The 139,609-nt window shown below is 46.8% G+C and overlaps 14 protein-coding genes across 27 annotated transcripts; 7 read left to right on the forward strand and 7 right to left on the reverse strand.

The window, feature by feature from the left end:
- The first annotated feature begins 15,271 nt into the window (after positions 1-15,271).
- Positions 15,272-18,161, forward strand: LOC112873773 (serine/threonine-protein kinase D6PK-like). Its single transcript, XM_025936821.1, has 2 exons — positions 15,272-16,538; positions 17,261-18,161. Exons 1-2 carry the CDS (start codon positions 15,511-15,513, stop codon positions 18,144-18,146), a joined length of 1,914 nt encoding a protein of 637 aa, XP_025792606.1. The 5' UTR covers positions 15,272-15,510; the 3' UTR covers positions 18,147-18,161.
- On the reverse strand, positions 18,159-19,806 carry LOC112873774 (protein BRANCHLESS TRICHOME). The gene has a single exon (XM_025936822.1). It carries the CDS (start codon positions 19,504-19,506, stop codon positions 18,571-18,573), a length of 936 nt encoding a protein of 311 aa, XP_025792607.1. The 5' UTR covers positions 19,507-19,806; the 3' UTR covers positions 18,159-18,570.
- Positions 19,807-22,407: 2,601 nt separating this feature from the next.
- Positions 22,408-26,522, reverse strand: LOC112873731 (nitrate regulatory gene2 protein-like). Its single transcript, XM_025936770.1, has 4 exons — positions 25,280-26,522; positions 24,966-25,153; positions 23,634-23,857; positions 22,408-23,542 (listed from the first exon to the last, which is right to left on the reverse strand). The coding sequence occupies exons 1-4, from the start codon at positions 26,415-26,417 to the stop codon at positions 22,744-22,746; spliced, it is 2,349 nt and encodes a 782-aa protein (XP_025792555.1). The 5' UTR covers positions 26,418-26,522; the 3' UTR covers positions 22,408-22,743.
- Positions 26,523-35,224: 8,702 nt separating this feature from the next.
- LOC112876292 (ethylene-responsive transcription factor ERF105-like) lies at positions 35,225-36,358 on the forward strand. Its single transcript, XM_025940370.1, has one exon. It carries the CDS (start codon positions 35,309-35,311, stop codon positions 36,131-36,133), a length of 825 nt encoding a protein of 274 aa, XP_025796155.1. The 5' UTR covers positions 35,225-35,308; the 3' UTR covers positions 36,134-36,358.
- A 9,326-nt stretch (positions 36,359-45,684) lies between these two features.
- On the forward strand, positions 45,685-47,848 carry LOC112877112 (pentatricopeptide repeat-containing protein At2g44880). Its single transcript, XM_025941320.1, has 2 exons — positions 45,685-47,672; positions 47,762-47,848. Exon 1 carries the CDS (start codon positions 45,845-45,847, stop codon positions 47,450-47,452), a length of 1,608 nt encoding a protein of 535 aa, XP_025797105.1. The 5' UTR covers positions 45,685-45,844; the 3' UTR covers positions 47,453-47,672; positions 47,762-47,848.
- Positions 47,849-48,315: 467 nt separating this feature from the next.
- LOC112876504 (zinc finger MYM-type protein 1-like) lies at positions 48,316-52,504 on the forward strand. Its single transcript, XM_025940631.1, has 5 exons — positions 48,316-48,403; positions 48,926-48,992; positions 49,069-51,551; positions 51,636-51,671; positions 52,481-52,504. Exons 2-3 carry the CDS (start codon positions 48,950-48,952, stop codon positions 50,562-50,564), a joined length of 1,539 nt encoding a protein of 512 aa, XP_025796416.1. The 5' UTR covers positions 48,316-48,403; positions 48,926-48,949; the 3' UTR covers positions 50,565-51,551; positions 51,636-51,671; positions 52,481-52,504.
- Positions 52,505-56,628: 4,124 nt separating this feature from the next.
- LOC112874466 (palmitoyl-protein thioesterase 1-like) lies at positions 56,629-68,609 on the forward strand. 2 transcript variants are annotated; one of them, XM_025937792.1, is made up of 12 exons: positions 56,629-56,894; positions 56,985-57,069; positions 58,494-58,545; positions 58,618-58,638; positions 58,719-58,772; positions 59,288-59,338; positions 59,494-59,556; positions 61,176-61,241; positions 61,352-61,390; positions 67,046-67,168; positions 68,017-68,109; positions 68,263-68,609. In XM_025937792.1, exons 1-12 carry the CDS (start codon positions 56,795-56,797, stop codon positions 68,446-68,448), a joined length of 933 nt encoding a protein of 310 aa, XP_025793577.1. In that variant the 5' UTR covers positions 56,629-56,794; the 3' UTR covers positions 68,449-68,609. The 2 variants fall into 2 exon arrangements, with proteins under 2 accessions (XP_025793577.1, XP_025793578.1); XM_025937793.1 differs by lacking the exons at positions 56,629-56,894; positions 56,985-57,069 and adding an exon at positions 57,088-57,705.
- Positions 68,610-76,944: 8,335 nt separating this feature from the next.
- Positions 76,945-80,826, forward strand: LOC112873160 (ankyrin repeat domain-containing protein 12-like). Its single transcript, XM_025936180.1, has 4 exons — positions 76,945-78,888; positions 78,970-79,126; positions 80,433-80,653; positions 80,740-80,826. Exons 1-4 carry the CDS (start codon positions 76,945-76,947, stop codon positions 80,824-80,826), a joined length of 2,409 nt encoding a protein of 802 aa, XP_025791965.1.
- A 9,450-nt stretch (positions 80,827-90,276) lies between these two features.
- LOC112874660 (protein ARABIDILLO 1-like) lies at positions 90,277-98,751 on the reverse strand. Its single transcript, XM_025938115.1, has 12 exons — positions 97,052-98,751; positions 96,815-96,973; positions 96,648-96,728; positions 96,413-96,544; positions 95,345-95,472; positions 95,135-95,222; positions 94,694-94,788; positions 94,178-94,241; positions 93,251-93,426; positions 92,108-92,329; positions 91,840-91,924; positions 90,277-90,884 (listed from the first exon to the last, which is right to left on the reverse strand). The coding sequence occupies exons 1-12, from the start codon at positions 98,408-98,410 to the stop codon at positions 90,708-90,710; spliced, it is 2,766 nt and encodes a 921-aa protein (XP_025793900.1). The 5' UTR covers positions 98,411-98,751; the 3' UTR covers positions 90,277-90,707.
- A 1,061-nt stretch (positions 98,752-99,812) lies between these two features.
- Positions 99,813-104,023, reverse strand: LOC112874496 (WD repeat-containing protein WRAP73). The gene is made up of 6 exons (XM_025937836.1): positions 103,768-104,023; positions 102,706-103,194; positions 101,898-102,119; positions 101,703-101,787; positions 100,904-101,017; positions 99,813-100,528 (listed from the first exon to the last, which is right to left on the reverse strand). Exons 1-6 carry the CDS (start codon positions 103,882-103,884, stop codon positions 100,140-100,142), a joined length of 1,416 nt encoding a protein of 471 aa, XP_025793621.1. The 5' UTR covers positions 103,885-104,023; the 3' UTR covers positions 99,813-100,139.
- Positions 104,024-107,497: 3,474 nt separating this feature from the next.
- Positions 107,498-111,972, reverse strand: LOC112874497 (putative dual specificity protein phosphatase DSP8). The gene is made up of 6 exons (XM_025937837.1): positions 111,026-111,972; positions 110,533-110,655; positions 109,723-109,816; positions 108,937-109,019; positions 108,761-108,850; positions 107,498-108,102 (listed from the first exon to the last, which is right to left on the reverse strand). Exons 1-6 carry the CDS (start codon positions 111,278-111,280, stop codon positions 107,704-107,706), a joined length of 1,044 nt encoding a protein of 347 aa, XP_025793622.1. The 5' UTR covers positions 111,281-111,972; the 3' UTR covers positions 107,498-107,703.
- A 2,271-nt stretch (positions 111,973-114,243) lies between these two features.
- LOC112872600 (protein ENL) lies at positions 114,244-116,237 on the reverse strand. Its single transcript, XM_025935655.1, has one exon. It carries the CDS (start codon positions 116,093-116,095, stop codon positions 114,569-114,571), a length of 1,527 nt encoding a protein of 508 aa, XP_025791440.1. The 5' UTR covers positions 116,096-116,237; the 3' UTR covers positions 114,244-114,568.
- Positions 116,238-125,638: 9,401 nt separating this feature from the next.
- On the forward strand, positions 125,639-128,533 carry LOC112873726. 13 transcript variants are annotated; one of them, XR_003224811.1, is made up of 7 exons: positions 125,639-125,807; positions 125,988-126,059; positions 126,220-126,330; positions 126,447-127,037; positions 127,117-127,267; positions 127,372-127,497; positions 127,581-128,533. XR_003224811.1 is itself a non-coding variant. In XM_025936759.1 (6 exons), exons 4-6 carry the CDS (start codon positions 126,519-126,521, stop codon positions 127,587-127,589), a joined length of 909 nt encoding a protein of 302 aa, XP_025792544.1. In that variant the 5' UTR covers positions 125,639-125,807; positions 125,988-126,059; positions 126,220-126,330; positions 126,447-126,518; the 3' UTR covers positions 127,590-128,533. The 13 variants fall into 13 exon arrangements, 12 of the variants coding, with proteins under 12 accessions (XP_025792544.1, XP_025792545.1, XP_025792549.1 ...); XM_025936759.1 differs by having other exon boundaries at positions 127,117-127,497; XM_025936760.1 differs by having other exon boundaries at positions 127,117-127,497; positions 127,584-128,533.
- A 2,555-nt stretch (positions 128,534-131,088) lies between these two features.
- Positions 131,089-132,914, reverse strand: LOC112875642 (homeobox-leucine zipper protein HOX1-like). Its single transcript, XM_025939568.1, has 4 exons — positions 132,574-132,914; positions 132,058-132,443; positions 131,840-131,919; positions 131,089-131,694 (listed from the first exon to the last, which is right to left on the reverse strand). Exons 1-4 carry the CDS (start codon positions 132,779-132,781, stop codon positions 131,397-131,399), a joined length of 972 nt encoding a protein of 323 aa, XP_025795353.1. The 5' UTR covers positions 132,782-132,914; the 3' UTR covers positions 131,089-131,396.
- Positions 132,915-139,609: the final 6,695 nt, after the last annotated feature.

Raw genomic sequence — 139,609 nt, forward strand, 5'->3', positions numbered from 1 at the left:
CAGGGCCCGAGGGCAGGGGGGTGAGGGAGAGGGGAGCAAGGGAAGTTGATTCCCCCACTTACCGCAGACTGGGGTGGAGCAGGGAGGTGTGGCGACGGAGGCCGGCGGGCGGCGGCAGTGTGATGCGCGGCGGCGGCGCTGAGCTTGGGGAGGCGAGGACTGGGTGGCGGTGGAGGTTTGCGAGGATGCCGGGGGTGCCGGGTGGGGGCTATTTATAGGGGAATGGCGGTGGGGAGGAGGTCCTCGGGTGGTGGCGGCCGGCGGGCGGTGCGGGGCGCCATTAATGGCGCCTCGGCCGTTCGCTGTCATCGCGACGCGGCGTGGCGGTGAGGGCGCCAGGGCCGTACGTGGGGAGGGGGCTGTGCAAGCACAGGTGGTGGCGCGAGCGGCGAGGGAGGGCGCAGCAGCGGCGGGCGGCGCGGCGCGCGGTCCTGGGCGCGCGCGCGGGTGCGTGCGGCGTGGCGTGGCGCGGGCCAGGGGGCGGAGCGCTGCGCACGTGGGGGCAGTGGGCGGGCCGTGTGCCAGCGGCGGTGAAGCGACGGCGCGCGCGGCGGGGTGGCGGGTGACGCGGCGAGCGGTGCGGCACGCGGGGAAACAGAGCACGCGCGTGCGCGCGTGGCGCGGCGCGGCGCGGGTTTGGGGCGGGGGTGCGAGCGGCGAGGCCGGGGCGGCAGTGGCGGGCGTACGACGGCGTGCACGCGAGGGCGGGGTGGCGTGGTTCGGGGCCAAGCAGGAAGGACGGTGCGGCTGAGCAGTGCTCGGGAGCAGGGAAGAGGAGGAGGGAAAACAGGAAGGAAAGAAGGAGAAAAGGAAAGGGAGGGAAGGAAGAAAAAAGGGAAAAGAAAGAAAAAGGGAAGGGAAGGAAAAAGAAAAGGAAAAAAAAGAAAGGAAGAGAAATAGGGAGAAAGAGAGAAAAGAAAAAGAGGGAGGGAGAAGTGCCGGCGCCGGTCGCGGCGGTGACCGCGGCCGGTCGGCCACGCGCGGGGGAGCGCGCAGTGCGAGGAGGAAAAAGGGATTGCATCGGCGTAGATTGTGGAAAGTGGTCGCGCGCGGTCGTCGGACCGCCGAGCGGCGCGGGATGGGACAGCGGTCACGCTCAGCGTCGGTCGGAAAGGGTTAGGGTCAGGGTTTCGACGGCGAACGGCTTTTAAACAAAACATTCTAGCGCGTGATTTAATTTGGTGAATTTTCAGGGCGTCACAGTTCACCTGAGGTCAAATCGGCTGATATAGAGAGGAACGTTGAAGGTACAGTGCTCCAAGGATAGAAAAAGGAAAGATCTTGCCGATTGGATTATCAGCATGTTTCTGGTCTATCCGATTGGTTGGTGCATTGGTCTTGGCCTTAATCGATTTATGTGCATCAGGTCTAGCCGATTGGATATCTACTGGTGCTAGTTGATTGGCTAAAGCTGTATCGGCCGTGCCTAACAGAGACTCTTACTGTGCTAACTTGTCGATCTGTGGTGGTGTGTTTCGGCAGGTGCAGCCGATATGTCATCTAAATCGGATGTCTAGCTGATCACTGCGCGCATCGGCTTAGCCGATTTGTGTTTTTAGCAAACTAGTTGATCTGTGAATATCGGCACGCTAGTCGATCAGTGTATGTAACTATTTAATATTGGAAGTAGCCGATTGTGCAACAACTACTCGACTCGTGTAGCATGTAACTATCCGATTGCGCATTAGTAAACTAGCCGAGAGTGTGAACATCAGCCGAGCTGATATGTGCGCATGTACTAGATTTGTGAATTGATACAAGTAGTCGATCAGTGCATTTGCAAACTACTTGATTAGTGAACATCGACTGAGCCGATTTGTGTACATGTACTAGTCGATCGGTGAATCAGCATACTAGTCGATTTAGTGCATCGGCACATTAGCCGATTTACACATCGGGTAGAACTAGTCGAGTGATGTATCGGCATAGCTAGTTGATTAATGCGAGTGACTAGCCGATGGTGCATTGGTAGACTAGTCGAACTATGTATCCGTACGGTCTATGTCTCGGTGTATTCAGTCGATTGGTGGGTTGGCTGTGTAGCTGGTTTTCACCCTTAATGTTCTCCTACAGCTATTGGGGTACATCAGCCGTGTAGCTGATTGTTTGTCTTACTCTGCACTAACTGTGCCTAACTGAGATGTGCTTAAGTGTTATCCTAGGTAACTAGGTGCGGTTGTATCGACTTGATTATGTTAGTACAACAATCGAGTGACGTACAGCCGATGGGTGTCCTACAGATGTGCAGCCAAAAGGCATGTGGCCGATAGGGGTGTGTTCTATGGGTGTATAGCTGAGGGGTGTGTGGCCAAATATCTTAGCCAATAAATCGGCCGATAGAAGTGTGTTGGCAAGAGGGGTAACGAAGAAATTTGATACAGAAAGGGGCCCTAAAAGATTGCAAACTAGACACGGACAAGGTCGTGATAGAAGAGCACGAGCACTCGTGTGAAAGGGTTAACTAAACATCATACATGTCTATCACAAAAATATGAGCTAAGACTATCAAACTTATTAGCAATGCAAAACGAAAAATATGCTATGTACCAAACATATCATTCACTCTTCTACTGGGCAGTCATTTATCGAGTATAGACTAACTTAACTAGCTACACTTAAACAACATGTTTAATTTCATAAAATAACTAGGGCTGGTTTCATTTTAACCTAATAGATAGGGTTTATACACTATAAGCATCTGATCTTAAGAATAAGATCTGATGCTACAAAAATTATAACAACGAGAACCAACAGAATCAAAATTACCCTAAAATTTTCAAAATATTTATGCAGTAAATAAATCAGAAGAATTATTTCCAACTGTTAACACCTGGAACATATTTTATATTTTAGAACAAACCACCTATAGTGCTGGAGCTATAAATTTAACTCAGCACTAGCCAAACATAAACATAGCTTCTGCAGATTTACTAGAATTTATCCTTAAAGAAATAGTGCTGATAAAATAAACATAAACAACACTATTATATCAAGATCTATTTATATCAAGAGTTTCAGAAAGATCACGTGCAGAAACTTTTGTGGACAAGTTATAATACTCAGAAACATTATTTCAGAATATTTTCCTAATTTTTCATGAACCAAAACTTTTATACATGAAATAACTTCAAACTCAAGCCCAATTTCATAGCTTGAGTCACACAGTGCTGTCGGGTTTTACCCGGCTGCCCACCGAGGGGTATACCCAAGGTGGTAGGTTTTTGGTTGGGATGCGCCGAGATCAGGAACTCGAAGGTGCAGACAACACAAGATTTAGACAGGTTCAGGCCGCAATATGCGTAATGCCTTACGTCCTGTATGATGGTTTGTATTGCCTTGATGTTGATCTGGTGATCTTGGTTTTGAGGGGGTCCCTGCCCGCCCTTATATATCCGGGGGGACAGGGTTACATGAATCCTAGTCTGATACTAACTTAGAAATCATACTCAAGTACAACTCGAGTAGTTTCCTTCTGCATCGACTCGTTCTACTCCGCATGCGGGTAGAATACAACATAAATAAGGTACAGGACATGTCCTATCCCTTAGTCCAATACGGACTCCTTGACATACGCAGCCCCGTGGCCCCGGGTCTGACAAGCCCCCGAGCTCTTCGTAGCTGAGTACTGCAGGCTCTTCGAGTACTTCTGAAGCAGTCTTCGACTTCTTTCGAAGCTCCGTCTTGAAATTTTTCTTCGAGTACTCTTCTGACTGCATCGAAGCTATGAGGTGCTCATGCCCCGAATTCTTTCTTTTATATGGGGTGCGATGAATAATCACACTCCATATGGAGTAGCCCCCGAGCCTTAGGTTGAATCAAAGAATCAAGCTGAGGGTCAAACTAACCTTGAATCTTTCCTTCTTATCCTTCGAGTACTTTCGAAAAATAGATAGTCGATGCCACGTGTCTCACAGCCCCCGAGCCTTGAATCCAAAAAATTTTTCTTTTTGGAAAAAAGGATCCCAAAGATGGTGGCAAAAATGTTCCTTTTGAAAAAATAAAGTCCAAGAGGAAGCAATTAGCAAAAATTAGACTCGAAACCCAAAAAACCTCTTTTTTTGGGACAACTAACCCAGAAAAAATGGTGAATCAAGTAACGGCCCAAAAAATCTGCCAAAAAACTGCCTGTATCCAATTAATCCCATTGCGCGACGCTTCATCTTTCACACAGTAAACCACTGCCTGAACGCTGGTTATTTAACCCCGCGGTCAGTTAGGGTTTTTCCTGTGCCTTCAGATCTGACACCGCCACCAAAGAAAAACAAAACCCCAATTAGAGTTTGACCTGCCTGAACCCTTCCGCCGCCCAGCGTAGTCGAAAATCTTCGAGCCCGCCACCATAGCCCCCGAGCGCTGAGCGAACAACTCGTGGCTGAAAAGAGTTGAAATGGCGCCGAAAAAGACCGACCAGAAGGACTTGAAAGAAGCGCAAGCAGCAACCGGCGAATGGTCAATTAGTAAGTGTTCTCGCCATAATCTAGCAAATTTAGTGTTGGGAGGTCTGCTTCAGGAGAGGGATCTCATCAATTGGCGCCTTCCCTTTCGCGATCCATTTCCCAGATCCGTGATCAGGCCCTCGGGACTCCGGGTTTTAACGACCATGTCGTCCACGTAGGCCTCCACGTTCCGGTGTAACTGATCAGCGAAGCACATCTGAATTGCCCGCTGATAGGTGGCGCCAGCGTTCTTCAACCCGAAGGACATCGTCTTGTAGGCATAAGTTCCAAACGGGGTGATGAACGCGGTCTTGATCTGGTCTTCTTCCTTGAGAGCAATCTGGTGGTAGCCTGAATAACAATCAAGGAAACATAATAGTACACAACCTGCGGTCGAGTCGACTACCTGATCGATGCGAGGGAGCCCAAAGTGATCCTTAGAGCAATGCTTGTTGAGATCGGTATAGTCGACACACATTCTCCATTCTTTATTTTTTTTAATACAAGAACGGGGTTAGCTACCCACTCTGGGTGGATCACTTCTTTAATGAATCCAGCCGCGAGGAGTTTGGCTAGTTCCCGTTTGATAGCCTCCCGTTTACCAGGGGCAAAACGGCGAAGTCGTTGCTTCTTTGGTACAGCTTGTGGGTACACGTTGAGACTATGCTCGATCAGCTCCTTAGGCACCCCTGGCATATCCGATGGCTTCCATGCGAATATGTCTCGGTTAGCCCGCAGGAAGCTGATGAGCTCGAGTTCCTATTTGTCACCCAAGCCTGCGCCGATGATGGCGGTCTTGGATGAGTCGCCTTCTTGGAGCTGGATCGTCTTGAGAGCTATCTCGCCCATCGACTTGACGCCTGATTGGCTCGCCTTCTTCGTCGGGATGTCTAGCTCGGCTTGAGAGAGTTGCTGTGCGGCCGCGAGTACTTCAGCGGAAGCATCTGGCACGCAGGAAGTCGATGCATACTGGATGGCCTCTTGATTGCAATCATAAGACTTCTTCAAGTCGCCTCGGAGCGTGAGCTCACCACTGCGTCCTGGCATCTTGAGAAGCAAGTAGACATAATGCGGCACCGCCATGAACTTGGCGAGCGCCGGCCTCCCCAGTATAGCGTGGTAGGAAGATTCGAATTGGCCACCTCAAACTTGATGAACTGGGTTCGGTAGTTCTCCCTCGTCCCGAAAGTGACTGGGAGAACGACTGTTCCAAGCGGATGCGCGGCATTGCCAGGGACAATACCGTAAAAAGGAGCTTTGCTCGGAGTGAGCTTGTTGGTAAGGTCCAGACCCATCTTCTTCAGCGTACTGACGAAGATAAGATTGAGTCCGCTCCCACCATCGATAAGAACCCGAGTAAACTTGACCTCTGCGACCACGGGATCCAGCATCAGTGGGAACTTCCCAGGCTCGGAAAAGCTGGTCCATTGATCATCACGGGAAAATGATATGGGGACCTCCGACCATCGGAGTGGTCGTGGTACCGCCGGTTCAACTGATAGAATCTCGCGTAGCAGCAATTTCTGTTCCCGCTTAGAGCAAAAATCTTCGTCACCGCCAAAGATGACGTTGACGGTCTTGGAGGCATCCTGGAATTTGGGCGTCTCAGATTTGTCATCCTGTTCCTCGTCTTCGGGCTCTTTGCCCATCGACTTGTTCTTCTTGCCGTTTCCAGGAGAGCCAAAGGTGCGCTTGAGCTGAAAGCAGTCGATCGCTGCGTGTTTGGAGTTGACACACCACGGGCCCTTCTTCTGCAGGAGTTTTTCAAACTGCTCCTGCGTGGTCGACTTCTTGCCCCGCGGAGGACGGTCCACAGCCGCGACGAGATCGTCTGGCTTGCGTTTTCGGGAAGAACCCGAAAAGTCCCGCTGGCCTTTGTCAGCCCGGTCTGACATGTGCTTCTGTTCCTAAGATTTTTATCATGGATTACATGTGCTAAGTAGAAGCTATGGGAATAGATTCAGCTATACACATCAACAGAATCATCCCTGAATAAATTCTAAAGATTCAATCAACATAGTACAAAGGTACTTCAAATCTTTGGTTAACAATCAATACTGGGTCTACAATTTTTACACAGATCTACACATGGTATGTACATCTCATGTTCCAAAAATCACAGGCAGCACAAGCATAGATCATGAGATACAATTAAATCACTCATTTCCTAACAATTAATCTAGAGTACAAAATAAACAGAACTAAATTAAGTGCATAATAGAAAACTTGTAGATATTGACTAGTATAACTCAGAACAATTGAGTTTGCTATTTTTAGAATTTTCTAAAAATTTCTAGGAATTTTCAAAGTTCACTAAAATAGATTTGAAAGACTCAGACTACTTTGCAGAAAGGACCCTAGAACTTTTCAAATCAAGGCAATCAAGTCCTTGGCCGGACTTGACAGAGGACAGGGGAAAGGCGGCGGCGTTCTGGCGAGGGAAGTCGCCGGCGGCGAGGGGCCAGGGGTGGAGGAGTACAAGGAAGTAGAGAGGGACCTCGGGCGGCGTTCGGGTAGAGCTGGGGTGGTCGGAGGCGGGCCGGCCACGGAGCTCTGCTCCGGGCGGCGGCGGCAGGTGGCGGCGGCAGGTGGCGGCGGTGGTGCTCCGGCGGTCGTGAGCAGCGGGGAAGGGTTCGGGGAGCTTCAGTGCGCTGTGGCGAAGCTAGCTGCGAGGTCGATCGGAGCCGAGGAAGGTCGGGGAGGGGTGCTCCACCGTGAGCAGGGGGCGCATGCGGTGGCACCTCTGGCACGCGGGCTGGAGCTCGGCCTGGCTCAAGGAGAAGCGTAGCAGGTGCGGGGCGAGCCGAGGCAGCCTGGAACACAAAGAATTGCAGCGGGACGGTGGAGGATGGCCGGAGATTAGGGCTCGACGTGGAGGTCTGAGCATCGTGGCGAAGGGCACTCCGGTGGCTGACAGCTCTATTTGAAGTAGAAAGGAGAAGAGAAGCCGAGTGCGGAAGAGAAAGGAGAATATGTTGGCAACTTGCACACTGGCTTGAGTAGAAGGATGAGGAAGCAAGGGCACAGTACGGAAGGCGGCGGCAAACAACGGCCGGCAGGGCACGGCCGAGCCGCAGGACCGCGTGGCGGCCGTGAAGGATACCAGAGGGGAGGGCTAAGGCGGTGACCTAGTGCCGAGGCGACGCGTGGAATGGCGTAGAGGCTGGCACATGCGAGGCAGAGCGGCGGCACAGCGGTGGCAGGGGCGGCGCAGAGCCCGCAGAGAAGAAGCAGGGGAGGAAGAAAAGGGGGATGAATCCAGGGACTGGTTTGCAAAATAGAGAAATCTTAGGGGCTTAACGGTAAACCATAATTTTCCACAAATCTAGGGCTCAAATGAGAAAATGGTAAAAACAAAAGTTGCAGTACTTTTCAAAAGCTACAACTTTTCTTTAAGGATTAAATTCAAAAACTCAAATTATCAGGTGTTATTTTGAACCTTGGACTAAATTCAAAACTATAAAGTTTTCTTATCCTCATGAGTGTAAAATTCATAAAGTTCAGGACCTATTTGCAAGTTTTCATGTAATGTCATGATGACTTACATTATTACACTTTAACCCCTAGTAAATTTGAAAGTTGCTTTTGTAATTCAAATACTTGCATAAAAGAGCTCATACTTTTGAATAATTACACCTAGGTCCTTATCTTCACAAACTTCACTCAACTTCACACAATTTAACACATACATTTCAAATGAAACTTTTGGGTAAATACATATTTTTTTACAAGGGGTAAGGTAAGAAAAATGTGTTTGCAAAACCACCCTTCACATGTTTTGAAGTTACCCCCCATCCAAATATATTTTGCAAAAACAACCCTAATTTTTCCATAATTATAAAAAATACCCCTTATACTTGCATTTAAGTTTTTAAAAGCTTCACATAAACACACACAAGCTTTACACTAATAAGCACATACTTCACACTAACAAATAATATGCCTAGTTTACAGGAACTTAACTGTCACACTATCGACCCTCGAATGGCCGATAGAGCCTTATCGGGACTGCAGTGACCGACAGAACGGATCACACTGGCAGGCAGTTGGGCCACGTGGACTGTCGGTCCGACTGGGTGTAGTCGGCCCCTAGCTCGCTGATAAGACCTTATCGGTTTTTGGAGGGCAGACTGGCTCTTTTTTTACCGCGCCCTCTCTTCCTCCTCACCTTTTACTCTCTCTCCTTTTACCCTCCCCCGATGCATCTCGCCGTCCCCGCGCCTCCCAAGCCACGCTGCCGCTCACGCCTATCTCCCGCCACCCCTCCTGGGCCCCGCCGCCCACCGGACTCCCGCACCTGCCCGACACCTACGGCCACTCGCGCCTGTCTGCCCACCGCCCACCGGCCTCCCGCGCGAGCTCTGCTCCCGCCAGCGGTCGCGCCACGCCGGTCCCCACCCGCCGGTAGCCGTCTGCGACCTCCTGGCGTGGGGACACGCCTACAGGGGGCTCTACGCCCCCGCCCACCCATTGGCCCCCGCGCCACAGCTCGCCTCGTGCCGGGCCGGTAGGTAATATTTTAGTTTTTGTTAATTATAGTTAGTGTATATATTAATGTGAGATAGGTAAAGGTAGTCTTTGTTTAGGGTAGTAAATTAGTTTAATATTGCTGATCCTTTTAGTATTAGAAATGCATATTAGATTAAGTCTGGATGGTAGTTTAAATTGTGAAGTTGTTTGAATAATTAATAAACTTTTACGTATCAGTGAATTGCATGTTAGTGTACTTGAATAGACGAGTATGTAATATAATCATAGCTAAGTAATGACAGTTGGTAATAGAAAAATGTACTAGCGTATAGGTACTTAATTATTTAGATCTTAATGTAAGAGTAGGATGTTATTACTAATATTTTGATTCGGGATAAAATAAGTAGTCGAAAATTCGATAGTCATTAGTGTCTAACGTTAGATACAGTAATTTATTAGCAGGGATGGGGCCAGAAGTAGTGAATATCCGAGTTCATTAAGGCAATGGATTTATCACGTATTGTGACTCTAGGGTAGACTTAAGCCAGTTTCAGTATGTGGATACAATTATAAGCAATACGTTACAGATGTGACATGCAGATGTTTTAGGTTGGGTGCATAACTTTCTGCAAGTGAACCCAATGTGATGAGGATATCACCATGCTGGATACACCCGAGATTTAGTCTTCTACGAGTTACAAGTCGTCTCCAACTTGGTCTTCACGTCCGGTTCGGACTCAGCTGACCACCCTGAATGGAAACACTGATATCTCCTTCATACGACGTCGAAACAAGACGTTCTTTGATGCGTTGGAAGAAGACAACGAAAGATTTCTTTTGGTTCTTGTTCAAGCTCCAGAAGATTCGTAGATCATTCTGTGTGACCACGATAAGGTGCTGTGTCACCTACTTTGGGCCAGGCCAGCCTTATATCGTGTCGGGCCTTAAGCCCAGGTTGAGGACGCCCCAACTAGTTGCCCTCAACCCTAGGACGTTCCCCTTCGATATAAACTCAGTAGCAGCTGTCACATTAGGGTTTGGGTTTTGTTTAGTTCTAGTTTTCCATCGAGAAACAGATCTCTTTCATTATAACTTTGATGTCGAGTCCTTTTGCTGTGAATCAGGGCCCCCACTATGACGATTAGTCCTTTTGTGATCAGAGCTTGAACCCCATACTTGTCTTTGCTTCATACATATCCGCAATTTCAGATTGCGCGCTTATACTTTCTTGCTTGTGTTCTTCGATTCGCTTGCAGGGAAAAGCCTTATTGGCGATGTCAATCGAGTTGTGCTTAGTTGATAACCAACGGAGCAGCGGTGTAACGGTTGCAAGGGTTCGAATCGTGTCTGATTAGAAGCCTGTATCGCCAACATCGAGTTCTACACCAATCGAATCTATCGTACCTATCGGAAGATCGGACCAGTGCTACATCACAATGTACTGAGGTTGAAAGTTAGTGGTGTAGTCACAAGAAAACGTGAGCATGGCAGGCGGTGGTTACTATACGAGATGAGGAACTCGAAGTGCTGGCGTGCGTTTATGGATATGGCTCTGTACAAATTTAAATTCCCTCCTGTGGTGCTTGTTAAGCAAGAGCAGTCACAAGGAAACAAGCATGAGCCATGGAGTTGATGCAAATGAGGAAGTGGTTGAAACCGAGTGGACGAGTGGACCTATGAACAGGATATGGAGGGGGAGCCGCAACAGATGGTCCATGAAGATGAGGTTGGTGGTGAAATGATTGTTGATTAGGGCAAATTGGATGAGACGATTGTCGATGAGATGGAGTTGGATGACGAGCAGTACAGAACATTCATAGAAGGCAGAGATAGTAGTTTTTTTTACAATGAAACAATCATCCCTGAGGAATGGAATAACTTTTCAATGCATGGGCAGACGGTTAATGACGGGCACGATAGTAACTGGGTGTATGATCAAGTGGAGATCACGAGAGGTTAGATGTTTCATGACAAGGTGCACCTGCAGCATGTAGTTAAGAGGTGGGCTTTCTCGGAGAAGAAACCATTTAAGGTGGTAATTCCAACCCGAGGACATACAATGTGAAGTATCTCTCCCCTATCTATCCATGCTCGCCGGCATTTGAAGAAAACGACGACCTCCATCCATCCCCTCGGTGCACATCTGCACTAATAGTTCTCACCAAGCATGTATTTTGACCAATCTTCTCTGCGGTTATCGTATCCTCTAAGAAGATTTTCATTGGTGAATTCACGCTTCCTCTCCACTGGAAACTCATTCACTACTTCCTCAAAGAAATCAAGACCAAGAGACCCCTCCCACACAATGGGAGGTCCCTTCCTTCCCCCTTTGCTCTCCCAGTGCCCAAACCCTTTCCACTAGACAACTTTGCAGACATTGCTACTCCAACGGAATTCTCGTTTTGAAGTTAGTAACAACGCATCCAGCAATGCCTATATATAGGCGGAGGCCGGTTTAGAACCCGTTGTGTGGAGACGTAAATGCACCTGAAAAGGCTACGCCTGTATCACTAAAAAGTCTATTTCGATGCTAAAAAGTCTATTTTGGAGGACATTGAAAAGACTATTCAAAATTAGACTGCAAAGGCTATTTCAAATCAGACTGAAAAGTCTATTTGAAAACACACTAAAAAAGCTAGATTCTTTCACACTTGTAATTTCAATATCTATCAAAGTTAGGGGTTGCTAATGTATTTTACTTCTCATGATTCGTTGCGAATTAGAGCTAAATACAAGACTGCATAGTTATATTTATTGAAAATAGATCGACACATACGTGTTATCTACAATAAATTCTATATAAAAATTTCAACAAGGTAAGAACTCAAAAAAAACTATAAAATAGGATCTGTCGGCTTCTACAAGGCCGATAGGCAAATCGGCTCCGCAAAAGCCGATTGCCTTGTCGGTAGGCTGTTTGCGCCGATAGGTTCAGTCGGCCCACCAGGAACTGACATGCCCTATCGATGCTGACAGGCCTGGTCCAGCGGAGCCCGGTGGGCCAGGTTAGATGGCATATGGGCTGTTGGGCCTTCAGCAGCCGATAGGACTCCTTTTAGCAATTGGGTAGCTGATAGGCTGCTATATCTGCAATTATTTTTTCGCTATTTATTTTTGCAATTTTCCATTAAAATACTATTATTTAAAAAAATCGGAAGGAACGGCGCCAACAGCATCCTACAGGATCCACTTCTCCGATACCGGCGGCGATCAGGATATTAGACTTGTCGAGAGCCGGCGGCGGCTTGCTGCTCGGAGAGGTGGTGGATCAGAGCAGCAGCAGCACGGGAGCGGGAGGAAGGTGGTCGCCGGCCAGCTGCCTTTCGTTATTTATTTTCTTTTTTGTATGTAGTACAAAAAATATTTAGATCACTTTTCAAATAATCAGTTGGGTGTTTTTTTAAAAAAATTATCTGGATAGCTTTCATGATATGATGGGGGAAAAGTTTAGTTGCCCATCGAAAGTGAATATCCTTTTTATTTTGAGAGGAAATGAAAATTTTCCAAAATCAAACGGTTCCAAAATTTGATGGGTAAAAATAACTGCATTTTGGGATTGGGAGGCAAATCCGACTTCCGTGATAGTTGAGGAGGTGAAAATGAAAATCTTTTTTCTTCTGAGAGGAGATGAAAATGTTCCTTGCCGTTTTTGTCTTACTGCGATGGCCCAACGAGCTTAGTGAAGCGCCACTCTTGTGGTGTAATGGGCTCGCGTGCATTTGCATGGCCCAACAAAGTAGCCCAACCGTAGGGGCCATGGTATCCGGCCCGGTGTGTATCGATCGCGGCGGAGGCCGCCTCCCGTTCCAGGCGGCAGCCGCCGGTTCTGCAAAACTCTGAACCCGCCGAATACCTGATTGATTACAATTTACAAACGCTGTTCAAAGAGGAAAAGAAAACGAAGGAGAAGTGCTGGTTCACCAAAGCACGGCATGTCCTTTGTTACGCGCTGGACAGTGACCTGCTGCATCTCAGGTGTTCCGTGTTCGTGGGCACAGTCATAGCCTCACAGCTCACCTGACGGCGGTCCAGGTGGCTTGCCACTGCCAGCTGAGTGATGGTCAAAAACTCAAAAGTGACGGCGTTTCAGGCTGGCCGGCCGGCCGGTACGGCTCCAATGGAACTCGTTTAGGCCCCGTTTGGGAGAGCTCCGAGCTCTGGCCGGCTCCGGCTTCGAGCTCTCCGAAACGGAGCCTTACTGTCGGTAAATTTTAAACTCCCAGCGATCCAGTACAAACAAAACTAGAAAACGTAGAAAGCAATGATCCATCAAGGTGGGCAACGACGGACGAAGTGACCATCTCGCCAAAGCACCGTCGATCCCTACAAAGCAGCAGCGATCCTTGTACCCGGCTGATCCTGTATCAGTATTAAACTACGCCGGGTCAGCCCCTGAGTGGCAGGTGACAAAGTGAAACCGGCGCCTGAAAGAACGAGAAAAAACACAGCCGCCGCCGCCGCTTTGACCGAGATCTCCGTTCTCCTCAGCTTCTGTAGCACAAAAAATGATCCATCTGGGATCAGATCATCGAAAGACATGCTCGCCCTCTCTTCTTTTGATAAAGAGCAGGGGGGCGGGAGAATCCGGTCCTCTCCCTTTTTCTCGCCCTCCTCTAGGATAAAGAGCAAAGGATAGGTTTTGAACGAGAAGATCCCTAGGACTGTGCGGAAGGAAAGGAATGTGCTCCCTCCCCCACTACAGTGACGTCGAGCGCAGCACTTGGCTTTGGTTAGCTCTAGAGGAACAGACACATGGGGCAAACTGGCAAAGTTCTAATGTCAGGTATAGAAGAACCGGCAAGGTTTTCAGAGGAGGCAAGATGGGCAGTGTTTGTAGCTGTAAACGTGACTTGTTTCATTGTTTGTAGGGACCAGAAGCATGCAGCATGAGCGTTCCGGACGTGGTCATTTGTGATTTGTTAGTACTGGTTTTCTCTCTCAAATGGATCGATCTTGCCAGAGCCTAGGACGCCAGACATTCCCAACACATGCAAACAATGACCAAGTGCCTTGTTCGATTAGCCGTGAAAGAATATACTGATGGCACAAAAAGTGATTCCAAAAGCTCACTTGGGTTACGTCTAATCACATCCATCCGATCCGGGCACAGTCCGTCCATGGCCGTAGCGCGTGAGGCATCCACAAGGTTCCATCTGATGGGCTTCACGTAATCTTGAGACCACATACACACCAATATATTCCATGTCTTTTACATTGATATACAAACTGTAGATTGTCAAAATTACTAAAACCAAACTGGATGAGGTATGAGATAATTGTTTTAAAGAGACAATCATAGCTTGTTCTAGGAAACACAGTAGCTTTTGGTGCCTGAAAAATACATGAAACGATAAAAGCAAATAATAAGCAATCGATGTGGATACTGTAAATGCATTTAGCTCGCATCTCCATATACTACACCAGCTCAAGCCCAAACAAAATACATTTCATAGGAAAATGATCCACATACAATCCACTAATATACTCTGGTACAGTGAAGTTATGTTCTGAACCCCTTTTGACTGAAACAGAAGGGAACAGACCTCTACTGATTTTTTTTTTCAACAGATGCCTCGCAGAAGGGTGGTAACGTTTCTTTGTTCTATCGACCATCATGACAAATTTCGGTAGGACAAACATCTCCTCAAAGAACGGCGACGATCATAGGGATGTTCAAAACCCTAAACCGGCCAAACGAGTCCAGAGTGGATGTGGGGAAAATGCACTAGTTCTCCATTACCTTTTCTCCTATTGATGATGGTCATAAGGAATGTATTTTCTCCCTCTGCTTTGGCTGGTTTCAATAGTTTAGGGTTTTGAACACGCCCAACTTCCTGTGTTGTTTAACTTTTATTACGATTTACTGTATCATTTGTAGATAAACAACCATTCAGGTGATATAAACAAATCCTTTAGAAATAGTCAACAACTAGGTTGCAAGTGAAATGTTCCCACTTGTTTCCGAGAAAAGATTTAGACACGAGGACCTATAATCTAAACTCCAAGTAAATTTGAAAATCAAATAGATCGTACACCAATTGCTTAGTATCTCCTATGAAACCTTCAGAAATAGTCATGATTTCCACTTGTTTCCTAAGCAAGATTAGATATTGGGACCTAGATTTCAAGTTTCCATAAAAGAAACTGAAGTAAATCCTACAGACCTACACCAATTCCTTACCACGGAGACGGAGTACCTGCCATGCGTCGTGGCAGGCGGTTCCAGATTTCCTTTTAATCCAGCACGCGGGCCTACAGATTTGATTGCAAAGCGCGGCCCACCAAACCAAACGCGCTACCCTGTAACGGTAATATAACGTTGGGGTCGCAAATCAAACAGCGAAATCTCAGCAGCGGAAGACGCCGCCGAGCCTGCCGTAGCGAGCGAGGGACAGCGCCAGTACTGCCCTGCTCTGCCCCTCTGCCGGCTCTGTGTCTTCCTCCTCGGCCGGTCACCGTCCCTTCCGCCGAGAGAGAACACGCGCCCTCTCTCTCCTCTGCAACGACCTGCCCCTGTCCTTTCCCTCCCCACCACTGCCCCTCCTGTCACCTCCCCAACCTCTTTTGTCCGTTACATCGCACTCAAGAAGCTGCCCACGCCGCAATGCAGCCGCCGTCACGCTCACAGCACGCCAAGCACCACCCAGGAGCGGCGACGCACACGCGCTCCCGCACCCGGGTGCTGGAGGCGCACCTGGATCCCGGATCCGACCCTGAGTACCAGGATTTCCAGTTCCGCTTCGTCCCCGAGATGTTCGAGCTCCAGATGGGCGGCGTCGGCAGCGGCGGCGGGGGGAGGAATGGCGACGGCAAGGTGGCGGAGAAGGTTCTTGAGTTCGAGTTCGACAAGGTCCGGATCAGCATTGCGTCCAGCGACGACGAGGCGGACGGAGACGCGCCGCCCAGGAGCTCCTTCTCCGGGGCGAGCCACCCGCCGGAGCCGGTGGACGATATGGAGACCGTCTTCGTCGCCGTCGACGGCCGCGACAAGCCGGCACCGAAGCCGGTCGTCTCGTGGGACGCGTCCCCGCCGCCCAGCAGCGCGGCGAGCCCGCACAGCAGCATCGACAGCTCCGGCGCCGCGGCCACGGTGACCAGCGTCGCGCCGAGCTGCACCGTCACCAGCCGGAGCGCCAAGACCAGCGTCAGCAGCAGCGCGGCCAGCGACGGCAGCGGCTGGAGCAACGGCGCAGCCTCCGGCGCCGGCGGGAGCGCCGGGAAGCCGCACAAGGGCGGGGACCCCCGGTGGAAGGCGATCCTCGCGGCGCGCGCGCGGGACGGGCCCCTCGCGATGGGCAGCTTCCGGCTGCTGCGGCGGCTCGGGTGCGGCGACATCGGGACGGTGTACCTGTCCGAGCTCAGCGGCGCAGGCAACGGCGGCGCGGCGAGGCCATGCTGGTTCGCGATGAAGGTGATGGACAAGGCATCGCTGGAGAGCCGGCGGAAGCTGAGCCGCGCGGAGACGGAGCGGGAGATCCTGCAGCTGCTGGACCACCCGTTCCTGCCAACCCTGTACGCGCACTTCGAGACCGACAGGTTCGCCTGCCTCGTCATGGAGTTCTGCCCCGGCGGCGACCTCCACGCGCTCCGGCAGCGCCAGCCCGGCAAGCACTTCCCAGAGCACGCGGCGAGGTACTCATCCAAGTCCTGTTTGATTCTTTGTTTGCTTCAGACTAATATTGTTTGGAATTGCAAAAGGTTCTGTGCTGTTTACGGCCTCAATTATCACAGTTCACAGAGAGATATGTCCATTGTTGCATTTCAGCCAAGAGTTCTGCACTGCAAGAACCTTACAACATTGCCATAGTTATGCAGTTGCAGTGTTGTTGGTTAATTTTTGCTTAATAGTTCTCTGAATTCTGAAAATAATGTGTATGCACTGACATGACTACATGAGTATATATCGCGGAAGCTAGGGATTTGTCTGCCAGCTTCCTCCATCTGTAGAGTTGCAGTTTATTTCTGCTAGTGCTGGACTGCTAGTTAAAGTTGATGCTAGTTAAATTGCTACTATCTTGTTTCCCCCCAATCTATCATGCTGTAGAACTAGATTCCTGAATTAGCATAGTTTAATGTCTCTAGATTCCTAGATTAGGATAGTCGCAATGTTGAATGTCTCTTTTGGACATTTTCATCATTGTGTCCTAAGCAGTCTTGAATGTGTACACAGCATGCAAGCTTCAGGTAATTATTCTGTTTCCGAGTCTGAAACTCTGACAGACTGATGGCTGCCCTACCTCTTTTCCTAAGCTAAAGGTTACTGGTTCAGATTGCCAAAACGTTCTGCTAAATCATGGTTGAATTGCACCAAAATCAGTGTGTTTTGAGGTGTATGAATCTTATCAATTTTGCAGGTTCTACGCCGCCGAAGTGCTTCTTGCGCTGGAGTACCTGCACATGCTTGGAGTGGTCTACAGAGACCTGAAGCCGGAGAACGTCCTCGTCAGGGAGGACGGCCACATCATGCTCTCCGACTTCGACCTCTCCCTCCGTTGTGCTGTCTCGCCGACGCTGGTGCGATCCTCCCTGAATCCCGATCCCAGGAACGCCCAGACCTGCGCCCAGCCCGCCTGCATCCAGCCCACATGCTTCATGCCCAAGCTCTTCAGCCAGAGGAGCAAGAAGAGCGGCGGCACCGCCAAGAAATCCAAGGGCGCCGAGCCCAGGCAGCAGCAGGCGTCAGCCGGCCTGCCCGAGCTCGTCGTCGAGCCGACCGGCGCGCGGTCGATGTCGTTCGTGGGGACGCACGAGTACCTGGCCCCCGAGATCATCAAGGGCGAGGGCCACGGCAGCGCGGTGGACTGGTGGACGTTCGGCATCTTCCTGCACGAGCTCATGTACGGCAAGACGCCGTTCAAGGGGCAGACGAACCGCGCCACGCTGTTCAACGTCGTCGGCCAGCATCTCAAGTTCCCGGACTGCCCCGGGACGAGCAACGCCAGCAGGGACCTGATCAAGGGCCTGCTGGCCAAGGAGCCCCAGAGCCGGCTCGGCGTCAAGAGGGGCGCCGCCGAAATCAAGCAGCACCCCTTCTTCGAGGGCGTCAACTGGGCGCTCATCCGGTGCAGCACCCCGCCCGGCGTGCCCAGGGCCGTGGAGCCCGCCGCGGTGGCGATGCCGGTGCCGGCGCCGGCGAAGCCCGCGCCGGTGGAGAAGGTGGAGATCAACAGCAGCAGCAAGAGGATGGCAGGAGCCGGCGTCGAGTCCGGAGGGAAGTTCCTAGACTTTGAGTTCTTTTAGGAAATTAGGAAGCTTTAACGAACAATACTTGTGGTTCCAGAAGTAGGTGTAGTTGCATAGTGGAGTGGTAGCATTTTGGCCAGTGGTATGTCTGACTGGTTTCAGTTCTATGTTGCATTACCTCACTCTGTTGTTAGAGATCCATGCCATGGTACTAGTTACTTGCTAGGAGTAGCCAACAAGAGTAAGCTGTGATGTTTGAGCAGTCCAAGAACGATATCCATCATGTTTCTTGCCATGATTTATACAAAGTTCTATTAGTAGATTACATGATTAGCACCATAATTCACCGTTAATAGGCCAAAGCATTCTGTACCAAAATGCGAGAATGCCCAGAAGATGAGATAAAAAAAAAAGAAAAAAAAAGCAGAGCAAAAACAGAGGCGGCACCACCACCTTACATACTGCATTAGACGTTAGTACACTAGACGACCAGGTTCTCTGATGCGCCGACGAGCTCCATGCCAGCGGCGGGGTTCCGGTGCCGCATGAGGACGCGCAGCTGCGCCCGCTGGCACTCGAGGTTGGACACCAGGTCCGCCCTCTCCTCGCGCGGCCGCACGCGCACCGCCTTGGGGAACTCGACGAACCCCTTGATCCCCCTCCGGATGTGCGGGTTCTCGCCGCCGCCGGCCTCGCGCCGGTGCAGTTGACTCCGGCTCGGGCTCTCTTGACCGTGTTGACTCCGGCTCGGGCTCTGTTGACCGTGTTGACTCGTCGGGCTTGCCTTGCCGTTCGGGCTGCAGCTGCTCTTGTGGTTGTCGCTGGCGGAGGTGGTCGTATGGAGCACGGCGACGGCGTCGTCGATCTCCCTCAGCTTCTCCTCCACCGCTGCCCTCGCGTCGGCGAGCTTCATCTGCACCCGCTCCTCGCGCCAGAGTTCCGCGACACGCAGCATGCGCCGCTCCTCCTCGACGCCCTCCAGCGCGCGCTCCGCCTCCTCGCGCGCGGCGCCGGCCTCCTCCCGCAGCGCGCGGCACTCGGCCTCCGCGGCCTCGCCCCGCCGCCGCTCCTCGGCGAGCTCCGCCGCCAGCGCCTCGCTCAGCGCCTCAGCCTTGCGCCGCATGCGCCGCTCGAACTCCAGCTCCGCCCGCAGCCCCCTGATGCGCGCCACGCAGAGCTCCAGCTCCGACGACATGGCGCCGTACCCCTGGTCGAGCTCCACCGCCTCTTCGCTGCCGCCGTCCTCGGGCACGACGATCATAGGCGAATCGAGATTCTCGGTTTGGTGAGGTGGGCGCGGGGAGGAGGAGAGGTGGATGATGCCGCGCGGGGAGTAGTGGGGGTTGTGATAAAGCTTCCAAGGGGGAGGGCAGCGCGAGCCGGCGCCATGATTGGGTGCCACTCGCACCGACGCCATCTTTCCGAGTTCGGGATCCAGTATTTTACCCCGGCCTAGTACTCGAGGGTGGGACTCGCGGAGGCAAAGCGCATGGCATGGCCCCAAGGTCACCAGCCTCCTCCAAGCTTCGTCTTTGTGAGCTGTAAAAGGGAGCAGGACTGTAGGAGGAGGGGGAGTTGGTCACGTCTCGCGCTCACATGCATGGATCCCGACCTCGACGCCGCCATCATGGTGGTTCATGATCCTCGCCGCCTTTTCTTGGCGCAGGCTGCTTATCATTCCGTCTCCCTGCTCATCGGTCGGCATACCGATGCGGCGGCGACGCTGGCACTGTGGGCGTAGGAATCATGTGCGCGCCATGGCTTTTCGGTGAGGCGAGCATGCCACGCCACGCAATCGCGTCGCGTCGCATCCTTGCAAAAGCTAGCGCCGGCCCTGCCGCTCGAGTGCTCGCGCGATGGACGCACGCCAAGGGCTCTCCAGGGAAGATGCTCATCCTGAGCCATCTCTCTGCTGGTAGTGCTAGTGCTGGACAGTGTCATTGTTGCCCCAGTCGTGGCGGCACCATTAATTGTGTCTTTGCTTGATGGCTGCCCCCAGTTATCTGCTTTTTTTTTAAGAAAAGAAAGGTTCCCATTGAGGTACTCAGTTATAGTCAGTACATGAGGGACTGCAGTGCTGCACTGCATCGGTCATCAAGACTGCTTGGAATCGATGTCTGCATCTGCTGCCAAGGCTATAGCACCTGCATCGCGCAGCTTCCAACTCTGCCGTACCATAACATCATGTCCGGATCCAACGGCCGGCCTCGTGCGACGCAGTAAGGCCTTGTCCAACGGCAAGAGCTAGCTCTAGGCCAGTAACGAGGAGCTCGGCACAGTGCCGGCAGGTGCTTGGGCGAGCGTGCCTGTGAGAGGGGAAGTCATCGGCCAGCGTGCGAGATAGGCGAGAAGTGAAGCGCTAGCGCGCCCTGTTCATCAATTAAAAAATTCCATGAGCTGGTTTAGAGCCAGCCGTTGGAGGGGGCCTAATAGCGTGCGCGTCGACACGGACGGGACAGCATGCAAGTACTGACGACGCAACGGGCGCTGGATCGGTATCATTCGTACACCGTGATATCAATCAATGGCGCTGCACCCGACAACACAGAGTGCAGTGTGAAAGAAAAAAAAAGGCGACTGTATGCACCGTGACATCTGTGACTCTGTGAGTATGCGGTCGGGAGGTCTTTCAAAAAAAAAAAAGGAGTATGCGTTCGAGAGAGAAGAGCAGAGGGGCCTGTGTAGATGGGCCGTCCGTTCATCTATTTCTTTCAGTGTCTGAAACGGGCCAGCAATGCCCGTCTGTGCTGTTGTGCGACCCGGACCGGACGCCTCGCAAAGGTTTGAGCATCGGTGGCTTTCAGCCCACAACCTGAGATTTGTTTGGCCCTTTGATTGTCCGGTTGCGGCGGCCAACCAAAAAGTGATGGCCCAGTGCAGATTGGGCTTACCTACCAGTATACCTGATCCAAATCCAGGTCTGCCAACTCAATTCATGTTGACATTTAGATTCACAGACAGAAGCACCTTCGTCCTTCTATACACTGTAGTCCTCATCTACTCCATCAGAAATGCAGAATTAGCTAAAATTGCTCTGTGGCGGATGCACCTTTCTCTCTTCTCATTAACAATATATGCTGGCAGCGCCGGATCTTTCTTCCAAAAGAAAAGGAAATGCAGATCTCCGCAGCTGCGTAAGCCTTGCTGCTCATCAATTACAGTAGTACTTCTGCCCCATCCCGTGAGGACCACAGCTCTCTCATCGATGGCTCTGCAGTCCATCATACATAGTTACATACTGCTACTCACTTCACAACTCTAGACATCATCTAACAATATCTTCATCACTCCAGTAAGTTACAGAAGAACAAACAGCAGCAGCTGAGGCCTGATGCGAGGTTGCCAGCTCTTCTTACCCTTGGCTCCACTACCACTAGTAATAGAAGCTACTGTCCCTGCAGAGGTGCCGTAGCAGCACTGTGAAAGCTAGGCGGCCCTACTTGTGAAAGGCGATCTACACGATAGATCACTCTTTAGTCTTTATTCCCGGATTCTCGATCCAGCACGAATGCATTTTGGACCCTTCCTCAACCACCCCCTAGAACTAGAGCATTACCAAAATCACCCCCGATCACCGAGCAACTTGAACCGGAAGGTGTCAAGCACGCATGTTGCGGCCATGCCCTGGACCCTGGCCATTTTCCTCCCGTCGATTCCGTCCTGCTATCTATGCGCTATCAATTCCAACGGTGTGGTGTGTGCATCATGCATGTCCTGGACCCGTCAATGCCAACTAATTTTTCATGCCACGGAGGCGCCCATCAAAAGGGACGGCTGGCTTTGCCCAGCGCGGCCGGATAGGTCCAAACGCCAGCCTTGCTTTGCCGCTCCTCTTCTTCTTCACCGTGTCGCTGGAGAGGAGGGCGAGCAGTGATTGCGGCGGACAGGGTGGGGGCATGGCGGCCGCAGCTGGTGACTCGCGGCCTGCCCCTTGATCCCCCGTCAAGGCCATCATAACCTGGCCGCATTAGCGCTAGAGACACCCAAAAGGCGGGCACGGATGCTGCATAATCTCGAAGTTTTTCCAGGCTGGTTCGAAGCAAACCCGTAGGATCGGCGTGCCAAGGCGCGAGAGATGTGGGTGTTGCCTGCACACCCTGGATCGTGATGAGCGGGCACCGGACAGCAAGGGCGGCACGGCAACGACAACGGCAGAGACGAACAGATGGGATGGTCCAACAGGGGACAGGAGGGAACCAAGGCAGATGCCAGCCAGCCCTCCAGACAGGCAGAAGATCCACAGAAGGCATCGCCCGCCTTCCGATTCAGAGTTCAGACCCTAGAAAATTTGAACACTTCAAACAACACTGGAAGGATATGAAGAAAGCAGTGCGCTTGTTAGATAGAAGCACAGGCTTGATTCAACACTAGAGTGCAAGGTGACCACAATGTCTGTACATTATATATCTCACCCTCGCACTTCCCAGGAAAGGGCGAGACGAGACCCAACAAATCCTGGGCAAAATCACATTATCTACAACCGAAAACGATCCCGACAACGGCAAAACATCCAGGGAGCCTTCTACTATATCTCATCCACTAATTTCAGCTATATATATATGTTGCATCTTCCCTATATAATGAACTACTAAATCACCCAGAAAAAAGAGGCACGCGGATGGTCTCTTGGTAATTCTGATGGGGGCGCAGGGTTCTACCGCACCGACCCAGCTCGGCGGCACACAACATCGAGAGCTTCGACCACTGTCGCTGAGAAACCAGCTATGGCTTGGAATATCCCTGGCAGGCCTGTTTGTATGTTGTTTAGCGTCATTGACCGGGTGACCTCGACGGCCTTAGCGTACCTTGTCATCTCATCCTCCACCTTCCGACGGCATTGGGCGATCTCAGTTTTCTTCTCAGCAAGAGGATCACGGGCATCGTACGCGTGGCTCTCAATGCCATCGCGCCCGCTGCCAGGAAGGCCGAGGCCAACCATTGAGTAGGATTGGTAATACTTCTTCTCGATGGACCTGAGCGAGTTGGTTTTCTTTTCTAGCTCCTTTGAGTACGTCTCTGCACGCTTCTTGATCTTCATTTCCTCTGCCTGCTTAGTGTAGATGACATGGACAACATTCACGAAGCTCTTGATGGCCTCTGAAGCCACAGCATCTGGAAGCCGGTCTAGCGCTTGCTTCCACTCGTCACAGAAGCTGGTGAGTTCACGTGAGATCATCGAGGCATGAGCTTCTTGTGGGGCAGTGTTATCCACTTGGCAGAGTGTGAGCTTCAGCCAGCCATATAAGGCACGGATGTAGTCACGTTGATACTTGATAAGGCGGTTGAAGTTTGAGTGCCATGCCGCCACAGCAGCCTCAAGATCACGAGTTGCGAGCCTGTGAAGGTCAGATGTTGACTCAGCCATGGAATTGTCCACCAGACCACGGACTTGCTGAACAATCTCATTTTGGATCTCATGGAAATGGTTCATTGACCTCCACATACCCAATAGCCTGCATGTTAAAATTCCAAAACAGTTAAGTACTTCTGAGCAGCAGCACAAGATCTGGAATTAGGGATGTAGGGAATGGAAATAAGACTTACGCAAAGCAAAGCTGAACAAGCTGTGGTGCAAGCTCATTGTCACGGACTCTAACAATTGCTGAGGATGTAGTGGTGGCAGCCTGTGAGGTAACTATGATCAGAGATTGCAGCTTGTTTATAGAGGCCTTGGTCTTGTCCAGCTTAGCACTATCCCTCCCTCTATATTCCAGGCTCTGTAGAGTAGATAGCTTTTTCTCATGTTCAATCTTCACACTCTCCCTTGCCTGCATTGATTAAAATTGATATATATGTTAGATACTGGCTCAATAAACTGCCCTGTGAACATAAGAATTTTAAGTGCAATGGTTTTGACACTAAAGATACATTCCAACATTGTGGGATTCATCAATCTAAATAGTATAGTGCAGATGCAAGAAGCTTTAAAGTCGCAGATTGTGATACCCATCAAATTTGTTACACTAAAGACAAAGATACACTAAATCTAACTTTGGCATCATGGGTATATATTAGGTCTACTAAAAGACAATTTCTTGAGGATCTAAACCTTCATAACATAATCTCAAGGACAAGAGTATTTTAGTGAAAAGATAGAGCAAATCAAGGGAAGGGAATGCAAAGGGGAGTCAATTGCCATGTAACAAGCATTCGTGGTTGCTGCTTTTTCTCAAAGTAGTGAAAATTATTGAGCAAATGCTCTGAGTGTTCCAAAGTGGGAAAATGCATGACCTCCCTAAAGACACTTTATGCAACAGAATCAGATTCTCCTTTCATATTTTCTGAACCAAAGGTTCAAATATGGAGAAGTTCATGGCTTCACGCTATCAAATGGAAAATACAATCTCTAGTTATTTCTTTTGGTAAGATTCATTTCACTTTTGTAGCACAGCCCTAATCAAGTGATGGAGCTATTTTCTTGGCAAAAAGGTTAAAATTAGCTTCAGTTATGCTCTTGGTCTTTGACTGATTGATAGCCCTATGCTACCATGCCAGGGTCAAATTTTTTTTCAGGAGCAAAGATGTAGACCTTGCAAATCTTATACAAGCACCATATGTGCACTTCATTGCTAGAATAAAGGTGGATGCTAGAATGTGACAGTTTAGGCTTTGAGCTCACAGAGTTTGCATTGCTCCATGCGCATGTGGAATGTTGTAACTTATCCCCTACAATAGCACTATCCTCTAAGTATTGCAGGTGCACCATTTTCAAGTGGAGACAAGCTGAATAGTTTCGAGATGTTTCACCGACAGGAAATGATTGAGACATCTAATACTTTGTCACAATCATCTCAATTTCAGTGCTATGCCAGTGCTTGCTGCTAAGTACAACAACTGTCAATATCCAAGTAACCATCAACCGAGGACCAAAATTACCTTGACCTCCTCGTAGAGCTTCTTCTCCCAAGCTAAAAGGCGTTCCAGAGTGGATCCATGGCTCTTCCCTTCCATTGACTCCATCTCCAGTGCATTGGTGTCCAACTTGTATCGTACAGCCAATGGTGGCTTAGACGTCCATGTCGACGACAATGCAGATAGCACACTGTTGGAGTGGTACACCGTCTCTGTGAAAGAAGAAATTAATTAGCAAACTATATCACAAATGATCACATATTCAGTGAAATCATAAAGCACAATGACAATCTGAATCAGAGTTTCGTTTTTGAGCCACATTTTGTGCATTGTCATACTTTTGAGCTGCCTGAAGTTGCGGTCGAGCTGTGCGCGGCTGGCCTCCAGGAGCTCGGACACATCGTTGCCGGCCTCGGCCGCCCTGACGAAGTACTCCTCAATGGCCGCCACGATTTCGGCGAGAGTGCGATGTCGCACCACCATCCGCATCTCGGTCGCCGCCGTGACTGTGGAGGAGTCGCCAGCTTCCGACCTCTCATCCCTCCTCAGAGGCAACGGTACGGCGGCGTACTCCGAGGGTGCCGTCCCGCCGTACTCCGATCTGGCCACGAACCCGCATTCCGATCTGGCGGCGAACCCGCACTCCGATCTATTCCCCATCTCTCCCTCCTCCGATCTGGTCTCCGACGTGGTCGTGGAGGCGTAATGCTCGTCGTCGTCCTCCCATCCGCCGCAATGCATCCCCTCTGGTTCATGGTCCACCTCGCCATCGTCGTCGTCGTCGACCTCGTCTTCCTCCTTGAGGTTGTAGGGGTGTTGGTGGTGGAGGTAGGCCCGCGCCTTCACTTCCTCATCGAGTTCGCGGAGGCGGTTAGCCTCCTCGAGCTCAGCCATGCGGCGGTCGAAGAACTCGGAGTTCGGCGGCGACGGCGGGTAGAAGTTCTCCCACTCCCACGCGGAGGAGGAGGAAGGCGTCCCCACCGGCGGCTGCTTGCGAAAGGACGACCGCGCGGGGCTGGCCACGCTGGAGTCCGACAGGATGTGCGGCACCCTGAGCCGCCGCGGGCGTGGAGCCCTCACCGGCGCAGGCTGGGCCGCCGCCATCGCCGCCGCAGCCTGCGGCTGCTGCTGCGGCGGCGGGTGCGGATGCTGGGCTAGCGGCGTCGGGGGCGGGAGCGATGACGACGCGGCCGTGGACGGCGGCGGCGTGGGGAGCGCGCGGGCGGCGCCGGCTGCGGGCGGCGGCGCGGCGGCGGAGAGGAGGACGGGCGCGGTGTGGTGGGAGACGGCGAGCGACGGGTGCCCCTGCGCGAAGCGCGAGAGCGCCGCTGCCGTGATGCGGAGGGAGCGGAGGTAGTCGGCGTGCGCGGAGGCCAGCAGCTGGCGCGCCGCCACCGCGTCCTTCATGTGGCGGCGGCGCTCCTTGCAGCGCCGCACCGTGTCCTCCTGCTCCACCTTGGACGCCGCGCACCCCATCACGGCACGAGATCGGCGAGCCCTGCCTTGCCTGCTCCGACCTTCCTTCCTCTCCTCGTCCCTCAGCTCGTGTTCCCCACTTCTTCCCCACCCCAGTGAGAGAGCGTGAGGAGTGTGAGTGGGAGTGAGCGGCTTCTTTGCTTCTTTCTACGCTGCACTGCGCAGTTCGATAATTTTTTTATGGAAGGGGGGCCCTTCTCTTCTCCGCTTTCTTCTTCCTGGCCCCCTGGCCCGACTAGCCGTGTGGCGTGGGCCCACAGGGAGGGACTCTGGTTTCTTCGTAGCAGCAGCATCACAAGCGATTAAGAACTCAAATAAGCTGTCAAGTGATGCGTCGCCTCGCCTTATTAAACGCTGCTTCTGGCAAGCAAGGATACAGGAGCATAGCTCCATTTTGCTGGCACGATTACCGAGGTTGCAAAAGATTGTGGATAAGCGCAATATTTCTGGAGCAATTTTCCCGGCACTTTTTCGTTTGGTACACCATTTTTCACCAAATCAAACAACAGCCATGCACTCCAGGCCAAACTGCAGCAGCAGCCGACCATTGTGCCAAGAAATTACCGCTAGCCGTCGTTGCTATTTCCATGAAACCGTGGTGCAGGTGGTGGATGCACTGCAACCAACATAGTGCCGTTTTGGGTGATGTGGTGTCCTGACTTCTGAAGAGCGAAGAGCAACCATTCCAACCAAAAATGAACAAAACACAAAGGGGATTTTAATACAATCATGGTGCTTACAGTTTCAGGCCCCGTTCGTTTCCTCCGGAATGGCCCGGAACGAGGTCCGTTCCGGACGGATTGATCTCACCCGGTTTTGAATCCGGCCCATAGCAAAATGGCCGTTCGGTTGAGGTTTGGTTCCGGACGGATTGATCTGGTCTGGTTTGAATCCGGCTCATTTCTTATGCTCCGAGACCCGAATTTGTTCCCCACCTCTTAAGGTCAGGAACGGAAACAACCGGATCAAGGGAACACCTTGGGTTCACTTATTCCTGTCCCGGAATAATTTCTGGACCTATTTCAATCCGTAACAAACGAACGAGGCCTCAGACGGGATCCAATCCGGTCCCTCCGATGAGCAATGCTAACAATGTGGTTTGCGACGACTGCAGACTTGCAGTGTCAGCATACTGTCATCTGTCAGAAAAAATAACAGAGCATCAACGTGAGCTTCGCTTGGAGCTTTACCACTCAGCAGACCTAACCAAAAGCCAGATCCTGTCCTCACCACACGATGACACGATCGGACGTGTCCTCAGCGCATAAAAAAACCGTCAACGACGGAAGAAAGCAGTCGACAGCGTACGGGCATCGCGCCGAGGACGGCCTACCTAAAACTAAACCAACCCTCTGCAGCTTCCCGCTTTCTTTTGGGTCACTTGGTGGTAGTGGTAATTGTATATTTATATCTTCCCCATGTTCAAACTGGCCTGGCCTGGGAAACTGCCATGGTAATGTAACGGCCGGAGCTGGGGTGGTGGATGGAACTGCGCAAGTGGCCACACTTGGGAGCACGATCTTGGTCGGTTCCGTTCTTTAATCGCCGTGTCGGCGGCCTGGAAACTGTAAAAAGCTCGGGGGGGTGAAGTGAAGGTGAACGGCCGTGGGGAAGAGGCACCGGCCGCGCCCGCGCGCACGGCGGCGAGGCTTCACCTCGGAGGGCTGCACCTGCACGCGCCCAGACAGACCACGTGTGTGTGACGCCGCCCTTTACGCGCGACGGGTCTTTCCGTGCGCGTTCTTACTTCCTGATGACTCGGCTCGGCGGTCGCTGCCCAGCCACGCCCTATCCTACTCCTCCGCCGCCGCCCGTCTGCTGTCTCCTTGTGCTTTTTCTCCCCTTGTCCACCGTCTCCTCTGGCATCCTCCCCCGTCGGAGTTCGCGGTCACGCTCGCGCACCCCCGGCGGCCCTGCATCATGCATGCGTGCCCTTTTCCTGCTTCTTTCCGTTCCATCCTTTCGAAAAGATACACACATATAGCGTGCTTCCTTTTGCGACAAGCTATCGCAGCTTTTAGCTCGAGTGTATGTGTATCCATCCATGCAATATATATGGCGTCTAGTATAAATCCGCTTTACGTTACAAAGCGACGATGCTGCGTGTAGTACGCCGAGGAGAGGAGGAAAAAAAAGGGGCGTACGCGGTGGGCGAGGCAGATGGGACGGAAGCTACCTCGGTGGTTTCAGGGTGGGTGCTGTACTCTTGCCTACCGGAAAATGGAGTACATGCTGGAGCTCGGAGATATTCTCCGTCCATCATAAAGTGCAGGGGAAAAAACAAAATGAAATCTTAGGCCAGATTCCCGGGCGGGGGGGGGGGGGGGGGGGGGTGTTGGGTTTATTTGGGTCGAATGGGAGAGAAAGGAAACGTTAGCAGGCCTGATCGGGCTTGACGCTTTTTAGTACGAGGCCAAGCCCAGGCCCAGGAACATCACATTTTTATTTTGAAAACAATTCTTTTCATCTCCCTAAACTTTGGATCGAGTCCGCGTTTCCTTCCTAGACAATAAAATCATCCGTGTGGACTCCTCAGGCTTACGATACCGGACACGTGACCTCCCTCGCTGTTTTCCTAGGTGGTTTTTCTATTTTTCTTTTATATTTATTTCGGCTGAATCTTCGAAAAATTATAGTAAATCACAGAAAAAACATAAAATGAAAAATCCATTTTTTATTCCACATGAGTAGATCTATATAATGAACATATGATATGGTATAATTTAGTACAAAGTTTTTGCTATAATTTTAGATATATACTTTTCTGTAATTAATTCATAACTATAGTTTCCTTATCCAATTATGGTGAAATTTTTATGGTGAGCTAATCATTACATGTTTAATCTGTAGTAAAATTTTTATTTTTATTGGATCACGTATGCTTGAGTTATAGATTTGTCTAGGTTTATCTATAGATTTATCTAGGTTTATATAGATAAACCTATAAATCAGTCATACATGATCCAACGAGCATAAAATTTTTACTACAGCTCAAGCATACAACGATTATTCCACCATAAATATTTCATCATAATTGGACTACGGAAACTGCAGCTATAAATTAATTATAGAAAAATATATATCTAAAGCTACACCAAAAATTTTGTACTAAATCATACCATATCATATATTCACTACATAGATCTACTCATGTGGATCCCAACAAAATTAGATTTTCTATTTTATGATTTTTTTGTGAATTACTATGATTTTTTAAAGATTCAGCCAAAATAAACATAAAAGAAAAATAGAAAAACCACCTAAGAAAACAGCGAGGGAAGTTACGTGTCCGGTACCGTAAGTCCGAGAAATCTAGACGGACGGTTTTATTATGCAGAGAGAAAATACGGACTCAGTCCAAAGTTCAGGGAGGTAAAAAGGGAAGGAACAGCATATTTGGTCTCGCATAAATGGCCCACGAACAGCAGCGTATCGCTATTCAGAGAGGTTTACGAGTCAGAATCTTATTTTTCTTGTTTCAAAGCAAGCAGTCACCTCAAAATTTTATGTTCAGGTGTGCAATCTTTTAGACCCCGACGTTTTCGTTCTTCATGCTGATGGAGACATTGCGCGCGGTGGTTTTTCTTGTCCATGATCCCTGCCGTGGCACGTAATGACGTAACAGACTAACAGTAATACACACTTTTCGCCTACTGACTGAAAGAGCCAGCACACGGTTATTCCGCGCGCGCGATTTGTAGCCCAGAAGAAGCTGCCGAACGAAACAGACTGAGGCCACACAGCACAATCGAACAAAAGAGACACGAGTGTGATATTCTCGCGCGGAGCACGTCTTTGCATGCGCGAGACTGTTGTGAAAGGTCGCTCGGGAAAGAGACGACGAGAAGTGCCGATGTGCATGCATGGCAACAATCTTCCCGTTTGTCTTTTGCCGAAATTTATTTGCTTGGCGGTTAGATTGAGAAGAATGGGAATAGCTAGCGATCTTCCTACTTGACTAGTTGTTGCCCTAACCACCCGTCATGGGCAGCGCCAAGAGGGAAGTCTTGGTCCTGGTGTGGTGATGGAGCACCGAGCGATAGAGGATGAACACGCTATACCATCTTGAGAAGGACATCAAGGGGTGCCCTCTTTTCAAGGAGCACGTGCTATCTTACAATTATACTAAGTTAAAGAATTCCTATGCGATGCGGCGGAGAAAAAAATAGTAAATCTCATAAAATTCAAAGCACCAAGATATCAATGCGGTAAGCCTAATCATCACTGACAACTATAGTTATTGGCTCTATTCATTTTTCTAAAAAGAATCCACTTTTTCTATTTTGAAAAAAAATAGCGTCAAGTAACCCCTAATACTTGCTCATTAACTATTTACCTATGCTGTTATAAAAAGTAACCTAAAGTAACCCGCAAATACGTATCTAAATTATTCACATAAAGTGTTACAATTTTTTTTAAATGTTCGCATAATTTCCATTTAAATTGCCTACACTTGATATTATTAAAACTAACCTAAAGTGGTATCTAAACTAAGTATTCCGTACATAGTATGCTTTTAAGTTACTCATTTATGCCACTATTACTATGCATATGAAATAACTAACTGAAAAACGTGCATGATGCATTCATGAAGATCATGTATACATCAATACATGTATGTAGAGAGCGATGAGCATATCAATTTTCATGGCTTAGCAATGTAAAATGAAAAGGCATATGGATGTATTGGTAACCAATGTTTAGTACAACCAAATAAAGATTACATAATACATATATGCTAATTGTGTGAGAGCAAACATAAGCACACTTCAGCAGCTGCAAGTCCTAAATTTATCCATAATTTATGATATCTACAACTATTTTTAAAGTGATGTCTTTTTGAATTACTAGCCCGTGCACAATCACATAATGATACTTGATAGGCTACTGAACAAAAAGTAAGTCCTTTTCTGAGAAAGACACCAGAAAGGTGTCTCATATCTGATTCGTATCAAGAAAAATAATTGGTGGTAAAAAAAGGATAACTTGACACAAAAACGACATAAAGAAAATAAAAAACATTGAAGAGCTCTCTGGTCGTCTTCTTTATTCAATTGTTCGTCATCCACTGGAGCTTAAAAAAAGCACTACAAAGCCAGCAAGAAAAAGGGATACCTGCAAACACCAACACCCACAAAGCTTTAAAGACTGCAAAAATCACTCCCTGCTTACAACGAGATCTAGTAAACACTAAAAGAATATCGGCTGGGGAACACCCCAACCGCAAAAAAAAGAAATTTTCACTTAGTGCTGTTTGTTTATAACTACAAAATCCGAGAGAGTACCTGACGATGGTCGTCATTCATATAAACATCAACCTACATTTCTAAATAAAAAAAAGAGATAGCAATGTAACTATATTATCCGTCTCTGAGTTTCCATGTGCGCTGCGAATGTACGTTTTTGTAAAAATGAAAGAACTTAAGGGATTGTCTCGTTGAAAGACGACTGACCCTAGAGTGCTTTGTCTTTCAGATACTGATAGGTCTATAGTATATGCCGTGATTAGGCAGGGCGCAATCGGGTCCAACACACCATAATAAAATCCTGCCTCTAGCTAGACTACTGACTAGGCCGTCAAATTTCCAACTTCACTTTATTCCATGGCCACAAAATTAGCCTCTAGCTACTAGCTGCTGAGTAGAAGCGGCACTGGTCGTAGTCGATCAGGTTGGGTAGCTTCAGAATGTTCAAAGATCCAAGTCTACCATCAGTTTAAAAATATATATTCCTCCCTAAAGATGTGATTAGCCATATAAAACAACGGTAGATTCGATCAATAATTATAATCAGGTCATCAGTTAGCCTGAGCCTCAGTCAAACAAGGGCCGGGCTTTTTTTATTTTATTCTTACTTTGACAGTTTGACCACTCCCTTGTCACTCACCTGGATCGCTTGCCCCGGCCCAGCCGCTGCTGCCTCGTGCATTTTCCGCTTCCGGCCACTCCACTTCTGCCGCTTGCTTTGACGCCGTGGACTTGTCCGTGGACGGCAAGAGGGTAGGACGTGCCTAGCTGGCTGGCTGCCCCGAATTTTTTGCACTTTGATCCTTTTTCTAAATTTTTTTACGTTTGGATCTCTAGATGATATAAACTCATGTTTGGACCGTGTCAGTGGTACGAGTGACGGTGCCAAGACATGTTAGCTCGGCGCCGTGAGTTATGCTGCCGACCCACAAGATTCAGAGTTGAGTTTACGTCGCCCAGAAGTTCAAACATGATTTTTTTTCAAAAAAAACAAATTACCAAAAGTATGGGCTGGCTGCGTGCAAGCATGAACCAACGGGCATACCGGGGAGACGGACGGCGTTGAAACGTGGACTCGCTACAGCCACGCCGCTGCTTGACGCGATCATGTCGTTGGTTGAAGTCCGGTAACGATACACCAAGTGGGCATGAAGTAACTGTGCATTGTAAAGAACAGCAACATTGTTAAGAAAAAAGAGAAGAAGAGAAATAAAAATAACTCGGCATCATCTGGATCGGAGCTGATTTTGAACGAAAGCCTTTTGCCGATTACTGTTGTTGGCAGAACACCAGCAGTGGTACGGCGTATGAAGGTGCACTGAAGTTTCCCGCTAGCGAACAGCTTTTTAACCTCTCAAAAACACCAAAGAAACGTGACCATTCACTGTTATGCAAAAATTGGTGGATGATGGTTTATATGCCACTAGATGTGAGGATGACACATGGAACCTAGCTAGGTCTATATACCACCACTAGTGGTTCCATACCCCCTATAGTCCCGGTTATGGAACTGGGACTATGAATTCGGAATTAAGGATCTGGATCATTAGTTCCGGTTTCCACACCTACACAACACCTACACAGCACATGTGATTCTACTTGATATGCTTTCCTTTTAAAATAACACGTAGAACCCCCTTTAGTCCCGGTTGATAGCACCAACTGGGACTAATGGGTCCTTTAGTTCGGGTTGGTGTTACCGATCAGGATTAAATGGTGACCCTTTGATCCCGGTTGGTAACACCACCAACTAGGACTAAAGGTCCCTCCCGACCTCTAACCGTTGGACGCGGGACAATACCATCATTAGTCGCGGGTCCAACCCGGCCGGAACTAAAGGGGGGATGAAAGGCCTGTTCTGTACTTAGTGCACGCTCCATCAATACTGCGTATGGAAATGGAACCATGAAATTGTTCAGTAGGATATGTAGTGGCTTGAGAGTCAGTTGATGATGGTTTTCCCCCCTTTAGCTACAAGTCTAACCAGCTTGTTTGGTTTGAAGAATGGAACGTGGTGACCTCTCCATCTCGTCGCATTCACAAGCACTTGGTTTGCTAATAATGTGGAACGTTTTTCACCAAAAGCATGGGATGTAAGACCTCAGACGTTAAGAGGAGGGTCTAATAATTAAGCTTGTAGAACTAACACAAAGACTCAGCTAAAATTATCAAAAGAGAAAAAAAAACTAGCCAAGTTCTACCTGGACAGTCCCTTTATGCTGTACTTGAACTTGAGTAGTAGATTGATAGATTCCTAGTAGCAACTAGCAAGTAGGAGTAACCAACTGAATTGAAAGCTCGCGGCTGGTTACACGCAGCGACATGACGTCCGAATGGGCGAGGAAGCTTGCCGCAGGGGTACATTTCCCCCGGGGCTCATGCCGAGAATACCAAGTTGCCCAGTTGCAGGGGCGTTGTTGGTTGCCCCTTCTCTGAATCTGCTCCATGCCGCGCGCAAGGCAAGTTGCATTGGTCCGTCGGGACGTGTCGCTTTACGTGTCACCCATGCACGTGCACATCGGCCTCCCTTTTTTTTAATGTATTCCCTCTTCATGTTCACGGAGAAGAACTTGTTACTTGTTTCTGAGTTCTTTGAACCCAACACTTCGTTGGCTGTTGATCGATCGATTGTATCACGTGGAGAACATGCCCCTTGAGCAACCAAGGGTCTGTCAGGACAACTAATGTTGTTTCCATGATCCGAAAGCTAGCATTCTTCAAATGTTAAAATGTACTTCCTCCATCTGGATTATAAGACGTATCCTGGTTTCATCGGCGCAAAGCATTTTGAAATCATAAGCATTTTCCAATACGAATGTAACAATGCTAGTTTTGTGTCAAAGTTGTGTTTGTAATAGTTCTTGTTATAATAGTAAATTCATATCATTGTTAAATATTATGTCTTATTTTCTTGTGATTGTATGAACTACATAGATAGATAATGAGATTGTGTGAAAGTGACATTGATATTTTGCTATTCTTTGTAGTGAAGTGTATGCATCATTGTTACATTTTTTAGATGAAATACTTAGCTAGAATTGAATGAATTTACTACAAAATAGATGCTAAAGATAAGAAAAAAGATGCAGGATGAACTGTTTAATTCTCTATTTTACTAATACTTTGTATTTATTTGTATGAGCGATAAATTTAAAATATGTTAGTCTATATAATCAAATAATATGTTATTTATGCTATTATTAATAGATTTGATGGGTACCCGAAACCGAATACAACGCGTATAAGATTCTATCCGCCGGACTTCGCTGGGCTTCGCAGGTACAGCTAGAGTTTAACGTACGGGACGCATGGAGGGAGGCATGGAAATGGAGCAATCAAATTTAGAGCGGTCGCCGTCATCCTCGGAAGTCGGACCGGGACCGCTTCCCCGCCAGGTCTACCGGTAAGCGACAAGCCACGACCACCCTGTCCTCCCCTGCTTCGCGCGGCGCTCCAGGAAGCCTCCTCGAACCACCGTGATGTCACCTTATCCCATCACTCACCCCCTCGCTATATAGGCCATACGTGCGGCCGCATACCAGTACACCACTCGGACGACGCACGCACGCCGTGCCCGCAGGTCTCCGTCTCCGGCCTTCTCCTCACCTCATCTCGAGTCTCGCAGCTCGACTCGGCCGCGCGCCAATGGCCTTGCTGCGCGAGCACCTCGACCTCATCCGCGCCCACCTCCTCGACGACCGCCACGACCACGACGACGCCGTCAGCTCCGAGGACTACTCGGCGTCGTCGCCCTCGCCCTCGCCGCCGGCCGGGCGGAGGCCGCTGCCGGCGCTCTCCGTCGCGCTGCCCCCGAGGTCGGCGGTCGCCCTGCAGCAGCAGCAGCAGCTGTGGGCGGCGCCTCCGCCGCCGCAGATCATTCACCAGCAGGAGCAGAGCTGCTACTGCCCGGAAGCCGAGGAGGACGACTTCCGGCGGTACCGCGGCGTGCGGCAGCGGCCGTGGGGCAAGTACGCGGCGGAGATCCGGGACCCGGCGCGGAAGGGCGCGCGCGTGTGGCTGGGCACCTACGACACCGCCGTGGAGGCCGCGCGCGCCTATGACCGCGCCGCGTTCCGCCTGCGCGGCTCCAAGGCCATCCTCAACTTCCCCAACGAGGTCGCCTTCGGCACCGCCGCCCGGTGGGGGCCGCCGCCGCCTCCTGCCGCCGCTCCCTGCTATCCCACCGCCGCCTCTGGTAGCAAGAGGGCGAGGTCGCCGGAGCGGGCGCTGCAAGAACAGGGCGCGGGGTGCATGGTGATCAGGGAGGTGAAGAGGGAGCGGGTGCAGGAGCCCGCCGCGAGCTGCGGTTGGGACGGCGGCGTGGCCGTGGCGCCGACGGCAGCGAGCGGAGTCGCGGACTTCTTCTGGGAGGAGGAGGAGCTGCTCAAGGGGACGATCTGCAGCCTGCCGCCGCTCTCGCCGCTGTCGCCGTACCCGCAGCTGGCCTTCCCGCAGGTCTCCGTCAGCTGACACATCGAAGCATGCGGCTGATCCATCATCGTCCATCTGTGCCTAAGCATGGCGAAGGGTGCTTGGTCTCTTAATGAACTGATGAGTTAGTGTTAATCCACTTTGAAAAGTTCTTTGACATGTTACCAGCTACCAGGAGTATAACTCCACCAAATATTCTTTCGTTCGTTGTCTATTCAAGTACCTTAATCCAAACGATAAGTAAATTAATGTTCTTCGCGGAGGTGCAAGTCAAATTATGCATGTGAAATTACGATTCATCCATCAGTTCATGCATGTACCTCTCGGAGGTGAGCGCACGCACTTGAAAGCTAAAAGGCATCAGTCGATCGGACCCAGATGATTAAATGCTTTTGCAGATCGATCGATCTTGGCTTAATTACAAGTTCTAGTTACAGCTATCTCAATAGTCAGTCAGCGTGCCGTCTCAAGGTATATGGTGGCAATCTAAAGTACACGAATGTCACTAGAACCAGGCAAGGTAGTCCGCTCAAATAGTGCGGGTAGCTAGCTTTTTATATTAACAGTTGGTATTATTTTTATCTCAAAAATTAATTTATTTTAATAATTTTATTTTGTTGTTTCAATACAATGTAAATTTCTAGACCACCAAATTTATAACACCAAAGTAAATTAAGATCAAAGTAGCGTCATTTGTTAATAAAGGCTATTAGATTATCATAAAATTTAGTAGTGTATGTTCTTTTAGATTTTTCAATTAGTGTGGTAATTTCTAAACCCTCTAATATTTAAAACTTATTTATATTTATTTGGTGTACTCATCGACTTTCTTGTCTACGTGCTTTATTTTTCTCAAATATTGTATAGTCTAAATTCGTATATAATTGATCAATAGATCTACTTTGTAGTTCATATATTTATAAGGACAATGAGGCTTCATCAAATTTCAAGATCTTATCAACCTAGTCTCTCAAAGTGTTTATAAGTATTTACGTAAAAAAAACTTAGATATTGTAGGATCCTAAATTTTGCTCATCACTGAACCACCAACAGTTTTGCAAGCTATGTTTTACCCACCGGCTGTCTAAATAGCATAATGTAGTGGATCCATATCTTCATCAATTTCTTGTCATTTCTTAAGGTTGCGGTTGCATGGATACATCTGATGTCTATTGGTTATGCTTTTCCTGTCCCCTAATTATGCTTTGCAACAATTAAATGTTGTCTAATCTTTAATTTTTTGATGAAGTGTATACTAAATGCAGCTCGTTGCAAGCATGTTTGCTATGACTATGAAGAACATAGGCCAAGCTCAGCTTCTAGATTTTCATACTGATCCACAACATTGTAGCTTCATCGTGTGTGGCTCCTCAGCCGCGCCTTGCCTAAAGTTTGCCTGATAATAACTAATACGTCGTATTGCCAAAGCGACTCTCGTATCCTTCCCGCTCTCATGTCACCGGCATCATGGTACTCCTTAATTAAGCTTCCATAAGTTGTTGCACCATGGCCAGTAGCCTGCCCTCCTACCGGACTGCTAATTCTTCCCTTCTCTAGCGCCAGCACCCTCCTCCTTTCTCCTTTTGTTAATGTTAAGCTTGCACAAACTGCAAAAGCAAGCTGTGTTGCTACCTCTGGCTCTATTCCTTCCATGCTATAGTCCGTAAGTTTCTTGGATTATAGATGCTGACATATTCGACCTCACCCTTCCTAGCTTCCTCTGTGATGTGATCAGATTCTCTCCTAACAAAACAACCCACTGCTTCATTCAGGTTGCACCAACGATTGATCTGTCTCCCGTTCTGCACTGCTTGACACGCACCTTTTAGTCACCACTGAGTGTAGGCAGGATACGGCCAGTGTAATTGGCCTCGCTCCCTGGATCCACCGATGAAGACATCGTCAGTCATTGCCCATGTGAGTTAGGAGTCGCATTTTCATGGCGTTGGCTAGGCGTCGGTCTCAGCCAGTGCAGATATTCTAGAGTATGAACCGATTGCTCCCGATGCCTAGACCATGTTGCAAGCGGCAGCTGCATGCAGCTTGGGCGTGCTTGATCATGTGGCTTCAGTGTGGCTCCCGTCATCCGACTCCCTGCTATCACAACTCCTGCTATACGATGACGCAAAGGGTAGAATTGGATAGAGATCCATATTTTGTACATTTTACACGTACAATATTGCGTATGGACCCTTGAGGCTTTGAGAGATCGGACCAAAATACACTCTTTGAATAATGTGCTAATTATTTTTTATTCTCAATTTACATGTGTATAATTATTAGTCGTATTTAACCTAGACTCCTTAAGTTAGTCTAAACCATACGTTAGTCTAAACCACTAGATCTTCATAAAATCCTACAATGTATATTCTTCCTTTTTTTGATTAATGCGATAATTTCCACGGTATCCGCCTGATCGTATTCAACCTGAGGTGGCCCACACAAATAGCACTATCAAATTATCAATTGTCAATTGACTTTGCGATGGAGGCCAAAAGCTGTATAAGTGGTCTGCAAGCCATGTCGTGCTCCCTTCTCCGCATATGAAATGCGATAATCTTGAGCCACAGGTGCTCTGAATTCTCATATAACTCAAAAATTGTTTGAATGTATTTATTGTACACTTAAGATTGTGCTAATTGATCCCTCCATCACTATTGTCAGCGCTTAAGCATCTACTGGAATAATTGACCTGGCCCCATTGCCGCAAGATGCACTACACACATCTTCAAGGTGTTACTGCACTCTACGTTGAACTCAAGCTAATGATCCATACATAGTTGATGATCACCGCCTCATATATATCCTATGCCAGGCGCATAGTGTGGGACCGCCCTTCTTTGTGAAGTGTTTAGACGGCAGGGCAGAGAGTCATGATTGGCTTTGAAAAGCTTGGTGTTAGCAAGAAGAGAATATTGAGAGGCTCCGTAAAATTGATTCTTAGACTCCCTGCCGTTCATCCTTCTCGGCGACTTGCGTCAGCCAAGTATCCAAGACAAACTGGATACATATCGTATCGTGCCTGACTCGCATTGACCTCACATCGATAACGATGGACATGAGACATAACTCAGCAACTCATACGGCAATCACGACACCAGCATAGATATGAGGAGACTACTGTGGCATCTCAGGCTCGTTGCAACTTCGCGAAGCGAGTCGATTTTGATGACATCCACCACAGAGCTGGTCATCAGGGCTTGATTTGCGCTTGAGTGTTGATTTTCGACGGCATAGATGGATTGGGTCCTCCGGTGCTTCAATTTACACAACCCCACATAGATTATGTTACCAAGTATCCATCAGGGCACCAGGGCTTCAAATTTTGCTCCTGCTTAATCTCCATGGTAATGTCGACACCATTGCCAAATTTTGGTTTGCAGTCCCGGGGCTGCAAGCCTTTTATTTTTGTCCCAAAAAGAAGGCAGCTACGATTGTATGGGCTTACCTTTACTGACATCATGGGTGTCTCAGTTTTCACCATGCATCAGCCAGCACAGGGCTTTTATTTCGTTAATATCTCTATGGATGGAATTTCTATCGATGGCTGTCTGGATCGATTTTTTTGTCGGTCATTGCTGTGCACCGCCAACACTTTCAATTTCTATCATGTTAAAATATGAAGAAGCCAACACTTTCAATTTCTATCATGTTAAAATATGAAGAAATAGAAACATACATGTTCACATTGAAAGAAATTAGATTCTAGAGTAGTATCTCTTATTAGCTGCAGATTTCTCCCTACTATATTTATTAGTAATATTTGTTGTGGGCTCTTTAGGCTAGTTTAGAGCGTTAGATCTTCGTATGTTCTTATCTTTATTTTATTAACGTGGTAATTTGTAGGCCCTCTCAACGAATGTGGTGGTTTCATTTAACACTGTTATATTAATATAATAATAGAAAGATCCTAGAATTGTATCTCTTATTACCTGCAGATTTCTCCCTACTGTATTTATTAGTAGTATTTGTCATGGACTCTTTAGGCTAGTCTAGACCGTTAGATCTTTATAAAATCTAACAGTATATATTTTTCTCTTTTTCGATTAACATGGTAATTTTTAAGCTCTCACGACAAAAGTGGTGGCTTTTTTAACACTATTATATTAACATAATAGATGTTTTTTGTTTGTTTTTTTATAAATTTCAATGACTATATATATATATATCTGATTATGCAAGAAGATTGAAAGTGTTAAGTTATAGTATCATCTTGATGTAATGGCATTAATGAGGTCTAATAAGAGATGTTTGTTTGTTTGTTTTTTATAAATTTCAATGACTATATATATATATATATCTGATTATGCAAGAAGATCGAAAGGGTAGGCTAGGTGCGAATGGGGAAAAGATTAACGGAGGAGAGGACCAGAGGAGCGAGGCATCAGATGCGCGGCCCAGCTGACGTGACTCGTGAGTACCAAAAGCGAGCACGTCAGGTTGCCACCGTGGCTACATGCATGCGAGCTGGGTTCTCGAGTGGCTATAGCTTCCGGCGTAGCCGTCAGGCCGTCGCCGTACCCCGGCCGAGAAGGGAAGGACGCCGAGCCGAAGCTTCCGCGCTAGCTAGCTTGTCGACGTCTGCTGATCGATACGTAACGTGCGAAGTGAATGTTGCGTCCACGCGTCCGTGCCGCGCCGGTCCGCCTTCGAAGCAAACCTGCTAGTAGTAGTAGCTAGCGCCTGCTAGCGACGACGCAGAGGGAGAACCTTCGCCTCCTACGTACGTGCCCTCGCTAGCCAAGGATGTACGGCGTCCAGCAAGCTCACGTGCGTGCAACAGTTCCTTTTCGATCCGTCACATCATCAGCAAGCTCGCACTAATTCTGGTCTTCCGTTTGACGAGCACTCGGTCGTGCACCCGTTTGGTGAAGCTCCGGCTGGCTCCGCCTTCTGTACTGCAGCGCCGTTGAAGCATGCAGGGGCTTGAGCCGGAGAAGCTATAATTTTCAGCTTCACCAGCTTTAGATTCTTTCTATGTTTATTTAAGAAGAGAGAAAAATAGTTTCGGTGAACAGCAGCGCTATAGCACAGAACAAGTGTTACCGTGTTAGAAAAGACCGAGCTACACCGAACGAGCTCTCATTTCGTAGGAACCGATCGACTGATGGCTGGTACGATGTGTTTGCGTGGCGTTTTCAAAATAAAAGACTCCTCATCGTTGTCCCAAAACTGAGGGGCCCCTAATCAGCAATTAGCCCACAAGCCTGATTTGATGCTAAGTGCCGGTTACTTTTTCCTGCCAAAACTGCATTATATTTCGTGTTGATTAAATTGCTTCTATTCCTAGCAACAAGATACCCTACCAATGCGGTCTACGGATTGCTATGGTCGTAGACTTGTCTCCACGTGCAATTAGCTGCTGCTGATTGTTACGCCGTTCAAACTGGTCAACACAGGCCACTGCATGCATGCATGCCTGCGCCAGTGCAATTCCATCTCACGCGTTCGCACTTCCGTGGAAACACACCGCAAAGCCGTAACAAGAAAAACGTTTGCAAGACCAATCATCCACAGGCGTGCGCGTGGAGCAGTTTATTTGTATTTTGTCACACACTTCCAGCCAATCTTCCACCACCGTAAAACTAGCTGGATACTTACTGTGCCCTACGTGGACGAGCGAATGAAGAACCAACCCACTGGCGTACCCGTACTGCGTCCTCTTTTCCGAGCTAACGATGTTTCTCTACTTCAATAAGCACACGTGGCGACGTGCGCCGGCCGGGCCATTCGTCATTTCTAGCCACATCACACGCATCACAGTATAGTCTCTCCAGCTTGGCGTTGGCGGTCGCACTTTTTTGTTTGACGAGCACCCGTGCATGCAAACTTTGCAGAAACTGGTCGACAAGGATGCGTCTGATGAATGAATGGAGGCCGGATACGTTGCATGCACATACGCGCGTTTCCTTTTTTCTGAAAGGAAAAGAAACATGAAGCACTACATACATGGTCATAGATCGGCAAGCCACGAAGGCAACTAAAAAACTTATATTATGGTCTTTTCACATTTGACTACGTATCTCAGAAAAATGGATGCCTAGCTAACAGATTCTCCATCTTTTGACCACAAAAGCAAAGTGGATCGAGCCAAATTAAAGGCAGGTCTCGAGCACCAGCTCCAGTAGTGTCCACTAATTAATCTATGCATGATTAGTTATAATATCCCTTTACATTGGCAGGTTGAATTAGTATAAGCTAGCCAGAGGGGTTTACTTCCTAGGTAAACGAACTAACAAAAGTTGTGCAAAAGGACAAAGGTGAAGAAAATGTAGGTCAGCTCCAACACTGGCAGCAAGCCAATTAAAAATACTTCATTCATTTAATTACTAGTCGTTTTGACTTTTCTACGTACATAATTTTTACTATGCATCTAGATATCTATTATTCTTTATTCTTTAGGCAACCAACCCGGCACATCCAATTCCGATCAACAACTTGGAGGTATGGCTGACTTTTCTAGATGACTTGAAGTTGTTTCACAAGTAGGGCCTAAGCAAGAATAAAATAACAATTGATAAACTACTTTCGAAAAGATAATAGCCGGGTAGCAAACAACATAGATTTGCCACGGACAAGGATCTTGCCACCTTATTGTGAATTCCCTTTTTTATTCAATTGTGTACTCGTTGCTGTTGTTGTGCCATTAGTGACTTGAGAGATAATAAAAAAATGCAAATTCAAGACCCATTAGACACGGCTATATGAGCAGAAGAATTTACAGGCCGTAGGACAAAGCTTCCATTCTCGAAGAAACTAGCCAAGTTTGAAACACTTAAGAGGGCTGGGTATTGAAAGAGTCTGGCAGGAAGAAGTATAGTACCAAGCGGCAGTAAGCCTCGGTTCGAATTAGCAGAGAGGTCAGTTTTAGGAGGTCGGTGTCCAGTCTCGATACCAGGGAGTACAGATCCATAATAGACGGTCAACACAAGAAAGAACAATCTAGAAGCGCCATGGAAGCGGAAGATTCGAGAGAGAGTGAATTGATCAATATAATAATAGATAGATTTTATTATGCATCTAGATATATATTATATTTAGATGCATAATAAAATCTATCTATTATTATATTAATAAGGGAGTGTTAAAAAAAGTCACCACGTTCGCCGAGAGGGTCTAGAAATTCCCGCATTAATCTAAAGAAAGAATGATTTGCACCATTGGATTTAATGGAGATCTAACGGTCTAAACTAACTTAAGAATCCATATCAAATATGATTAATAAATAGCTAATTTCAGATTTAAAAAATTAAGAAAAATTAGGACATGACCACCATGAAGAATATGATTAGTAAATTAAAAATAAGGGTTTGTATCGTTGGATTTTATAAAAATCTAGCGGTCTAAACTAACTTAAAAATCCATAAAAAAATATGATCAATAAATAGCTAATTTCAGATTTAAAAATTATGAAAATCAGGATATAACCAAAGAGTCCATGCCAAATAAGGTTAGTAAATAGCTAAATTTAGAATTAGAAAAATAAAAAAACTAGGATTTAACTAAGGAGTTCATGCCGAATACGATTAAGTAAATAGCTAAATTTCATATTATAAAAATAGAAGAATAAGAAAAATTAGGACATGACTAAAGAGTCCATGCCGAATACGATTAGTAAATAGCTAAATTTGAAATTAGAAAAATAAAAAATTAGGACTTAACTAAGGAGTCCATATCGAATACAATTAGTAGATAGCTAAATTTAGGATTGTAAAAATAGGAAAAATTAGCATTAGCACTTGATAAAAAAGAGTTGCTATTAGCAAACTAGCTACATTCAAAATTAATATAAGAAAATTAGCCATTGACAAAAAGTCCATATCAAATATTACTAATAAATAGGTAAATGCAAGATTTAAAATATTTTAAAAAAATTAGTATTTGATTTGTATAGTGATTAAGAAGTAGATTAGAAATAAAAATAACTAAATAAATAGTATAGGTCAAATGCAAATAGTGAAAATCTAAATTTGAGTTAAAAATGGGAATACAAGTTCACAAATATTTCATGTCAAATAAAGTTAATAAATAGCTAAATCTAGAATTAAAATTAATAGAATAGAAGTTAACTTATATATGAATTTTGAACAAAGTGTTAAAATAAACCATCATGTTCGCCAAGAGGGTTTACAAATTACCATATCAATCGAAAAAAGAGAAAATCGATGAGTTAACCATGAAAAAGCTTAGCCGAATAGTTTGCATTGTCTCTGTTACCAAAATATGAAGATCATCACTAGCGACAACGAGAAGAACCGAGACGGTGATGTTTTGCTTACGAAGCATTGTCATTTGTTGGTAGTCGGGAGCTAAAGAACTTTAGAAGTGAAGGAACGATAGATGATACAACCATATGAAGTGATGATGCGAGACTTAGAACAAAGTAACTTCAAAATCAATGTTTGACATGCACACCCATCCATAGCAAGCCATAAGTAATGTTTAAAAGTAATATCATGCATTATGAGTGATGCATCTTCGATTAGCATAGTATAGCAGGCAGAGATTCTTAAGAGCATAATAGATAATAGAGATAGCTATGTATAAGATAATATGAAAGCATATATTACTGGGCTATATCAAGGGGTGGCTTAAGGATAATGTAAAGAAAATATATTATACATCTGGTGGTATATTTCTTAACTCTTCTTCTACAAGTCTACGGATAATTTATTTATTTTGCACTATAACTAGCACACTCAAAAGAAATTGTACCTCACAAGTAATTTTTTAAAAATTATTGTTTATCTCAAAATAAAATTATAGTATTTACTTAAATACCCCAAAGATGTATTTCTATATAAAACATTTATTTTTCTTCTACATTATTATCCAAAAATACACCATAAAATATAACAAAGAAAAAAAATAAAGATTGCACACATGTTTAGACAAAGACCATCAGAAAAAACAATTATAAAGATACAATTAAACAAGCATTTAATTTGTTGAAGTAAAAAAATCCAAAAGTTTGGGAAAAAACTAGGTACCCGCGCTATTTGCACGGGGCACCTTGCTTGTTTATGCGTATAGAAAAGTTAAAATAACTAGGACGGAGAGAGTAGAAATTAAGTTAGCACTCGTGTGGTTTTGACCGTGCGTAGATGTTGCCGCAAGAAGGAAGCGTGGCGACGGAATAGTCAGCAGTCTTGCTGGCTGCTATTCGTGAGTGCCCAGCATATGGGGCGCGTGACTGTCGGAGGACATCACGTTTGGTTGATGGTTCGTTGACGAGTGGCGACCGGTCATCCCAAGTCACGTGATGATCCTGGGCGCTGCCAATTTATTTATCCATTTTTTATTTTGGTATAATGATTACCAGATTCCTGATAAGATGCATTGTTTCTAGACAAGCTGAATTTTTCAAAGTTTGAGTAGTAAGTACCATTTTCTAATAACGAATTCCCACAAGGAGACTAAGCAGTAAGCACGCAAGATTTTTTTTTGTTGTTTGTGTAATCCATAGGAAAAGAGTTCTATATCACGACCATATAGAAATATAATTACCCATCAGACAAAGTAAAATATATGAAACAGAAAAGAATTTTTAAATGGACCTTTCTGGCCCAGCGGCGGTGAAGTAGCCATTGGGCCGAACCTGTCCCGGAGGGGGCGGACCCAACAACTCAGCCCACATTGGCCCATAACTTTTCGTGCGAACGGTCACCGAAGCCGGTTCACATCTTTCTTCGTTCCTCTTCGGCTCTCCGCCCCCGGCGCGCCGTCGCCGCAAGATCGAGAACGCCGCGTATGATGCGTCCCTCCAAGCGCAGCTCCATCTTGACCGCATTGCTCGGCCGTGGTCGCCGCACCTTCGCCGTCGCGTCCTCCGGCCGGAACCGCCGGCCCGTCTCGCCACTCGCACCGGACGATTGTACCTTCCCTTTGCTTCTCAAGGAGGCCGCGGCCGAAGCCGCAGGGGCCTCGAGGCGCAGGAGCTCGATCGAGGGCCAGAAGCTCCACGCGGGAGTCATCAAGTTCGGTTTCTCCTCATGCGTCTACGCCTCGACGGCTCTCGTTGACTTCTACTCCAAGGCCGGCGACCTGGCCTCTGCGCGCGTTGTCTTCGATGCAATGCCGCGCCGGACGCTGCCTTCCTGGACGGCCATCATGGTCGGGTACGCCAGGAATGGAGATATGAGGTCGGCGGAAGAGGTCTTCTCGTTGATGCCGGAAAAGGATACCCCGGCTTACAATGCCATGATTGATGGGTTTGTGAAGGTCGGTGATGTCCCCTCGGCACAGAAGGTTTTTGATGCAATGCCGGAGAGGAACGTTGTTTCTCGGACTTGCTTGATGCATGGTTATTGCATGGCGGGGAATATGGAGGCCGCTAGGGAGTTGTTTGATGCGATGCCACGAAGGCGGAATTTGCACTCTTGGAATGTGATGATCAGGGGCTACTGCCGGAACCATGAGTCTGGGAAGGCACTGAATCTTTTTAGAGAATTGCAGTCTCAATCATGTCCATTTGAGCCAAATGAAGTGACACTCGTAAGTGTTATCCCTGCAATCACTGATACTGGTGCCATGGATCTTGGACGGTGGGTGCATGAGTTTGCTAGGAGAAAGGGATTGGATCGGAGGGCTAATGTCGCCACAGCGCTAATCGACATGTATTCGAAATGTGGAAATGCAAATGAAGCTATGCGAGTGTTTAACCAATTGAAGCCTAAGGAAGTTACATGTTGGAATGCTATAATAAATGGTCTTGCAGTGAATGGCTATCCCAGAGAGGCTCTTGGTTTGTTTGAGGAAATGCGAAGAAATGGGATTTCCCCTAATAGTGTGACCATGATTGGAGTTCTGTCAGCTTGTAGCCATGGGGGGCTTGTAGATGAAGGTAAGCAGTGGTTTCAGGAAATGGAGGTGCTAGGGATCAGCAAAAAGGTAGAGCATTACGGATGCATGGTGGACCTTCTAGGACGCTGCGGGTATTTGAGTGAAGCCATGGAGTTGATTGGAAAAATGCCCTCTGGACCCAATGGCATAGTTTTAAGCTCACTGCTCTTTGCTTGTGCATGCCATGGTGCTGTAGATATGGCAGAGAGTGTTATGAAGCGAGTGGTTGAGGTGGAGCCAAGGAACATTGGGAATTACATAATTATGAGAAATCTATATGCTGCAAAGAATATGTGGCATGATGCGCTGAACATGAAAGATAAGATACATAAGCTTGGGGGTAAAAAAGAGGCTGGATGCAGTCTTGTTGAGATTGGGACCAGTGTTTCGGAGTTTGTTTCTGGGGACAAGGCTCATCCAGAGTGGGAGGTCATATGTGAAATTACTGGGTGCCTTCAATTGCATATGGGAGTTCCCACAGAGGAGGATTTTGATTTCACCGGACATATTATCTGAGTAAATCGTTGTGCTGACATCGTAGGAGAGGAGACTGACCAAGCATTTGTATGAAATATTCTCTCTAGGGGTTCAGCTTTATGTCTATCTATTGGAAACTATGGTAGCAGACGCTGCATATTGCTACGCCATGATCCAGAAAACCAATAAGGTGAATGATTCCTATAGGAATAAAGGAATGGTAATTCTAATGGAGTATATAAAGGTGGCACTGCTTTCGGTATGTTGTCTTTCCTGGCATCCTTTTATTCTGAGTTTTTATGCTGCTTTATTTTCTGTATTTTGATTAGTCACTCTTGTATGAAACAGTTGCAGCTTCATGCAAGCTCAGTGGCGGAGGAGCCAATGTGGCAAGGTATGGCGGTTGCCATACCTACGCACTGAAATACTGAATCGGTACAAAAATTTTTGGCCGCCCGCCCGCCCCTGCCCTGCTCCCCCCCGCACCGCCGCCCTGCTCCCCCCGAGCGCCGCCGCCCGCTGCTCCTGCTCCCGCAGCTCCCCCCGCGCGCCGCACCCCGCTCCTCCCGCGCCGCCCCCTGCTCCTGCTCCCCCCGCGCGCCGCCCCGGCGCCCCCTGCGGCCTTGCTCCCCCCGCGCGCCGCCCCGGCTCCGGCAGTCCTGCTCCCCCCGCGCCGCCGCCCTGCTCCCCACGAGCGCCGCCGCCCGCTGCTCCTGCTCCTGCAGCTCCCCCCGCGGCGCGCGCCGCCCCCTGCTCCCCCCGCGCCGCCGCCCCCTGCTCCTCCACGCGCCGCCGCCGCCCCCTGCTCCTCCCCGCGCCGCCGCCGCTGCCCCCTGCGCGCTGCCGGCCTGCCGCAGTGCCGCCCCTGCTCCCCCCCCCCCCCCGCGTCGCCGCCCCCTGCAGCCCTGCTCCACAGCCACAGGCAGTGGATATCAACTAAATGCTTTGATCTCGATGGATCTGGGACAAGGGTTCAGTACACAAATGCAGGTATAAGGTATTAGATTCTTAATCTGTTATGCAAGCCGTAGCTTTTTTGCTTCCTTGAGATTATTTTGATCTCATGGTTGTTGGCAATGAGTTAATTTAATTCTGAGTTAACAACGTTATAGTCAAGAACTACAGTTGGGATGGGATGTAGTACTTGTGTATAATTGATTTTGTATAATTGATTTTACATATGGCCGCTTGACATCGAATGGAAGTACAAAGCTTGTGATATGCAGTAGTTGCCCGAAAAAAGTTCATTGCCACTTCTATCTATGATTATTGCATTTCAGATTTTGCAACTGTATACCTACATGCAGTGCAATAACAGGGCTGTTGCAGTGTTGGTTACTTGGTTGTGTTGCAATTTTGCAAAGCTTCAAGAACTTAAATTGCTATTGATATATCTGCTTTAACAGAACTACAGAAGAATTGCAAGTGTGTGTAGGGTTTGCCTATCTAGTGTTAACTAAAACTCTAAAAGCTTATCTAGTATCTATAATCAATGTATATATATTTTTACAGGACGAGAAAGAACTCCAGTAAGAGATGGCTGGTAATGGAAAGGGAAAAGGAAAGATATCTCAAAAAGGTATTCTTGCGATTTGCAAAAATTGATTGATTCATTTCACTTTTACATTGATTGATAATTGATTTTATTTTTACAGGTTTAAAAAGCTATTTTGGCACTGGTTCCAGTGGTTCAAGTAGACAACCAAGTACTCGTGGTAGTGGAATTGCTCAACAAGAGGTTGAAGATGGGCAAGATCATTTTGCGCTTGTAACAACCGGTGTAGAAGATGAATTTGCTCAAGCAACAACTGGTGTAGAAGATGAAGTTGCTCAAGCAGAGCTTCAAGAAGGTATAATCGAGTTCAACCCGGACTATATCATATCGGATCCAGGATTTCGTATTTCAATTGATTGTTTTGCCCCTAATATTAGAGATGAAGTTAGAAGGGCTTTTATAGTTAAAGGTCCTTTTCAACCAATGGATCATAAGTTTCCTACCACGAATGATAATAGGAGTTTTCAAAAGAAATGGTTTAAGCAATACAGTTTGTTGGAATATAGTGTGGAGAAGAATAAAGCTTATTGCTTCTATTGCTATCTTTTTAGACATGATCGAATAGAGGAGAAATTTGGTCATGATGCTTTTACAAAAGTCGGCTACTTGCAATGGAAGAATGGTTATTTAGCACTTCCAAAACATGTTGGTGGGCCTAGTAGCATTCATAACTTTGCAGCAACATCATATCATGATTTTGATAACCAAAGATCAAGTGTAAGAAATAGGGTGTCAACTCATACGAAAGATGCATTGGTCAAATATGAAACCCGAGTGGAAGCTTCCTTGAGTATTGTTGCTTATCTTGCATTGCAAGGTGAGCCGTTTCGGGGGCATGATGAAACTTCTACTTCATTGAATAAGGGCAACTTTTTGGAAATGCTTGATTGGTACAAGGAAAGGAATGAGGAAGTGAAACGTGCTTTTGATGAGTTGTGTCCAAAAAATGCAAAAATGACTTCCGGCACGATTCAAAAAGACCTTGCAAACTCTTGTGCACAAGCAATCTTAAAGGCAATAAAGGAAGAAATGGGGGGTTGTCGATTCTCTATTCTTATTGATGAATCACGTGATATATCTATCAAAGAGCAAATGGCCATAATTGTTAGATTTGTGAACAAAAAAGGGGAAGTCATAGAAAGATTTTTGGGTATCAAGCATGTCAAGTATACAACATCGGAATCATTGAAGAAAGCATTACTTGAAGTGTTAAATGATCATGGTTTAGTTGTTGCAAATATACGAGGGCAAGGGTATGATGGTGCTTCCAATATGAGAGGAGAATTTAATGATCTTCAGAAATTGATTAGAGATGAGAATCCTTTTGCTTTCTATATCCATTGTTTTGCTCATCAATTGCAATTGGTAGTTGTTGCTGTCTCAAAATGTGCCTCATCTATTGAAGATTTCTTTGAGTATGTGACACTAATTGTGAGCAGCACTTCCACTTCATGTAAAAGGAAGGATTTATTGCTTGATAGACATCGATTGAATCTCTTGTCTAAATTAGAGAGTGGAGAAATATCATCTGGGAGAGGTAAACAACAAGAAACATCATTGGCAAGACCTGGAGATACAAGATGGGGATCTCATTAAGACTTTACTTCGTATTGAGTCAATGTGGGATTCAGTAATAGAAGTGCTAGAAATTGTGAATCAAGATGAGCGCATTCCATCTAGAGCAGGAGGATTGGTACAAATAATGGAGTCTTTCAGCTTTGTATTTATCATGAAGATGATGTTGCAAATCCTTCATATTACAAATGAGCTCTCACTCATCTTGCAAAGGAAGGATCAAAATGTTGTTCAAGCTATGTCTTTGATTATTGATGTGACGACACGTTTGAATAATTTGAGAAGTGAAGGTTGGGAACCATTGTTTGAAGAAACAAAAGTCTTCTGCCTTGCAAAATGTATCCCAATACCAAATATGAGTGATCAAGTACCACGATTTGGTCGATCAAGAAAAGGTGGGAGAAACAATATTACTCAAGATCATTATTTTCGTGTTGATATCTTCTATGCTGCAATTGATGCTCTTACCACGGAGTTTGATCACCGCTTTAATGAGCGGTCCTCAGAATTGCTTGTTGGATTTTCTTGTCTTGACCCTAGAGATTCATTCTCTAAGTTTGATGTTGAGAAACTTGCTCATATTGCGGATATCTATTATGATGACTTCTCTTTTGATGACCACAAGACCATAAAAGATCAACTTCAAACTTTCATCATTCATGTGCGGAGATTTGAAGAATTCAAAGTTTGTTATGATCTTGCAAGCCTTTCAAAAACAATGGTTAGACTTGAGAGATATATTGTTTTTCCATTGGTTTATCGTCTCATTGAGTTGGTATTGATATTACCGGTGGCGACAGCAACAGTTGAAAGGGCATTCTCAGCTATAAAGATTATTAAAACTGAATTGCGCAACAAGATGACCGATGGGTGGTTAAATGATTTGATGGTGTGTTACATCGAAAGAGAAATATTCAAAGGTCTTGATCTTCAACAAATTAAAAAGGCATTTCAAAAAAAGAAAGACAGGAAAATGCAATTTCCAAGATCTCCTAGACGCGTTTAGAGGTACGTGTATTGTTTATTTTACTATTTTTGTACTCTTTGAATAAATATATAAAATTATTAACTCATTGTCTTTTATGTTAACAGGTTTTAATTGCTATTTTAATAATCGACATTTTTAAGGTATTTATTGTCATTTTATTGAACACTTGTTTTGTCGTCAATTTTTTTTGCTTTCTTCTTCGCCCTACCATGATTTTGTTGCATCCTCCGCCACTGTGCAAGCTACACCTTCCTCTTGTTTGAAACAGTTGTAGTTTCCATGCCATGCATTGCTTAAATTCTCTATATTCAGTCACTTTGAGAATGATATGACATCATTGAGCCGTTTCAAAAAAAAGGACATCATTGAGATATAGCAGAAACCTGCTTTTTTTTAGGATTCTTCTTTGTAGCCTTGTATAATTTCTATATGTGGGTGGATTTCTGTTCGATGGTCTCTAGTCTGGGCTGTTTGCCACAGGTTTTGACCTGCAAATAAGACAGTCATCTGCTTTGAGAAAAAAGATCTCTAGCTCATTGAATAACACATATTTGAATGTGGAATATTTATGGAAATAGCCTGACCTTCGGTTCTTCTTGCTTGCATTCTGAAATACTTAGCATACACATCATTCTTAATTTTCTGAATTGGCATATCATTATCAAATTATGGCTACATCAGATGAAGGTTTAGCCGAGTTACCGCTGATATTCCACACTCTGAATTAAGCAGTTTCAGGGAGGACTTGCATTTACTATCATTTTGGTGCTTTCATTTGATTGGGGACTGGGGAGAGTCGTTATAATTGCACAGCTGATGTTTGCAAGCATCTGATGCGAAAGACTTTACATTGGGTTAAATCACCTCCCTGTTGAGTTAGAATTCTCGCAGATGTACTCAAATTCTGTCCATTCTACCATTGCTGACTTTGTCCTGTTGGAAATCGCAGATCTGTTTTGCAACTTTCTCTACCTGGATACATCAAAGTTTCAGTGGTCCTGCACAGAACTTGGCAATTTGACATCTCTGGTAGTATATCGATTTCTTCTGCTATTGTTTCTCCAAGTCCACTTTCTAATTATTTTAGAATTCGATCACTCTATTTACTGCACTGCACACTGAATATAAGGCCTTTGTTTAGGCCCTGTTTGGATTGAAGGAATTTCAAAGGAAAAACATAGGAATCTAAAACGGAGGAATGATTCGTTCCTTTCCTGTGGAATCCTGTAGCAGGCTAGCCATTTCACAGGAAATAAAACATCCACTCGAATCCCTTGTTTTCTTCTCCTTCGCGTATGCCCAAGGAACCGCGCACGAAGAATAGAAGAAAAATCATCAACTTTGAGTCGTTGATGAAGAAAAACATGTTCTGCCATTGTTGATTTTCCAAGCTTCTCCCGCGCGCGTGGACCACCAGGTGGCGCTCGCTTGCTCTCGCTGCACCTCAGCTCTGTGTTGCACTGATGCTCTTGCTGCCCTTGCTCCGCTCAAGGCAAGTTGTTTGGCTTCTCCACTAGGATTGGTTGGATATCTAGGTGAGAACGAGAGAGAATAGATGAGACGGGGAGAGAGAAACAGATGAGAACGAACGGAGGAAGGGGATGAGGAGGAGTGGACCAGAAGGCTCTGAACTTTTGGCTTGCACTGACGACGGGTCCTAGCTTCTTGGGTCTACATATCAGTACCTAATACCTGGTGGCAGCGCAGGTCCGTTTTTTTCTTCCACTTGTGGGACCCACCTAAAATCTATTTTCTTGTGTTCCAATTCCCGTGTTCCAAACAGCAGTTCCTACATTTCCTTTACGTTTTCCTTTCCATTCCTCTGTTTTGCCAAAACATCGGACCCATATTCCTGCGTTTTTTTTCCATTCCTCTATTTTCCATTCCTTCGTTCCAAACAGGTCCTAATAGAGTAAAGTATTTTTGGAGGAAAAGTACAGGGATCCCCAATCCAAAGGAAAGACAACATTTTGCTTGTTTGGAATGAAGGAAACAGGTGTTCCATTCCTGTGGTTTACTGTTGTCTCCTCATGATTTCACAGGAAAGTAAAAATCTACTCTTATCACTTGTTTTCTCTCCTTCACGTAAGCCTGAGGCAACACCATCCGCTTCATCGGCGTGCCCAGGTTGACTCAAAGCTGAAGCTGCCAGAAAAGATCATTCACCGTCTCTGGGAAGAGTGCCTCGCCACCACCAGCTTTGACAGGGCCTCGTTCCGCGCCCCAACGACGTGCAGCCGCTTGCCCCTTCTCAATCGGAACCTTCTTGATGTGTTTTGCTGCTTGCTCCCTGGGATTTGAGAGAGGCAGAGATGAAGGGTGCATTGCGAGAGATGTTAGAGCAACAAGAATGTCCAGATGAGGATGAGAAGGATAGGAGAGAATACAAAGTTAAGAACGTGATGAAATGGACAGACCAAGTTCATGGACCCTAGCTGCCACATATAAGAGGTATATTGGAGGAAAAAGATAACACAGTAATCATACTTTTATTTGTTAGTTGATTAATCATTGCCATTGATGTCCTTTTATTATTACTATATTTTATGTTTCCTATATCATGGGATTACTGCATTCCAGGCTCTTTGCATTGCTTTCTTTTTTTCTTTTAATCCATTGTTTTACCACTCCATTCCTTCCACTTTTTTTTTTCTGTGTTTTTGCCCGTTTCCCTATTTTGTATACCTTTTGTTCCAAACAGGCACTAAAGAAATGAATTGGTGCACATTGTCTTTGGTCCTATGCCCTCCCAATCACCTACGTATGGGCAAAAAGGAAATTCATGTGAACAACCAACTAGTTGTGCATGATGGCATCAACCAGGCCAGGCCTAGGATTAAACAACACACAAAAATAGCAAACATGTGGCATAGATGCTTACAGTTTGTAGCTAGCACAAGCACGATGTTCCACCTCTAAATAACATTGATTCTTTCCAGATAACAGTTATGGTCTCTAATATAGCTGACATATCTCCCTCCTCATTATACAATGTAGGAACATTTGAAAAAAAAACTAGGACCGGTGGGGTTAAGACCGCCCCTATGGCTCTTCATTAAGAAGAAGCAACCTTCTCCCGGCCTAGAAAATCCCCGAACCCTAGTATTGCCGGCGAGGGGATTTTTTTTAAAAGAGCTCTGTGAATTCGCTCCCATGAGGATTCAAACCCGGGCCTGGCTACTCAGATGCTCTAACCACTAGGCTAGAGGCACAATGTAGGAACATTTCTTTGCTTACTGTGCATTTCTTCTGTGACACTATGAGAATGAGTTGTGATCATCAAGAGCAAAACTCTGCTAAAAGTTGTACTGATCAGCTGGTATCATGTACTATTACTAGTACTACGGAAGACTCTAGGCTTGTAGGATTTCTATCTAAGTGGATTGCTGTTTTCTGTGACTTAGTCCGGGCTGTTTGCCACAGGTTTGGACAGAACAACTAGACACCAATCTATCTTGCAGACATTTTCCTTACTCAGTTGCACATTGAAAAGAAAACTGTCAGCAGATTCGAGCTGATTCAAATTGGCTAGCTGAGATTTTTATGCTTGCTATATTATTGAATTTGTAAGTATGAAACATTCGCTAACTCTGTGGCTCAGCATGTCATTCTCGAGTTATGGCTAAGACCTAAGAAATGACATCAGAACTAGCCCCCAAGAGGTATGACTGATACGCCACCCTCTAGAATTCTGCAGTTTCATGCTGGACTTGCAGACACTACCATGGCACCACATATTATTTGACATGTAATCTAATAATTGCAAGCATATGGTGTAAAAGCATATTCCAGGATGGTTGCCAACTTTGCTAGATTAGGTTAGAAGTTTACAGAATATACTCACATTCTCTTTGTTTTTGGTAACATTGCTTATGAACTATTGCTGCCTTTTCCTGTTGAAAATGCAGGTTTATTTTGGAGTTGTCCACTGCATGAAAGCATAAGGAGTATCAGCGGTAGTATTCTGCAGATCTGGAATTTTCTGTTATCCATCTCTTTCTTCTGCTCTTTTTCAAGTCTACTTTCTGAATGTTTTAGCATTCAATCACTCTGCACTTGAATACAATGGAATGAAGGGGGAGAAGTGGTACTGGTAGGCAGTGTCTATGATCCTGTGACCTTTGAATCACCAAAAAGTTGGTCAAAGAAACTGCATGTTCACAGACCAAACCAATCGAGCAGGCAGTTACGAGGCAGGAACTACCGAAGGATAGCAAACCAGTGAATTCTGTGGCTTTGTCAGGCTGCATACTTTATAGGTGTACATCTAAAGAAAAAGAATATACTCAAAACTACACCGTAGTCCTTATGGTTCCAGTCACAAATGTTTGACGTTTTGGACAAGATTTTTGGTCAAGCTTTTTAAAAATTGACTATCAATAAGTGTTATTATTTACTTGTGGCCACATGAGAGCTATAATTGTGGATTCTTTTGAAAAGTACTTTCATAACCACATAAATTATTTGATTTTAGAATATATTTTAGTAGATAGTTGTCAAAGGTACTTATTGAACACCATTCCTTGTTCAGACAGCCCTGTATTAGTTATAGCCTATCGAGTGAGTGCAAACTCTATTTAAGGTTTGCTCGCTGAAATGGTTTCTGTTCTCTGTCTACCTCCAAGGATAAGCATATTAGCTTCTGCCATCGAGAACATCACCAAATTTTGCGGGGTGGTCTCTTCAAATTTAGTAGAGTAGCCTACCAATAAATTGCTTGTGGGCAACAGATTTCCTTTTTAGCAATTTGCATGATTCAATCCAGCAGAGACTTGGAGAATAGACAAAGCAAGACCATTCTTGTAAGCAATGTGGTTGATGCGTGGATCTAAAATACAAGGAACGTCCAGAAGTAGCTTCACTGACATGTGGGCCTACAAACATGGGGCCCGCGTGTCAGGATCTGCTAGGCAATTGCCATAAAACCATTGCAAGTTTGGAACCCGCTCCCGTAGTCTCGCTCAGCTGTCGTCAATGGCTCAATGCGAAAGACGCCAACCACCAGACAAGTAGACAACTGGACACTGGATTGAGCCCAGCCCACCAACCCTCTCCTAGCTCCTTGCTCCTTGACGCGTGGGCCACGAGACAACGGCACCCAACCGCCGCCTCTCTCAGTCTTGACCCCCTTCTGGCTACTTCCGCTCCGCTCTTCTCATCGATTCAGAGCTCGAGAGACGCGAGACCCAAATCCTTTCCACGCTTCGCCGAACGCGGAGGGAGGCGGAGGTTGCGGGAGGCGAAGGCGAAGCCCCAGACGCCTATGGCCGCGCCCGCGCCTCGCGACGTCGCTGTGCTCCTCCTCTTACTCTTCCCCGTGCTCGCGCCGGTGGCTTCCGCCGTGCCCTTCATCGTCCTGCATGGTTGGGGTTTCTCGTGCCTCGCTTCGATTCTGATTCACTTCCTGCTAGGTCCATTCCTTATCCGTGTATGGTTGTTGGGAACCCGTGCAGGGATTGGCGACGAGTGCGGGAACGATGGGTTGGCGTCCTTCACCGAGATGCTTGGGGAGTGGTCAGGCTCCAAAGGCTACTGCATGTAACGCCCTCTCTCTCCCTCTGGGGGATGAATTATGTTGATTTGAGAGGGGCATATTGGGGATTTTGGGATCCTATGCGTTGGGCTTGCTGATTTTTCTGTTGTGTGATTATAGAGGAGTAAATGGTGGTAGGGAACGTAAACCTGGGGTTGTTGATATTGTGCTTTGGAGTAAGCGGGTTTGTTTACCTGTTTCAGTATGAATTGCCTGAGCATGTAAGGTGAAATCGGCTGTGTGGTCTGGTTTCTGGCATATATATTGATTATTTGTTTGTTTCACTTGTGAACGCCAATAAAATAGGTTCCAAATTTAGGTGTAACGAGATTTCCTTGGATATGTAACAAAAGGGAGTGAGCTGTTATATGCTAGCATGCGTGTGTGGATAATTTATTACTTTTCATACATGATAATTTGTTATTTTTTCTTTGATTTTACCACGAGCCCCATGGTACCATATAAAGTCATTTGTTTCTTTGACTTTTCTTTTACAACTTTAAGCCACCCGAACTAATAAACTTTGGTGCTACTGCTATACACATGCTGAGGAATCTCTTTGAAGACAGTTTGTTATGTGATGATCTGTTGCCTGGTTCCATTTGTTATTTTACTCTGTGATTTCATGACGGATGTCTATGGTAAAATATAAACATATATTTTGAACTTTGCTCCCAGAACTGTAAATTTGAGTACTCTTTTCTCATTCCTCAAAAAAGAATTTCTTTAGGATTATATTCCAGTGTTCTGTCGAAGCTGATGTTTAGTTGTTAGGTGGCACTATGTTGTTCAATGTATTGGAAAATCTATCATAACCTGTTCTCTGACACATTTCGGATATTGCCTCCGCACTGCTGTTTGAGTATCTTCTAATTTTACTGTGTTCTTCATTTGTAGCATTGACCACCAAAGCATGTCTAAACACCAAACAAAATATCGCATATGTTTTTCAGTCTTTTAAAAAATCGACCATGGGAAGAAGGCACCACCCTGACTGTCTTAACAGAGGGCTGAACCCTTTAGGATTATATTCCAGTGTTCTGTCAAAGCTAATGGTTAGTTTTTAGGTGATATTTTGTTCTGTCAAAACTGATTTTATGATATATTTAGATTGTTTTGAACTAGGTTGGCAGATTATGGCAGCAGTATTGAAAACAGTTTTACAGGTTATGCCTTCATGGCTAATCGGTAGAATATAATTTGAAAGTCCTATTTCTCTACTTTTAGCTCAATAATTACATCTGATCTACTGTCGGGATTTAGCTCAATATTGACCTTACTACAATATTGATGACCTAGATTTCTTTAGATAGGCAATTTCTACTGGAAAAAACCTGCAATTGTCATTCTGTCAATCTTGTTTTTTATTTAAAAATCTCTCATTTGTGCTTAGTCTTGACTTTGCTAATGGAAAATATGTCTTCCTCAGTGAAATTGGAAAAGGAGCATTGGACTCATGGTTAATGCCACTTCAAGAGCAGGTTTGTTTCTTACTCAATATTGCAATTGGATAGTTCCATGTATAAGTTTTCATGTCATATATTCATCCACAGGCAAATACAGTTTGCAAGAAGGTGATGCAGCATCTTCTGCTTTTCTGAATTGTACTCCGAGTCATCAAGGTTCTGTACCATAGCTGGAATTTGTTTTCCAGGTCAAGAAAATGAAAGAGCTCAGCGAAGGTTACAATATAGTCGGCCTGTCTCAGGTTTGTTCATGCTGCTGTGTTATTTGTGACTTATGACAATAACTTGATATTTTTTTATCTGTCCTTGAAATATTTTTCTGCTCCTCCTGTGTACCAAGTTTAATTATTTTACCAAAAATGAAAATTGCTTCGCTGTCTTGGTTAATGCAAAGCTATGGAATTTAGATATATTAAATAAGAAGCATTACAAGAATGTTGCAAGTCTCAGTTGCTTCATACTACTAAAAAATCTAGAAATAAGGTATTACAGATCTCAAACTGACTTGTCATAACCTGATAATGCTGCCTGTGAGCTTCTGGTAACTATTTTGGAAACCCATATGGACATACTTTGCTGTTGCACCACTTTAGTACACATAAGTCTGGAGTGTGCTCTGAGAAATTGTCTTGTTGGGTTAGTAGGAAATTTCTCTGATTGCTGTTAAGTACTCTCATTAGATTCTGAGGTTATTAGTGCTGATTGGGATTTGGGAGTTAACAATTTCTGACCCTATCCCATCTATTCCTTTATGTAGGGGAACTTAATTGGCCGGGCTGTAATTGAGTACTGTGATTGTGGACCACCGGTGAGCTGATTTTTGTTCTTTGCTTCATTTTATTTATCAACCACTGAGTTAACTTGCTAATATGTCAATGTGTTGTTGATATTATTATTCGGAATGATGGTTAAGCCCTTCATGGGCTGTATACTCTACTTATTTTAACCTCCTTTTTGTGATAGGTCAAGAATTTCATCTCAATTGGAGGTCCTCACGCTGGTACAGCTTCAGTGCCACTTTGTGGTGTAAGTTTATTCTCCCAGTTTATTCTTCTGTTTTAGTGTCCCAGCAGTTAGCGTAGATTATAATACCATCAAGTATAAACAAGTGAGGTTTTCACATGTACAAAATGTGTGGCACATATGCTTATAATTTATTGACCACTGTATTAGAAAATCAGTATTTGCTACACATCTTATGATGCAATACTTTAAACACTACTAACTCTGGTCCAAGATTCATATTTTAGCTCTATGTACATTGACCGAGGAGTTCATGCATTATTTCTTCACATACTATGACTGCACACTTGTTAGTCAATTACTAAAGATTGGCATTTTATTGGTGCATTCCATGAAAAAGGTTCTTGAGGTGATAAAAATGGCGAGTGTTTAAACCAAAAGCTTGCTAAAATAAAAATAATATAGCCTTTTCTGAGCATGGCTATTATTGACTCCTTCTATGGCCACAAATATCAGTGTAGCAACAAAGGAAGACATCAGCTTCGTCTTTTGTTTGAGTTTGTTTAGCTTGGTGCAAATTAACTCGGTTGGTTAGCTAAGAGATAAATTATAGTCGGTGGATTTATTTTACTAGGGATTCGGTTTGTTTAGTTGTTTGCTTGGAAGATAAGCCGCAACCAGGGTCAGTGTTATATAAACCGATCAAGTTGTACCCAGGAAACTCAAGTAAGAAATCAAGCTAGTTCCACCCAGAATGCTGTCAGAGCCTTTCCTTGAGGGTGACATGCTCCACTTCTTGCTAAACTACCTACCAATCCAAGTTCATATCAATAGCAGAGAGTAACAACAATATAGTCCCTAACCACTGCAGCGGTGCAGCCTTGATGTTTCACGTTTCTTCACTCATCCAACAATAGCACCTCCATGGGAGGAGCTAGAACTGAATTGAGATGAGTTCACAAGCCGTTCCTACTTCCCTCATGCAACATCCAATCCATACAACCATACAAATTACTACCTTCGCCAGATGAAATTGAAAATAAAGAAATGCTAAGAAGCATGCATATAAATGAAATTAGTGTACATTAAATTCTTGATAATTGGAGCTAGCAATTGTATTATATATCTCTTACGCAACGAGCCTGCAAGTTTGTCAGGGTGGTCGCTGATAGAGTTGTTCTATCACTGATGTAGTCCCGATTTGCTGGATGCCCACCTCAACCCTCACCTTAATGCTATCAAAACTTCACATTAACTCGATCTGGAGCTTTTGCCCCATTCATAGCTTGGAGCAATTGCTGCCAGCAAGATCATCACTAAAACTACCTTTCAGTCACTGTGATTGTGACTATGTCCTCTCTCAGCTTGACCTTCATGTCAGGCCATGGCAATGATGCACCAACAATTTTAAAGCAGTCTCGGAGTTTTGCGTTGGTACAATCGCAAGGGAATAAACTGAGTGGTATTGAAGTGAACCTATCTAGTTGAGTGGTCCATCTAAAGTGTATGTATCTGTCAGTAGTATAGCTCCAGCACCTATTGATTTAGCTCCTTCTAGAACCAATTTGCAGCTTCTAGTAAGCTCATCTATTGAACTATACTGAGCTGAATTTGGAACACCAACATTCTTTACATATTATCATTGTTGTTATGCTACTAAACTTTTTCTCCTTTTGTTGCAGTCTGGGTTTCTTTGCATTCTTATTGATAATCTGATTAAATTGGAGATATATTCAGACTATGTCCAGGTTCGCATAACCTGTACTGCAATGTCACAGTTTTTATATGCAGTTATTATTGCTAGTCCTTTGACAGCCTTTTCTGTTCTCTAACAAAATTAAGGGTTGTGATATTACAGGCACATCTTGCCCCTAGTGGTTACCTAAAGATACCCACCGTGAGTACTCTTCCTTTTCCCCCTTGCATTCCTTCTAACAATTATTTCCTATATTTTTTTTTGTTCCTGGCTTACATTGTGCCAATAATTCATCCTGATATGCATGCCTTTACATTGTATTCTAGGATTTGAGTTCAACCTATTTACTTGCATGGTTGTGCATTTGGCTTGTAGAGAATAGGAATAGGGAAACACCACGCACCCTAGGAGGGGGGGGGGGGGGGTGACCTTTCATTATATAGGCCGTATAGGCTTGGGGTACAAGAAATACAATACAAGCACATATACAACTCTATATATCTAACACCCGCCCGCAGTCACAGGGGGAGCCTGACGGACACAAGACTGGATCTAAAATCAGTAAACAACTGTACAGGAAGACCCTTAGACATTATGTCAGCAAACTGATGCGACGAAGGCACATGTAGAACACAAACTTGTCCCAAAGCCACCTTCTCGCGGACGAAGTGAATATCAATCTCGATGTGCTTCGTTCGGCGATGATGAATAGGATTGGCTGTCATATAGACGGCACTGACGTTGTTGCAAAAGACGAGCGTAGCCTTCGAGAGAGGAATGTGAAGCTCCTGGAGAAGCTGTCGTAACCAGCAGCATTCAGCCACAGCATGTGCAACCGCCCTGTACTCTGCCTCAGCACTAGAACTCTGCCTCAGCACTAGAACGAGAAACCGTAGTTTGTCGCTTAGACGACCAGGAAATCAGAGTGTTGCCAAGGAAAACACAGTAACCTGAAGTAGAACGCCTGGAATCAGGACAGCCAGCCCAATCTGCATCTGTGTAAGCTGTGAGAGTATCAACAGGTCCAGTGCCGATGTGAAGGCCAGAGGAGAGCGTGCCTTTCACATAACGTAGGATGCGCTTCACAAGCGCAAGATGAGACTCGCGAGGATCATGCATAAATAGGCAGACTTACTGAACAGCATAGGCAAGATCAGGACGGGTCAGAGTGAGGTACTGAAGGGCGCCAGCCAGACTTCTGTACTCAGAAGGATCATCAATTGGTGCTCCATCTGTAGTTGATAGTTTGGCCTTGGTGTCCACTGGCGTCGTTGTAGAGTTCTCACTCATACCAGCGCGCTGAAGATCCAAAGCATACGGCCGCTGAGATAGAAATAATCCATCTGAAGAACGGGTGACTGAAATCCCTAAGAAGTGATGAAGTGCCCCAAGATCTGTCATAGCAAACTCAGTGTGAAGCCGACCAATAATGTCATGAAGCAGAGTGGAGGACGAGGCAGTAAGAACAATGTCATCCACGTACAGCAAGAGATAGACAATGTTGGCGCCATCCTTATAGATGAACAAGGATGTGTCAGAGACCAAGGAAACAAAGCCCAACTGTCGTATGTATGTGGCAAACCACTGGTACCAAGCACGAGGGGCCTGCTTCAGGCCATATAGTGACTTCTGCAGAAGACAGACATGATCAGGGAGAGCTGGATCAACAAAACCTGGAGGCTGCTGATAATAAACTGTCTCGTCGAGATGACCATGAAGGAAGGCATTCTTCACATCCAGCTGATGAATTGGCCATTGGCGAGAAGTTGCAATACTCAAAACTGTCCGGATGGTACCTGGTTTGACAACCGGACTGAAAGTCTCATCATAATCAATGCCATGCTACTGGGAAAATCCCCGAACAACCCAACGAGCCTTGTGACGAGCAAGAGAACCATCAGAATGATATTTGTGCTTGTAAATCCACTTCCCTGTCACAACATTAGCACCAGGAGGCCGAGGGACGAGACGCCAAGTGCCATTGTCTATCAGGGCCTGAAACTCATCTGCCATAGCCGCTCGCCAATTAGGGTCAGCAAGTGCACTGCGATAATTAGTCGGAATAGGAGAAGCGACTTTATGAGAGGCAGACAGATTCCGATAATTGACAGACTGAATGGCACCAGACTGAAGACGAGTCTGCCGCCGTAGGATGGGAGGCGGGGACGCGCCGCACATCGGCCGGGGAGTGGGCGCGGGCGGTTGCAGCACACGTGCTGCGGTACCATACTGTCGCATCGGAACGGGGCTGTTGACGCGGCGGCTGTAGACATTGCCGAAGCGGCCGTGCGCAGGAGCAGCAGGCCCGGCGGGTGCTGGTGGCGAGGGTGGAGGCGCAGGTGCAGCCTTCACAGAAACAGTCCCACCAGCAGAGGAGGCAGGGCTGCGCTCGCCCGTAGTCGAAGCAGGTCCTGACAGGGGCACGAGACCACGCCCGCCCGGACTGGTAGCAGGGAGCGGTTGCTCAGCATCCATGGAGGACGGAGCAGCCGCCGGAGGTAGAGAACTCAGATGCGTCGAGCCTGCTGCATGGTTAGTAGGACAATGCACAATATCCGAAGCATCATCGAGGAGGAAATCCAGGGAAGACTCAGGGACAGGCGCATCCCGAGCAAAGGGAAAGGAAAATTCTCCAAATACGACATGTCGAGAGATAATGATGCGTTGTGTAGAGAGATCAAGGTAGCGATATCCCTTATGAGAGAATGGGTACCCTAGAAACACACAAGTGGTAGAGCGAGGGGCTAGCTTGTGAGGAGAGGTAGCCTGGAGGTTTGGGTAGCAAAGGGACCCAAAGACGCGGAGGTGATCGTAGGAAGGAGGAGTATGATGGAGGCGCGTGTACGGGACTGCATCATTGATGGATGACGAAGGGCAACGGTTTAGCAAATGTGTGGCTACAGAAAGGGCCTCGGCCCAGTATGGTGGTGGCATAGATGCGTGGATAAGAAGTGTGCACACGGAGTTGTTTAGGGTACGAAGGACACGCTCAGCCTTACCGTTCTAGGGTGAGGTGTAGGGGCAGGAGAGTCGAAACAAGATCCCATGAGCCGCCATGTGGGTTATGGTAGACTTGTTGACGAACTCAGTGCCATTCTCAGCCTGAAAGCATTTAACAGGGAGGCCAAACTGTGTACGAGCGTAAGCAGTAAAAGCAACCATGTGACCGTGCACATCGGACTTTCGTGAGAGCAAACTTCCAGCAAAAGTGAGAAAAATCATCCAACATAACCAAATAATGAGAGTAGCCTGATATGCTAGGAACCGGAGACGTCCAAACATCGCAATGAATAATCTCCAAAGGGGAAACAAAACAGTATGTGAAGTAGAAGTAGGGAATGGGAGATGAGCATGTTTGCCAAGCTGACAGGTGTGGCAAATCGTGCGGTCTGATTTATTGCAAGCTATGGAACAACTGTGTCTAAGGCTGGCAATGGCGGCTGGACCCGGGTGACCAAGACGCTGGTGCCACAAAGAAGACGATGCTGCAAGAAGAGCCTGGGCGGTGCTAGGAGTGGAGGCGGATATGGTGTAGAGGTCACCAGCACTATTGCAGCGAAGAATCACGCGCTTCGTCCTGAGGTCCTTCACAGAGAAACCAAGGGCATCAAATTCTATCGAACAACTGTTGTCACGGGTGAACTGACGAACAGACAGAAGATTGCGAATGATGGAAGGAACAATAAGGACATTATTAAGGGCAAAATTTGATGCAGGAGTGGTAAGGATAGATCGACCTCGAGACGTAACGGGAATATGTGAACCATTGCCTACCGAGATAAAAACATGCGAAGCAGGTGAGCAAGAGAGAAGTATACCATCCGAGGAGTGCATGTGTGTGGAGGCGCCCAAGTCCAACACCCATGGAGGGGAGCGCCGCAATCAAACCCGCCTAGTCCCATGAGTGTGCGGGCTGCTGGTGCGGCTGATGGGTTGGTGTGGAGGACTGCAAGGGGGCGAATGCCGTGTAGGCCTGCTGCGGAGCTGGCCCCAGCAAGCCCCGACCGCGCCAGCCCATGCTGCTCCCCGGCGCGCCAGTCCAGGAGCCGCCGCCGCTGCCTGGTGAGGACCCGCCTTGGCCGCCGAAGGGGCTCCCCAGGGAGAAGCAGACCCACGGGCCGGTGGGAGTAAGCCTGCAGGGTTGCTGCTGCTGCTGGGGCCGCTGCCGCTAGTGTTGGAGCCGCGATTGCCGCCCTTCTTCTTGCGCCAACGCTGCTGCTGCTGTGGCCCGGCGAAGGAGGAGGTGGAGCGGCAGGAGGAGCCGCAGCCCGTGTTGGAGGTGGTGGAGGCGACCAGTGCTGTAGAGGAGGTGATTTTCGCCTCATTGGACAGGCGCAGCTCCTTGAGGGCGAACTGGTCGAGCGCATCATCGAAGGAGATGTTCTTGGTGCCGGTGATGATGTCGGTGATGGTGCTGAACTTGGGGTTGATGCCGCACAGCAGATTGAGCACCATCGTGGGCTCGGACACAGGGTGACCGACGTCGCGGAGTGCATCAGCAGCCAGCTTCATCTTCATGCCAAAATCCATGACAGACAGATCACCCTGGGTCATGGAGTGAAAATCCTCGCTCAAGAAGATGGCACAGGGAGCTTTGTTTGCCCGAAACTTGTTAGCAATGGCGACCTAGAGTTCCCGCGCCGTCTGACCGTTGGCCATGGTGAAGTTGAGAACAGAGTCCGCGACGGAACCGTAGAGCCACGTGCGGACGCAGCAGTCCACCTGTTCCCAATTGGGATCAGTGCGGCGAGGAGGAACAGAGCCATCGATGTGGGAAAGAAGCCCGAACATCCCGCACATCGCCTTGGAGAAGGACGACCACTTGCTGTAATTGGAGTTCTTCAGGTCCAGCGTCATGGGGACGTGAGACTTGACGGCGATTGTGGAGTACGGATGGAGGAAAAGGGCGCCGGCCGAAGTGTCCGAGGAGGAAGGCAGGGTGGGGGCGCCAGTCGCTAGGGATGTGGCAGAGGAGGTCGACATGATTGCAGATGTAGTCTGAAGAAGGCCGGTTGTGGGGGAGGGGCAGCGTTGCTTGAGAAAACGGCGCAGAGAGAAGAAGGCGCATCCAGGGGAGGGGCGTCGCGTGTGGTGGACGCTCGTGTGGGGGGCGCACGGCGGAGAGAGGGCAGCGGAGGGGTGGGAGGCGCACGGCCAACCCTAGGAGTTGGCCCGGACTCGCGATACCATGTAGAGAATAGGAATGTGGAAACACCACGCACCCTAGGAGGGGGGGGGTGACCTTTCATTATATAGGCCGTATAGGCTTAGGGTACAAGAAATACAATACAAGCACATATACAACTCTATATATCTAACATGGCTGTTCTAGATCGTTTTGGCTTTTCTAGATACATCGTTTTTGCTATGTATCTAGACATAACGTATATCCAAATGCATAGCAAAATCTATGTATCTAGAGAAGTCAAAATGACCTATAATTTGGAACGGAGGGAGTAGTACAAAACTTCTACTTCTGCAATAATCATTTGTTATTATCAAATAGAGAAGTAAAATTAGAGCAGCACATCTAATAATCACTTTTCACCTGGTCAGTGAACATTTCATACATGTTTAATTGAACTTGTTAAGCATGTTAAAATTTTCCTCTAGTTATTCCTAGTTTAAATATGCCTGGCACTGGCAGCATAACCATGAACTCACACATTTCTTTCTTTTAAGTTTCCTAATTGGCAAATTTTACCATTTGCAAAGCTTCCTTGTACCTTTCTACCTCACCTCTCAGGAATCTTAAAGCTTAAGATCGAAAACAATGTTTATGTCATCATGTAAAATCGTAGTTATTTTTATTTACACAGTGGTCTGTTAAACTCTGCTCCCTTTTTTATCCTTCAGGATATGGAAGCTTATTTGAAGGGTTGCAGATTTCTTCCTAAGCTTAACAATGAGATACCAAGTGAAAGAAATGCTACATATAAAGAAAGATTCAGCAGCTTGGAAAACTTGGTATTGATCATGGTAGGTTCAACTCGTCCAGTGTAGCAATCTTCTTGTCTTCACACTTTCTTAGTATGTACCATAGCATAGTATGAGACAAATTACTATTGGAATGAACAAAAAAAAAGGTGTTCCTATTAGCCTCGAAATGAAAATAAAGGAAGCTAGCATGTGCAGATATGAGTTTCTAGTAAACAAAATAAATATTTGTTCATTTAAGGGTATCTCATACAAAATGGCGCACTTGACACATAACTATGGTAAAAAAGTTCTGCATTGACTATTGGAGCAAATGCATATCTTATACATTACCTATTTACATGTACACAAAGGTTCTAATATCACCGGTTGTCAACACTCCTGTAGTGCAGTGGTAAGCTTCCCAGTTCAGGAAGACACCAACCAGGGTTCAAATCCTGGTGGCAGCCAAAAACCCCTCGTTGGCAATCTGAAAAATAGTGGCAGGACGCCAGCCTGTGGCACCTGTGGTTAGTTTGAGCCCTCCTACTAGGGGTAGTTGCAGTGGTCGCTAACCTAGTGGGTTGTGGTCAGTCCAGGTTACGGTGCGTCCCTATAGGGTGAAGCCGGGGTTTGGGGGGTTTTCTCTGTCGGCTTGGCTGAGGTTTCTTCTTACTGCAATGCCATGGGGGCGGTCTTTCCCCCTGACGGTCGAGTTTTTTTTTAATACCATGGGTTTGCATAATCATCAAATATAACATATTAGTTTTTACATAACCATCAAACCACAGGGCATGGTGCATAATCTGAGGAAATAGATAGCACATATATGCTCTATCTCGATTTTTCTTGTCTTCTGTATTCCATATTTGAAATACTTCTACTGAAGACCACATTTTAAACTGCTACAGTTTGAGGATGATGCAGTCTTAATACCTCGGGAAACAGCATGGTTCGGTTATTACCCTGACGGTTCCTTTAACCCAGTGCTCCCTCCTCAAGAGGTAAACTCTTCCCTAATTCCCTGTATTGACTAAACAGGTTGTTTGCATTGGACAGTACCATGGTATGACTCATACCGGTGCATAAACTCTCATGCATGATGCTTATGGTGACCTTTTTAGTGTAATTTTGTGACCCAAGATATTTGTATGTAGACAAAGCTCTATACCGAAGATTGGATTGGTTTGAAGACCCTGGATGAGGCTGGGCGTGTTAAATTCGTGTCTGTGCCAGGTGGTCACCTGCGCATCTCCAGAAGCGACATGAAGAAGTACATCGTGCCTTACTTGAAGCCGGATGCGTTATCCAAGCAGAGTATACGCAGGATCTTGTCGGTTTGAGAGTGCATAAGGCGCGCGGCTGCTTTATTAGAAGGGAACCACGTTCATATTTGGGAAATGTCTGTATCAGCTGGACCCTGTATTGATGCCTTGTAAATACGCTAAACGTGAAGGGAAGAAATGAAAGCCTAGTGATGTTTGATCGATTCTTCAAGATTCAAGAAGTCGAGTAGGGTGTGTTGGGTTGCTCTACTAGGCGAAGGCTCAAGCTTACACTGGGCCTAAGCCAGGCTTGTCCAAGCTAGCATAAATGTATCTACTAGGCGAAGGCCCAAGCTTACGCTAGGCCTGAGCTCAATTTGGAAGTCAGAGAGCTCAATATATCATCTCTCACCTTGTGGCATCTAAGAGGTGATGGTGAGAGGTATAAACCTGGTGTGTGTTGGGGCATGGTGAGAGGTGATAGAACTAAAGCTTACCAACCAAAGAATGGTGATTGTACCTGAGCTATCCATGCAACCAATCACCAGCCATGTACTATTCTTAGCCAGGTTCTAGCTAGGAAGTATTCTGCAAAAAAAAAAAGGTTCTAGCTAGGGAGTAGAACCAATCACCACCTATGTTGGTTACTGGTTGCCCTGCGTAGGGCACTGTGCAAAGTAAGCTAGTGTTTGGATGCCTGCATTAGGGGTTAGGCTGCATCGCAGAATACAAAAGAGTGTGTTCGGCCGGTCGCCGACACCAAGCTAAGCTCCCTGGTGAGCGTACCATCCTATATGAGGCCCTTTTACCTCTATCTGTCAGTGGTCCCCTCAAACCGTAATGCCTGTTCCCACTTTTTCATCCCTTTGCTCGTTTGGGAAATTAGATGAACTATTCAGCCGTGAAATTCAAACTGACAGCTTAGACCACAAGGATCTGAATCCTTGACCATGAAAACAAGTAGCAATCTCTTTCAAACAAATAGGATACTGTGCTGAAAATAGAGCAATGAGAAATCTCGTTGAATCTCTGGGAGCCAACAGATAGCACCCACGAAAACATTGGAAGAATGGAAGTTCAGCTAAACCGCAAACTGAAAACCATATGAAAATTCTCCTCAACACACCAACTCCGTTCCTGACATCAACATATGAGCAGCTTTGTCAGCTCTCAACAAGCAGCACAGTAGTGCTTTCATGTCAAAGAGCATCTAGGATCCTAATTTGTCTTTAGCAATTAATGACAACATAATCATTGCAACTAACATGTTTTGCAGCGACAATCTTAAGTTAGTGTAATGATGAGCTTCTATGGTATTCTTGGCCCCCATCGTTATGATTTTCATTGTATTGGTACAAAGGATATATGCGAAGACTAAGGATAAGCTTAAGAGACACTTGGAGTAGTTTTTAGTTCTCTTTCTCCTTTGGCCGTACTATTAAGGGGCAAAGATTAGTACTTGACCTAGCTGAGTTAGTGTATAGGTGTGATGCACACTTGCGAGAATCTAGCACTAGGTAGCTCAAATAAAGTCCTATGAAGCATGGAAGAAAGTTAAAACCTCAAATGAGTTGAATTGGTCGAGTTTCTAAAGAGTTTGGAGTACCGATACATTCACAAATTGATACTATGGGTCCTGGAAGGACCACCGAATCAGTATATGACTCTCTCTATGGGATGATACCACAGATTGATTCGTTGGGTGTCTTCTGAGGCCACCTTATCGGTCGGTGGGTATGTTACATGGTTCGTTTCATCTCTGAGTACATGGTAAGGTACGGTGATGTTCATGAATAGTGCCATAGTATCATATGGTGCTCATGTGAGTAGGCTTTGGAAGGCGAAGAAGAGGTCATAGATTCATTCGGTGGTTGCCTTGGTGGACCAAAGTATCAATCTGTTGGTCTGCTACATGACTTGGTATGCCTCTGAGTACGCGGTAAGATACTATGGTGTCTAAGGACAATGCCACAATATCATATGGTGCTAGTGTTCATAGCAATTGGAATCAAGGCATAAGGAGGTCCGGATTGATATGGTGGGTACCTCTGTGGACCATAGTATCAGTCAGGTGTCACAGGGTAACCTCCTTTAGGCCAAGGTTAGTTCTCTTGCTCTGCACTATAAATACATGTTCAGCTCATCCATTTGAGCTCTCTTGGACTCTTGGCACCATGAAAGTTTCATACTCATCTTTGGGAGTCAAGAGCAAGTGAAGCACTAGAGTGATTTGTAAGGTCCTTAATTAAAGACTAAGGATATTATTAGTACTTAGAGAGTAGCAAGTGTGCATCCACCCATCTCTCGGTCTAAATGCAAGTCAAGTGAAATTCTTTGCTTGTTACTCTTGGTGATCGACATCACCTAAATGGCTTGGTGGTGTGTTCTTGTTGAGCTCTCAAGGAGGTGTCTTGTGAGAAGCCCTAAGAAAATTGTGCTCGTTTTGGAATCCACCGATCCGGATCGGAGTTGGAAAATGGATATCCATTAGAGAGTACTCGATCCAAAACCAACGTAGCATTCTAACCCTCTTTTTACTTTCCGCAATTTACTTCTCATAATTTCAGTGTTTAGAATTGCTATGCTAATAGGGTTGGAACTAGGTTGCAAAACTTTGGAACGACTAGAATAGTCACACTTTCTGAGGTTTAGGCACATAGGGTGATTAGGCTTATGTGTAGATTTTTTTTCAAAAAAATTTTGTAGAGGCCTAATTCACCCTTGCCCTCTCTTACGCATCTTGATCCTTTCATCATTCAAGGTTTGGATTTCTCAATTCTGAACACGTAAGGGAAAGGTGTGGAAAATAGGTTGGTTGGTGGTGCTATTAAATTGGACAAAGTTGGAGATTCAAACTTCTCAATTATCAACTTCGTTCAGATTCATGGCGGGGAGGAAGATGGGTTGTTTGGTGGTGCTACTAGAACGGTCCATGGGCTAATTGATGAGAAGCCGTAGGTTGGTCTCCTATAGAACCCTTGTGTAATCAGCTTGATTAAAAACTGCTGGTCTTTGCTGGTACGCCCGCGTTCCACGCCAAAAAGCGGACGCGGCTCCGGATGTTTTGCAATAATGCCCTCCAGTTTCATAGGAATCACAACCCAGTCCAACATGACCAACCTGTACAGTAACCATGTGCACATATTTTACAAATAGACCCTCGTATTAAAAGTTATTTCGACGTGAAGAAGAGAAAAAACGATGGTGCTGTCATTTTCACAGATACAACCCAGAGGCAGTTTTCCGACCACCCCCTCCCACTACCCAACCGGCCACTCCCCATCCCCTACACCCCAAACCCTAACCCTCCTCCCCGCCGCCCTCTCTCTCCCTCCTTGCCGCCACCTCCCCTCCCCTTGTCCCGCCCCTCTGGCACTCTCTCGCAGATCCGGTTACGGCCCGAGGCGACGGCGGGCCAGGAAACGGCCGACCCCGTTTGTTAGGGCGCGGCGAGCTTGGGCGAAGCAGCAACGCAGGGCGGCTGGGTGCGACGAGCTTGGAGGAGCAGCGGCGCGGCCAAGCACAGCAAGCTCCCTCCGCCCTTTGCCCACGCGGAGACCGGGGCAGGGGCGGCGCGACGCGGCCGAGCATGGCGAGCTCCCCTCCACCAGGGGTGTCGTCGAGCCTGCGCGGTGGCCTGGGCAGGGGCGGTGCGACGCGGCCGGCGCGATGAGCTCCCTCCGCCCGTGCGGAGCCTGGGGCAGGGGCGGCGCGGGGTGGCCGAGCAGCATGGGGCGGGCGGCAACGAGGCTCCGCCCTTAAGGGCCGGCGGTGCGTGGTGGGGCGGCGGCACGAAGCTGGGTGGAGGAGCGGCGCGGGTCGGCCTGGCGCGACGAGCTCGGAGGAGCAGCAGCGCGTGGCGGGGCGGGCTGCGCGAGCTTGGCGGAGGAGCGGTGCGGGGCGGCCGGGCGCTACGAGCAAGGAGGAGCAGCGGCGCGGCCACGCACGGCGAGCTTCCTCCGCCCTCCGCTCGCGTGGAGGCCGAGGCAGGGGTAGTAGAATGCGGCCGGGCACGGCGAGCTCCCCTCCACCCTCCGCGGAGGCTAGGTAGGGGAGACGCCAAGCCTGCGCGGAGGCCGGGGTAGGGGAGACGCCGATCCTGCGCGGCGGCTTGGGTAGAGGCAGTGCCGCGCGGCTGGCACGGCGAGCTCCCGCTGCCCGTGCGGAGCCTGGGGCAGGGGCGGCGCGGGGTGGCCAAGCAGCTGGGGGCGGACCTCGGCTGCCGCCACCGGCGAGCCAGGGGGTGGAACAGAACTCGGCCTCGGCCTCGGCACAGAAGTTTGCCCGGCGCTGCAGCAGAGCTCGTGCATGATGCTCTCCTCGTGCTGGGTGGAGCTCGGCACAGGCAAGGTCTTCGCGTGGACGGGGCCGGAGTTCGGCACAGTCTACCAGCGTCGCGGGCGGCTTCCAACGCGGGTGGATGCACGGTGGGTGGAGCTCAGCCTCGGCGTGGGGCGAGGCGGCGCCGCGGCGCTGGCGGGCAGCGGCAACCGGCATAGGCGGAGGCGAGGAGAGCAACCGGCGCGGGCGCATGAGCGGGTACGAGCCGCGGGCAGGGAGGCGGAGCGAGCCGGCGGGCCACGGGGCAGAGGCAGAGCGAGCGGCCGGCGATCCACGGCAACCGCGGCGAGCTCTTGCTGCCGCCGGTGACGTCCGCTAGTGCCACCGCCTTGCGTCTGGCTTCCACCCTCCGCGGAATCGACCCGCCGGGCCGTTGCCTCCGGATCCCCTCGCGCCCCGCTCACGGACTCTGCAGGCAGCTTGCTCACTCGTGGAGTGCTCTGCTCTCTCAGCTCCGATTGCCGCCCCGGCTAGCCTCGCCGCCCTCGCACGTTGCACCTGCAAGGTGGTCGATGAATGATGTCGTCTCTCTCGCCGGTTTTGCATCTCCTCCAGCGATTGGTGCCGGCAGGGTGTAGCGCTTGATGTTTGTTATACTTAGATATGGGTATATCATCGATTAGCTTGGCCAATGAATCCTGATTCAATTTTGTTCTTGGAATTCTTGAGCAGATTATGGATCTCTCAGAAAGGCATCATCAAGTGTGATGTGTTTGGTCCTATATCCCATGTTCGTTGTAGTGATGAGCATCAGGCAGTAGGTTTGCCAAGCATTATGAACTGAACCTGCCTCTGTTCTGGACAAGCAGCTACGCAAGATGCTTGCTCCCTCTGCCTGCAACTTGAACGTGTATTCAAATTAAAATATCAAACAAATGCATATAGTTAATATGTTGATAATGTGCTGGCCACGGCCTATGTTAATATGTTGATGATGTGCTTGCTACCGGATAAGGTGGTTTCGTATTGAATTCATCTTATACCATGCATATAGTTTGTCGTTTTCTATTGCCTTATGGTTATTTGCATTTGATTGTTCAAATGGTAGGACGTGCATCGCGCGCCAAATGTTCTAGTAAGATAATTCATCACACAACCTAGGTCAAAGGTACCTCTAGTGCCACTAGGTGCTACCATGTTAGTGACCCATGATAGTGCCTCTAAACATATGTAATGAGCCAATCTCAAATTAAGGTGATTCCTTTCATATTCCAGGGCATAACACCATGGCTTAGGGAAAATCTGTCAATAGAGGAGCGTAATGAGCCTAATCTTGCTTGAATCCTTTGGTGGTCGAACCACCATCTTATGCAGTCGAACCGTCTTGTTTGACCAAGCCACGTCAACCTTAGTTGACTCAGACCGCTAATAACCTAGTCGAAACAGTCATGTCAATGTGGGTGTTGCCTGTGGTCGAACCACACCACCATGTGGTTGAACTGCCAGTGTCAAGCCCTTAGCCTCTCCCTCACCAGACTCCCCCTCCCCCAACCCCCAACACACCCCAAAAAAATATTTTTCTTTCCTTTACCTCAAGAACAATAAGGGAAAGGAACACAAGAACCAACCGAAGCTTCGCCATAATCCCATGGCCATGCCCAAGCCTTGCCAACGATCAATGTTGGAGCTTCACCAAAGGATCAAGAGAGTCTATTTACAATGTTTCTCATCCACATCCTTATTTCAAGTACCATAGGAGGAGCATGAACAAGATCCTACTCAACACTCTCTACACAAATCTTGAGCCCTTTGCTTTTGTTTCTCTTGATCATGGTAAGCTTCCATCACTCTCTCTAACTCATCTATATCATCATGCCCAACAACTTAGGGTTATCATGGACACCCCCCCTCCTGAAATCTTCACCATGGGAGTCATAGAGTCCAAGAGCTATCATACATGTCCTGGTTCAGTAGCTAGATGTATTAGCTAGATGTATTCACACCTCTAGGAAGCTCTAGATAACAAACCTCACTAAATCCATGGATCAATTTGTCACCTATTAGGCTGAGATCTCACTTCAACCATTTTAACTCAAGGTATTGCTTATTTCACCATGTGGTTGCATCGTCGGCCTCAGTCGGACCGCCTCCCTAGTGGTTGGACCGCCACCCCATGTAGTTAAATTATGAGCCTCTGACAAAACCAAAACTCTTCCTGATTCGTGTTAAAATATTTAGTCAATCCAATTAAAAGGATCTAGGATGTCACCTTGAGCATGGAGGTTGAATTGAAGCTAAACTCGCACCAGATATTTCTGACACACAAACTAAAATGTAGATATTAAAAGTGTATCTAGGCCCCTAATTGATTTTGGTGATTCTTGACAATCACAATTTGGGATATGATGCTTTGATGAAGTTGTGTGCAGAAATAAAATGAAAGAATTGAGAAGAAGATGAAAAGAAGGTCCCCAATTCAAATATGTATGGTGGTGGAGTTCACTGGTGGTTTAATTCAGATTTTCGTTTTGAATTTGAGTATAGGACCACCGTACTATAAAGGGGGATGCTGTCGATTGATCCAGGTTGTCAAAGTGCTTCAGTTTGAGATGAAATTCTTTCTTAAGAAAATCTATCTTCTAAATTCATCTGGGTCGGATGATCCGGCCCTATGCCGGATGATCCGGCCTGCCAGCAAATTTTCCTCTGCCCCAGGCCGGATGATCCGGTCTGCCTGGTTGTTCCCCTCTGTGCTGGGTCGGATGATCCGACCCTAGGCCGGATGATCCGGCCATGAGAGTTGCGTAGTGTATTTTGACCTATTCTGTTGCTTGCTCGGATGATCCGGACTAACCCCGGATGATCCGGTACCCCTCAGAAATACACATAACGGTCACTTGAGGTGGGTAGGGTATTTATACCATTTTACCCCCCTCATTCATGGCTGCTGCTCCCCACGACCTAACACACCTCCAAAGCATTCATTTCAACTCTCCTCTCCATCCAAGAGCTTGATTCTTGAAAGGATTCACCTAGGGATTGAGAGGGAGTGAGATTTGGGGTGTGGGAAGAGAGCACTTCGTGGGTTTTCACTTGTTCATCTCAAGAAGCACTTGAAGCATCCTTTGATTCGTCGATTTGCGTTTGTTACTCTTGGAGCACTGCTCCTAGACAGTTAGAGGTGCCCGTAAGCTCCCATTTCTTTGTGGTTTGAGCTCCCGGAAGTTTGTATTACCCATCTCTTTGTGAGATCAATAGTAAGTAACTCAATCCTCCTTTGTGGTTGATTGTGAGAGACTTGGGGCTAGTGATAGCCCGGCTCTTTGTGAGCATCTCAACGGAGACGTAGCTCCTTTGTGGAGTGAACTTCGGATTAAATCTTGTGTCTCCATTTACTTATTGTTGTTCATATCGTTCTTGAGCTTGTTTCGACCCAATCTACTAGATAGGTGTAGATCTTATATATTGGATTCCTACATAGACTTTGAAATACCTTTTACCAACTTTGTATTCAAAGGGAATCGTCAAAAGTTAAGTATATTTTGAATTTAGTTGTTAGTTATTTTCTCTCAGCAAGAAGATCCGACGTTAGGCCGGATCATCCGGGTCCCGGAAGATCCGACCTTGAGCCGGATCATCCGGCCGCTGACGTTTGTCTGCTAAGATTTTCAGGGAAAATTTGAACAATGCCTATTCACCCCCCTCTAGACCTAGTGTTGGTCCTTTCAATTGGTATCAGAGCCTAATCCCTTGATTAAGGCTTAACCGCTAAGGGAAACACACTATGGCCGGGATCGGTGATAACTCCGGTATTGGTGCATCCTTCGAGAAAGAACATGTGGTCGTGGAATCATGCTCAGATGATGATGACAACTTCGTTATAAGCGATGTTGATGAGAGCTTGGAGGAAGCGGAGAAGAAGAAGAAACGAAGTGAGAATATAAGAAAAAAGATTGTCTAACAAGCCGAGAAGAAAGCACAAAAGCTTCTCAAGAAGAAGTTGAAGGAGAAAGAAATCCTTACAGGACTTCATACGGTGTCTCATTCATATGAGACTTCTTTCTCTCATAAAACTCTTGATCCTACTAACCTTGCTTTTACATCGGTTCCAATGGGAAAAGTTCCTCACTTTGATGGGAGTGACTATGCTCGTTGGAGCGATGATATGAAAATATACTTATATGGTCTTCATCCCTCTCTTTGGACTATTGTGGTTGTAGGTGTGGACATTAACGCCAACCCCCTCACACAAAAGAGCAAGAACATGACTTCTTCCGAAATGCTCAAGCCGTGATGGTTCTCCGAAGCTCTCTAAGCTCATATGAATACAACAAGATAAGAGGGCTTGAAATTGCAAAGGACATTTGGGATACACTCCAATTGTCTCATGAAGGAACGGATGTGGTTAAGGAGGGAAAGATGGATGTTCTTCAAGGGGAACTTGAATCCTTTGTCATGAAGAAGGATGAAAGTCTTAAAGAAATGCATGATCGCTTGAAGCTTCTTGTGACCGAGATAAGGATGCTTGGTAGTAAGGATTGGGATGAGCACAAAGTAACCAAGAAAATGCTTAGAGCATATGCTCCGAAGAATCCAATGCTTGCAACTATGATTAGAGACAAAAGAAAATTTAAGCATATGCTACCCATGGAGTTGTTCAACAAGTTGCAATTCCATGAGATGAACAACTTGGATGTGTCCAAGTCAATTGAACAAAGTGAAGTCAAGGCAATTGCTTTAAAGGCCGAACCAAGCAAGAAGATTGAGTCAAAAGAGAAGACCTCAAAGTCAAAGAAGAAGGAACACTCAAGTGACAATGATAACACCGATGAAGAGACCGCCATGATGGTGAAGAACTTCAAGAAGTTCATGAAGAGAAGAGGTGACAAGAAGCCGGTTCACCAAAGAAGATGTTATGAGTGCGGTGAGAAAGGTCACTACATCGCCGATTGTCCTCACAAGAAAAATGACAAGGAGGACAATAAGTCAAAAGACAAGTATCATGATAAAAAGAAGAAGTACAAGGAGAAGAGCAAGGAATACAAGAAGAAACATGGCAATGCTCATGTTGGTGAAGGTTGGGAGTCAAGTGATGACTCCGACAAAGAAGAAGTAGCAACTGTTGCTATAGAAGCCCCTACACCAACTCAAAGACTCTTCAACAGCTACTCCGAAAGCGATGATGAATTTTCCATTTGCCTTATGGCTCAAGGGACCAAGGTATTAAATGCTTCCACTCCTCCATCATCTACTCCCTCAATATCTAGTGACATAGAAAATAACCTAGATGAAGAGGAGGCCGAACTAGAAAGAAACATGATAAATAAGTTTGGCAAAAAAAGATATAAACAAATTAAAAAACTAATAGAGAAATTGGAAAAGAGACAAGAGACTCTCGAGAGGCAAGAAGACTTGCTTATCCTTGAAAAGGAAAGAAATCTTGCCCTTAAGAAAACTCTAGTTGAGGAAAAGGTGAAGGTTGATAAATTGACACTTGACTTATCAAGTGCCAATGACTCACTTAAGAGGATGTCTAAGGAATCATCTTTAATTAATGACTCTTTTGTTAATCTAAAGAATGCATATAGTGAGCTTCAAGAAAGGCATTCAAGCCTTGAGGTCAAACATAAAGATCTTGAAGTTAACTTTGACACTCTTTTAAAAAATGCCAAAACCAACTCCAAAATAACTCATGATTCAAATGTCTCCACTAGTGAAGGTTGCTCAAGATGTTATTCAATTGATATCAAATCTTGTATAACTAACCTTGTTAAGCTACAAGAAAAAGTCAAAGCGAAAGATGCTCAAATTAGGGATTTGAACAAGTTGGTTGACATGAGTAAAGCCAAAGGTAAGAGTGTATTCGAGTCACATCCGGCATATAAGGTCGAGAGATATCCTAGTATTAAAGATGGACTCGGATTCACACGGTCAAATGGCACAAGAAAAGTAAATGGATATGAGGTGCCCTTGTTCAAGAGAGGCACCAATCTTGGAGAGTTGATGAACATTGCTCATGGTGCGTCAAGGGTGAACAACATTAAAGCAAAGCCCTTGGTTAAGATTCTTAGCAAGGTTGCCAAGGACTCAACCAATCTCATGGAAAAAGAGAAGATCATTGAGCGCAAACCATCTTCCAACTACACAATTGATTATACGGTCATGTGGGATCAAAATGGGAAGATGGTGGTCAAGTATGTTGGCGCTCATACCAAGAAAATGATGAGAAGTGTTTGGGTACCCAAGATGTCTTGGTCTAACCCTCAAAGACCCAACCTCATTTGGGTACCTAGAATCAAGATTTGATTTGTTTTGTAGGCATATTCCTCCGGTGGTTCTACACGGTTGGTAGATAGTGGTTGTTCAAATCATATGACTGGAGAGAAGAAAATTTTTACTAATCTTGAAGAATATGACTCGCCTATTGAGAGAATCATGTTTGGTGACAATAATTATGGTGATGTTGTTGGTCAAGGTGATATCCCTATCTCAAAAGATTCATCATTTACTAATGTTTATTTAGTTGATACTTTAGGGTACAATTCGTTGTCCATTTCACAACTTTGTGAGAAAGGCTACAATTGTCTCTTTACTGATGAGGGTGTGACCATCTTGAGAAGGGAGGATTCCTCTATTGCTTTTACGGGTCGTTTAAAGGGAAAACTTTATTTAGTTGATTTTACAACTACTAAAGTGGAACTTAAGACATGTTTAGTGGCAAAATCTAACTTGGGTTGGCTTTGGCATCGCCGGCTTGCCCATGTTGGCATGAGAAACTTGGCCATACTTCAAAAGGGTGAGCACATTCTAGGACTAACAAATGTTACTTTTGAGAAAGATAGATTATATAGTACTTGTCAAGCCGGGAAACAAGTTGGTGCTCCTCATCCACCCAAGAACATATTGATTAGCTCAAGACCTTTGAAACTATTTCATATGGATTTATTTGATCCAATTTCTTATGTTAGCATTGGTGGGAATAAATATGGTCTTGCAATTGTGGATGACTTCTCTAGATACACTTGGGTATACTTCTTGCAAGATAAAAGTGAAGCTCAAAGGATTATCAAAAAGTTCATTAGAAGAGCACAAAATGGGTTTGAATTGAAGATTAAGAATATTAGAAGTGATAATGGTTCGGAGTTTCGGAATCTCAATGTGGAGGAATATCTTGATGAAGAAGGGATCAAGCATCAGCTCTCAGCTCCTTATACTCCTCAACAAAATGGGATTGTTGAAAGGAAGAATAGAACTCTTATTGAGATGGCTAGAACTATGCTTGATGAATACAAGACTCCGGATTCATTTTGGGCCGAAGCAATTAATACGGCTTGCCATGCCGTGAATCGTCTCTATCTTCAAAAGTACTTAGGCAAGACTCCATATGAGATCCTCACCGGTAACAAGCCAAAGGTGCATTATTTTAGAGTCTTTGGTTGCAAGTGTTATATTCTTAACAAGAAAACCAAAAGTTCTAAGTTTGCACCTAAGGCCGATGAAGGTTTTCTATTTGGTTATAGTACTAACGAACATGCCTATCGTGTCTTCAACAAAACCTCTGGGTGTGTTGAGGTCACGGTAGATGTGAAATTTGATGAATCAAACGGCTCTCAAGTAGAGCAAGTTGAAAATGACCTTGTAGGTAATGAAGAGCCTCCAAACCAATCCATCTTGAAGATGGGTCTAGGAGAAGTAAGACCTCATGAAGATCAAGAAGAAGAGCAAGCAGAAACTCAAGCGCTGAATATTTGTCCTAATCTTAATTCATCATCATCAACAAGAGTTGAACCATCAAGTTCTTCTCAAGATCAAGATCAAGCTCATGGTGACGATCATGATCGTGGCAATGATCAAGGGGGAGCTAGTGGCGAAGATGCTCAAGTTGATGGTTCTCATTATGAGAGCGTTGATGATGAGCCTATTCAACGCCAATCAATATTCCCTCACCCAAGAGTTCATGAAAGCATTCAACGGGATCATCCCGTTGATAATATCCTTGGGAGTATTCGAAGAGGGGTAACTACTCGTTCACGTTTAATAAATTTTTTTGCATGTTACTCGTTTGTTTCTTCTTTGGAACCTCTTAAGGTAGAAGATGCTCTTGGTGATGCGGATTGGGTCATTGCAATGCAAGAAGAGCTGAATAACTTTACAAGAAATGAAGTTTGGGAGTAGGTTCCAAGGCCCAAGAAAAATGTAATTGGTGCAAAGTGGGTTTTCCGGAACAAGCAAAATAAGCATGGCATTGTCACAAGAAACAAGGCTAGATTGGTTGCTAAAGGTTTTACTCAAATTGAAGGTCTAGACTTTGGTGAGACTTATGCTCCGGTGGCTAGGCTTGAGTCCATTCGTATTCTTCTAGCCTATGCCGCCCATCATGACTTCAAGCTATATCAAATGGATGTGAAGAGTGCATTCTTAAATGGACCTCTCTCTGAGTTGGTATATGTAGAGCAACCTCCGGACTTTGAAGATCCTCAATTTCCCGATTATGTGTACAAGCTCCATAAGGTGCTCTATGGGCTCAAGCAAGCTCCAAGAGCATGGTATGAATGCCTTAAGAAATTTCTTCTTAAGAATGGCTTTGAAATGGGCAAAGCTGATTCTACTCTCTTCATTCAAAAAGTAGACAAGAACTTATTTGTTTGCCAAATTTATGTTGATGATATTATCTTTGGTTCTACTAATAAGAAGTTTTGTGAAGAATTTAGTAGGATCATGACAAAGAGGTTTGAGATGTCCATGATGGGTGAATTGAATTTCTTTCTTGATTTTCAAATTAAACAATTGAAGAACGGAACTTTCTTATGTCAAACCAAGTATACAAGTGATATGCTCAAGAAGTTTGACATGGCAAATGCTAAGTCCATCAAGACTCCTATGGCTGTAAATGGACATCTTGATCTCAATGAAGATGGAAAACCGGTCGATCAAAGGTATATCGCTCCATGATTGGATCTCTTCTTTACCTTTGTGCATATAGGCCGGATATCATGCTTAGTGTGTGCATGTGCGCAAGATTTCAAGCCAATCCTAAGAAATGTCATTTAGTGGCTGTTAAAAGAATCTTTAGATATTTAGTGCATACTCCAAACCTTGGCTTATGGTATCCCAAGGGCTCCACTTTTCACCTACTTGGCTACTCCGATTCGGATTATGCCGGTTGCAAGGTAGATCGAAAGAGTACAACAAGGACTTGCCAATTTCTTAGTCGGTCCTTGGTGTCTTGGAGTTCTAAGAAACGAAATCCATTGTGCTATCCACCGCCGAGGCCGAGTATGTTGCAGCTGGTGCTTGTTGTGCTCAACTGCTTTGGATGAGGCAAACCTTGAGTGATTTTGGTTGTGAGTACAAAAATATTCCTCTCTTGTGTGACAATGAGAGTGCGATTAACTAGCCAACAACCCAATCCAACACTCAAGAACCAAGCATATTGACATAAGACAGCATTTCCTTAGAGACCACGAAGCCAAAGGAGATATCGCACTAAGTCATGTAGGAACGGAAAAACAATTAGCCGATATCTTCACAAAGCCTCTCGATGAGCAAAGGTTTTGTTCTTTGAGGGGTGAGCTAAATATCTTGGATTCTCGTAACTTGGCTTGACTTGTTGTATACACCTTGTGTTGATACTTAGACTAAGAAAAATTCTTTTGTGTGAGTTTTTTTTCAAAAATCTTTGGTGTTGAAATCTTTGGATCTTTCCTTGGCTCAAATGATCATAGTTATGTAATGATGAATGTGGCTGATCATTTTAAGTCAAGGGTCTTATATGTCCATACTTCCAATCATCTTCTTCGGATCAAATTCCTCAAATCAACATCACCTAGGCTTTTATCTCTGGTAGAAGTCGGATCATCCGGCCCTTCACCGGATCATCCAACTCTCTACTTCTGTCGACCGTCGGATCATCCGACCCTACACCGGATGATCCGGCTCCTTCGTCCGGGTTGCCTCTATTATGTACCGGATCATCCGGCCCTACACCGGATGATCCGACCTCTCCAGTCGTTTACCTCGGTCAGCCATCGGATCATCCGGCCCTACACCTGATGATCCGGCCCTGGCACTTCACCTTTATAAGGAACTGACCGTTTGGAACCCTAAACCTCACCTTCTTTCATCCGCCGGCCCCTTTTTCTCTCCAAATCTTGCGCGGCGATTTTTCAACCCAACCAAGACTTCTTCGTGCCCTCTTTTGCCTTGCTTCCTCCGCATCGGAAGATCCGGCATTACTCCGGAACTTTGCTTCGAATCGCGCGGGAAACTCGAAGGTATTTCTTTCAAAATCCTCTCACCCCGATCTCTCAATGTAGGATGTCTTAGACGATTTCCTCCGGTGAATCATCTTCTTTACCCATCTAGAGATCATGCCTAGAGTTTCATACATTTTGGTGGGCTAGTTTCTCGGATTCATGAATTTGGAGTTCATCCCCGAGCAGGGCCGAATTTGGAATTCATCTCTGAATTTGGAGTCCTGCCCTGGGATGCACAACGAGCTCATGAATTCATATCGTTCTCTTGATCCATATCCTAAATTCTTGTTAATCTTTTGATCTAGATGGTGAGGGAAAAGGTGACAAAGAAGAAGGGTCCTCCCACCGACTCCGAATCAACGGAGTATGAAATCAGTTCCGATGGAGAAGTGTACATTAAAGAAAAGACAAGAAAGAATACCGCCCCTCGGAGGAATGTAAGTGGACGTGGGGCACCAATTCCTCAAGGGAGAGGCTCGACGGCTGTAGGAAGTTCTAGCGGTCGTCCCTGAATGAAGCAAGCAAGCATTAGCCGTCCAACAGATGAGTATGATGATGATATTGATCTTTCATATCTAGAAACCATGGTTCTTAGTATCATGCGTCCAACTCGTGGCCCTCATGATCCCTCAATGGTGAATTACAAAAGGGGTGGCAACTCTATCTCAACGCTTCGATATAGTGAAGATCCTAGACATGTTGAGCGCAGTTTCTTCGAAGATGTTCGCTTTTGGTTTCCTCATCAAACTGATTGGTATGAATCAGTTATCATGACCAAGAAGCACGTTACCACTGAGATGAGGTGGATTGATTGGGATCACTTGAAGAGGTTGTCGTCACCGGTTAAGGAAGTGTTGAGGCTGTGTATGATCGCTGCATTGAGATGGATCTTGTGGACATCATAAGCTTCAGATGTGATTGGAATGAAGAGGTTGTGGCTCAATTCTATGCCACACTATTTGTTGAGCAAGATGGGCTAACTATCCATTGGTCAATCGGAGGAAAGCGATTCGGATATAACATGGCTCAGTTTAGTATCTTATTTGGTCACACTGGAGACTCTATGGTTTATGGGGGTGGCTACATTGTGGGTCGTGACAACTCCAAGGTTGACTTGCATGAAGGTAATGAACTTGAGTCCTCCAAGATGCACTTCATGTATGATAGAGCTTATGGAGATATAGTGTATGGGCAAATAAAGGGGCTCACTCCTTATTACAAGATGCTCAACACTCTCTTCAGGTTCACTCTCACTCCTAGAGGTGGTGACTCAGATAAAATATCCTCTAGAGCCAAGAACCTACTAGCTCAAATGGCCCCCGATCGTCCCAAGTTTGCTGTCATGGAGTTTATTTGGCATGAGATCATTGCTTGTTCATCTGATTCATCTAGTGCATGCCATTATGCTCCATACATCTTTCACATGATTAAGGCGGCAACTCAGCTCAACATAGTGCACAACACCATACACATGGCCTATCGATCAAACAAAGGAAAGATCGAACAGACACTTCATATTACCGGTCATGGCACGGGGATTCCTGCTTCTGGACCCTTTCCGGGTGCCTATGCTTCGAACTTCACTCCCGGTGCATCATCTTCGCGAGCTCCTCCTCCTTCTCCTACGGCACCATCTACTTCTCGCGGGCGCAAGGCTTCCAAGTCCAAGCTAGGCAAGTTATCCTTTATTGCTCAAGGTATTTTTGCTTGCTTCAATATGTGTCGCCAAAATGCACATGAAATGCGAGAACATAGGAGATATATGGATGAGGAACTCCTCAAGATAGAAAGGAGGCATAAGGAGCTAATGGCCAAAGTTAACATTCCTCATTCTCCCATTCGTGAGCCTCGAGACTTTCCTTCTCCACCACCCATCTACAATCCTTGGGATGATTATGTTCCTCAAGAGTATCAATTTGGTGATGATGTTGAGCTTGACTATGAAGGACAAGAGATGCCTTTCCAAGGGGGTCAAGCCAACAGTGATGAAGAGAAAGAGGAAGAAGACGGCGATGACGAGACCGAGTCCGAGTGAGCTGTCCAACAGCTTCCTTTTTGGTGCTTGCTGCCAAAGGGGGAGTGATATTTGGATGCCATCATCATTCTATCTTAATTTATGTCTTATCATACTTTATATTTGGACATGTAAGAACTACGTATTGGTGTCTTGTTTGGTGATCATGAACTTTGTTAACTTCTTTGATAATTTGTAAGACTTATTTGCTAGTGTGATGATGAACTTGATTTTTTATTAGCTTGATGCGTGTGGATGATGTAATGTTATTTGTCATTTTGTTGATTTGGATATCTTGTCATATGCATCACGGTTATTTTCATCACACTTGAGCACTTCTATGCAAAGTCTTAGGGGGAGTTCATCTAAATATGTGCATTGGTATTTGAGACCACTTTGAGTTGTTTATGCACATATTTAGGGGGAGCTCTTCCATATTGTCGTTTACAATTCATGAATTTTATTCCTCCCTTGTGAGCCCAAATTGGTATTGTCATCAATCACCAAAAAGGGGGAGATTGAAAGTGCATCTAGGCCCCTAATTGATTTTGGTGATTCTTGAAAATCACAATTTGGGATATGATGCTTTGATGAAGTTGTGTGCAGGAATAAAATGAAAGAATTGAGAAGAAGATGAAAAGAAGGTCCCCAATTCAAATATGTATGGTGGTGGAGTTCACTGGTGATTTAATTCAGATTTTCATTTTGAATTTGAGTATAGGACCACCGTACTATAAAGGGGGATGCTGTCGATTGATCCAGGTTGTCAAAGTGCTTCAGTTTGAGATGAAATTCTTTCTTGAGAAAATCTATCTTCTAAATTCATCTGGGTCGGATGATCCGGCCCTAGGCCGGATGATCCGGCCTGCCAGCAAATTTTCCTCTGCCCCAGGCCGGATGATCCGGTCTGCCTGGCTGTTCCCCTCTGTGCTGGGTCGGATGATCCGACCCTAGGCCGGATGATCCGGCCATGGGAGTTGCGTAGTGTATTTTGACCTATTATGTTGCTTGCTCAGATGATCCGGACTAACCCCGGATGATCCGGTACCCCTCAGAAATACACATAACGGTCACTTGAGATGGGTGGGGTATTTATACCATTTCACCCCCCTCATTCATGGCTGCTGCTCCCCACGACCTAACACACCTCCAAAGCATTCATTTCAACTCTCCTCTCCATCCAAGAGCTTGATTCTTGCAAGGATTCGCCTATGGATTGAGAGGGAGTGAGATTTGGGGTGTGGGAAGAGAGCACTTCGTGGGCTTTCACTTGTTCATCTCAAGAAGCACTTGAAGCATCCTTTGATTCGTCGATTTGCGTTTGTGACTCTTGGAGCACTGCTCCTAGACGGTTAGAGGTGCCGGTAAGCTCCCATTCCTTTGTAGTTTGAGCTCCCGGAAGTTTGTATTACCCATCTCTTTGTGAGATCAATAGTAAGTAACTCAATCCTCCTTTGTGGTTGATTGTGAGAGACTTGGGGCTAGTGACAGCCCGGCTCTTTGTGAGCATCTCAACGGAGACGTAGCTCCTTTGTGGAGTGAACTTCGGATTAAATCTTGTGTCTCCATTTATTTATTGTTGTTCATATCGTTCTTGAGCTTGTTTCGACCCAATCTACTAGATAGGTGTAGATCTTATATATTGGATTCCTGCATAGACTTTGCAATACTTTTTACCAACTTTGTATTCAAAGGGAATCGTCAAAAGTTAAGTATATTTTGAATTTAGTTGTTAGTTATTTTTCTCCCAGCAGGAAGATCCGACGTTAGGCCGGATCATCCGGGTCCCGGAAGATCCGACCTTGAGCTGTATCATCCGGCCGCTGACGTTTGTCTGCCAAGGCAGATTTTCAGGAAAATTTTGAACAAGGACTATTCACCCCCCTCTAGGCCTAGTGTTGGTCCTTTCAGATATACCTGTACGTATGCAGTTCTAGTCAAATCTATGAGTTGTAAGAACTTACTTGAGGTATAAAGAAGCTTTTTAACTAATCTACAGCCAAAACCTCACACAAAGATAGATCAAGACAAGACTCACAAAAGTTGGCACGAACAAGAACATAAGCAAGCACATGAGAGACATGGATTTGTTAGTGAAGTTCAGAACCCACAAAGGATCCTACATCTGTGTTCAGGAGCTCACAAAGAGCCAGGTTGTCACCTAACATTTGCCTCACCCAATCAATCGTAATTATCAAGATTGGGTCACTTACTATGTGTTCCTTAGCAAGGAGGATAATACAAACTTTCTAAGACGTACCACGATTATTGGGGGCTCAATAGGCGATGCCTAGACAGCTAAGAGCTGCAAATCAATCTCCAAGAGTAACAAACATGATGATGTCCGACTTGGTAAAAGCTCGTACCCAAAATTTTGAGGCCTCGATGCGGAACACAAAATGGGACTGATATTAGGAAATAAAGATAACCAAAACAAATTTGGATTATATATTATATCTCAATTATTTTTTTTGTGATACCAAGGACTACAATAGGCATTCATGCTAAAGAAGTAAAGGACAAATTCCCCTCCCCCTCCCTCCCCCCTTCTCTCTCTCTCTTCGGTTCTCCCTCACATACAAAGGACCACCGATTCTCCACCCTTATCTCCCTCCGCCCACTACTCTCTTTCAGATTTCCAAAGGGCAGACTTTAGGTGGCAGCTTCCACCATCGCCTTCACAGTGGTCATGGCGCATGTACTTCTGATACCATCAAGGAGGTAATTCTTTAGAGAAACAGAAATCATCTCCTTCTCCTATATCCCCTTCTCTTTCTTTTTTCTCCTCCTCTCTCTTTCACCTTCAGATCTGGCGAGAGGGAAATTTTGAGAGGCTGCCGGCATCTCTCATCACCATCAGGGTGATCATGATGGATCTGCTTCGGTTGCCATCAAAAAGGTAAGTTGTGGGGAGAAAGATTCATCATCTTTGTTTCCTACTTCCCCTCTTTTTCCCTCTCCTTTTTCCATCTTCTTTTTCATTTCCAGATCCGGCGGAAGGAGAGTTTTAAGAGGGTGGTGGCTTCCTCAGTCGCTGTTGGAGTAGTCATGGCACCTCTACTTCTGTTGTCATCAACGAGATAAGCCATATGAAAAAGAACCATCATACCCATCTCTTTTATCTCCTTCCCTTTCTAATTTTTCACTCCAATATTTCATTTTAAGATTTGGCGGAGGGGAAACTTTGAGAGGATGGCAACCTCCACCGCCATCAGTATGACCATCGTGTATCAATATTCGCTACCATCAAGGAGGTAATCCATGGGAGCAAGAGACATCATCTCTGCCACCTATTTCCCCTTCTTTATCTCACCTTCTCTTTTCTCCTCTCTCTATTTTACTTCCAGATCTGGCGAAGAGTAACCTTTGAGAGGTTGGCGGTGACTTCTGCAATTAATATTACTAGAGTCATGGTGCCTCTTCTTCCGCTATCGCCAACAAGATAAGTTATGGAGACAGATGTTCTTGTTTACCTTTTGTTTTTTTATTTCTCCTACCTTGTATTTCACTTTTAGATCTGGCGAAGGGGAACCTTTGAGAAGGTACGGCCCTCTAGCATCGCAGTTAATATGGCCATGGTACATTGATTTCCACAACCATCGAGGATGTAAGCTACGGGAGAAAGAGATGTCGTGTTTGTCTCATATTTCACCTTATTTCCCTCTTTCCCTTTTCTATTCCCCTCTATTTTACTTCCAGATCTAGCAGATGGGAAATTGAGAGGGTGGCGGCTTCTGCAATTGATGTTAGCAGAGTGCCTTCAGTGTGGTCATGCCTCCATCTCCACTACCACCAAGAAGGTAAGCCATGGGAGAAAGAGCTGTATCTACAACTCCTTCATCCACTTCCCTTTTCTCCTCGTGTCTTTTACTTTCTAGATTTTTGGTGGAGGAAAAATTTGATAGGACAGAGGCTTTGACTATTTTTGTTAGAGTAGTCATGGGCTCATGGCACCTCTGCATCCACTATAGTCAATAAGATATACCATGGGTGAAAGAGCCACCATCTTACTCTCCTCCTTCCATTCTATTTATTTTTTTTCCTTCCCTGTATTTTGTTTGGAAAATGTTGAGAAGGTGGTGTCATTTCCTATTAAGTAGGTAAGCTATGGGAGAAAAGGCTGTCATGTCCATCTTTTCTTTCCTCTTTCCTTTTTCTCCTTCCCTCTTTTTAACTTCCATATATGATAGAGAGAATTTTGAGAGGGAGATGGCTTCTGCCATCACCTTTAGATAGTCAAATCATTCTCATTGGGAATTTCATTCTCATATGAGGTGATACATTAGCAAAACTGGTGAAACCTGATTTACATCGTTTCTAACACATTGGAAATCAAGTGAAACTCCAGTGAGAGCATTTCGTTTCATCCTCATATGTTAGAAACCAAGTGAAACTCCACTGAGAGTGTTTTATTTCACAATGCCATGCAACACTCAAAGATTTGCTAAGCGTATGAAACCGCTAAATGAAATCTTTGCATTGTAGAATTTTTTTCATTTACTGTTTCATCCCACTCTAGATGAAACTAGCCACTGAGAATGGCCTTATATGGTGCCTCCCCTACAGTTGCTACTGATAAGATCAATGTAGGAGAAGTACTCTAGATTTAATCATAAATTTATTTTCAAACCTATGTTTCCTTTTTCCTTGGCGAATCGTGATGGTTTTGTTCTTCTGTTGCCTTAAGCACCCATTTGAACCTTTATGATCTTTTTTGAATCGAAAAAAGTTTTTATTTAACTTTTAAAAAGGTTGAAAATATTCTCCAAAACACTTTGATTTTTATGTTTTGAACATTTCAAGATTTCATTTACCAAATTGGTCACATTTTTACCGAAAAAATTTATATGACTTATCTGAAAATATTACTGAAAAGTTTTTTGGGGAGGGGGGGGGTTGAAAGTTTCTAACTCCGCTGAAAGTTTTCATGTGCAAAATGTGTTTCTATCTTCTAAAACGTTCTATGATTTGAACATTTCTCCAAGATGAGCTCAAAGTTTCCGAATTGAAATTTCCTCATATATAAAGTGTGTACAAAACATGTGAATCTCATTGTTTAAATCAATTTGAAACCTAATTTTAATCGGTGCGGATGTGTTTAGATTTTTTTTATTTATAAGAGTACTCCAATGGGAAACCTCTTATGGTTGTTGGGAACTGAGAAAAATGTCTAAAAGCACTGATCCTATAACAAGCTACAGTTCTCAATGCACGGACGCGTAGCAGTTGCCCCGACTGCTCCCCGTGCGGCCCTGCGCCGGTGGCCCTCTCATCTCTGCGGCCAGGGGCTCTCAATGATATGAATTGCATACCTAACAGAATCAATCACTGTTACTCTACAAATGCACAGCCATCAATCATGGGGAAGAAAATGTATAACAACAATCAGTGCATTTACAAAGTTACATGTATGTTGCAACAGGACGGATAGCCCAAGTCGCCACGCACCTCAACACTAATCAACAAATGATAAATATCCATAACTTAAATCTATATGCCGGCATCGACGCTAAAAGTTCTTTTAAGTTGCTACTTGTACACACGAAATAATCACGAGAAAATTGCACGCTCAACCTTAAACATCAGCAAGGGAAGGGCCGCCACCTAATTGATTTCATTAGGTCACTTCATGGCTGGGGCTCTTCCTTTGGTGGCTGCGGAGCTCTCCTCTAGTCACTTGTCTGCACAAAGCTAAGATGTTGTGATTCTGCACTGGCCACGCAGCGTTTCAGCCCTTCAACAAAGGTGCCGTTGTTGGAGGATGGGAGGACGCCTCCCCTGTGCATTCATGTTGACATCCCTGACTGATGGTGCTCCAAGTTCCTGAGGACAATCCTTGCAAAGATTTTAGCTTCAATAGAAGCTGTTGTTGCTGCCGCTGCTGCACGCAACACTCGACCTGCTCCTGCTTTCTGTAAGAGACCCGCATGGTGCACAGCATGCCGACCTCCTGGGATTGTGAACTGCATTATTTCAGAGTACCCATCAGATCAGATCACAAGATACACAAGTTATAGAGCAAGAGCATAGGAGAAAGATGACATATCTGAAAATGAGTAGTTAAAACTGTCAAGCCAAGTATAGACATGGGTAATGAATCGTTGGCGTGATCCAAATGAAACAAAAAAACATCAATCACAAGGAAGATATACAAAGGTTGGAAGCTCGAACTGACAAGTGACAATTAGAATCATGGAAAGAAAAAAAAAACACTACTGGATGCTGAAAAACTGTACACGCTTTGAATAGTCATCATGCTTCACATTTGAGAATTAGTCAGGGTGTGCATCGAGGCAATGCAGAAAAAAAAAACTCTTCGCATGTGTTTATTATATGCATAAATATAGGCATATTTGGGTGGAAGGACCTACTGTCAACAGAGAATTTTCTTAGTATTTAGGTATTTAGATTCAAAATATCAAAGGGGTCTATTAAGATTTTTCAAAATTTTAAAATAAGGATTAGGGATTGGTTAGGGTTACGCTATATCTATCAGAGAGTATACAGTAATGATGGATTTGGTGAATCAAATCCATGGTTTAATAACGAACCGTGTTAACTTACGGTAGCAGCAACTCAATTGCTATCTTCAATTGCAGATTCAAAATGGTGATTAGGGGGGTCTAATCCACTACCAAATAGCATTCTATGTTAGCCTAAATACAGAATCGTGTGTTTTATATTACTATACAAGATAACGGCAAATAAAAGAAATAGTAATAACAATATCACTGTAAACAGAAACAGCCAAAACTGCTCTTCTAACGGAGAGAGAGGTAACGCCCAAAGCATCAAATGGACTCGAATACATCTTTTTGGAAATTTCTTACTACCCCAAATCAATACAGCTCATGTCTCTAGATACAGAGGCTTAAGAGAAACAGCATTAGATGTTGAGAAGGGATAAAAGAAACAAACCTGAAGAAGGGCAAAGGCAGCACAAGCACGAAGAATTGGTGAGGGATTCCGAAGCATGGCAACAAATCTACCAATCTCGGCACCGCTGAAGAAAGTGAGCACTGTATTAGTACTACTATGTTTCTCTAACTACATATTTGACAAAAGATCAAAATAAGATGCATGCAACAAATATGAGACATACAAAAAGAAAAAAAGAAACTTGGTATGCTCTGAGTAAGAATAACCAGCACTTCATAAAGGCTTAAAACTAAGTGAAGAGCCAAACCTGCATCTCAGGTGTCCTGCTTCATGTATGAACACTACTTCAGCAACCTGAGACAGCGCTGCCGGTGCCGAGGAGGTAGCAGCCACAGAGAACATTTGTGGATCTGAGAAAGTGAGCACAAAAGTCTCTATATGCTTAAATGCTATTCTTCTAGCTCCCTCAACATTAACACTTTTGGAACTGCTATCTGAGGATGTCCCAACCAAAGCAACTTCATCCATTCTGTCAGTTCAAAAGGTTCAAATTTAGATCATCTGGTCATATATATACACATCATTAAGATAATCTTTTACAGAGATAGCAATTACCAAATTCTTGATAAACAGCTTACTGCAACAACTATTGCATGTGTATCAGCATCTATAGTTAACTTCTATTCAAGTTATTACAAAGGAAATGGGGGGCTATTTGATAAAACAATATACAAATCCGAATAATACTAGTTCTGATGCAAAATATCATCAGTCCCATCTACATAAAATTCTCAAGCGTCAAAATATCTTATGGTTTGTACAATTTAATGAGACAGTGGGGAAGGTAGTGACACTCCATGTCATGTGGTTTATGGACTGATTCTGACAAGCAACATTGCAGTATGCTAACACCAAGTAGATTGACTTGCCATTCATGGTAACCTTCAGTAGACCACACAACCAACCTAGTTCCTACATCTACATGAATGCAAATCTTTTGTAGAACATGAATCTTGCAAGGAACATTTAGACCTGATAAAATTGGACTTAAACATTCAATAATAAGCAGCAGCACATATAAAAGCCAACTTGCAAATAGAAATTCTAGCAAAATATGATCTTGAAATAAAACTTGATGATAACAAATAAATAATCAATGGATTCGTGATTTGATTGAAGTCAAACAACTATTGCATAAGCCAATGTATCAGCTCAAGCCTAGAAATCATAAAGTGATACAATAATTTCTGATATACTACCAGCAGTATATCATATATCAGTAAAACATACAGAATTTTGAAGCCTAAATCGGCACTTTAACACAACTTAAAGTGTCCGCTTGCTTGTTGTCCTTGCTTAACTACACAAAGTACGAACTAAATACCAGATTTCAATGTCAAATGGCAAACATGTGAAGCAATCAACTGAGAAAAGTCAGCAAAAAACGCACCTTCCATCAAACATATAGGCGAGGGCTAGTGCAGACATGAAGCGGGCCATTTTTGACCCTGATGTCGAGCAAATGCTTACAAGAACAGGTACCCCACCTTCTTCAACTATGCGGAGAGCATTACCAGAATAAAAGGCAAGGTTCCACAATGCCCCTGCAGCTGTCTCATGAACATCCTGTGGAACAGAATGTCATTTTCTAAGTAAGAACATCTTTTATTCCAAAAGACAGAATTGACAAAGTATGAGAACTATTAAATCACTCTAACACCCCAAAGTAGGAGCAAACCTTAACAAGAAATTGAGGGCACTGATTAAGTCACATGCTTTACTTGAAATAAGACATTTAAATTAGAAAATGAACTTGCACATGTTTTGCAAGCCATCCTTATGGAGCTAATGATGTGTTCATACAAATAAAACTATGTCACAACGGGCCTCTAAAGGCAGCAAATTTAAAGTCGCTTGAAATAAGTGGTCTGCTTTGCTTGAAATGAGGCAGTTAAACTAAAATTTGAACTTGCACATGTTTTGTAAGTCAACCTTAGCAATTTTTCCAAGCATTTAAGAAATGGAGGGATACAAATAAAACTATCACATGACGGGCCTATAATGCCAGCAAATTTAAAGTCACTTGAAAAAACACACAACATATTTCATCCATATATGAGTTAGAACCTAAAATATTAATGAATTGTGAAAACAACTTATTTGATCAACATATCCAATGCTTTTTTACATCTGGGCATTATTCTGATTAATGCATGAAGTATACAGTGAAGTCTCGTGATAATATTATCTAGTGACAACGGAAGGCCTTTTCTCATAAAGTAAAAACAATTAAAAATTCTTCATTAATTGAACATATACATACATGAACAGAAATTTGTCGAACTTACTGACTACATAAAGTGCAAATAGAACTTACTTCAACCTCAGAGCGTGCCAATGTGAGCAAAGGTGCAACTCCACCACCCTGTCCTATTGCAATACTGACCAATGTAAAGAAAATTAAAGTTATCACCAAATAATATGGGGATCGACTATTGACTAAAAGATTGGCATGAAGAATGTTAAAGAATCAAAGGACCAGTGAAATGGATCATTAAATGTTAATTTTTACTAGATTTCCACTCCTTAATCGAACCCAAGCTGCCTTTCACCGCAACATAGGTTAATCAGAAATTTCCATGAATATTCATAACTAATACATGTTATCCGCAAAAGGGTCTATTGTAAGGATATCATGAAACAAAACAATTTAGTAATAGGTGCAAATGTACTTCATCAGTAATATGGTTTAGTAAAGTGAAGGAGCTAAAACTATGAAAACTTCATTCTCATTTAGCATAAAGTAAACCCAATAATATGATCAGAAAGGGCCATAACAAATCACAGCTGAAAAAACTTAAATTGGTGAGGACATGTTAACATTTAAAGTAACCTGTTAGCTTCTGAAACAGATAGGCCCCATAATGCGCCAGCAGCTCTCTCTTGAAGGCCTTCTGAACCATTCAAACACTGTTGCACTAGGGAAACCTAAAAAACAGAAGTCGTTATCTGAAAATATGCAAGGGATGGGATAGAAGATTTCCTAGGAACACTTAGGTACGCCAGCAGTAATACCAATTATTTCTCTCATTTGTATTGGTTTAGTGTCTTTGCCCCAGTACTTAACCATCAAATTCAAGATAATTCTTCTACACAAACCGCAACCAATAACTCGAGCCTACTATAATTCTTATATATTAAGACAGCAGCACTCTGCATCACTCCCTAGCCTAAAAGCTTCTTTAGAGATATGTCTTTATTTAAATGTACCACTTAACAGCTAATAGTCAACAAATGGCATGAGGTGCAGAGGATGTGGGGAAAAAGGGCTTACCAGAGCTTCAACACCACCCACTGCAGCAATGGCCTCACGGTTTCTGTCATCAAATGACAGGTTCCACAAAGCACCAGCAGCTTCTTGTCTAATTGATACATAAAAATTGCGCAACGTTAATGTAGTTATGCGAACAATTCAGGCAGAATGCAAACATTAAAACTTGAAGGTCATGTAAGTCGGAGCATATCAAATAAGTGAGAAGTATACCTTACACCCTCATTTTGAGAACCTGTTAGTTGCACTAGTGCCTCCAGAGCACCTGCTTCCTGACCTACAGCAGCATTGTTGTCATTGTTGTCTCCGTGTGCAGCTAAGTTAGCTAAAGCTCTGGCAGCCTACACATATAAGAAGAGTAGTATTAGAAACTAACAAGAGAGCAAAAATACAGAGATATTGAGCATTAAAAGTACAAAGCAATAAGCCGGGAGCTTCTACAAAAAAAATGTCACTTGAGTAGCTTGAAAGCAAATAGAAAAGTTCTAAATCTAACATTAAAGCTTGAAGCATCTAACACTAAATCCTGAAACATAAGACTAAACTGTGCTTCCAAATTACATGGCAATATACTAGTCAGCAAACCACCAAACTTAGTAGTCTTGACGAGTTTACAGGAGTTTGGCCCTCTTGATAAGGGCAAAAGTTATGAATTATGGAATATGCAATGAAGGAACACAAACAAGCTCATAGGTAACATCTCAAGTGAAATTTACGCTAAACCTTCACCAAATCCTGATAAATGCAGCATGCATGACCCAATTTGGGAAATGTGGTGTACCAAAAAGTTAAATAGGTAAGAAATAGACTGATGGCTAGTATTCAGGTGTACAGTAATGAAACATTGGAACTGATAACCACATGCATTTGCTAGTGCTCTGTCTTTATTGAGACATATCTATCCCACGGCCAGCTTATTTCTCATATGGCACAGCAAAAGTTTCGATACATAAGCAATAGGATGAAGACGGTACGTGTAACATGTCCAGCTGCACATCTATGTACTCCGTCTGTTCCAAATTATAGGTTGTTTTTTGTATATCTAGGTGCATCACAAAAGCTAAAAAACCAGATCTACTTATAATTTGGGGCAGAGAGAGTAGCAATGAAGGTATAATTAAAGATGAGAGTTTGCATGCTACTAGCCGTGCTTTGAATTTACCACATCATACTGGTTTTGTGGAACTCATTTTACAAAAAGTACTATGAGAGCTATAATAAACATGTACCGGTGTCGTATAGAAAAAGAAAAAAAGCATGAACTTGCGATCTGCATTTTACCTGTTCTAGGACACCCTCGAGTTTACATGATCGAGCAAGTGTAACCAAAGCATGGACACCACCAGCCTTTGCAACTTCCAAGCTACACTTGTCATCAGCAGCCAGGTTTGCAAGAGCACCAGCAGCCCGTTCCTAAAAAAAAAGGAATGGTAACATATATAGACTAATGTTCCAGCTACTTAGCAAGTGAAATTGGAAATTCAAGAAATTGACAAAAAAAAAAAAGGTTTCATACAAGAACTCCATCAGTTCCAGCAGGCCAACGATATATTAGATCGACCAGGGCCTTGATACCGCCAGATACAGCAATAGCCGCCTGAAGAAGAGCAGCCAACAAATTATTACCAAAAGTACCCCAATCAGAAGTTAGGCGATAAGAATCAGCATAGGAAGAATAACAACCTTGTGGTCTTCACCCACAGAGAGATTCCAAAGGCCACCAGCAGCCTCTTCAGCAACAAGCCTATTCATCGACTTAGCCAAACTAGTGAGTATTGCAATACCACCTTCATCTGCAACTGCCTTGGCAACCTTGGTATTCACTGACAAGTTGGCAATAGCCTGCATGGTCACATTGACTAATGTGAGAAAATGGTAAATGCAACAACACACAAAAATGGGCAGAGCAATATTTATTACTTTAGCTGCTTCTGACTGTGCACTCTCCCTTGAGCACCTTGCAAGGTCCAGTAACATTCGGATGCCCCCATTCTGCATCACCGCCTCCGACCTTGCAGGATCCACATTCGCACTCTCATCATCCATAACTACAAATGTAGCAAGGGCAGTAGCTGCACGCTCCTGCACATCCTCCTGCGAACTTTTCAATAGTCTAAGCAGGAGTGCGGTGCCCTGCTGCAGCCAGAACTCATCCATGCCTTGTGGGTTGGACTCTGCAATTCGCAGAAGTGACTGCGACAGGATCCACTCAAGCCAGGTCATTGTATCACCAGCTATGCCATTGTGCCTCCAGTTACACTGATTGAACACCTCGTGCTCTTTCACATCCACACCAGGAAACATGGTGGTGATAGATTTAAAGATGTGGCTTTTGACGGTTAGCACGAGCTTGCCCTTGGTGTTTCTAAATACAGAAGGATCTTGAACCAGTTCCTCCTCGACAGAAATGCAGTTGAGAGCGCATATAAGCTTGAGGGTTTTGGAATTGGAGATGAGGCGAGAGATAGCATTTGTGGGGACATCAGTGCGGGAGACGTCAATTGCAATAAGGGAGGGAAGCTGGGTCCAGGAGGTGGATGCAGTAGCCCATTTCAGGCTTCGGCATCCTGCAACGGAGAGGAACCGGAGAGAGTGGATGCCAGCGAGGGCAGCCTCATCGACAGTGCCGCAGTCAAGGAAAGCCACGTCCTCGAGGAGGGGGCAGTAGCGGGCGAGTGCTCCGACGGCACCAGCGTCGGCTTCACGGAGACCCGAGAGGCGCAGGCGGCGGAGACGCGAGCAGCAGAGCGCGACCTGGCGGAGGGCGTCGCTGGAGATGCGCTCGAGAGGGTCGGGCCCGATCTGGAGACGCTCGAGGTCCTCGTGCCGCGCGGCGAGGACGGCGAGCGTGGCGTCCGTGAGCCCGCGGCAGCCATCGGCCACCACCTCGCGGAGCCCGCGCGCTCGGAGGCCAGGGACGGCCTCGACCGCCTCGTGCCCGCGCAGGCGCAGCCGGCGCAGGCTCCCGCACCGCTCGGCGAGCGACGATGCCACCTCCCGGTCGCAGCGGTGCGCGCGGAGGTCGAGCTCGCTCCACAGGCAGGGAGACGAGCCCAGCGCCCGCCACGCCCGGCACGCCGCCGCCATGCTGGCGCGGTCGCGGTAGTTCAACCGCGCGAACAGCTGCAGCATCGTGTCGTCCGGCAGTGCCTTCCAGTCCAGCTCCGCGGCGGGCGCGTCCTCCTCATCCTCCACCCCCGCCGAGCCCGCGCGCGACGAGCTCCGCACCACCCTTCCCTCCCTCTCCCTGCACGTCCTCCGCCGCACCCGGCGCGTCATCGCGCCCGCCCAAACCCAAACCCTAGCTCCGCCACCCGCCGCCGGCGAGCCCACGCCACCACACCAAGCCCAAGCACGCACCCGAATCCCCCAAATCGGCAGGTAGTTGGGCACCTCCCGCGGCGAGATCGACCGGGCCACCACCCTCCCGCCGCTTATCGGGCAAGGGGCGAGGGAATCCGCACCGATCTCGGCGTCCGATTCGAGCTCGGCGCGGCGACGCGACGCGAGGCGGTGAGGCCGGTGGCTTCGATCCGTTCCGCGGGCGGGCGGATCCGACCGGGCCACCGACCCGGTGTGCGTTCTTCCGTCCCCTTTCCTCACCTCCTGCTGGAAGGGGGGTGGAGGAGGTCAGGCGGAGGCGGGGACGGACCTTATATACCAAGTATGCGGATACGACCGCGCATACGCAGCTGTGGACGCGTACTTCGAGCTGCAGGCCAAATACGCCGCCCAGCTATGGCAGCGTCAGGGGGAGTGTGGAGGCATCCGAATCCTCCACGCCCCCGAGCAGCTGGAGGATAAACGTCCAGTTTGACGGTTTGAATCCGGTTTCACGAGTGTTTCAGCTCAATTTTAATCAGAATTCATGCGAGTTTCGAATATGATAAATTTCCACACATAATGTATACTTACTCCGTCTAAAAGAGATACAACTCTCACTTCCCGAGGAGTTAGATAATTTCAAATTTGACCAAATTTATAAAAAAATACTAATATTTATGTTTTCAAATAGATTTAGTATAAAAATATATTACACGATTAATCTAATAATACTTATTTTATAATATAAATATTAATACTATTTTATATAAATGTGGTCAAACTTGAAATTGTTTGACTCCTCAAGAAGCGAGAGTAGCATACTTTCGTGGACAGAGGGAGTATTTATTTTCCAGCATCATCATATTCTACTATGCTACTTAATTTAGATACAATTACCAAAGGCTACATAGTTTCACATGACGTATTTGATCATAGCATCACGCGAGAATTAAATGTTGCATCATGTATATGAGACAGTGCATTAAATGTATTAAATTGTACGCTAAGGGAGACTATTTCATTTCATTATAAAGCTGATATGGCAATTTTCGTAACAGTGTAATGCAACTGTATACTGAAATTAGCCTCAGACCACACTGCTACGTGGAAGGTTAGGCGCAATTGAGCTTTTAGTCGGATGACGGGATGCCGTGGTAATCTGCCATTACCGTGCAATTTTCGTGGGATGATTAATTGCAGCTAGGGGGTAAGAGGAGTTCATCCTGATTCAAAGGGAGTTAAGAGGCTAAGATTAACAATCAGCAGCACGACATGGGACTACAGCAAGATCAGTTCCAACGGCAGTCAGAGCACGTGCTCGGTGCTCCAACTGCAAGTATATTCCAGCTAAATTATATAAAAAAAAGATGTTTGTTTTTACTTGCATAAAACATGACGGCACGTCTTATGGCTTGCACAGTTCATATGCAGAGATTTGCTTCATACTTTCTACATCAAAAGAATTGACCAGGTTCAACGAATCTAGAAGGTAATACACGGAAATATGACCTAGAACGGTAGCATCATCTATAGGAGTTTTGAGACGAATGAAGCATTCATCTTTCCTCCACCGATTACAGTAAGTTGGTGCCCCAAATTCACCTACTGCTAGTATGTCATACAGCGTAGCTCTCTCCATTGCCGGCTACAGTTCCACTAGGCAGAAGCTACGCGTACGAAGAGATCATTCATCATCTTCAGAACTTTCATCAGATCGATCAGGTCCTTCCTCAGGCAGGGCAGATACGATTGCAGCACAGCAGAAAAACTCGCGGTCCTTCAGGAGTAGGCAGCTCCCATCTGAATTCCACTTCAAGTCGACGATCCGGAAATTCGGCAAGGGGATGTTCACGCAGCAGGCACCGGACGGTGTCCACATGTACAGGTGAGAGCTCTCCGTGCACAGAACGAGGCGTGTGCAGGTAGGGTCCCAAGCGGCAGCACGGATTGGGTCTTTCTGCACAAGCACAGCAGCAAGCTCAAGGCGGCAGATATCCCATATCCAAAGAGCAGTCGGCATGTTGTCGTTCCGGGTGAAGAAATAGTGGCTGTCGCTGCTCCATGATAGCATACCTGCAACATGTTATAAGGTGAGAAAGAGAGGTGTTTTCCTTGAAGAACGCAATTTCTGAGTTGCAGGTTTTGTCCATGATACACCAGACTTACAACATCAATGATGTTTGAAAATGTCGTTTTTACTCCTATACAAATGTGCACTATAGAAGAACTCACAAATGAATTCAAGACAAATTGCAGATCACAAGTGCAATTTGTGTTAAGAGTAAGAAATAAGACGAGTGATGTGTTAGAAACAAAAGGGATCACAGCTCATGATACTAGACACACGTGCATTAGTCATCAAGTAAGGAAACAACTGATAACCCATATGCATGAATAGGACCTCACAACAAGCATCAGCTTAAGTGGCAAAACACAAGAGGAGCTCACCAATTCCTTGTTTCGGGTTGGGCTTGTCAGTAGCTGGTTTCGTGGAAGGTAAGGTAATGGGAACATCCATCACAGAATATTTTACTCTAGAACCTCCTCCCTCAGTGCCATTTTCTGATAACAAAAACAGGGAACATTCATTAGAGAATTTAAACAAGTATGCAAGCACAGGTACATAGATTAAAGGCATCACAACATGCCAATTTACAATGGGTCCATTCATATAGTGTGCTAGGAGGACAATAGCATGGAGACTGCGGTTAACAACAACAGTCATATGGAGACTGCGGTGAACAGAACTCTGGTATCACCGTCAGTATGGGTTTTCTATCTATCATTCTATAAATAATATGGAATAAATAATCCAATTATTTTGTTGCCATAACAATGTGAAAAGAAACATTTTGTAATCTACAATGTGATATCAATGCGACAAAAATAAAAGGATCCATATTAAGCATCTTCACTTTGGTATCCATAAAAGAAACATATCTTTAGAAGTACAGCAGTGCATAGCAAAATCAGACGAGAGCATGTAGGAGCACTAAGTTTACAAGTCTACTACAGACTACGGGAACACAAAATAGCCTGAGAATGTGCCATGGAGTGTTTTAGTTTCAATTCTATTAGGTAGGCTAGCATCTTAAAGGTTGTTTCATATCAAACCATAACAACCAACTTCGGTTCAATAGGAAATTCATCAAGCAATAAATGTTTTAAAAAACAAGGCCCCATGGTCAATGCTCGAAAATAAAAAAGCAATAGCATGAGTAGCATGGATGATCACTCCTAATCTTACCAGCACCATTGTCTTGCATGTTACGAGAGAAGCCTTCACTAAGACATAACTCTGACATATCGAGCTGCCACGGGTCATCCACTTCCTGTTGATATTTGGCAGTTAGAATTTGAAATAAGATTATTAATTAGATAAGAAGATTTGGACCATAGCTACACTAATATGACAGTTAATGAAATAAAATGTCAGAATTACCTTAAATATAGCCGCATTACAGGGACTTCGAATAGAGGCTGTATGTGTGAACTCCGCAAAAGTTTTCCATGTCAGGTGGTTCAAAGTACGCACTACTTGATCATAGCTGCCCACTGCTAAAAACTGTCCACATGGTGACCAAGCAACAGATTTCACACCTAACCCACTTTCATAAGCTAGATACTTGAACAGGCACCTACCATCAGGCGAATATATCAGAACCTGGAAATGAGGGAAAAAAAGGATGTCAGAACCTGTAATAGGCATTGTCCTCAGATGATGAGCGTACATAAAGAGTTGGTATCTCTGTATAACTATATTATGCTCAGTTTTAAAGTAGGAAAAACAACAGATCGATTCTATTTTACGACGAACTAAAATAACCTCTTAAGAGTTGGCAAGAGATTATTGGTTAAAATAAAAGTTCAATCATCAAGACTAAAAATAATCATGTGCATAAGACAACCATATCCAACAATGCCAGGTGTCAACTAACTAATTGAGGCACTAGGGAGGTAAACGAAAGGCAAAATATATGCTTCCCTGTGGAACAAGACAAACAAGGCAACTCACAAGCAACGGACACCTCATTCGAATTTATTGAAGTTAAATTAGCAGAATGAATATTAGACAGCTACAAGTGCTATATAAGATGATGAATACTTCAATTAAAGATGCTTTTCATGAATACATCTGAAAGAGGATAACTAAAGACTTAAGTTGCTCCTCGGAGACAGGCAAGTGAATTGATAATCACAAGTCAAATAACTCAAACAGTAACAGGGATTTGTGGAGAAAACAAAAGTACCTTGTATTCAAGAAGTGAATCCCAGACGACAATAGCACTATCATCTGGTGACCACTCAACACCAGCTAAGTCTACTGTATCAACAGCAAAGACACTCATTATCTCCCAGGAATGACATGAGAGCAAATTTATGTAGTCCTTGCAGTCACGCCTGGTGCAGATTGCAGCAAACTTCCCATCCTTGGTAAAAGAAACACCTCTAGAAGCATACTTCGGCCACTGGACATGCACGCATGCTGTATTTACGAGAGACCACACGGTGAGACGAAGCTGAAACTCGGATGTAGTGAGTATATGACGACTGTCAGGGCTCCAGCGAGCATGTGCAATCCCCGCAGGACCTTCATCGATCTTGCAGGTCCAGTCAGGCTGGCTCAGTGACCAGGCCTGAACCATGGGCCGCTTGTAAAGTCCACATAGAATATATTCTGAATCTGGAGCCCACTCTAGAGAGCTTATCTTGTCCACACATGAAAACAATTGTACCACCTGCACAGGTGAATTCGAACAAACGCAAGCTCAGGTATACAATGTAGTGCCTCAAGAGTCAACGTGGGTGTATTTGTTATAGCAATATGAGTTCATGTAAACCTTAACCTCGTCAGTTCCTCCATGTGGTAAATAGAAACTTTCAAGACATATACATGATGTGACCACTTTTAAAAATTTAAACCATAATATTATCGAAATTTTGCATAGGTTGGTATAAAACATAAACACAGTTCACAAATAAAATAGTGCAAAATACTAGCTGATCCACCCGTTCAGAGGCGAACATGACCCTCCCCCTCTTACCATTTGGTGCAGATTCTTCGATCCAGAATGTACCACGAAATTGAGCTAAACAAAGCCTACTCCTGACCCTAGGACTTCAGATCGAAAGAAATAGACGCATTCTATGGACCAGCAAGCTCGAATTAGAGCAGCACAATGTCACGTTACCCTATTCCAGAATTCCAGATTCGGCGATTACTAAAGGAACAGAAACCCTAAACCCACATTCCCTCACGAACCATGAGATCGACGGGGCGAAAGGAGATCGGAAACGGACGGCGTGGGCACCTTCAGGGAGAGGACGTCCCGGACGACGAGGCGGTAGTCCACGGCGACGGCGAGGAAGCGCGAGTCGGGGGAGAAGCAGCATGGGCCCGTCTGCTTGTACGGCTCCGTGAACTCCATCCCCTTCTCCCTCTCACCCGAGGCAGGCCTCCGGGTGACGGGGAACGGAAGTGAGTCCTCTCGCTGACCGGCGGCCTAGTGCTCCGGCGAGGTGGGGTTTCGACTTTTGGAAGGTTCGTTTTGGGGATTTGAATTTCTCGTGGGGGTAGAGATGTAAAATGAAAATGCACCGTCAGTCCGTCACAGCGTGGGTGTGCCGACTGCCGAGTTGACCGTTGACAGCCGGTGGGTCCATCTGGGCAACATGGGATTATCCACCCCATGGCCACAGGCTTAGGCGACGTTTGGTTGTCTAATATTTATTTTAACTCCGATGTTTCAATATTAATTAGAAAGATTAAATATAAATTAATTATAAAACTAACTGCATAAGTTTAGCGTTTATTCACGAAACGAATCTATTAAACCTAATTAATTCATGATTAGCACATATTTACTGTAACATCATATAGGCTAATTGAAAGATATCTAGGCCCCTTAGTGGTTTTTGGTGGAAGATGACAAAGCACATATATATCTAATCATGTTATCGAGCATGTGTGCAGGGGCTAAGAATGATGAAGCAAAGCGTATTTAAAAACATGAAAACTAAAAAAGGGAAATGAAAAGCGGTGTTTCAAATTTACTTGAAGAATTAGATTTTATTTTGAAATTGAATATAGGAACGCCGTACTATCAAGAGGGACTTTGATCCACATGTGTTGATGTGATAGTTGTGCTCAAAGAGAACCAACAAAAGCTATGAGAATCAAACCTACCACTAAAAATAGACTTCTTGTGAAAATCCATGTTTATCCGGACTGTCCGGTTCAATATCCGGAATGTCTGGATATTGTGATCCGGAGTATCCGGACAGTAACCCGGAGTCTCCGGCTAACTGTTACTCATCCGAAATTTCTCTGGGACCGGAGTCTTCGGATCCCTATATCCGGTACTCCGGATATATACCCGGAGTATCCGGATACCCTTCACCTAACGGCTAGTTTTCTGTGAGAGGGGGTCTAAATACCCCCCATACCCTTTCATTTCTCTCTCTTGCTCATTTGAACCAGAACAAGCCAGCAATTAAAAGGAGAGCTCACTCACTTCCCTCTTTCATTCTTGAATAATTTTCTTAGGGGATTCGAGTGAGATTGTTGTAAGAGCAAAGATTCATGCCAGTAAGCTTCCATTCCATCTCTTGAGCACAACACCCTTAGCCAGTGGATTCAAGTTTATTACTCTTGGAGCTTCAAGCTCCTAGACGGCTTGGCGTCGCTTGTAAGTGTTCAAGCAAGTTGTGAGCACCACAAGAATTTTGTAATCTTCATTCCTCGCGGAGGAACTCATAGCAAGTAACCTTGGGTTTGAGCGTTGGTCTTACCCTTGGAATAGGAGCATAGGGGTTCTTGAGCATCGTCTCTTAAATCCTTCCTCAACGGAGATGTAGCTCCTTTGGGAGTGAATTTCGGGAAACAAATTCTATCTCTCTTTTGTGCTCCTTACTAGTTTTATTAGATATTTGCTTGTGAGACTAACTTTCTAAGGTTTGAGGTCGATCTACATTTATATTAGTCTCTAGAGTAAGACAATTGATTAGAAACACTTCTAAGGTACTACTAGCTTGCCTAAATTTACTCGATCTAAATTGTAGCATCAATATCTTGTTAGTGCATACGTTGTTTCATACCCGGACTCTCTAGACAATATTTCTGGAAACTCCGGTATACAAAACCCGGAGTATCTGGACATATATCTGGAGTATCCGGACACCCGTATTACTGACAGTGTGTAAAGTGTTTTAAGTTTCAGATTAGCCTATTCACCCCCCTCCCTCTAAGCATCTTGAGATCCTTTCACTAATTACGGACTAATTAGGTTTAATACATTCGTCTCGCGAATAAGCTTAGATGTTAGAATTTGTTTTATTATTAGTCTATATTTAATACTTCTAATTAGCATCCAAACATCCAACATCCAATACGCCGGGGCTTAAAATAAACCCCTAGCGAACCAAACACCCTTAGCATAGGGTAGGATCTAAGAACTTTGTTGGCAATTGCCACTTGGCAGGTTTAGAGCATGTTTGGTTGCTTGCACCTTAGGTGCCATTGTGAAAAGATGATACTGTTTGGTTTTCTTACACATCTTCGCACCCACAGGAGACGCAAGTGGGTAGCCAATAGTATTTTATGGGTGAACTAAATAATTACGATGGCATGCCATCCTAGTTTATTTCTTCTCTTAAATTAATTACGCACAATACCATCCTAATTTATTTTATCAAAATTTTAAATTAATCTAATAATCTAAAATAAATATAACTTGCATCCCTAGCCAGAGCTTTAGCCTTGTTTGTCACGCCACAACTGCGCCGGCGATTTTTGACGCTCCAATTTGAACGTCGTTAAACCTTGAGAGTTGGGCATGATTTGTTACGGTTGTAAGCTAAAGGCATCCTTATAAATCGAGAGTTTGTAGTTCAAAAAAAAATAGATCGAGGGTTTTGGCCGCATGGTTGAATTGAGTAAGATCTACGTGCCCAGTTGTCACTGTAATAAATATTTAGCTATTCCGAACAAAAGTTGAAGCTAGAACGAGCCATTATTTAATGGGGCTAGCGCTTCAGCTGTCAGGATGGTCAAAATGCAATTTAAAATCTTGAACCAAAATTTTGAATTTACATGTGGAAATAAATGTAAAATCAAATAATTAAAATTATATACCTATGCTTACATTATGATATCCAATATCCATGATAAAATGACTTTTTTCTTTTCAATTTCTGCTGCTCATGTCTCCTTCATGCACGCATCTGGAGAACAGTTGTGACGTGTGAATAATGTCAGCCGGTAGTAACGGTAGATCTCATGAACTGAGCTAGAAAATGTCATCGTACATGGCAACTTTACTATCAGTGAATTAGCGTGGCACAAGTTTAGATAAATAGTCACAGATGACCGTGAAGTCTATGAAAAACGGTTCAAGAATGATATATGAACAATTTTCTCAAAAAAAAAGCACTAGCCCCAAAGAGGAGTGTAAAAACGGGCACATTAGCAACTAATATATTGGTAAACCATTATCTTTAAAAAAGAACATAAGAAATTCACGAGAACCACAAATAGAAATAGCCAACAAGTACTAGATGACAAGCCAACTATGGCTAATGGCAGATCTACTCACTTAACAAATCCAAATGAGCCCAGAATTCAAGTTACCAAGATACGTGCACGCACGAGCCTTGCATGTGCAGGCTCTGATGCAGCAGCAGCACAATATTATGATGCAGCAGCAGCACAATATGGAATAAACATCGACAAAGCTCAAAGGTGAATGCAAATGCATACATTTGAGATTTGACACATCTTTGAGTAAAGAAGCAATCAACAAATAGCTAGGGGTCTTTGGGTAAAGAAGTAATCAATAAATAACTAGCTAGGCCAAATAGGAAAATATAGAGCAAGGAACACGTTTGGTCATTCAAAGAAAGAAAACAATAATCCATGGTAACTTGTTTGTGACGAGAAAAATCAAATTACTAGTATATTGCAATTCAGATAATCAATAATGCCTATGCAAGCAAAAGCAGAAAAGAAGATAGCACTATCGATCATGGCAGCTTTGGTCAGTGTTGATGGAACACATTTGGTCAGCAAGTTGAGACGCTTTTCATTTAACATAATATACACGTAGCAGTCAACTTATTACATGATATATATACAAACCCGAGCAACTTCACTCTTTGGTTGCTGCAGACACGAGTTACGGACCCACATTGCACGTCCTTCTCTTTAATATGTACAGGAGCAATGCAAAAACACAAGAGAACTCAGACAATCATGGGTTAACCACAACACCTTGCAGTAGACAGGGATGCCCAGTTGTCATCTGCTCTGCCTCAAGAGAGCAGGTCTCTCTCCCCACATTCTCAGGTAGAGCCTCCTTGCAGGCGCAACATCGAAGCCACAGGTATGAAAAACCAGCAAAAGCTGCCTTGCTAGCAAACTGCACACGGTATATTAAGCTTATCTCCCACAATCCACTGCCCATATTAAGTGCCAACGTATCCGCATTATACCCTTCTAGGTCTGATTCTGAGACCATCACAAATGCGCTGTCATCAAATGCAACAAGGTTACGAGTCGCAAGGAACAACGGTGGCTTGATGATAGGATTGTCGAGGCAAGCAGACTTCCCAGTTTTCTTCACTCTAAGTTGGTAGAATTCTTGCACAGCCTATAAAATAAGATAAGCAATACCACAGAATTAGTGGTGGCATACACTGGTACATCACCAGCAGAGCACAAACTAAATGCCTATTCAACACCACCCACTCTGCTTTTAGTGATAATATGTTTGTTCAGGATCAGTTAATATATCTGCTTATGCTGTGATCCTTTGAAAATATCCAGGTACATGCTTTCGGATCATATCTTGAATTGAATAAAAAGAAAAGAAATGAGTCATGAAATGATATTTGCAGTTCCAGCAGAAAACTGCCAAGAACACATAATTATGTCAAATGCTGTTTATTGAAGTCTTCGTTCACCAAGCCTTGAGGACCTCCTCATCTACTAAAATATCACCTAACATCTTAACGAATCTTGACAGTATGGCAGATGGCCTAACTATTGATTAAAAATGAAGTATCCAAACACACAAAGCCCTTTTGCCAACTATATTTCCCAGAAGCAACTAAAAGATTACCTAAATTGGCAAACAATATAGCTTACTGAGAGAAGTCATAACTAAAACGAGCCCAACAGATACCTAACAGGTTCTCCTTTCTAATTTTGTATTGATAACAGCCTTTTCTTCTATGTAAACAGTGTTCAGAAAAAAAATACTATTGACACAATTATATGCAAGCAAGAGAAAAATTTGTGAAACTTACTTGCCACTGTGCAGAAGCTAATAACACCCTAGGCCGACGCAAGCGGACATGTTCATAAGCTTCTGCAGGAGTCATATTTTTATATTGCACCTAGAGAGCATGGTCAGCTAGTCACAACATTATTCATATTACAGAATCAAATGAATGACAATATTTAGTAGAGCAAATTGACATACCAAGTAGCAAATAACAACAGTAGTGCTACGTCCACGACCAGCTTTGCAGTGGACGTAAGTTAACTTCCCAGATAAAGCATTTCCTTGAAGTATTATAAATTTGAAACAAAACCATTAAACCATGCGCCAAATCAGAAAATTGAAGGAAAGGTAAGAGAAAAGATAAATATATGCTTTATCTGTGACTTTTTCCAGTTAGAGAGAACCATAGATAGATTTCCCATTATATGCTCAAGAGGCAAATTCCAGGAGAAAAAAAGGAGAGGGCACTCAACAAGGAACTGAATGCAGGTAAAGAACAAACAAAGTGTATCATATTATTATCTAGCCATGTTTCACGTAGAGCATCATTAGCATATGCTTCTTCTGACATAAATTGGTATGCAAAACAATGCAGTTCGTAAAATATAGGCATTCTCAGTTCTTTTCTGTTTGAAAATAAGAAAGAAAATTGGAAGATGTGCACATGCTGATATTAAACATGCATGTTACTACCTCATCAAATTCGTTTGTCTCCTAAATCTTTAATTAGCATGCACAGCTAGGAATCCAGGAAGATTTAACCACATCTTTTAAGTCCTATAATATGATATCAAATAAGAAAGAACTACCACTCCTAAAACATCATATAGAAAAGAATGGAGTACTTTATTCTTCAGAGCACACTAAAAAGGAGTTTGAATTGTCATATCACAAGTGTTGAGCTCAGTTCAACAATCCAGCAAAAAACTGTAACCTTCACATAATGCAACATCAGGAGATATATTTTTTTTTGAAGATTCTTACTGTGGATGAAATCAGCAGCTTCACAAAGGTTGACAAAAGAAGGTGCATAAAGGTAATCCCTTGTTGGTAGCACCAGGTTTTCGATTCCATGAGCCTAAAATCACAAACACTATCCGATTACTTGTTGCTTCTGGGAAGAGAACACAACAGACAAAAATAAGAAATAACTAGCATAGTAACATGAATTGGTTTGAGCATCAGCATATCATGGCAATTGGTAAATTATCACCATCCTATACAACATCTAAATTCACATCAAACACAGTTAACATGTAAAGGAATACAGTAGTCCAAATGGTACAAAGGAGAACAATACAACAGATTGTTAATAAAAATCAACAATGTTGCTGCATCGGTGCTATTGTTCTCATAGCCACTGCACTATATTGGGAAATTTTAATTCCCAGCTATCAGTACCAGCTCCACAATGCACCTCAATTACCACCATAGTTGACTTTCAAAGACCAGCCTACCAAACAATCTCAATTCATCATTCAATCAGACAAAAACAGAATCCCTCACGAACGATTCAAGAATTGATCATACACAGGATCTGATGGGAGGAATCAACCAACAAAGCTGCACTTGATGGTTGCATACATTCAACTCAATATTGTTGTAGGGAAATCAGATTAAAAGTTCTCAAAGTTAAACTAAGAAGTATGTCCTAGTTAATCTGATCAACTATTTGGTTTACAATTACATCATACCATCAGATATTCAGATCACAATCCACCAATATATCACAATAAAATGGCCGCAGAACAGTATAATTGGATTCACTCGATCAGTCAGTTGTAATATACTAACCTCGTATAGCGATCTAGGGACGAGCCTCTCATATGATTCATTCAGTGTTACCACACCACAAACTCCAAGCTCCTTTAGACGGAGAACATCGCTAGGGAATGGAACAGCACCGAGCAGAACATGCTGATCCAACCAAAAAAGATCAAAGTCAGTTAGAGCAGAACCTGCAGAAATTCTGAGTGAATTGAAACAGGAAAAGGCAGAAGAATTTTTTGTGTTTTCAGAACTTATTAGCAAACACAAAACGAAATCCAGAATCAGAAGAAAATCCCCAAGCCAATAAGCAGAAAAACAAAACCTAAGACCAAACACCATGACTGCAAACTGCCAGGCCTTACCATAGGAGAAGCAAGCAACATTCCAGTACGAAGCCCGATGCCGACGCACAGTAACCAAAATCCCACAGCAACCAAATAATAGATCGGACAAAGCTACCGGATCAGCAAAGCAGCCACAACAACATCGATCAAAAAGGAGAAGAAAAATTCCCCACCTCGTCGACCTGATCCCACCAGTGGAAGTGCGACTCAAGCCGATTCCTCACGACGTTGTAGCAGAGCGTCGGGTAGAACAGCATCCGCGCGCCGACGCCCACCGCCGCGCGCTTCGCGTCGACGGCCACCCGCATCACCACCCCACCCTCCCCCGCCGCGGCGCCGCAGTCCCCGAGACGCAGCTGCGGAAGCTCCTCCCCACCCTCTCCCCCACCTCCTCCTCCGGAATCGCCCGGAAGCTCCTCGATTCGCATCGCTCCCCGATCAACTCAACTCAGCCCGATCCGATCGGTGGCCCCAAAAAATCGCCCAAAAAACAAAATTCCCAAAGACGATCGATTTGGGGAAAGTGGGTGGGCCGATTTGGGGGGTTGGAATCCGATCTGAGGTGTTGGGTGGAACCGAATTAGATTCTCGATTCGGCAACCGGGGTAATCGAGATCGGAAGCCTCTCCATCCCCACTTTCCTCGCGCTCACGCCTTCTCCCCACCCTTCCCACCTCGCGTCTCCGAACTGTGGAAGAAGTCGAAAGTCGAAACTGCCCGAGCCAAGCAGCAACCCGCACGTCACCATATGACTCGGCGACGTGCCACCAGAACACTGACAGGTGGGCCTCCTGGTGCCTCGTCCATCCAATACTGATTTGTGGGCCATACTGAGAAGAGAAAGAATAGAAGCCAAATCACGGTCAAGGAAATTAATTAGCGATGACCCGCGGTCGCTGCGCCGCCCGGCCGCCGTGTGCTGAAAGAACCACGGCAGCACGTCCGGCGGCGGCGATGGAGCCGGGAGAACAAGTTGCTGAAGAGGAAGCTGATGTGGCAGAAACTGAGGATATGGTGCAAGTTGCTGAATAGGAAGAGGAGCCTGTAGAAAGTGAGGCGGGGCTGCAAGGTGCTGAAGAGGAAGCGTAGGCGGTGGCGCGTTGCCGGGGAAGAATCGCTCCCGGACGTGGCGGAACACCATTGCCCGATGAAGATGGCGGCGACGGTGGCGGCCGCGGCCACGATGGCAGTGCCGATCTGGGCGCCTACTCCAAGGGGGTGGCCGAGGCACGCTGCTGGTTCCGGGCCTCCGGGGTTATCAGCTCCCAGCCTCCCACCCAATCCGGCCACAAATCGGAGGAGCTCCTCTGCCACGGCCAGATTTGATTGGTCGTTTGCAACTGCTATTCGGCGAAAACAATTGCATATGCTTGGAAGGAGGATAGCGAGGACGTCACACGAAAAACTGGAAGAGTGAAGCCACAGCCAGCCACGCCGCAGGTGCGGCGCCGCCTAACTTGAGGCGCCGAAAATTGAGGCTACGCTTTGGCGGGAATTCTGCACTGGCTCTGCCTTGTCGTTTCCTGTAGCGGCCAATATTTATTAACCAATCAAACACTGATCAAAATTTTTGCGGCTCGCCTCAACTGCGGCGTGGCTGGTTGTGGCCAGCAACCAAGCACGTGCCTATATCTGTACACATAATTGTTTGTCTATATCCGTTCCTCTTTGAATCAAGTTAGCGGGCAAATGCACAGTTTTACTAACAACGAGCTACATCCCGTTTTGGAAACTACTGGCTGCAGACCCCAGACCCAGTGCTAATATCTAACAAGGTCAACAATTTGTCAAATCAAATTCAACAATTTGATATGGAATGTCAACGTTTTCTTAAGAAACTGTTAAAACAATACATAAGTTCAACATCTTGATGTTCAAATACTAAATTAAGAATGTTGAAAATAGTGCACCCAAAATGTTGAAACGTTGGGCGGTTTTTCGCTAGGGAGGTCTGGCAAACGCTATGGCAGGGCGTGGGTCCTTGGCAAGAAGTCGGAGCTGCTCTTCTCTTAAGCTTGGCAATGATGACCTATCGCGGCCTCTTGCCGCACCCGCTTGTTTTGGCATCGCTAGTCATCTGGGGTCGACCCTGGGGAGTCGGAGCTACTGGCTACTATGCAACCATGCTCGGCAACGATAACCCAGGGTTGCTGTGTACTCTGCTGCGTCACGTGGATGGGTTAACCTTCAGGTGCTCGGGGTGGGCGTGGCTTGTTTGGTTACCCTTTCTTGTACATGAATTCATTCGTCTTAATTAAAAGGTAGAGCTCCTGCTACTGTATCAAAAAAATGTTGAAATAATAAATTCAAAATGTTAAAATAGTGCATCCGAAATGTTAGAATTATATATTTGAAATGTTGAAATAATTCACCAAAACGTTGAGGTAGTAAATTTGAAATGTTGAAATAGTGCATATTAGATTTGTTGATTTTTTCAAGAATTCAAAATTATAAACAAATATTCGTAGTGGATCTTATTTTGTTACATTAATTAGAAAAAAAAACGCCATATATATTTAATTAGATCTAACTAGTAGTCACAAGTAAATACATGTGGAAATCCATGGAATACTTTGAATTTGGGTAGTACCATGATTAACCTCCTGCAGAAATTGCTTCCCTCTAGAAAAGCAGACATTTCTGGACGAAATATTTCTTCCCCGAAGGCCAAAGGTATGCATGGGTTCCAAAACTAAAGAGCTGCATTGAGCTCACGACTACTGCAGCGCAAAGAACCAAACAAACACTTGCAAAAGCTAACTATAACCAGCATGGTAGCACGTTCAATGTGCTCACAACGCTTCATGAATGTAACATATACAACATCTTGTGCCATGTCAAATGTGTAAAAATCTCAAATTTTAAACTTTTTCAGCGAATGTTTGAATTCATTTAAATAAGGTAAGAAAAACTAAGCCAAAGCTGCTCATCTCGTCCCAGATTCAATTTCAGTAAATCTATTTTGAGCATTTGAGGTAGAGCATGAGGCATGGTTGAGTTGGAATTTATTTAGTTTTTATTTGAAAAATAGGAGTGAAATTTGAATATGGATCTAATTCAAATTTTAAGTTTATTTGTATTATATCTATAAATGAAAACCTGTCTATTTTATTACTAAACCAATTTGGGCCAGATCCTGATCAAAACTCAGCCCACCATAAAAAAAATTACGGTGATTTCGACCTTGTAAAACCATCAGCACTCAAAGTAGTACAAAGCATTGCTGAATTACCAACAATGTACTAATTGAATCTAATAAAAATGATTTGATTATATATTTGAGTTTGTGTTGATAAAAGATGATTGATGTAACGAAAAGAATGACAAAGAGTATCATCGTGGCTCGCAAGCTAAGTAGCTAACCTGTGAAAGCGCATGGGTTGACAGCTAGTTCACCAGCTAATAATTTGAGATGCTATATTCTCTTGTTACTACCAGATCAGTAGCAAGATAAGACGACTAAGCTATTGGTCGCTTGAGGCAAAACAAATGCCTGATCAGCCAGCCACCAAGAGATTGATTGCAGAAGCCGATCGATCTCTTGGCCAAAAAATACACTCATGGCTTGCATGAACAACACCTCCATTCATCACCTACATGAATGTTTACAAGTGGTTCCAGGCAACTATCATATGCGGCATCCTTTTATCTCTGAAGTCTGGATGATCCAGCTACGTAACTAAAACGAAAACAGACGGTCATCGTCGGCCGGCGATCTACTTGGCGTGGTGCTTGACGCCCCGCGGCCCCGCGGACTTCTTTATGGACTCGATTCTCTGCCGCCTGATCTGCTCCCTGAACCTGGCGATGAATTCCTCCGCCTTCTTGTCCACCTCGTTCTCGTCTACTTCCGGCGTCGACTCCCTCGGCGAGTTGGTCCTCGTCGAGTACGCGCCGACGTCGTCGTCGTCGCTGCTTTCGGTGTCGTCCGAGGACACGGCGACCCCGCCCAAGATAGGATCGCTCACTGACCTCTCGTACTGGAACCTGGGAATGGACTGGTAGGCTCTGTAACCATACGACTCCTCCAATCCGTGCATGCCCACTGCGTCACGGCCATCGCCGGCGTCGTCAGGCAGTTCCTGGCTTTGGCCTTGGAAGGCTGCGGGCTCCCTTGCCCTGATCGTTCTCACCGACTTACCAACTGAAGCCGACGAGGAGGAGCCGCCGCCGCCGTCGAAAGAGTTTCTTGGCTTTGCCGTCGAGGAGTTGTTGCTGCTGTAAGCAGAGGTGCTGAAGACGCCCGTATTGGGCGAGTAGTGGTCTTCTCCTCGGCCTCTCATACTGTGATGCTGCAGCTCCTCCTTGAAGCTTTTTCCCACCGCCGCCCGGCGTTCTGCCGCCGGGTGGTAACCGTGGACAAGGAACGGGGGCGGCGGCGGAGGTGGTGCCGGCGGTGGCGAGGAGATGGACGAAGACCTGTACGGGCTCCTCCGCTTGGCGTAGTACTCCTCCTCGCTGGCCTTGGCCAGCGTTTCTCTAGCCAAGGACGACGCAGGGGAGAGCCTCTTGGGAGACGGCGAGGGGCTCGGCGACGCGGGCCGCCCCGCGTCGAGCCTCCCGGACCGCGACCGCCACGGGATCGGCGAAGGTAGCACGGTCTCGTCGCGGGCGCCGCCTGTCGCAGGGTCCTGAGAGCCCCGGCGCGACCGCGAGCGCGGCGTCTCGCCGCCGCCCGCGCTGGCGTCCTGCGCCGACTGCGGCTTCAGCGTCCGGACGGGCAGCGACAGCGGCGCCTGCGCGTCCGCGGCGTGCCCATTCCGCCCGCCACCGCCGTTGGACACGACGACCACGGGGTCCTCGGGCCGGTGCAGCGCGCTCCAAGACCTCATCTTCTCTCTGCCGCCGCCGCCGCCGGAAGGACTGTCCGGCAGCACCTCGTCGTCCTCCTCGTCGTCGAACGGCGCGATCGAGTCCCTGAACATCCGCCACGCGTACCGCGCGTCCGCCTTGGCCGGCTCCGGCCCCGCGGCGGCGTCCTTCTCCGCGGCGGCGTGCCCGGCGCGCCCATCGTCGGCGGTGTTCTTGCGGCTGAAGAGCCCGTACGAGACGGCGATCCCGATGAACAGCAGGTGCAGCAGCTCGCACGCCTTGGCGAGGAACGCCTGGCCGGCTTCCCCCGTCCCCGCCTCGGGCGCCGCGGGGAGGAGCGGCAGCAGCGCGACGCAGAGCGCAAGCACGGCCGCCCTGAACGGGAAGCTCTGCAGCACCGAGGCGGCGGCGGCCTGCTGCTGCGCTGCCATCGATCTCAAGAGGGGAAAAAAGGTGGGGAAGGAGAGAGGCGCCCAACGTGACGACCAGCTCTTTTAAGCTTTTCTCTTTGCCGCCGCGATCGCCTCGCTTTACTCCCCCCTGCTCGCCGGCGCGGCGGTGTGGCGGTCGATGCCCTGCTCCCTCGCGCCAAATAAAGTTGAGCTCCGCTTTATCTGCGATGTATCCAATTCCTCTCTCTCTCTCTCTCTCTCTCTCTCTCTCTCTCTCTCTCTCTACCCCCCCCCCCTCCCCCCTCTCTCTCTGATGCTGCGCACTTATGCCCGTGTCACCGTGTGGATCGGACCCGGCGATCGATCGAGGTGGTCGTGGTATCTTTCTTGCTTGTTCCGGTGGCGGTTTGAGACGGTGGAAGGCGCGGAGGAGAGGAAGGAGGAGAATCGCTTAGCGGGGAAGGGAGGAATTTGAAGGCGGGGAGAAAGGGGGGATAGATATAGACCTCCGAGGTAGGACTAGGAGGACTCGTTGGAGCTGCATGCGTATGCGTGGATGTCTAGCGTGATGGTGAAGCGCGGCTGTCGTCGTCTTCTGAATTCCGATGCCATGCCACCACGAGCATCTATCCACCGGCGCTTCCATTCGAAAATGTTCGTGGATGTTACGCGAACTAGTAAGTGGCTGTAGTAGTAGATGGTAAATGATCCAGTGGTTGAGTGGTACCACCCACGTCCATGTGTTATCTTGCTGAATGCTGATGATGAACCTCTGACGACGTGCTTGCACAACTCGAAAAGCAGACTAGGGCGGATGAGAGACCAGACCAGGTGGCAGAGTTAGCTCGAACCATTTCCCTTCCCTACCAACCACGAGCTGAGGCCTGGTTTCGATGGTGGATTACTTCCTCCGTATCAAAATAAATGTCCGATCAGCAATATCAGTCACAAATATTATAATTAATTAGAGGTAACATCATTTTCCACTATATCAAACACTTATTTTAGGACGAAAAGAGTATGTTTTTTCTAAAAAAAGCTCTAGCTGATGCAAACTAACTAACTATCCCTCTATAACTTTTACCAGCTCTTGCATTGAAAAAAAAATAACAAACTGCCTTTGAAGTTTTAACGGTACAAGTGTACAACTCATGCTCATATAGGCCATGACAAGTTGGAGCTGCCAATTGAGGAAGCCAGAGTAAGATGTCTAGTGTTAGCGAGACGTACAACGGCTCGGTGCTGTGCTCGCCAACGTCCGCGCGGCAGTTACGCCGTGCCCACGTCGTCCGTGTCCATGTTGCGCGTCTCACTTCGCCCGCGTCGCACGCCACGCTCCTCCTGTAATCTCGCTATTAGTTAGAACTTTGCAAGTATATATGTAACCATTCATCGATCAATGAGAAGTGCGGTTGATCTCTCTCTTTCTCTCGTTTTCTCCTCCTTCATGGTATCAGTGACCGAACAATCTGCCTTTATTAACCCGTTCGCGTCCTCCTCTTCCGCTGCCATGGCCTCACCCTCCCATTCACTACCTCCTCTAACTCCACCACTGGCGAGATCGTCCTTCCTCCCGCTCCTCCATCCGTGGTTCAGCAAGTCAACATCCGCTCCCATGTCCCCGTGCTGCTTGACATCGAATAGTCCAACTACAGCCAGTGGTGGTGCGACTTCGACTCCGTCCTCGGCAAGTTCGGCTTGGTGACACACGTCTCGTCCCCGCTGCCCCTCGACGAACGCGACGCCGAGTGGCTGCAGCTGCATCGTCAACTGGCTGTACACGACGCTGCACAAGCGTGTCTTCGACATCATCTACAAGCCGCGCGCCTCCGCCTTCACCATCCGGTGGACATTGAAGGGCCGCGACAATGAGATGCAGCGCGCCGTGTACCTGGAGGCCAAGTTCCGCAGCCTCCGTCAAGGCGACATGAGCATCACCGACTACACCGCGCGCCTCAAGACCCTCGCCAACAGCCTCCGCGACCTCAGCCAGGCCGTCTCCCAACCCAGCCAGGTGCTCAATCTCATTTGGGGTCTCCATCCGAGGTATCGTCATCTCAAGCCCGTGATCACCTCCAAGAGTCCACCCTACACCTTCATGAGTGCCCGCTCCTACCTCCTGCTGGAAGAACTCTGCGACAAGCATGAAGCCTCGGCGGAGTCCGGGCAGGCGTACCACGCCAGCCACGGTTCCAACTCCGGAACCGCCAACACCGACAACTCAGGCTCCGGCAACTCCTGCAACAAACCGCGCTACAAGAAGCGCAGATCCGGCTCCGGCTCCAACAACAACAGCGGATATCGCGGCGACTAGAATGGCGGGACCGGTACCGACGGCGGCGGCCAAGGTAATAGAGGGGGGGGTCAACATCAGCAATCCCCCTCTGCTAGCTTGCCATGGGCCGCTGGCTACAACCCATGGACCGGCCTGGTACAGGCCTGGCCCATGCCCTTCCGCGCGCCTGGAGCAGGCGTGCTGGGCCTCCGGCCACCCTTTCAGCCGCAACAGGCAACGACGGCCTAGCACCACTTCAGTTGCCCCAACGCAGCTGCATCGTCCTCGTCGTCCTCCACCTGGGATCCGGCTGCATTCTTCAGCATGCTCTCCATCGCCGGCAACCAAAACCAGGCTCCACCAAGCTCCAGCGAGTGGTACCTGGACACTAGCGCCTCCACCCATATGTCCACTAACTCTGGTAATCTACACAACTCCTTTCCTGTTCATCCTTCAACTTCTATCACCGTTGGAAATGGTGCGCGGCTGCCTGTTTCACATTCAGCCTTCACCTCAATTCCTACATCCAATTCTCCCTTGCATTTAAATCAAGTTATTGTTTCTCCGTCTCTAGTCAAGAATTTGATCTCTAGTCAAGAATTTGATCTCCGTTCGCAAGCTTACTCGTGACAATAATGTATCCATTGAATTTGATCCACATGGCTCTTCTGCAAAGGACATTCCAACCAGAATGGTGACGCTCTGATGTGAGAGCTCCGGCGACTTGTATCCCCTGCGCATTCCTCCGCAGCTCGCACTTAGCAACCCTGTGGCATCAGCGGCTCGGACACCCAGGGCCTCAAGTTTTGTCCCAAATTCTTCATGATTTTGATTTCCAATGTAATAAATCCCACCCACATATTTGCCTTTCTTGCAAGCTAGGCAAACATGTCGGGTTGCCTTTTGATTCCTCTCAAACGATTTCATATTTTCCCTTTCAATTAATTCATGCGGGTTTGGACCTCCCCTGTGATGAGTTTATCTGAATACTAATATTATCTCATTCTCCTGGATGATTACACGCACTATGTGTGGACATTTCCCACGCGCCAGAAATCCGAAGTTCTTCCCCTCCTCTGTGATTTCCACGATTATATTGGCACACAGTTGGGCTTGCGCTTACTTGCTTTGCAGACCGACAATGGAAAGGAATTCGACTCCACGGCGTTGCGCTTCTTCCTCTCCACACATGGCGTCGCCCTCCGGCTCTCCTGCCCATACACTTCCCAATAGAATGGGAAGGCGAAGCGAACCCTGCGGACACGCAACGACTGCCTCCGCACTCTGCTCATCCACAGCGGCGCGTCAACCTCATTTTGGGCAGAGCGCTCTCCACCGCCACGCACCTCATCAATCGACGACTGTGCCACGCCACCTCCGCCAAGACACCATTTGAGCTCCTGTTCGGCATCCCACCCACCTACGACGAGCTGCGTGTGTTCGGCTCCCTCTGCTTCCCCAACACGACGGCAACAACGACTCACAAGCTCATGCCTCGCTCCATGCCATGTGCCTTCATCGGGTACCCAGCAGACCACCATGGCTACCGCTGCTACAACCTCGCCACCAGCCGCGTCTACACCTCTCGGCATGTGGTATTCGACGAGCAGCAGTTCCCATTTCGTACGGTAGCGACTGCAGCTTCGGCGCCCTCATCACCGCCTCCTCCTCTTGTTGAGGACGAGAGCCCCGTTCGCGTACCGCTGCCGCCCGCCTCCAGTGGACGGCGACACGACATGACTCCAGCCTCACCGCCGTACTCGCCACCGTCTGCGCCCCATGCTGCTACCCCGACGGACTCGCCTCCCACTCCCACCGCAAAGCATACCATGCTCCGCGCCGCCACCTAGTGCCAGCCAACACGCCACCAGCACACCAGCTGCCGCGCCGCCACCCAGCGCCATTCGCCACGACGCCGCCGCCGCTCCGTCCGCCGCGCAGCAACTCCATCCCCAGCACCACATGGTGACCCGAACAAAGGCCGGCATCCACAAACCCAATCCCAAATATGCCATGACAAGCACCATATCGAGCATCCCTCCGGTGCCCACGTCGGTCCGCGCGGCACTCAAGGATCCATCCTGGCGTGACGCCATGCAAGCTGAATACGACGCGCTTCTTCGTAACAAGATCTGGACAGTCGTCGAGTGTCCTACCGGTGCTCGCATGATCTCCGGCAAGCGGGTGTTTAAACACAAGCTGCACTCGGACGACACACTCAAGCTCTACAAGGCCCGGTGGGTGGTTCGTGGCTTCCATCAGCGACCGGGCGTGGACTTCGGTGAAACGTTCACACTTGTCGTTAAGCCAGCCACCATCCGGACCGTCCTTATCGTCGTCGCCACCAAGCATTGGCCCGCGCACCAGCTGGACGTCTCCAACGCCTTCCTCCATGGCAACTTGACAGAGCGAGTATATTGCCAGCAGCGCACTAGGTTTGCAGACCCTCAGCGAGCCGGCGCCGTCTGCCTCCTGTCGCGCTCCCTCTATGGTCTCTGACAAGCTCCTCGCGCCTGTTCACGCGCTTCGTCGAGTTTGTGACATCCATCAGGTTCACGCAAACTCGATCCGACTCGCCATTGTTCGTGCTTCGTATCGGCACCGGCGTGGCGTATCTTCCCCTGTACGTCGACGACATGATCCTCTCGGCATCCTCAACGAGCCTTCTCCAACAAATGATCGCCAAGATTAAGTCTGAGTTCGCTGTCAAAGACATGGGCATGTCAGGGATAGATCCCCTGGGTACCGCAAGAAAGCTACCCGTGAGGAAAAAGAAGTCTGATTCCTACTAGAATTCCACTGTAATCCTATTAGAACTCATACCTTGTAATCCTATTAGGACTCCTACCTTATAATCCTACTAGAAACCCCATCCCTTGGGATATATAAAGGAGGGCAACGATACCTAGATAGGCAGAGAACCAACAGAGAGCAGCTAATAGGTAACTCAACACTCAAGCGCAGGGCGCAATATACAACACCCCAAAATAGGACGTAGGGTACTGCGCTATTCTAGCGGTCCGAACCGGTCTAAATTTGTGTCTTGCGTCCTTGCGTTCACCTTCAAGTTTCAGATCCGGCGACCCCTCACCAAATAATCATCTAACTTAGGGTATTCCTAGGTAGGCCGACGGTAAAAACACCGAGAGATTTAAATGGCCTAAAAAAGAGCTCGGCACAATAATTTTTACACCGAATAAATTTTGGTGTCTTCACATTATTACTGAGTACTACTCGGTATCTTCGCATTATGCTACATAATGTATGTATTGTCTTTTTTCAGATTAAGCTTCGACAACAACCCTCCAGGCAGCACGGCGTGCCATCACAGTTCCGCTAGTTCCCAGGCTCGGGGGCTGGGCAATACACACTACTCGACATGGCTCCTTCGGCTATCCTGGCTCGTAAGCTCGGGGGCTGGACGTCGCAAAACTACTCGAAGACAACTCATATGAAGACTGAGAGTGCAGAAGAAATTCTAAGTCACCGCTGGTTAAATAAACCAGCGGGAGGCTCAATTTCACTGTGTAGAAGGTGAAGAGTTTTTCTCAGTCTGATTCTTCGATTCAACCTAAGGCTCGGGGGCTACTCCATATGAAGTGCGATTTCCATCGCACCCCATACAAAAGAAGACTTGAAGCTATTCGGGGCATGAGCACCTTATAGCCTCGATGCAACCAAGGAAGTACTCGAAGAAGACCTTCGAGACGGAGTTTCAGAAGAAGCCGTAGACTATTTTAGAAGTACTCGAAATGCATGCAGTACTCGGCTATGAAGAGCTTGGGATCTTGTCAGGGATAGATCCCTGGATACCGCAAGAAAACTACCCGTGAGGAAAAAGAAGTCTGATTCCTACTAGAATTCCACTATATCCTATTAGAACTCATACCTTGTAGTCCTACTAGGACTCCTACCTTGTAATCCTACTAGGAACCTCATCCCCTGAGATATATAAAGGAGGGCAGAGATACCTAGATAGGCAGAGAACCAACAGAGAACTAACAGAGAGCAGCCAACATGCAACTTAACACCCAAGCGCAGGGCGCAATATACAGCACCCCAAAACAGGACGTAGGGTATTACACTACTCTAGTGGCCCAAACCTGTCTAAATTTGTGTCTTGTGTCCTTGCGTTCACCTTCAAGTTCCAGATCCGCCGATCCCTTACCAAATAATCACCTAACTTAGGGTATCTCTAACTAGGCCGACGGTAAAAACACCGACAGGGCGCACTCCAGTGCTTCCTTGGCATCGACGTCTAGCGCACAACGGCTTCTTCCTCTCGCAGGCCAGCTACGTCGACGACCTCCTCGAGCCCGCCGGCATGCTAAACTGCAAGCCCGTGGCCACCCCGTGCGACACGAAGCCAAAGCCCTCCTCCACTCCTGGCAAGCCCATTGCCACGCAAGCTTTTACCGCAGCATGGCAGGTGCTCTGCAGTTCCTCACCGTGACATATCCAGGCATCGCCCACGCTGTTCAACAAGTGTGCCTCCACATGCACTCTCCAACGGACGTCCACTCTGCCATGCTAAAGCGCATCATGAGGTACACCAAGGGGACACCGTCACTTGGGATTCATCTAGGTGCTGCCTCTTCACCAACACCGACGGCGTACAGCGACGCCGACTGGGCCGGCTGCCTGGACACCAGGCGCTCCATGTCCGGGTTCTGCGTATTTCTCAGTGATTCGTTGATCTCTTGGTCATCGAAGCGCCAAACCACCGTATCCTGCTTGAGCGCGGAGGCGGGGTACCGGGTCGTTGCCAACACCGTCGCTGAGTGTTCGTGGCTACGACATCTCCTCGGCGAACAGCACTGCGACGTCTCCAAGGCAACGGTGGTCTTCTGTGACAATGTCGCCACGGTTTACATATCCCGCAACCCAGTACATCACAAGCGCACCAAGCACATTGAACTTGACATCCACTTCGTCCGGGAGAAGGTCGCGATTGGCAAAGTTTGAGTCCTGAATGTTCCCAGTGCGCATCAGCTCGCCGATGTGTTCACCAAAGGATTGCCCACAACTCTCTACAACGACTTCAGAGACAATCTTTGTGTCGACAGCAGCGATGTCAAGATTGTGTGTGTGTGGGGGGGGGGGTGTTAGTGAGACGTACAACGGCTCGGCGCTGTGCTCGCCAATGTCCGCGCGGCAGTTACGCCGCGCCCACGTCGTCCGCCCACATCACGCGTCTCAATCCGCCCGCGTCGCACGCCACGCTCCGCTTGTAATCTCGTTGTTAGTTAGAACTCTGCAAGTATATATGTAATCATTCATCGATCAATGAGAAGTGTGGTTGATCTCTCTCTTTCTCTCGTTTTCTCCTCCTTCATCTAGCTTAATGGACATGGTGCTTAACTGCTTATCCATGAGTTGGGCAGGGCATTAGCATCATACCTTTTCACCGAAGCTGCTCTAGTGTGCTCTTGCACATCCACATGACTATCAGAGTACCCGATCAATGGACAACAGGTCGAGAGTGTGCATTCCGAAACGCATGGGTTGGTCAAGATAATTTGGCACTCCACAAGTCACCGTGCACAATTCTTCTTAACAAAAAAAAAGAAATGACCAATGGGAAAAAGCACGCACGCACAGCACATCTTGCTAGTGGCTGGCCACTGCGCTCGTAGCGATCACATCAGTAAAACTGAGCGGCCACAGGGAACAGCGCGCGGCGGATATGCACGCGAGGACGACGCGGCTCCAGATCGGACGATTCGGGATTCCCCGCCTGCTTTTGGCCCGCGTACGCTAGCTACAGAGCTCTCTTTCTCTCGCTCATGTCGCGCCATGTGGGGGATCGCGGCGCGTATGGATGGATGGATGCCGCCGATCAGAAAACCCCCGGCACATCGCCCCCGCGCCACACTTTTTGCCCCCCGTTGATCTCGCAGAGGCGAGGCGAGCACGGAATGGGATGCCCATGCTTTCCTCCTTTTGCCCGGGGGTGAACTCGGCAGCCGGGTCGGGGCGTCGGTCTCCGCCTTTCACCTGGTCTGAACTCTGAAGCCAAGAGTTATGCTCGTTTGGCCAAATCTCACGCACGCCGACCTTGACGGTTCAACGAAATTCTAGTGTAAGTTTACTACAGGAGAATCGAGATTCTAGTTTGCTTGCTTCACCTTGTACTTCATGCAGCTATCGTCGGTGAACAAGTGCGACTCCCTTTTATCCATCTGTGAATTGGATTCATTTCTGTCAGCACAGCGTCGCCCTACTACTGAACTCCGGAAACACAATGAGATTCAGCTAACTAAACAAATCCCTTGCTGCTGAAAGTTTCTAGTGGCCCGGGTTATTTTTAAAATAAGGCTGCGAACTTTTGAGTCGCTTATCGCATCGGAATCAGATGTGCGCCACGTCCGACGCCGGTCAGCGAATCCTGAACCTAAAGCGTAAGCACGCAGCTAAGTAAACTACCAAAAGCTAAAGCAAACGGGCACGATTAGAGCCGGCAGAAGCTTATCCCAGCGGCTTAAACAAACAGCGTGGGGATTAGTCGCTTAAGCATGGCCACCATAAGCAGAGAGAATCATTCCGTGTCACCAGCTCAGGTTCGGGCGTTAGAGTAGTAATCTTCTTGCTCAAAAGAAGTGCTAGGCTACTGTTCCCTGCGATTCCAAGGTAGTAGCGACCAAAGCAGAGAGGGCCACTAGCCGCGGGACGGCAGTGTGGCTTGCCGGCGGAGTAGATGGCGTCCGATCAACGCGAACGATCTGATGGCATGGTAGGATAAATTTAACAGGGGGCAGAAAATGGAAAGTTCAGTCGGCGCCACCGCATCAGCTGATGGAACGAGTCGCATACTCGGATTCACCCACCACCCACCCACGCATCGCCTTTCTGCAGGCCAATGGAGACGCAACCTTATTCTCCACATTAATGCTCGTTTTCTTTTAAATTTACGAAGGTCCTGTTTGCCTACATCTCATCGATACATGTACTAGCAAAATAGACTTGTGATTTTCTTTGGATTTTGTTTATGCGCTATCATGGTCAGACAGAACTCACTGCATGATTTGATTTTCTGCGGTTGGGCCCAGGGAGGCCTTTACGCCTGGTTGGGCCGGAACTCCTATGGGCTGAACGGGAAGAGGACCGACCACCAAGACGGCCGGGGGGCAACAAAAAAAAAAGAAAAAGAAAACCCTTCCTGTCCATCGCCGGACCGCCGTTACCACTGTATGGGACAGGAATTAGTGGCAAGACAAGATTCTTCAGCGGTGGGGCCCACGAGAGTAATGTCGAAATGAGCTACCACTGTCTGGGATGTGGGCCCGGTTCACCAGGTCCGATGGGACACGGGACTGATCAACAGACAACAGCCAAGATGGCACGAACGCGTAGGCTGCACTGCCATGTGGCCATCCCCTTCCCCTCACTCATCTACCGTCCCTCGGTGACTCAGTTCATCGGCGTCTGGAGATCCTCAGCCAAGCTCTCCGATCTTCGCCGGCGCCATCCTCCCCTGTACCATTTCTCCTCAAAAACTTCCCTGTAGGATTCCGATATGCTTTCGCTGCCTACTAATTTGATAAAAGAAAAGCATTCTGTGATGGTTTTCTCATGGGAAGTTGGGGTATTGGTGTGTTTGAAGCTGCATATGCAGGGACGGTATCTCAGTTTGTGTGTTTGCAACTTTGCATCCAGGGAGATTTTGTTTGACGAGGAAGAAGCAACAGAAGGGATCAGGCCCTGGGAACCCACCATCAGAGCATTAAGGTGACTGAAGCTTTCTTATTCTTTCAGTTTTCCACATCACATGGATCGATCCTTGTCTGGGTAGAATAGTTAGAGCTTCATTTCTATGGGTTAGGCTAGATTGCAGGCCGGCACAAGTTGTAACAAACGGATTTCAGATTACTTGTTGCTGCCATCACAGTTCTGAAGAGGAGGAAAAAACGAGAGAGATGGGCAGGGCTGGTTTCAGAAGGAAATACATGTCAAGAAAATCAGGGAACGGAGCAACAACCGCAATGCACAGGCCGACAAGGTCCTAAAAAATACGCACCTGCCTTCTCCCAATCACCTGCACAATATTTCTCTTTTCTTGTCAGTTGTAGGTGAGTTCAATGACACATCGGCATGCACCATGTTTGTGTTCTTCAGGAGCCACGGCACCGGGCATCACCCATCAGGATCGTGAGGCTGTACCCTCACCTTACCCCGGAGCAGCGCAAGATGATAGAGGACGCCGGCTTTGGAGGCCTCCTGAAAATCGGCTTCCCGACATTCCCTTTGGGGTTCTGCGGTTGGCTCCTCCGGCGATTCGACACCGACTACTGCGAGCTGGTGATCAAGGGCCGGGGAAGGATCCCGGTCACCAGCGACAGCGTGCTGGGCCCGAACGGCGGGGGTGATGTCAAGTACTGCTTGGATGAGGATGCCATTGCCTTCATGTTCGACAGGTTCGGTGTTTCAGGCAGGTACTCGCCAACCGTCAAAAGCATAGAAAATTCCCTCAAGCACATGAAGTCCGCGGACGAGCATTTCCTCCGGACGTTCATGGTGCTTGCGGTCTCAAGCTTCCTTTGCCCGACTACTAGTCTAAGAATCAGCCCACGTTGCTTCCTGGCATTGGTGGACATTGGGTCGATCAGGGAGCTGAATTGGTGCGAGTTTGTTGTGGAGCAGCTCAGGAAGTCTATAAGCGCATATGGCAGAAAGAGCAGTGTGTCGGGCTGCCTTTTCTACCTTGTGGTGAGCACTCTTTGCATCAGTCGCTTGGAGAAAATATCCATTTATCCTCTCTGATATAGTTTTACCATCTTTGTTGTAGAATCTATATCTAGATTCACTTGATACCCGTGACATACAAATTCCCGATGGAGCACCACGGATTTCTGCATGGAACAAAAAGCTTGTAAACAAAGTAATTGAGATGGACATGAAGGACAATGGCTCTTTCGGGAAATGCCTTGCAAGTTTTCGTATACCACTATGGCAACCATTTATTCCTCTGAAATGGCAGCGTATTTGTATCTCTTATGAACTTACAATCCTATTCTGTATTTGCTTCCAACGTTACATGCAGTTGAAAAGGAGAGCTCCTGATAACATCAAATCTAGGGGAGCATCAAGCACATCTGCCATCCTCGGAGGGATCCCCGAAATAGCAGATTTTGTGTCAACAAATGTCGCGGCCGGGTACAGTGCACAGGTAACAATGTCATTTATCCGCATCATAGTTTCCTCGGAACTCTGTAACTGAGTTTGTGCTTTTGCACATGTTTTGGACTGTAGAAGAAATAGGTGTTATGCAATGCAGTAGGCAAGCTTTGTGCAACTATCACAAACGCTCTCTCAAAGTTCATGCATGAGGTCTCTGCACTCGAAGGCAGCAGTGAAGAAGCCGGCAGAGATCATAGTCCTGGCCCTGTAGAAAATAACGATGTTAACAATGTGGAGGAGAATGACAACCAAGAGGAGGAAAACATGCTCCCAGAAGATAGTTCTGAGTTGCCAACTGAGGATACGAAAGACACATCGGGAGATGAAAGCTCCGTGGATGGAGGTAGCACGGACAACGGCTCTGAGGATGATCCTGACTGGGATCAAGACGACTTCAATAGCAGCAAGCAGAAATGTGTTAGAACTGAGCCTGGAGATGGAGCGACAAGATCTGAAAAAGGTAGAGTCAGAGGTTCAGGACATTATTCAGACACTCAAAAGGGAAATCAAGAAGAGCATGCAAATCTTATGAAGCGTACTTTGGCCTGTGTCGATGGGGGTACGTCGTCGCAAGCAAGGAGCGCACGCCAAAAAACCGGCGGAAAAAGCGACGTCGTTGTGGAGAAGACAACAGTTCAGACCCCCGGCAGCCTGCTGCATGGCGGTGAAAGATCGTGAAGTTCTGGCCCGAGACTTGATGATGGGAGACCCTTGAAGGTAGAGGAGATGGACAAGACGCCTGTCATTGATTTGTGTACTCCGACGAGCTCAGAAAGCGACTGTGTTGTCCTTAAGACTGCAGAAAACCCTTCTTCTGTTGATGCACTTGATGGCCCCGAACGGGCCTCATGACTCGCAACACAGTAGCTCAAATGGTCCTGAAGCACGTGTTCTTAGAGATCGAGGCCGCCGTTGGTTTGTCAGTTAAGGTTCAGTTGGGTCACTTCATGTGTTGTAAAAATTCAGAATAAGTTGACCTGTTATTGACTGCATACTTCTCTTTGTCGATGCCAAGCATTTGCAAACTTGATTTGGTTGCAAAACGAAACCAGAAAAATGTAGTTTTAGCGGATCAAGTAGTGTTTTCATTTATGAGAAGATCATGTGCCAAGCTGCTCATAAGTCATAACCACATGCGCCTCCGGTCTCCTACAATAGGATCCCCCTACAATACTGGAGTGCAGGTTTAGCTGAACAATGCTGGTGCGCTAGTCTGAACTTTCTCTGAATCGAGCAACTTCAGTCGAGAATTTTGACCGTGTTCATTCCATCTAGTCTAAAACTGAATATTCTGAACAGAAGAATGCAGTCTGAATTTCGGACAAATACCTATGCCCTAAATTTTGGTTAGGCTGTAAAGCAGTTGAGATAATTTCCATTATGGCATGAGATTGCTTCAATTGGTAGGCTGTAATGTTACATCTTACACGGTTTCCTGAACGAATTTTTTGCTATCGCTGACTTCGGAAAAAAAATGTGCAAGATGGAGGTGTTTAGTTTGTTCAGGCTGCCACTTCGGTTCTTTCAGATATGTTGTTCAGCAATATGTCAGCGTTTGCTCTAATTGACGTGCGGTGTGAGGAGTGCCCAGAGAATCGCACCGAAGCAGGCCCTAGCATGAATCATCAAACTGACATGACATGTAATAGTAGTTGCAGCCCAGTATTAGGATATGAGCCGCAGGCCCACAACACGGCCACCACCCCACTGCAAAAAAGAACAACGATGTGGATTATGCTGAACAATCGCAGCAACAGCAGTGTGCCATCAGCCCATCACCCCAGTTCTCTGCCTCCGGCCTCCGCTGTGTTCGCCCACACTTTTCTCTGCTCCAGGAAAAAAGCCTGGGAAGGAAAAGGGCGAACTGAAAAAAATACAGACGGGTCCCAGAATGATTAGGCTTTTAGCGGTAACCACCACTCTGCAGCTTTTCTAACTAGGAGCTTTGCGCAGGCAAACACCACGACCACAAAAGACGGTCACATGACAACTGAACTAGTACTAGTAAACTACCACGATTACCTACCTATTCAGCTTGGAAACCTTCAAAGCGGAAAAAGATTCAGTGGAGTGGCCGCAAAAGCAGGCAGGCAGGCAGGCAGGGGAGCAAGGTGTCCCGGGCGCCAGCGTTTTCTAATCAGAATCCGGAGGCCAGGCCAGCACCGCACCATCAGCTAGCTTGGCTTGCATGCAGCTCTGGCTCCCGGGGTTAAGCTGAGGCCCTCCGCGTGGGCTCCCCCGGGTCAACACCCACGCCCCTCTCTCTCTCTCTCGCTCACGGTCTCGCTCCAACTCCATTAATATTTATATTAGCGGCGCATCATCGGTGGCACGCATCTCTGTCTGGCAATGCCAAATGATTAGGGCACGGCGGTGGGGAAGGGTGATGAGTGGATACGCGTGTGCAACTGCAAGAGGGAGGGGGGGGGCTCACGTGGGGTGTTGGGAGGGAACGGTGGTTAGCGACTAGATTAGTGCCAACGGATTAGGCCACCAGGGTCTACTGCTAGTTCTATTATATACACTCTATACTTGATGAGGAGCAGGCGCGCGCGCGCACGCCCGGATCTAACCAAGATTGCGTTGCCCCCCTTCGCTGACGAGGGCGTTGCCAAATCATGCAGGCACACCTGCACCTACTTAAGCTCTAGTTTAATGGCGGTGGTTGTGCTAATGCTGGAGCTAGTGGTGGCTAATCAAACCTTTGTTGGTTCCCGAAAAAAAACCACGATCTGTTTGGTCCGTAGGAACTCCACACGGGTCCTTTTCGACCTGGCCCATCTCGCTGGGATCCTGTGAATTTTCGTCTTGGAGATTTGAATCCAGCGATCGATCCCCCCAGCTTACGTTCTTTTCGGTCAGATTCGGCAGGATTTTTCCGCCGTAGCACGCGGCAGAGAATGTACTCGGCTCGTGAGATTTGACTGGCCGGCGGAAGTTGGCTGCTGAAAACGTAGCCTGCCTGCCGGCTCATTTCAGACGGCGCCACCCGCCTGCCTGCTTGTTCAGCGGCACATGTGAATCCTGCCGTGCTGCGTGTGCGCGACCAGAGACAGCCAAGGAAAAAATCGCCCTGTTTTTCTTCGCTTCTCGTGGTCTGGTGGATGGCACCAGCCAGCCTTTCACCTCCGCTCCTGTGGGTTCCTTCGATTTTCCTGGATGGAGATGCTAGTACTTGTCACTTGTCGGGAACGCTTCGACGATGAGAACACGGCGAGGAGAAGCTGGAGGGAGGTTTCCTCATCGGACTCCAACATCGACATCAGAAACTTCATCAGACTTTACTGCGACACAAGGAAAAGAAATAGCTGGCTGGCTAGCAGTCCCTCTTGACACTTATTTTGTAGAACATAATCATTGCACTAATCCCATGATTGCATAGAGGATGGAGTTCCGAAATATTGTGGAACTGGAAAGTCATCTGTAAGGAACGTGCTTCGACTTTGAACAAGCATCAGAAACAAGCAAACACACATCATCAACCGACATCGTAGACAGAGGTCTCACATGCCTCGACAGAGATGGTATGGTACCCATGTAGATGCAGAGATTAATAAACAAGCACATGAGCACGTATATCTTCAGAGTAATAAAACCATTTGCATGCCTTATGAGTACAAGAAGAACAAGACATTGTCTATTTTGAGCAAATAAAACGGTGCCAAAAAAACAAAGATTATAGGACGAAAACTAAAAACTAAGCTGCTGGTATAAAGACAAATCCAACCAACCTAATTAGTAATTAGCAAGCACATCTCATGCCATATCGGTAGTACTACTAGTAGTGGCTAACCAAAACCAAACCAGCCACCAACTTTTTTTTTTCTACAACCACCGCCGGTTCCGCCGCTGCTGGGGTTCGGGGGGCGCGTCTGCCTGAGTCGACGTTCATGACCTCCGGGCCGGGCCGTCGACGAACACGGGCCGCACGGGGACGGGGCCCCAGGGCCCCGTGGGCGCGGGGCGGGCCGCGCGGCCGGCCTCGTCGGCGGACGCGAGGCGCTCGCAGGAGGGGCACATGGTGAGCGTGGTGGGCGGCGGCATGCGCGCGTACTGGTGCGGCGCGACGAGCTTGAGCGCGCGCAGCTCCGCCACCTCCCGCTGCAGCCGCCGGTTCTCCTCCGTCAGCGTCTCGCAGCAGCGCTTCAGGAACTCGCAGTCCACCTCCGTCTGCTTCAGCTTCGTCCTGGTCAATTTGATTATCGATTGATTAGCAACGGATCAATGGGGTGATTAGATAAACAGATGAAATCATCAGGTTAATAGTTATTAATGGGGTTGATTAATTGTTTATTTACCTGGCTTTGCCCAAAAAAAAGATGTTTATTTACCTGGCCCTGCGGTTCTGGAACCAGACCTCGACCTGGCGCGGCTTCAGGTTCAGCTGCTTCGCCAGCGCCGCCTTCTGCTTCTGAGAAAGAGACGATACAGGAAAACACCATCAGATTTTTTGAGATTTTTTTTGCGATGCCTCGAGAGGAAGATTGATTGGTGTTAGAGTTCTGATGAAAATGGTCAGGAGTCGAGACTCGAGAGTGATTATACGTACGGGGTTGAGGGTGTTGTGCTCCTTGAAGCTCTCCTCGAGGACGGCGGCCTGGTCCTTGGAGAGGCGGAGCTTCTTGCGGGACCCGCCGCCGGCGCCGCTGTCCTCGTCGTCGCTGCCGACGCCGACGCCGCCGGCCCTCGGGGTGTGGTCGCCCTCTAGCTCCCCGCTCCTCGTCGCCGCGGCCCGCTTCCCGCTGAGGCTGGACAGCGTGCTGTTGGGCGACGATGCGGCGGGCTCCTCGTCCTCGCTGCAGCTGCCCCTCCGGGCCTCCCCGGCCGGCGCCCGGTTCACGTCGATCCCCCGCAGGAACGGCATCTCGTGGCCGTGGCACGCCGCCAGCGCGGCCGGCTGCTGCTGCTGCTTCCTCTCCATAGATCGATCCGTCCCTGCATGCATGCACGCCCGGTCGATCTCGATCAGTATCAGAGCGCCACTCGATCGGCGTCTCTAGATCGAAAATAACGAGACGCATGCATGTGTAGCAGCCTAGTCTGCTCCTAAAATAGCAGTGCTCACCGGAGGAGGGGGAGAAGAAGAGACCGGCACCGCTCCACCACTGCGGCTGCGGCGGCGCGGGGCGGGAGGAGATGGGGGCGACGCTCATAGCTCGCGGCGGCGGCGGAGGAGACTCGACCGGAGCCGCGGTGGCGATGCTCAGGCTGAGGCTGAGCCCGAGCCCGAGACCGTGCTGCTCCCGATCCCTCGCATTAACCGTCATCTCCATCGATGGGTACTCTGAACTTGGGTTCCCTTCCTTCTCTGGGAAACCGGAGGCTGCTTGCAGTCTTGCAGAGAAAGAGACGGTGGATCGATCGACCTCGGTGTGGTGACTGGTCTGTCAGGCAATGAGGAGCGAGGGTAGAGAGGGTGTTGCTTTTAAAGAGCACACAGGGGGGGGGGGGGGGGGGGAGAGAGAGAGAGAGAGAGATATCATTAGCGAGGTGATGGCGTAAATCAAAAGTGATATTTTGTGGGGCGGAGGAAAGGTCAAAATATCATAATAGTAGGAGGCAAAACAAAACCAAAAAAAAAAGATGAAGACGTGAAGCGCCCGCACATTGCTGGAGTGGATCAGCGATGATGATGGGTGTTGGCAGGCGCGTCACCCTCGCCGGCGCAGCCCAATCATCAGCCCAGCTGAGCCTCGCCCTGGCCGTGGGGGTCCGGCCAGGCGCAGGCACGTAGCGCGCGGTGGCGCCCCTCTTTTGACTTGTCCCCGCCGGGTCCGGGGGGGCATCGCCACCGATGGCTACCGGTGGCGCGGCCGAGTCCTGGTCGCTCCCCACCCCCACCGCGCACGAGGCTGGGCCGGGTCACCGGTGCCGCCAGGATCCCGGCGCCGCGCTGGCCTGGACGATGCTGCGGCCCCTGTTGCTCCTCGACACGGGAGAAAGAGACAAGAGAGACGCAGACCCTCGATCGAGAAGTTCTGGCGTCAACCCAGACCCAGGTGCGGCTGGATCTCTACGGTAGTAGTACGGTACGATATGATCCGGACAAAGATGCTATCTACTCCGTATTCATGGATACATGACCTTTCATTTTTGATGCTATCTTCTTCCTCTGTAGCCATCTCGACAAAAGAAAAGAAGAAGAAGAAGAAAGGACGACGCGGGTAATTTTGTTTCGTTTTTTTTTTGAGCATCACGAGGGTAATTTTGTTCGTCAGTGAACTGTCATGCACGACGCGAGTGATGATGTGGCGGCGGGCGCAGTGACATGAGAGCGACGGAATCGGGAGGGACGCGATTGACGGACGGACACGGCATGGACGGACGCGATTGGGCCGTGAGCCGTGGGACAATTATTAGGTGTCGCCTGCCCGGAGCACCGGGCGCATGCCGACGCCGGGCCGTGCGGCCTCGTCTGCCATCACGCTGTCCCCCCGTGCCCAACCGGCACCAGCGCGCCCCCTCACCCGATTGTCTGCGCCGCCCCGCCCTGCAGCTTCACCCTGCCCCCCACACCCACGCTGCCGAGCTGCCTGCTGCTTTCATCGCCTCCGGCGAGCAGCTTTCCGCTCGCGTGTCGATGGCGATATGCAGTAGCAGCAGGGTGATGGGATGCTCGGCCGGGGAGGCGGGGACCCCGCGACCAGCTTACAGTACAGCGGCGGGATCGGGATGCGGCAGGGCCCGCCCGATCGCCTGTTGCCGATGCGCCTTTTCTTTTGGTTTGCCCTTTTTGCACTGTACTGGCCGTAGACGGCCTGATGCCCCTGCTATCATCATCGTCATCGCCTCAATCATGAACCGGAATGAGTTCATGATTGGGTCTCGGCACGGCGCACCTTCCATGATTGCTCGCTCTTGCGGTCTTGCCCTCTTGCTGGTTCGGGCACTCACATTCACCTTTCTGTCACGGACAAGAAAAAGGAGAGGAAGAGGAGGCAGCGGCCATGCGCGCAGCGTGCCCGATCAATCCACGGTTCCCTCTTCCCTGGCCCGGCCATGAGTCGAGCCGAGAGCTTTGCACGGAGCATGATGCAGCAGATGAGCTCGAGCCGGACGCAGCCCTGAGCTGGTGCCAGCGCTAGGTCCAGTAGCTAGGGCGATAGGGCGAGCCACCGGGGCAGACAGCGTCACGTGGAGCGGGGCGGGAAAGCGGGAGGGAGACCGGGGCCGGGGTCACGTGGGCGCGCCCGCCTCGCCGCCACGCCGGAGCGCACCGAGAGGGAGGGAGGCGGAGCCCCCACGCGCGCCTGCCTGCCCCGCGCGGCCCCGACAGCGCCCACCGGCCCCAATCATTGACATTCACGCCCGCCCTCCCATCCGACTCAACTCAACTCGCAGATGATGATGATGATGGGGCGAGCTTTCAGGCTCTCTCTCTCTCTCTCTCTCTCTCTCTCTCTCTCTCTCTCTCTCTCTCTCTCTCTCTCTCTCTCTGATAATGATCAGATAACCACATCTCCTCCGTCCGTCCGTTCTGGAATATAATCTGATCTGTATTCTCCCGAGCAAAATATTCTGCATCGATTTTTTTAGTCTTTAGACTACTTATGGTTAAAATCAACTGTGAATATGTTCAAGGAGATCACAACGGCCTCCTTTTCTTCATTAGAATCGTCGTGGAGCTAGACCACAGCATGCACCAGTCGCATTAGACATTGCCCCTATCCACTGCACCCACATCACCATGCATGAGGAGGGACGACGCATGTGTGCGACCCGCGTGTATCCCTCGCGCCAATTATTGGCTCTCGCGGCTGTGGCGATGGCGTTGATCAGCATGCAAAGCGCGCGGCCACCGGCAATTGGGCGGGGGCGACGGGTCGCACAAACGGCGCGTGCACCCTGACCTTTGTCCGGCCGAGAGGGAGGAGGGTATAGTCATCTGGGGCATAGAGATACGCTCATGTGTGCCCCCCGGACTACGCTCGGTTCCGTCGCTGAACTAGGCAGCCTCATATCAAGTATATTGGTATTGTCTTGTAGACGGTATCGTACATTGCCACGTATTTTAAACCGGTTTATCAGACAACCTCTACAATAGATTGTGTGTTTAGTTGTTTTATGATAATTCAAAAGTCCTAAATTCATGCATGATCCAAATCAATGTAGTGATCTTTTATTTCACCGTGGTGTTTTTTGGAATATGTTTTGACTGCCTTCATTAATCATTAATGTTATCAACATCAACAATATATATGAGCAGTCCGCGAACCAGGCACTGAATGTGCATTGCCTTGTTCAGAGGTGAAAGTGATGACTTCACTTGGGCTATTTGTGCGACTATGGCTGTGGTGCCTCAAATGAAACATATGGAGCAGGGGCACCAGTATAAAAATAATTACTTGCTTGACATTGGTAACTGGTGACGAGTTTCTTCAGGAAGAGAGCAACTAGATGGAAGAGAGCAACTAGATGAACGTTGAAGACAACTTAGGATTGCACGTCAGTTGAGTTCAGATCTGATCTATGGACCATGGGAGGAGAACAACTGGGCACAAAAGCAGGGGCATAGACAACCATGTCGGGGCAGCAGCAATTGAACTTGGAAGCTTGTAGTTCCGACATCGGCGGCGAAGGAGCCTCCTGGTGCACTGCCGTCATCTTCGATTGAGGAGCCATGCTCGCGGGCTGGGGCGGCGGGGAGGGGGTGGTGGGCACGGGCGTCGTTTGGGACGGTGGCCAGGGGAGCCATGTGCTTCGCCGTCGTGTAGGTCGCCGTGAGCTGGGTCGTGGTAGAGGGATGCTGTGGATTGAAATCGAGGATCTTGAACTGTTCTTATTCATGTTCGTGGGGAGGCAACATATGGAAGAGGCATTGGCAACCAGTGGAAATTTTGTTTGGCTTTGCGCCATAGAATTGATTTCACGCGCGAAGCGCAGGGAAGAGAGCGGAAAAGAGGATTTGGCGCAGTGAATCCATATAAGAGGGAAAAACTGAAACTATCATTTGTTTCGTGAAGAAAAGTGAGATGATTCGTGCATGAAATCGATCTGTTCCGATAATTTTGTGAATAAAATTTAGTTTATTGGTGGATCGGAATCAGATCATCTAAGCCATGGCTCCGGATGATGCTAGGTGGGCAAGCGCTACGTGTTAACCTGATCAGGATCGGCGCAACAACCACCGTACCCAGTCCTGACCATACCCTACCACTTGCTACGACTTTGGGGATCCTTCACGCTTACGATCAATTCATTCTCTCTAGTCTCTGCTACTTGCACTACGTACATACTAGGAGACTAGGAGTAGGACTACGACCAGTAGGACGTACGTACCTGTGACACCCTAGGTGTCAAAATTATAAAACATTAGGAAGGAATGTGTAATGTATGTATTGAATTGTGTGAAATTGAATGAATGAGTGGCAACAAGGACTTACGTGTAATTTTTCAAAAATAGGAGTCCTTTTATGCAAAAATATTGAATTACAAAGGTAACCTTTAAATTTTACTAGGGGTCAAAGTGTAAAAGTGATAGTCATCATGGCATTACAGAAAACTTGCAATTAAGTCCAAAGACATATGGAATTTACCCTAATAAGGACAAAAACTTTATAAAGTTTGAATTAAGGCCAAGGTTTTAAAATAAAATTCTATCCTCTGAGTTTTGAATTTGAACCTTAAATAAAGTTGTAGGGTTTGAAAAGTTCTACAACCTTTACTTTGACCATTTTCTCATTTGAGCTTTAGAACAGTGAGAAAATTTGGCTTTACATCGAGGTCCCTGGAATTTTTGAAATTTCACAGCAGCCCCTGGCGCCCCCCTCCCTTCTTCTTCCTCTGCTCCCCCTCTGCTGCACCGCAGCGCCGCCGCTGGTCGTCGTGCCGCGCTGCCCGAGGCCCGCCCCTGCCTCTCCTGGCCTCCACGCGTCGTCCTCGAGCTCAGCCACCGCCTCAGCGCTCCCCCGAGCGCGCCACGCCGCCAGCAGCTGCTTGCCGTCGCCGCCGCTGCTCACCGTTGCTGCAGCTCTGCCGGCGCCACCTCCTGCTCTGGTAGCTCCCACGCGTCACCTCCAAGCCGGCCACCGCTCTAGCTCCTCTCCTCTAGCCTTCTCCCGCGCGCTCCACGTCGCCCCGCCTCTGCCCGAGCTCTGCCCGCCGCCGCCGTTGTGGCTAGCGCCGTGCGTGCCTCCCCACCCTTCTATGCTAGTCTAAGATGCTCACTAGCTCCCCCTCCCTCCATTTCGCTCTCTCTGGCACTCGCATTCCACACTGAGTTTCGAATCCACCGTCCCCGCTCGAGTTCTTCTCCGGCGACCTCTCTGCTCACCGTGGGCAGACCACCACAGCCTCTTCCGATCCACGACAGCCCCTCCTCTAGCTTCGCCATGATCCCGTGAAGCTCACAGCCCCTCACTCGACTACTTTTGAGCTCCAATTTGGCCTTCCCGACGCTCGCCGGTGTTCTTCTCCTCCGCCGTCATCACGATCACTGTCGGTCACCTCCTTTCCGTAGCTATTAGCCTCAATTGAATGCAGCAGTGAATCACCCGTGGCTCACCGATGCTCGTGTACAGGACCTTCACCGACGTTGATCACCGGAGCATCGCCATCGCCGTCGACCTCTCTGCCGCCGCCTCTGTCTGTCGTGGGAACCTACCTTCCCGACTACTCCAATCCTCGCCAAGGTGCTCAATCAAACCGCTTTGCTCCTCTCGAGCTTTTCCCCAACCTCTGGATCACCACCGGTGAACCCCCTTGCCGGAACGCCACCGCCATAGTCGAGCTCCATCGCCGCCACCTCGGATCGCCGTCGTTTTACCCCCTCCGGTCAACCCCGACCATCATATCACCCCCAGCGAGGACCGCCCTAGTCCCCTGATCCTCCCTTGCCAGTTCCCCCTCGCCGCCGGTGACCACCGTCGCCGGAATTTGGCCAGCAAGTCTCAGCTCTTCTTCCCCAATGAGCCAAGGACCCAATTGCTTTGATTTAAATCTTTCTGAGGGTCTGACTGCAAGATTTCAGTCCCTCTCTTCAATTCAAAAGCAATGATCTTTAGAAATTTATAGGAATTTGTAGGAAATTCAGAAAAATGTCAAACCAGTTTTGTTTGAATCCTTGAAATAAACTCTACAACTTTTATGTAATAACCTTGAGCTGAATAAGTGGACATTTTGAATTAGAATAAATACTAGGAAATGGGTGTGTTAATTAGATCTTTTGATCCCTAGCTGTGGTGATGCTAATATTTGAAACATAGAACATGTGTCTTATGTATAGCTCTATATAAAATTTTTAGACTCAGAACTGTTTTCTAACTATGATATTCAAGTATCTTTGTTTCAATTGATGAAAGCTTTAAGATTTATTCTAGAGTGAATCTGTTAGTATTTGTAGCTGAAAGTTTTACTTTAACCTTCTTTAAGCATGTGTAATCCATGATAAAATTTTGAACATCAATGGTATAGATTAGCTTAAGTTATGAATTTAAGCTTAGATTTAAAGATAATTCATGAATAATAGTTCTGATTTATAAAAATTTATGAAATTAAATTAGAGTATTACTTTTGAATAGTTTAATATGCTCACAAAATTTCAACACAAGATCTAGTATAGAACTTCTAATATAAATAAATTAGGATCTTTCCCAATACTACGTAATGTAATTAGCTTAATTATTTGGAGTAACTCCACATGTCGTTTAATGAAGTTAGGTAATGTAAGTTAATACTCGATAAATGACTGCCCATAGAAGAAGTTTAATTAACTTGTTGGATTGCAACTTTATCGTGAAATAAAGTTCTTAAATCAATAACCATTGCTTCAAATCACTGCATATCATGTAGATTCGACTACACTCGCCGACGGAACCTACGAGTTGATTCTAGAACCCGAGCAGGGCATTTCGGAAGACCAAGTGAACGTCGCCAAGGAATTAACTGAAGCCTCTAACCAAAGTTCGGAAGTTATTGATATCCCTGACCCTAGCCCCACCAGCGAAGGCAAGCCCCGGACATAAACCGCTATTTTTACTACACTGCAATCTATATCTCTCTATATATATATATATCTACTTGTGCATTTACGTTTCTAGGACTTGTATTGAAACCTTAGTTGCATATTCTTAGGAACCTATGTATTGAATACTAGAACCTGA

This window comes from Panicum hallii, chromosome 9 (genome assembly GCF_002211085.1).
Source record: "Panicum hallii strain FIL2 chromosome 9, PHallii_v3.1, whole genome shotgun sequence".
Classification (NCBI taxonomy): Eukaryota; Viridiplantae; Streptophyta; class Magnoliopsida; order Poales; family Poaceae; genus Panicum; species Panicum hallii.

Bases quoted from the DNA above. Each gene is read 5' to 3' on its own strand.
- LOC112873773 (XM_025936821.1), top strand. From the start codon at position 15,511: ATGCAGCCGCCGTCACGCTCACAGCACGCCAAGCACCACCCAGGAGCG. The intron at 16,539-17,260 runs GTACTCATCCAA...TCAATTTTGCAG, and splicing joins TTCCCAGAGCACGCGGCGAG to GTTCTACGCCGCCGAAGTGC.
- LOC112873774 (XM_025936822.1), bottom strand. From the start codon at position 19,506: ATGGCGTCGGTGCGAGTGGCACCCAATCATGGCGCCGGCTCGCGCTGC.
- LOC112873731 (XM_025936770.1), bottom strand. From the start codon at position 26,417: ATGGGGTGCGCGGCGTCCAAGGTGGAGCAGGAGGACACGGTGCGGCGC. The intron at 23,858-24,965 runs GTAATTTTGGTC...TAATCAATGCAG, and splicing joins AGCTCTACGAGGAGGTCAAG to GCAAGGGAGAGTGTGAAGAT. The intron at 23,543-23,633 runs GTAAGTCTTATT...TTTAACATGCAG, and splicing joins CTTGTTCAGCTTTGCTTTGC to GCTATTGGGTATGTGGAGGT.
- LOC112876292 (XM_025940370.1), top strand. From the start codon at position 35,309: ATGGCCTTGCTGCGCGAGCACCTCGACCTCATCCGCGCCCACCTCCTC.
- LOC112877112 (XM_025941320.1), top strand. From the start codon at position 45,845: ATGATGCGTCCCTCCAAGCGCAGCTCCATCTTGACCGCATTGCTCGGC.
- LOC112876504 (XM_025940631.1), top strand. From the start codon at position 48,950: ATGGCTGGTAATGGAAAGGGAAAAGGAAAGATATCTCAAAAAG. The intron at 48,993-49,068 runs GTATTCTTGCGA...TTATTTTTACAG, and splicing joins AGGAAAGATATCTCAAAAAG to GTTTAAAAAGCTATTTTGGC.
- LOC112874466 (XM_025937792.1), top strand. From the start codon at position 56,795: ATGGCCGCGCCCGCGCCTCGCGACGTCGCTGTGCTCCTCCTCTTACTC. The intron at 56,895-56,984 runs GTTGGGGTTTCT...GAACCCGTGCAG, and splicing joins GCCCTTCATCGTCCTGCATG to GGATTGGCGACGAGTGCGGG. The intron at 58,546-58,617 runs GTTTGTTTCTTA...ATTCATCCACAG, and splicing joins TAATGCCACTTCAAGAGCAG to GCAAATACAGTTTGCAAGAA.
- LOC112873160 (XM_025936180.1), top strand. From the start codon at position 76,945: ATGGTTCTCCGAAGCTCTCTAAGCTCATATGAATACAACAAGATAAGA. The intron at 79,127-80,432 runs GTGATATCCCTA...ATCATCAACAAG, and splicing joins TGGTGATGTTGTTGGTCAAG to AGTTGAACCATCAAGTTCTT. The intron at 80,654-80,739 runs GTATTCGAAGAG...GAACCTCTTAAG, and splicing joins CGTTGATAATATCCTTGGGA to GTAGAAGATGCTCTTGGTGA.
- LOC112874660 (XM_025938115.1), bottom strand. From the start codon at position 98,410: ATGACGCGCCGGGTGCGGCGGAGGACGTGCAGGGAGAGGGAGGGAAGG. The intron at 96,974-97,051 runs GTAATAAATATT...GTGACCATGCAG, and splicing joins CACAGTCAGAAGCAGCTAAA to GCTATTGCCAACTTGTCAGT. The intron at 92,330-93,250 runs GTGCGTTTTTTG...TTGAACTGACAG, and splicing joins GCCTATATGTTTGATGGAAG to AATGGATGAAGTTGCTTTGG.
- LOC112874496 (XM_025937836.1), bottom strand. From the start codon at position 103,884: ATGGAGTTCACGGAGCCGTACAAGCAGACGGGCCCATGCTGCTTCTCC. The intron at 103,195-103,767 runs GTGCCCACGCCG...TCACCTGTGCAG, and splicing joins GGGACGTCCTCTCCCTGAAG to GTGGTACAATTGTTTTCATG. The intron at 101,788-101,897 runs GTAATTCTGACA...AAATATCAACAG, and splicing joins GTAATGCGGCTATATTTAAG to GAAGTGGATGACCCGTGGCA.
- LOC112874497 (XM_025937837.1), bottom strand. From the start codon at position 111,280: ATGCGAATCGAGGAGCTTCCGGGCGATTCCGGAGGAGGAGGTGGGGGA. The intron at 110,656-111,025 runs GTGGGGAATTTT...TGGTTGGATCAG, and splicing joins GGTGGGATCAGGTCGACGAG to CATGTTCTGCTCGGTGCTGT. The intron at 108,851-108,936 runs GTATGTCAATTT...CATGCTCTCTAG, and splicing joins CTGTTGTTATTTGCTACTTG to GTGCAATATAAAAATATGAC.
- LOC112872600 (XM_025935655.1), bottom strand. From the start codon at position 116,095: ATGGCAGCGCAGCAGCAGGCCGCCGCCGCCTCGGTGCTGCAGAGCTTC.
- LOC112873726 (XM_025936757.1), top strand. From the start codon at position 126,519: ATGATAGAGGACGCCGGCTTTGGAGGCCTCCTGAAAATCGGCTTCCCG. The intron at 127,038-127,116 runs GTGAGCACTCTT...TCTTTGTTGTAG, and splicing joins GCTGCCTTTTCTACCTTGTG to AATCTATATCTAGATTCACT.
- LOC112875642 (XM_025939568.1), bottom strand. From the start codon at position 132,781: ATGGAGATGACGGTTAATGCGAGGGATCGGGAGCAGCACGGTCTCGGG. The intron at 132,444-132,573 runs GTGAGCACTGCT...GCATGCATGCAG, and splicing joins CTTCTTCTCCCCCTCCTCCG to GGACGGATCGATCTATGGAG. The intron at 131,695-131,839 runs GTAAATAAACAT...CAAATTGACCAG, and splicing joins TTCCAGAACCGCAGGGCCAG to GACGAAGCTGAAGCAGACGG.